This window comes from Mirounga leonina, unplaced genomic scaffold, assembly GCF_011800145.1.
Source record: "Mirounga leonina isolate KUSES-001 unplaced genomic scaffold, KU_Mleo_1.0 Mir_201, whole genome shotgun sequence".
Classification (NCBI taxonomy): Eukaryota; Metazoa; Chordata; class Mammalia; order Carnivora; family Phocidae; genus Mirounga; species Mirounga leonina.
The window spans coordinates 27,966,715-28,108,833 of record NW_023270504.1 but is presented as its reverse complement, the minus strand read 5'-3'; the positions used below and the strand labels follow the sequence as shown (position 1 = coordinate 28,108,833).

Here is a 142,119-nt window from a genome sequence, read left to right as displayed (position 1 = left end):
CACGATCTTTCCTGATATCTGTACGTGTAATTATAGAGTGTTATTTGCTGAACTTGAGCTGTAGACGATTATTAAAAGGGCGTCCATTTGTGATTGCATGAGAGACACCACTCATGGACATGTTTCCGCTGTGTGACTTCTCTTCACCGCTCAGGGGTTGGGGGGGGTGTCTCTCCTCAAACAGGAGGTCCCCACCCCCTTGCCCATTCTCTAGGGTGAGTTATAGTCTCATTTGAGCTCTTTGCCGGAAAGATGTGATAGGCATTCAAGGGCTCCTTGTCCGGTTTCCCTGCATTTTCGAAGGAGTTTGAATAATAGCACAGTACCTTGTACGATATTTATATTCCAAGGAACACAAAGTGCTCGGCAGGCATAATCCTATTCATCCTCTCTGTGTCCCCAAGTGCTGGGGAACTGCTTTCTCTCCCCGAGTCCTTTAGCCGAGCATCGTCCCCAAAAGGCCAGGTGGCCTGCCGGAGCTGCACAGCATGTGGCTGTCCCCGAGGCCACTGTCCTGAGATCCGGGAGGCTGGTGGTTCTGCCTTCTCCGAGAGCCCAGGTGGCCGCCTGCGTCACTGTGATCCTTGGAGGCTGGTTTCCTAAGCCCATCCCTGCCTCCCATGGCAGCCGTGGCTTCACGCGTTCCTCCACGCTTTGTTGCTGTCAGAAGTGCCTTTCTCCCCAGATGCACAAAATAAAACAAATGCAGGAAGGAAAAAATATGCTGGTGATCGGAAAATCCTTTCTCCAGACTCCTTTGACAGGCTCTTCTGAGTCCTCGGCACCTTCCCTCCCAATTTACAGCGACCTTGGGAGTGAAGGCTGTGCCTCCGACTGTGTCCCCACATGGGTCTGCCCCAGGCCCAGGGGCTCAGGCAGTTGTGGCCTTGGGGGTGCAGGCAAGGAGAGCTACACGTACGACCCCCACCCTAGCAGAGACAGCACTCCTTCCTAACATTGGCACCCTGCCTGAGTATGTTACTGGGTGTGGGTGGCCTCAGGCTCCAAGCTATTCCCCTTGAGTATTGACAAGTTCTGGAGTTCGGGGAAAAGACATGTCCAAGGGTCATCGCCCCCCCTTCCCCACTGTCCCCGCAAAGGGCAGTGTGCCAACAGGGAACAGAGCCTCTAGAAGGGGCCAGGGCAGAGGACCGTCAGCTTCCCTCTTGGGAGGTCCTTCCCATGCCTGCCCCGTCCCTTCAGCATTTTAGCCTACTTCCTCTCATGTGTCCCCAAAGAGGGACATGAAGCAGCTGTGTGCTCTCCTGGGCGTCCTCTGTCCACGTCCCTGAGAAGAATCTCGCAGTCAGGGCCTCCAGCCTCCCGCTGCCCAGAGGGAGTGGGATGGCAGGGGTCAGTTTGGGAAGCGCTGGGCTAGTAAGTGCTCCTGTGTGTCCCTTCTCCCCAGCACCCACCTCTGCATGCTTGGCCGGCCCAGGAAGGACCATGATGGTGGTGAGAATCGATGTTTATGGACTGGTGAATGATCACTCCTGCTTTACAAGTCTGGCAGGAGCTTTGTGTCATCCAATGCTCTTTGGCGTCCTGGCCACACATCATTCTATGGTCCTTCTGGGGGCTGTTCCTCAGGCTTCCTTCCGGCAGCCTCTGGCCCACTTCAGGCCCCCCTAGGCGGTTCTGGGCTTGTCTCTACCTCCTTTTTCACTTCTCCTCCCCAACGACCCCGTGCTCAGCTTGAGAAGTAGGAAGATGCTGGCACCTGAGGAAGTTGATCTGGGACCTGTGGTCTGATTGGAGGCTTCCAGATGGCTCAGGGGCTGGGGTGCAGGTGGAGGTGGCGCACGTGATCCACGGTGTTCTGCAGGCCTTTCTCCCAGTTGGAGGAGTAGTTGCAGAAGACCAGAGTGTAAAGGGGCTGCATTAGGGTAGCGCAGCATGGACACCCCTTACTCTCCAGGCATCAGACGTATCAGGGACTAGGCCCTCTCTCGGCACCCCTGCCCTGGCCTTTGAAGCCCAGAGACAGACCCAGACTCTCCCTGCCCCCGGGGTGGGTCAGCCTGGAGTCCTGTAGATGCCTTGGTTTGAGTGAGCCCCTGGGCAGGGCAGATGCCCTCCATGCTGAGGCCAGGAAGCCCAAACAGATGGGCAGTGCTCAGCAAAGCCGGCCTCCTCCCGTCCTGGGGTCAGAGAACACCAAGCCCTTTGTGCAGCCAGCTGGGGGCCAGGGCTGCTGGTGCCTGGACCTTTATTCCCAGCCAAGACTGTCAACAGGGGCTGTCCTCAAAGTCTCAAATGGGATTTCCCTCGTCACAGACTCTTTGAATGTCGCGTACTTCTTAGAATTTGAGGGTACACGAGGTATTGTGACAGGACCCACTCTCAATGGACAGGGGGTTCTGGTGTGTTGGAGAGGGGGTTACTGTGGTCTCCGTGTCTCTGCAAAGCTCGCTGGAGAGAAGTGGACTCTTGAAACATAATTTAAGAGCTCTGTGAACCTCCAAGTCTTGCAGCAACCAGACACAGCATCCCTGAAGTTTAGCCATGTTTAAATGCTCTCTCCTAGAACCATCTGAGAAAATAACCTCATTCTGCAATAATCAAAATGTAACTGGGTTTTAGATATGCAAATGCTTTATGTAATGTTTATTTGGAGGAAAATTCAGCTCAGAAATATGGGTGTGATCTCCCTGTCACCTATGTAAGCTGGTGATATGGGGCTGCGAGGTGAAGTTGTAAAGAAATTGGAGGCTTTGAGAGAAAGTGTGGGGTCAAAAAAAGAATGACTGAGGAGTCATGCTGTTTCACTTTAAATTATGCACAAGCTCAGTTCGAGCCAAAACCATGGGGGGCTGCCCGCCAAGCCAGGAGGTCTGCGGCTGGATTACTAGAAGTATAGAGCTCAGAGTATAGGAGGTGAGAGGGTTATCTTTGTACTCTGCGCTGTCCCCTCCATTGCTGGAATCTAAGTGCGAGTGTGGGACAGGGATGAGACAAAGGTGTAAAAGCTGTGGAATAGACCAGAAGAAAACTTGGGAAAGCATGGTAGATACAGACCTGCATATATTTAAAAGCCTGCCACACTTGTGTTTGGTGGGCTGCTCGGGCAAAACTGGGATATGTGTGTCAGCCACAGGGAAGTGCATTCTTGAGTTACTAAGAAAGAATTCTTGATGAGCCCGAATTGTGCAAAGGTGGGATGGTGGGTATGGACGGATGCTGAGTGCTGGGACCCTGGGTGCGCAAGTGGGGACTGGTCTGCCTGGGGCCAGGGACAGCCTCACAAGGAGACTTCTCACCCAGTGACCACCTCCCCTCTGTGCTCTGATCTTCCTGCCTGCAGGGTGACTTCGGCAAAGACATTGTCTGGCTCCCTCACCACCCCCCCCTTATGGCTGTGACACTGAATGAGCTGCAGGGTCCCTTGGAAGCAAGGGGTGTCTGCAATACAAAATAGCCGACCCACTGCTGGTGCTGATGTATTGTCCCTTTTCCCTGGGATGAAGTTCTTGGCAGGCTGGCTTCTCCCAGGGCCAGACTGGACCATTACTAGCTGCATGTCGGGCTGTGAAATTAAAGTCGTTTTGGTTTTCTTTTTTATTCTCCACATCCACTAATTTATTAAATGCCATTAAATGCTGCACTTGGCCGTGGCTCATAGAGAGCACTGGGGAGTGCTGAGACTTAGTGTTTGAAAAGCTCCTGCAAAGCAGAGGGGGTGAGGCTGGTGGGGTGCAGGGGCCGAGTTGGGGGGCTCTGCAGAGACACATGAGGCCACAGGGATGAAAACAGCCTGAGGGCTCTGAGGGGAAGTGGGGCAGATGAGCAGGCAACTTACACAGGCAAACGAGGGGCTAAGGGGGGTGATTTGGGAGTAACTTGGGGCTCTTGCGGGTACTAGGAGTAGGGATGAGGGGGGTAATGGGGTTTTTTTTATTCAGGTGGGTTTGTGTGTCTGGGTCTGGTCCTGTTCCCAGGCTGTGGCCTGCTCAGGCCCTCCCACCCCTTTCTACCCATCCGTCCATCCATCTGTCCATGGAGCAAATGTTGATGTAGTAGCCCAGGCGTGTTCTGGGTCCTCCCATGGAAAAGGAATGGATGAGCGTGAACCTGGCCCCGGAAGCTGGTGTTTTAGTGGGGGTGGGTGACAAGTCTACACAGAAGGCTTGGCAGGTCCCTCATGTGCTGCCCGGGGCTCAGCCCAGGCACAGGAGGTGGCATTCCTCAGGGAATGCCACCCCTGTATGGGGGACAGACTATTGGCAGCCGTGAGGGGATGCAGGGAGTGGCCGTCCGCTGCACTAAGTCAGGGGTAGAAGCTCAGAAGGGAGTTTGGTTTGAAGGGGAAATTATGGGACTCACCCCCAGAGAAATGGGATGCCCCCGTGAAAAATACATAAGGACATAAGACAGAAACATATATTAAAACTACAAATCAATAGGATTCAAACTAAAGAGGAGGAAAAATGCCATGGAGGATATTTGGCTAATTACATAAATGAGGTGAGCCTGGGGTGCTTGATCACTCTGTGGCCACAGCCTGGCTAGGCCTCAGTTTGCCTGGTGTGCCTCTGGTGGATGGGCCCAACCGTGATGAGGAAGGTCCTGGGATGGCCCTTGGCAAGGGCCTGAATCTTCTCTTCCCTGCAGTCAGCTAAGGGCCTGCACAGGAGAGCCCTGTAGGAGGGACACCCAAAGCCATTGCCAGGGATGAGGTACTGTTCTAGGCTTTGGGGATTTAGCAATGAACTAAATAGACCCAAATAGACTCCCTGCCCTCATGGAGATCAAGGCCTCGGGCAAATGCAAGGGTAGGAATTTGTTTTCTCACATTTGGATGTGGATTTACATGGGGCGTGGAATTGAAAACACTTAGAGATGTCCTCAGTTGGGGCAGCGGTAGGGAGCAGGAAAGCTCGGTAGTCAGGACAGTTGCTGGGCCTCGCCGGCTGGAGAGGTGCTAACCAGGCCTGGACTGCACCATGTTGGCTGGTGACCTCGGGTCAGTCGGTGCTAACCTTGGCCAGATCCTGGTTCCCTGAGTCACCCTGCCTCACCCCAGAGTCTCTTCCTGCCTTGGGTTTGACTGTGGCTCGGTCCTCTCAGCTGAGACAGCCCTCTGGTTTTGGAAGGAAATTTTCCCAAAGGCCACCAGCTAAGTTCTCTGGCACTGAGCTCTGGCTGTCCCACCGCAGCCTTGTCTCCTTCCTGTGTGGGGCACGTTCCGCAGGGGGCTGCTCTCCTTCCCCTGTTCCTGCCGCACCCTCCCCAGCCCTGTGCTCTGGTTTCAGAGGTCTGCTTCCTGTCTGCTTGCCCTCCTGCCCAGCTAACCTGTTCTGCCGTCAGCTCCTCCCTCCTGCCCGGTGCCATGCACCAGACAACGGCCTCTTCCCTGCTCCTGCCCCGGTTCTCACCAGCTCCCCAGATGGATGGAGTCTTTTAGCTCTTCACTCCTCTTATGGTTTATTGTCCCTCTCAGAACCGGGATGCTGCTCCAGCCCTGGAGGGAACACACCAGGTTCTTTCTGTGATGGCTGTCTTCTTGAGGCGATAGCCAGAGGGTGGATGCCTGGCATGGGGATGGGGCTAGGGCAGGGTTTCTTGACTTCTCTCCAAATTTGGGGCTGCGTAGTTCTTTGTGGTGAGGGATTGTCCTGTGCATTGTAGGTTGTTTGGCAGTAACCCTGGCCTCTACTCACTCAGATGTCAGTAGGAGCTCCCTACTCCAAGTTGTGAGAAGCAAAAATGTCCCCAGACGTTGCCAGATGTCCCCAGAGGAGCAAAATCGCTCTGGGCTGAGAACCACCGGGCAGGGATGTGACAGCACCGTGTCTCAGGCTTGGCTAAGCCCGTGCTGGCAGGGACTTGAGAAATTCTCTAGCCCAAAGCCTACATTTAAAAGAAATTGGGCGTCAGAGAGCTAACGAATTGTAAGGTCTCACAGGGGAGCAGCATGATGAAAGCAGTGTTTTGGAAAAAGGATTCAGGCAGCTCTGTGCAGGCTGGGCTGAGAAACAGGCCAGAGGCAGGAAAGAGAGCGTGGTTGGGACCTGGGCGTGAGGCAGGGGCCAAGAGCACCTTCCACCTGTCGGCCCAGGCTCAGTATGCACTTAATGGTCTCCTAGAGGGAGGGTATGGGAGAGGCCTCGCACCCAAGGCCAGGAATCCAGGTGTGGGCCCAGCCTGGCAGTGGGACGGCTGCCTGTCTCCTCTTGCTGTCCTTATCTGTGAACTTAGGGCCTGATTGTTTAGGTTTTCTTCCTGCCTAGAGGCTCTGCTCGTGGGTCTGAGAGGGGAGCAGGGGCTTCATCTCAGTAGGAGAGCCCAGACGGTATGGAAGAGTGGCAGTGGGGTGTGCAGGAGGCCCCCCCCGAGTTGCACTGCAGGGGCGACATTCACTCAGCAGACATCGTGTGTGACACCCCCTACACCCCAGGACTTAAGTACAGGCAGTGTGTGGGGACTGCCCTAGCTGTAGGCAGCGGGTCTCACCTGGGATCTAGCCCGGGATGTGGTGGGAGCTCAGACAGGGAGTGAGAGGGTGCAGGAATCGGGCCAGAGCGACAAGCCCTTCTCCTGGAAGGAGGCTCCTGGGCAGGGCTTTGGGAAGCCTGCAGACCAAGTCAAAGAATGTGGAGCGTGAAGTCAGAGAACCATTTTAAGAGAGATGACCAGGTCCTGGGAGTTTCTGAGCTGTTGAGGTTTTCCCGTATAGAGGCTCTTGGACTTTATGGCAGTTCTCCCTGGGAGGGAGATGGAGAACGGAGGTACAGAAGGGCCCCTGCTGGACCCACTCCCTGTGGGAACTGGTTTCCGGGGAAAGGTGTGCTGTGAGAATTTTCCCAGGCCCAGGGAGGGTCCTGGGGGCCCCAGGGTCCCCACCGCAGGGTGGTAGGGGCATCCTGCCGCTCTGGGGGTCCCAAAGCCAGGTGTCTTTATCAGGCTTCTCTATCTGCAAGGAGTGACCTGGCAGCCTTGGGGTTTCCTCTCAATCATTGCAGGCTCTGGCTTTTAGGGCCATAAATCTTCAGCATGAAGATCATGAATTTCCGTGGTATGATTAATGAAAGAAAAATTGAGACGGCAGTATAGAAACTGACCAGATTGAAAAAACTCAGTATGAGAAGTTGGATGGAAGTTTCGGAACTTCTGACCCGGCCTGGAGCGCCACCTAGTGGTTACGGGGGTGGTGGCACCCATTCCCCCTGCAAAGCTCGGTGGATGCCCACTGATTGGGTGGATGCTCTCGGCCAAGTGTGCCCATACCTTGGGAGCCTTGACGTAGTTCCACTGGGACTGCTCCCAGGTACGGGGGGCACAGGACCACTCCACGGCGTGGGCAACCCAGGAAGCGGCTCCACTTATTCCCACTCCTCCCCAGCTGCTTGAACAATCTCTGCTTTAGTAATGCATGGGAATACGCCCACTTCTTTTGTCATGCACAGCCTGGATCACCTTTCTGGTTCCTCATCTATGAAAATCTCCTCGTCTTTTAAAGCCCAGCAAGTCCTGTCAAGCCTGCCTTACAAATAGACCTCGTTGTTCTGCTGCTCACCGGTCCTCCAGAGCTGCCTGGTGAAGGTCACCACCAGCTCGGGCCTGATCCCTGCTGTGGCCTCCCAGTTGCTCTGCCGGCTTTCCCCATTGCCCTCTGGGGGCCGTCTCTGAACATCAGCCAGAGTGATCTATTGGAAACATACATCATGTCACTCTCCAGCCCTAGGGGCTTCCCAGCACGCTAAGAACACCCCCACCTTGTCTTTACTGATGCCTGCAAGATCTTGTCCCATCTGTCTCCTGCCACCCCACCTCCTGGTCCCCTACCACGTGTCACCTCCTTCACTCTGTTGCAGCACACGGGCAGCTTGCTTGTCCCGGGGTTGGCCAGCCTCTTTCCCACCTCAGGGCTTTTGCACATGCTGTTACCTCTATCTAGAACATTCTTCCACCACTTCCCCTCTTCATTTGGGTCCTTACTTAAATGCCACCTTTCTTAGAGGCCTTCTGTGACTACCCTGTGCCCCGATACTTTCTAACTCCTTGCCGTCCTTATTTTTCTTCATGGCACATGCCATCACCTGAAATTGTGCTACTTGTTTGCTTATGGAACATTATGTCCCCTATAAGAATAGCCTGTTCATGGAGGGAGGGGTGGTTTGCCTGTGCTGCTCACCTCCTCCGCGCCCCCCCAGCACTCAGAACAGGCCCTGGCACTTACTAAATGGGGGGCTCACTTTGGGTGTGTGGACTGAATGAGGGAAGAAAATGCCACCTCCTCGGGCAGCCTCTCCCCCTGACCTTCCCTGCACGCACGTGAGAACTGCTCTCTGCCTACTCGTGGGCCGCCTTGTCTTCGCTGGTCCTTCGGGGTCTCCTCTCTGGAGCTAGAGCAGCTCGAGAGCAGGGGTGTGCTCGATACCTGGGGTCACAGCACAGTTCCTGGCACCTAGGAGCTGCTCAGTCAATGCCTTTCCGAGACCAGCACCTGGTGCTGGCCACCCACTTCCCATGCTTTCTTCCATTTAAATTCTCCCAGCAATCCAGAAGGCAGGCGATATTATTCTCATTGGGCATACAAGGAGTTTGCAAGGTCACACCACCGGGAAAAGCTGGAACCGGGTGTCAGATCCATGTCTGTGCCCCGCCAAGGCCTTGTGTGTCTGCTTTCGCCCTGCCTGGAATGTTCTTGTCCGCCCCCCTGCCCCAAATCCACCTGTCCTTTGGGCACTGACTGCCTCCTCCAAAGGACATCACAGGCCAGGACAGTGGTTGGCTCCTCGCAACTCCTGTACTATTTATTTGGCACTGGGCGTGGGGTCGATGCTGCTTTTTCATTGCTCCCGTCCAGCCAGAGCGGAGGTCCCAAGAAGGCAGGTCGCTGAAGAGGTTGTGGCTCTTTTGGCCCGGGACACTGCAGGCTGCAGGTACTCAGTAAATATCGGCTGACTGATGGATTGGCCCCGCAGACTCTGCATACAGACTCCGTATACTTCCTCGGAGCTGCTGGAGGGACGGGGTGGGGGGGAGTGTCGACTGTATGGAGCATAAAACAAGGCAGCTGTGCAGACGCGCAGCCAACGAAAGTGGAGCGTCCCCAGGTGAAGCCGGGGGCGCTGCAGCCCCGGGGGCGCCGTGGAGGAGAGTCGGTTTTCGGGCCCGGAGCGCTGGCTGCTGGCTCACATGGACGGGTGGCCAAGGCAGTGATGGATTCGCGAGTTTCCTTCTCCCCCATCTGTGGGAAACTTGTTCTCCGGGCTCCGGAGAGCACGGGCATGTGGGCAGGGCAGCGGGACACAGGCCCCCGAGGGTCTGGCTCTGAGATTCTTCCCAGCCCCCGAGACAAGTCCTTACTCACTTTCGCTGTCCACTGTGCCCTCCTGCCGGACTCCTTCCTGAATGCTGGGGCCTCTCCACTGACAAGGGGAAGAACTGCCACCACCCATGTGGGTCTGGGACCTTCTGTAGCTGTTACAGGGTTCTGCCTGTGTCTTTTAAGATTGGATGCTCAGAGCGACCGTAGGAGGTTTGTGAAGCTAGTATAATGCCATTTGCCAGACGGGGCAACTGAGGCATGGAGAGCCTGAGGGTTTGTCTAGGTCACACAGCCGACATGGTGTGGGCCCATGGCCCTATCTGACCTGTAGCCCCATCCCCCCCTTTCCCAGTCGCAGAGTGGGCGGTAGGGCCATGCAGCCTTCAGGAGCCGTGGAGATGAGCTCAGAAGCAGTGCTGATCTAACGGCTTTCCTTTCTCTCCAGCTCTGTGGCTGTGGGCTGCTTGGAGTGGGCATTTGGCTATCCGTGTCCCAAGGCAACTTTGCCACCTTCTCCCCCAGCTTCCCCTCGCTGTCTGCAGCCAACCTAGTCATCGCCATCGGCACCATTGTCATGGTGACGGGCTTCCTCGGCTGCCTGGGGGCCATCAAGGAAAACAAGTGCCTCCTCCTCAGTGTAAGTTGGACCCCATATCCCCCCAGCCCCCCCGAGCTCTGTTTCCCTGCATTTGGGCCACTGAGACAGGCAAGGCCTGGGACGACCATCAGCCTCCTGGATGCCCAGCCTGAGCCCAGGGAAATTGTTTGTAGAATGTTCTTTGCCTGACCACACCCCTCATCCTCATGATGGGGTATCCCTGCCCTAGTTGTCTCTCCCACTCCTTGATTGGCTGTCTCCTGTATCTCCGTCCCTTACTCTCTGGGGATTCCTCAGAAGTAGCTGGCCTCTCCCTTACCTGGGAAGCCCTGTCTAGGTGCCACTTTTCCCCCGCCCCCCTGCCATCCTTGTGTGCACCCCATTCCTGGCCATGACCACTACCATGTGCCTACATCTAGGCTTTCTCTTTCCAGTTTTTCATCGTCCTGTTGATCATCCTCCTAGCAGAGCTGATCTTGCTTATCCTCTTCTTTGTCTACATGGACAAGGTGAGCCTTATGAGCTGGAGGGGGCATATGGAGTGTCACTGGGGTTGGGGCAGGGCCAGCCTGAGAAGCACTGGCAGGGAGGATCTCTGAAGAGGGCAGGAAGGAGAATGGAAACAGGGGAGCCAGGAGAGGCCGGGATGAAAGGTTTTGGTGGAGGCAGCGTGGGGAAGGTGAGTTTGCGGGGCACGGTGGGGGGCTTATTACCTGTGTAGTCTTGGGAAATAGAATCCTCTAAATCACCCACGGGGGCAATGGACTGCCTCTGGCATTAGTGAGCTCCGCATCACTGGGAGTATTCAAGCATAGTTGTGCTGACCCCTTGGAGGAGGGATTCAGGTGTCTGCGCTCAACCTGACAGGTGAATGAGAACGCCAGGAAGGACCTGAAAGAGGGCCTGCTGCTGTACAACACAGAGAACAACGTGGGGCTGAAGAACGCCTGGAACATCATCCAGGCCGAGGTGAAGGGCTGGTGGGGGGCGGGGGGACTCAGACTCTGCCCAGGGGGCCGGGAGGGCTGCTGGGTGGCACATCATACAGGGGATGCCTCTGGAGAGGGACAGCAGGGGAGTGGAGGCAGGTGAGCAGGATCTGGACACAGGACCGAGCGCCTTAAATGGGTACAGGGAACTAGGAAGGACAGATCATCTTTACTGTAGCAACAGGGTTGCCTCCCTGATCGTGGCTCAGGCAAGGAGGCCCCAGTTCCAAGAGGAAAACAAGTCTGTGCCACCCAGAGGCCCCATGTCAAGCCCTGGGGAGGGGGGCAGCCGGCTTGGGACGGTCCCCAAAGCAGAGTGGGCGGGGTGGTGAGTGAGCAGAGGGCTGAGCGCTCCTGCCTGGGGCCCGGTGCCCAGCTCAGAGAGGCAGGTGGGCGTCACCTTCTCTGCGCTCCGGCCTCCAGGGAGGGGCTGTGGCTCCTCGTCTGGGTCCAGATGAGGCCCAAAGAAGGGGCCAGAAGGAGGCCCTTGTCTCCTTCGCTGACACGCAGGGAGGCAGTTCGTGGGGCCGGGTTGGTCTGGGCGGGGAAGGCCCGGAGGACCGCGGGCTGCGGGTGTCTGACCCTGTGGGCTGGCACCTGCAGATGCGCTGCTGCGGCGTCACCGGCCCCACGGACTGGTACCCGGTGCTGGGGGAGAACACGGTGCCCGACCGCTGCTGTGTGGAGAACTCCCAGGGCTGTGGGCACAACACCACCACCCCTCTGTGGAGAACGGTGAGGCTGGACGCGGCTGCTCCCGGGCCGCCTCCCAGAAGCCTGTGGGGGGGGGACGGTGTGGCACCAGGACACCTGCAGGGGAGGGGCGGTGGGGTGGACCCACGGTTGAATGGGGCTCTGAGGCTGTGCAGTGGGGCCTCGTAGGCCGAACCCTGGGGGCGAGGGGTGGGGGGGGCGGGGACAGGTGGGGAAGTGAGGTGGTGGCTGGGCAGGAGGGGGCGCTCTCCGTCCTGCCACTGCTCTAACCTGGGGTCGCCGCTCCCCAGGGCTGCTACGAGAAGGTGAAGATGTGGTTTGATGACAACAAGCACGTGCTTGGCACCGTGGGGATGTGCATCCTTATCATGCAGGTGAGAGCCTTGCGGCTCCCCGGCTGGAGCTGAGATGCACGCATGCGCACAGACACAGACACACAGACGCACACACACACAGACACACGCACACACAGACACACACACAGATGCACACAGACGCACACAGACACCCCCCCCAGCTGACCCAGGCAGCCCACATGCATTCCCGCTCCGCTCTGCCCCAAGACTTTCTCTTTCAGTGCCTGTCCCAGCCCGGCAGGCACAGTAGGGCCCGGCTTTCCTGGCATTCCCTCCGAGCCTTGGGCCCGGTGCCGGCATTGCACGAGTCCCCGGGTGGGTTTGATGGAGAACACGCCTGCCCGCCTTCCCAGGGACACTTACCTTGGGACTGAGCTGAATGAAAGCTGAGTCCCCGGGTAACACGCCTGTGCACAGGCTCGTGCTCCGCGGGCGGCTGGCCAGCCGCGTCGCCTATGACGTGTATGTGAGCTGCGCAGGCTGCCTAGCTTCTATGCCTTAATTTCCACATCAGTATAATGGGCACGATCCCCATGCCATGTCTTAGCATCAAGTGAGCTCCGGCCGTGTCCAGGGTGTGGAGCAGGACCGGGCGGCTGGGGAGAGCTCCACAAGTGTTAGCATCCTTAGCAAGCGCTCAGTGAGCAGCCGTGCTGTGCAGGCTCTCACCTGGATGCTGGAGAGGGACAAGGAAAGAATCCCTGCCTCCCTTCCTGACCTTTCTGGGGCGAGCACTTCCTGGGCTCTCTCCTTTGTCCACTCATGTATGGCTCCTCCGAGCAGGAGTCTCCAGTGCCTGATTCCCCTCGGAGCCCTCGAACTTGGCTGGCCGGTCCATGACAAGGTGGCTGACATCCTGCATCAAGTGATCTTTCTTGCCCTAACCCCTTGGTCCCACGGGTCTGACCATGTCCGAAGTCTTTGCGAGCTTTCAGGCTCAGCAGACGAGCCCGCTGTCATTTCGGCAGAGCTCTAATGGGAGATGTGCACATGGGGGCCAGACTGCATTCCACGTTGAGGCCTGGACCAGAACCGGCCAGGGTCCCTCCAGTTACGCCCGAACACTGAGCATGAGAGCCGTGCGGGCTGCGCCGTGTCTCCCAGGCCCCTGCTTTACGGTGCGAGCCCACGGCCTGCTCTCTGTGGTGCCCATGGGTCTGCAGGCTGGCTTCCTCCTGCCTCCTGCGTGGCCCGGGGTCAGCACCCCAGTCAGGATTCAGGAGTTGAGGGAACACAGGTGAGCGTGAACGTTGTCCTGGGCACATCAGTGGTGAAGACACACCTGCCGCTGCCAAGACCTCATGTCATGTGCTCCAGGACTGAGCGGGGTGACCCGGCACGGCTTTGGTGTTCTTGCCACCTTCCTGTCCCCCTCCTCAGTTCCTTGGTAGCTACTGCTTAGGACAGGTCCTTTGTGGGTCCGGTCCTCACCTCAGCCCTCGGAAGTCGGCAGATTTCTGAGGCTCCGGGCTGTGTGATATTCCGCACAAACGGCTCTGAGGGGCTGAGCTCCTGGGTGTGTGGCCTCCTGCTGGCCCGTTTCAAGCCCACGAGTGGTTGTCCCCACTCACTCCAGGTGCCACGTGGCAGACCCCAGGCCACCGTCCCAGGCCCTCTTCCCCTTGTCTTTCAGATTCTGGGCATGGCCTTCTCCATGACCCTCTTCCAGCACATCCACCGGACTGGTAAAAAGTACGACGCCTGAGCCGGCTGGCTGAGAGCACCCCGGCCTCCACACGGACACTGTGCCGGGGAAGAAGATTTGAGCTTTGTGTTGCCTGCCCGCGCTCTCCAGACTGCTGACCCCGCACCCACCTCCCCAGCCCGCCAGCCCCCAGCCCACCCCGCCTCAGCCTACTTGGTGGGTGGAGGGCCAGGGAGGAGGAGGTGTGGAGGAGGTGCACACAGACCTTGGGTGCTGGGGGCGCCTGGATTCCTGCATCTGTGTATTTGCCAAAGAAGACAGGGTGGGCCGGGTTCGTGCTCTAGGAGCCCCCCGGCACGGATGCATTTCTGCCCCTGCCCTTCCTTGCCCTGACACTTTGTCCCCACGGGGGTGGGGAGCAGAGTGCCCCCCAGGTGGAGGACTGCCCACTGGAGGCCACTGGCGTCCACGGCCACCCCCGGGGGAGGGCTGGTGGGGGCGGGGGTCTGACCGCCTCTGGGTGAGGCCCCCAGGAGCATCTTGCCCAGGCTTTTTATACCTTACAGTGTAACTTTTTTATTTTATTTTACTCTGATTATGGTTATTCAGGAATATTATCTCTCAGATAAGTTTAGGGTTAGCTTTCTGATTTATAACTTTTTATTGCGTTGATTCCTGTAATGGTTTGATTTTTTTTTTTTTCCTGAGGGTAGGGGACAGGTGGGGAGAGAGGATGTCCGTCAGGTTTCAGTCAGGACAAACCACTGTGCCCAGGCGCACCAGGCCCTGGCTCAGGACGCTCTGAGCAGGAGGGAGAGTGGGCCAGGCAGTGGGGGCTGGGCGTCCATGGCCCTGGGGGGTCTGGAAGAGGCATGGGCGTGGGGGGGGGGGGCCCCCCCTGGCGGGGGGGGGGGGTTGCTGATGCCCGGGGGGGGTTGGGGGGCCCTCGGGGGGGCTGGCGCAGTGCTTCACCAGGAATGTGGCCAGGGCTCTTGTGGGTCCTTATTCTTCACTGATGAGCAGTCTTTCTTGTTTCCCTTCTTCCTCCCTCCTGCCCTCTGCTGGTATGGGAGGCTCCCCCTTCCGCCCCATGCGGGCATTCCGCGACAGGTTCTGCAAACCCCAGTTACTTTCACAGACATTCCTGCTAGAAACTCTCGGACAAATACCTCTCTAGTTCAGATGCTGCTCACTTTCTCACATTGCTTCTGGAAGGGGACGCGGTCCTTATGTTTTGCTGCTCAGACAGTGGCAGAGGGCCCATGACCATCAGGAGGGGAAGGTAGAGCTGGGGCCCACGATCATTCCAGCCACATCCACCCACATTCACTGGGCGGCAGAGTCCCTGCGGGGGCGGGGGGGGAGATGGCCCTGGGGCCCCAGGATCCTCATCCCCTTCCTTGGGGTTCACTGATGGTGGAGTGGTGGCACGAATGTCCTCCATGGCCCCCAGGAGAAGCCCAGAGAGGTCAGACTGGGTCTTGCTATAGTTGCCCGAGGAAGCAGGCAGCCTAAGTCACGGAATAGGAGCTGAACAGGCAGGGTGGGGCGTCTGACTGCAGCAGGGACCCCCATAGGACTTAATGCTGGCCTGATGGAGTGTTTTTGCGGTTTGAAAAAAATAAAGTCAAGAATTCACGCGACTGAGCTCGAAAAGGCTATCCACGAGCCATCTAGGGTTGGTGCCCTTCCCCAGCGGGGCCTCGTGTGGGGCATCTGCCTTTTTCCTGCACCATTTGGCTCGGTCCCTTGATTTCCCACCAAGCCCATGTCTCCTCTCCAACCTCCACTTGGCTGTTCCAAAAGCTGAGACCTGGCCCCCCCAGCCAGCAACGCCTCTACTCGCCTAAGTAAAATACAGTTGGGACCAGAAGTACAGAACTTTTGGTGTGTTCAGGATTCCAGAGTTTGGGGGGTGGGGTGTGGAGAGTAGGGTGGTCTCAGCGAGTCAGGCAGAGTAAAGACCACCCCCCTGAGACAGGCGCAGAGGTGCCCCTGGGGAAGCTGGGGAGGTTGGTCCTTGGGTGGAGGATGTGGCAAGCACACTCGTGAGCCAGACTGCCCTCCCAGGTCTTCTGGCGCTGCTGTGTTCCTGGTTAGGAGCTGCAGCTGCCGCCCCGGGGCCTCCCCGCTGCAGGGCACAGAGCAGACATGTCATCATACCGGGGACAGTCGCCTGGTGGGACTCGATGCATAAGGACCTTATGCTTGGGGGTGGGGGTGGGATGGGGCAGGTTCGTTCATGCCTATCAATGCAATTTCAATTTTTGTTCAAATCCATTGCAAAAGCCTGATAATACCTGGGGGGGATGTGTATAGCCTCCCTGGCAATCTTACATTTCTGGAGCTTCAGGAGTGTCCTCTGGCCCTGGAGCCTCAGCCACAGTCCCCCTCTCCCTGCCAGCACCCTCTCCCCTCACCTGTCCGCCTTGTCCACAGTCCTCCAGACTGACATCCTGCCTCACCCCGTGCTTGGCTGTGTAGGCGTTTGAGGCTCCCCTGGGTGGAAGGCACGAATGGTGGGGGGTGCTCTTCCAAGCCCCTTGCCCTTCCTGCAGGGTGGTACCCACAGCCCATGGAAGGCCACGCCGCATGATGTCTGTGTGGTGGCCCTGTGGCCCCATGTCTTTTCAGTTTCTCCCGACTGTGATCTCACTGGGGCAGGGTTACCTGAACAAACCCTCTCACCTGGGGCTTCCCTGGCCAAAATCTGAGTGAGTTCAGTCAGCTCTGATGCAGGCAGTTTACGGATTCGACTTAGAAGGTTAAGGTTCTGTAGACAGCTTCAAGGGAGTGCCGGCCAGAGACCTGGCCTTTTCCTGCAGCCATCTTGCAGAGGAGGTGGGCGAGCAGGGACTGAGAATTACCCTTGGGGGGGTTGTAGCAGGTGTTGGGGGGCAAGTCTCCACCTCCACGGCCCAGCTGGAGCACTGTCCCCCCTCTTCCCACCAGCATGGGCCTACATCATGGGCTCTCACTCCAGGAAGGTGGCTGACCCCCCCCCAGACCCTCATGCGGATGTTCTGGTTTGACTTGGACCCGGGTGGCCATCCCTCCTTGCTTTGGTGGCCCCAAACAAGTCCAGGTGGCTGGAAATGACTGTCCCCGCCTCTGCAGCCCCCTGCCCACCCACACTGGTGGAGGTGCTAACTAGCAGGGACCTGGTGTAGGACGGGAGCTGGGTGCCGGGTGCCTGGAGCCCCCCCTTTGTCCCGCCGCCCTTCCGCATCCGGCTTCCCGTGGTCCCGGACTCCTATCGCGCTCCTCCGCGCCTCAGCGAGGCAGTGGTCCTGGCAGGTCCTGGCCTCCCTGCGCCTTCTGGGCCCCTGAGGGCCGGAGCCAGGGGCTCATGCCCACACCCCGCCCAGCCCTGGGAGCGCGGGAGCACGGGAGAGCAGGGCCAGCTCGCTTGTTGGGTTCAGATGCACTTTCCTGCTTGCGATGCCGTATCTGTGCACTTCCTTCATCCTGGTCCTGGCTTTCTTGAACACCATGTTTTTAGCATGTTTTTAAATAAAAACTGATAACGTGTCAAAAGCACAAACAGGAGGTCTCTTCGTGGTGTGTTTGTGTTCGCTCAGCCACGGTTGTGCCTTGACTTCTTGCGGTGGTTGGTGTGAGGGACACAGAGACTGATCAGGCACTGGCCCTACCATTCATCCAAGACACCCCACAGCAAGGACGTCCCCCCCGCTTCTCGGGCCCAGGTGCCAGGTCTGCTGGGTGCGGTGGGGCTCAGTCCCCTCTGGGGTGCCTGGATACAGGCCTGGTCGGGGACCAGTCCCAGAGGCCTGATCTCTCTGCAGCAGAGGTTGGCTCCCACCTCGGGGTCTGTCACTGGTCACACGTGGCCAGGCCTGTGGGAAGGCCCGGGAGTGTGTTGGGGGAGGGGCAAGGAGTAGGTTATTCGTGGTTTCCCCTAAGGGTCAGGGGCTGTGGGTTTTAGATATAGTCTCTCCCCAGTCCCCCTGATGTTCCTGGGGTTCGTTTGAGCCTGAGTGTCTTCCAGGGGTTGGGGGGGACTCACAGCATGATTTGGCCCAGGCTGTGCTCTCTCAGGGTGGCTCTGAGACCCTCAAAGAAGTCAGTATGACTTCTGTCATACTGTCATACTGTCAGTATGACAAAGCAAGTCAGTATGACGGGTCAGCGGGGAGCGAGGGGTATCTTCTACCATGCAGACCCACTGATGCCATGGCCTCGCGACTGTAGACGACTCCCAGTGTCCTGGGTGGGTTCTGGTGCGTGGAGTTGCCTTGGCTGGTGCAGTCACGGGGACGAGTCGCAGGTGACAGGAGCCCAGAGGTCATCCTCACCCGGGGCCACGTGTATGTGTGCATTGCTGCACGTGTACCGGGCTGGCGTGGGAGCCAAGAGTGAGTGTGCCGCGTGGGCCCCGTAGCAGGAGGGGGCTTCTCTGGACCCCCCGCCCCGCCCATGTGTGGAGGCTGGTCTCTCTCCCTCCTCCTCAAGGCAGTGGCCAAGTTGGCAGGGAGTTGTCCCGGAGCATCAGGCTTTGGGACCCCGTCCTGCAGCTGCTGTGTCCCAAAGCCTCCAGAGGTATGCTGAGCATTGAGGAGTCTGAGGGGACCCCCTGTCAAAGGTCCAGCTAGAATGGGGTCCCCGAAAACCCTCCTAAGGAGATGCATCGGAAGGGACCTTGTGGCTGTGGAGTCAGGGGTTGGTCATGAACTAGGGGTGGGTGACCCTCCAACATCCTCTGAGGTCTGACCAAGTCATAGGTGTGTGGATGGGAGCCCTTTCCTCTCTGTCCCTTGCTCTGGCTCCTGTCCCCCACGAGTGGATGCTGGCCAGGTTCCCGTGCTGTGTGCTTCTGGGGGACAGAGCGAAGTCCCGGGGCCATGCTCTGTTAGCACTGAGCTCAGGTCAAATGAGCTAAGCCGTGAAAGGCCAGCTGTGCCGGCTGGGCTGGAGAGACGGTGCTCTTACCAGGGCAGAGCGGGGCGTTGTTTATCCCTGGCCATGTCTGATGACTGGGCTAGAGCCTTCTGGGATGGGTGCTGGGCTCTTCAGCCCATGGGAGGGGGTGAGCGAGATGATCCTGGGGGGCCTTCCCCCATTCCGTGTGCTGTGGTGGGAGAGCTGCCTCCCCATCTGCACTCAGCAGAGGGCCTGTGGAAAAGGATGGCTTACGAGCTGCAGCAGAACAGGCTTGGTACCCACGTGAGAGCGCCTTCAAAATGGCCCAGACCAGGGCTTGCAGGGACAAGATGCTTATCCACCCGAAGACGTACTGAATACTTAGGCCAAGCACCTAGGGTACAGTGGTGAAGGACCCAGACCAAACCGTGCGCTTACAGAGCCAGCAACCCGGTGGGGACCACAGAAGAGCAGACAGGGTTGCAGCTCCGTGCTGTGATCATGCTGTTCACGGGGGGGGGGAGAGGCGCTGACCCCAACTTGGGGAGACGATGTCGCAGCTGAGAGCTGAAGACAGCAGTTAACCAGGCAAGGATCGGAAGGTGCGCCCTGCCGATGTCGTTGGAGCGGGTGCACAGGGCAAGTGCGAAGGGGGGTCTGGAGAGAGCGGCAGCCACCAGATCACAAGGCACTAAGCCAGGGGTGAGTTTGAACTGGAAGCCAAGAGCAGAGCCCTCTGACCGAATTCAAGTCCTGTGTGCCTGGCTCAGATCTGCGCTTGGGAAGGATCCCTCTGGTTGCGGCGTGCAAAATGGTAAAATGGAACAGGGTAGATGCAGGGACGTCAGGGAGGGGCTGTGACAGTGACTTAAGTGAGAGATGATAAGGCCCACAGGCAAGTGTCAGTGGGAGGGAGACCAAAGCACCAGACTTGAGAGACCTATAGGAGAATTGAAAGACTTGGCGATTAACTGGGTTTACGGGGGTGGGGGGGCGCCAGGGGAGGGGAGAGCATTCTTGCCATCCATCCAACATGACGTCAGTCGCCCCGGACAGGTAGATGACTAACCGTTGGCACCAAATGGAGGATGAGTGTGTTTTCCGGGCTCATGTGCAGGCAGAGACCAGCGTGGTAGAATTAAATCTCTCTCTCTTTTTTTTTTTTTTTTTAAAGATTTTATTTATTTATTTGAGAGAGAATGAGAGAGAGCACATGAGAGGGGGGAGGGTCAGAGGGAGAAGCAGGCTCCTCGCTGAGCAGGGAGCCCGATGCGGGACTCGATCCCAGGACTCCAGGATCATGACCTGAGCCGAAGGCAGTCGCTTAACCAACTGAGCCACCCTTGTTCCACTGTCATCTGCACGATGAGGGCAATACCTGTTTTCCAGATTTGCTGTGAGGATTAAATAAAACCACGCACGTAAAGACATCCAGCTGGTGCGTGGACCAGGGTAAGTGCTTGGCAAGAGATTGGTCAAATCTGAGTTCTCAGGAGTCCCAGACTAGAGGTGGAACCCCAAGGAAGGGCGTCCCCCTGGCTGAAAGCTGGGGACACAGGAGAGTAATCTGGAAAGGGGAGTCGGTATATGGGGGGTGGTAGTAAGCTGTGGAATGGAGATGTGCAGGCTCAGGGGGGCCTCCGTTTTGCTCTGGAATGGCCCAGGAGCAGCATTCAAGGCTCCACAGAAATAAGAGGGAAGTAAGATTAAATGACCGTCACTTTGGACACAGAAATATTGGCATTGCAATGGTCCCTTCTAACGCATTCAGCGAAGAGGAGGAGGCTTTCGATTGAGCCATCTCGTTTTTGCTGAGTTTAATGACAGCCGTGGAGATGGACGGCCGTGCCTCCTTAAGCTACAGAAAGCAGAGCGCCACGCCACAGGGCCTGCTGCATGTCCTCTCGGTGGCCCCACACACTGCCGGGCAGCGAGAGCCAGCTGGGGCAAACTGTGGGCGCTGTCTGCTTTCCCTGGGTGTCCCGTCACGCAGAGGGGGCGGGGAACCCGTAGAGCAAGGCCACACAGGGGTCTGTGGCCAATTCGGGTGGGTTGAGCCTGTGGCTCAGAGATTTTCCATCTGGTGGCCTATGGAGTCTTCTAAGACGTAGCCTCGGCTAACATGCAGAGCGGGGCTGACCCAACATGCGGACAAGGCGGGCCCCGGTGCTGTCCTTCAGTGGCCTCAGGAAGCCCCTTGCCCTTTGCTTCCCTCCTCGTGCCCCCACTGATGTCCCCACCAATTCCTGGGACCCCAACATATTCCCAGTACATGTCTTTTCTCTGGAAAGGGACTCCAGTTCCTGAAAGGACTCAGCCTTCTTATTTACAGGTTGGCAACTCAGGGAGACACATTTAATTTGACCTCTTCCCCAACTTGGGTGTTCTCTAAACCACCATTAGGGACTCATGAGCGGCTTTCAATGTTTTAGAGGCCCAGCGGAAATTGCTTGTGACCTCGTCACGAGTGCCCAGGCTAGCGGGAACATGACCCTCTTGGCTGCCCTAGTCACGTCCTCAGTGCAGGGACGCTGTTGGCACCTTGTTGATGGCCAGGGCTGGAGGGAAGCTTTCCTCACCACCTTCTTCACCTCTGGCCTGAGCCAAAGGATTGCCCCGGGTCCCTCACAGCACCCCTTCCTTTGTGTTCAGTCCTTGCTCGATTGGGTTTCAGCCCGGGGACAGAAGCAGGAGGAAAAGGCAAGTAGGGGCTTCTCGTGTATTTGTTTTTAAGAAGAAGGTAGTGGAGGGGCCCCTGGGTGACTCAGTCGTTAAGCATCTGCCTTCGGCTCGGGTCATGATCCCACGGTCCTGGGATCGAGCCCCGCATCGGGCTCCCTGCTCGGCGGGAAGCCTGCTTCTCCCTCTCCCACTCCCCCTGCTTGTGTTCCCTCTCTCACTGTGTGTCTCTCTGTCAAATAAATAAATAAAATCTTTAAAAAAGAAGAAGAAGAAGGTAGTGGAATGATCTAGGCTTTTGGACCCTGTGTCTCCCCCACCCCCACTGACAGTCTCTCTATTCTCAGTTGGGGAGAGGGAGTAGGAACCAGGGTCCCAGCTCAAAGCGAGCCCACCTTGTGGCAACATGACAGCCTGGCACTGGGGCTGACATGAGGCATGGCACCTGCTGGGAAGCAGTGGCCACAGACAGGACAGGGCCAGCTGGCGGCCACCGAGGAGGACAGCTTCACAGAGCTTCTCGCTGCTGCCCACCTACCCGAGGCCCCTCTCGGCCACCAGAGCCTTTCTAGACAGCAGTGATGCTCACCTCACCGCGCTCCTGTGTGCAGGAGGCAGGGGCCCAGAGGGATGCTCTTCCCTCCCCGGCACGCTCGTGGGCTTCTGTGCATGTGCACACGCATGCACACTCACAGTGATGCTGGAGGAGACCATGTGTCCGGGTCCAACAACATAGGGACCTCGGGCGGGCCCTGGATGGGGTCCAGTCCCTGTCTAATATGCAAGCCATCAGAGGGAATGAACTTGACCAAGGGGGCCGGGGAGACCCATGAGAGCTGGCCAGGCCTGCAGACTAAATCTGCTTACATGTGAAGTGAGCAGGCCCCTTCCAGCTTCTTCCCAGGTGAGAGGCTCACTTCCCATCTGCTTCCCCAGCCCCCTCACCCCAGTCTCGCCATCTTGGGACCCCCAGAGGCTAGCTTTCCCAGGTACTGTTCAGGCTCGCCCACTCGCCCGCCCCGCCAAGTTTTCTAGGCAGAAGAGTGGAGGAGATCGGATGAATGGTTTGTGTCATGAAAGCATTTACTTCTTGGTGGCTCCACACTGGGCAACCTGATACCTTCCACTCCTCTGAATCATAAGATTGAAGTCTTTTTGCTTTCGGAGGAAAGAGTGTCCCACTCTGCATTTGGGGATGGGGACAAATTAGCTGGTCCAGGTGAAGAAACACTATCACTCTGGAGTGAGATGGGCTGGGGGTCTGGGTAATGGTAGCAGTGTGTGTCTTGGCTTCCGATGCTCAGCTGGGAGCCTGAGGGCCAGCCAGAGGGGGCCCCTCGCCCCTGACCCCTCACCACATGCAGCCTCTGCTGCAGTCAGCACGGGGTGACCTGCAGCAGGACGTGCAAACTGAGCCGTGCGTCGTGGTGAATGGTGCGGGGACGCTGGCTGACCATAGGCAGAGAGCTTTCAGGGGAATGCAGTCCGAGCCCACTTGTCTGAGCCTGGCTCTCGCTTGTAGCCACGTGTAGCCACATGTGTGGGCAAGGCAAGGTCCGTTCAAAGAATACGTGGGAGCAGACCAAAAAAAAAAGGGTAGACAGGACCCCGATCAGTGTGGTCAGTGGGTTTCCTAATAGGACTCCCCCTTCCTCTCCTTCTCCCCATGACTAATGTCAGCTCTAGCACGTACAGTAGGTTGAAAGACATCTGATGAACTGATGGTCTGAGATTTCCCTGCAGAGGAGGAAAAAAGCAACAGAAGGTAGTCCTAGATACAACTCCTTTATTATCATGCCACCCAGCAGGTGAGGCCAGGCTTACACTGAGGCCAACTGAGGAGAGGGGCATGTTCCCAACTACACAGCAACTTCTCTATATGCAGTAGGTAAGGCAACTTCTCAGTTTCTAGAATATTGTGACGACCCATATCCACGGGCCAGCTGGTTCCAGAAGCCCATCTGGCCTAATACTGGGCTGCCTGGAATTGCTAGTGGCACTTGCACGGGGGGTCTTGGGGGCAGAAGCAAGAGAGGAAGGGGGCACGTGGGAGGCTGGGGGATGGAGTACAGGCGGGGCGGGGCCATCGTGCTAAACTAGAAAGTGGGGCGACGAGAATGGAGCTGGACTCTCCCAAGGCACATGGAAGGTGGTCGGAAGCTAATCTGTTCCCTTCCAGGGAGAGGACCCAGGCACCTGGCCTCCCAGCCACGGTCACAGGCCCACGCAGAGGGCAGAGCGGGTGCTGCAAGAAGGCACGGCAGGAGAGGCGCGTCCCTGGCCCGCCCTTGAGCGGTGAACGGGCTGGGCTCCAGCCAGACATCCTCACGGATGCTGAGGGTTGACGCGCATACAAAGGAAGGTGGCCCAGGGTCCTTGGTGGGGTGGTCTGAAGCAGCGGCTCTAAAAGGGTGGGTCCAGGACCAGCAGCATCATCACCTGGGGACTTGTTAGAAATGCAAGTCCTCCACCCCGCCCCTGCAGAGGTGACCATCTGGGGGTGACCCTCCAGGCGACCTGATGCATCGTCAAGTTTGACAACTTCTGGTTCGGCCACATCATAGCATCCTCGCCGATGTGAGCAGTGACACAGAAGATGCGTTTTCTCCTTAGCTAGTCAACCGCCTTCCCCTGCTCCTCCCCTTCTCTCCCCAGGCCCCAACTGGCCAAAAGTGGAGAGTATTTGTAAGGCGGAAAGTGGGGTGGGTGGTAATGAAAGTGTTTCAGTTCATTTCTTCTATCCCCAAACCCTGGGACGGGCCAGAGTGGCCAATTCTAAGACCCTAACTGGCTGCAGGGCACAAGGATCCTGAGGGCACCCCCTCCCAAGTGCGGCGCTGGCCCTTCTGGACCTAAGTGCCTGTGGCCGTGCACGGGCTGAGAGGCCTGATGAGATTCCAGGCAGTCAGCTCTGTGAGACAGAGACCATGCTGTGGCCACACCCCGTCCCCGGAGTCCTGCATCAGCAATACAGGGGAGGGAATGGTAGCTGGAGGTGGTTAACATGCCCCCCCGCCCCGCCACAGGGAGCCTCCTCCCCACCCAGGGTGGCTCTGAGTGCTTGTGACCTGAGACTTTTCCCCCGGGCCCCACATGGGGCAGGGAGAGGGGTTCCCCGTGCCCTCGCCAGCCCTGCATGCCCCCAGATGTGATCACCGCCTGGGCGTGAGATTCCGCACGCTGTGTGCGGGTTCCCATTGCTGAGGTCTGGTCTGCTCTCACTCGGTGTCAGCACTGGCACCCGAGGTGACGGGCTGGCCCCTGCCCTGAGCGGTGGTCCTCAGGGCCCGCGCCTGCAGCCTGAGCCACCGCACTGCCTGGCTGTCAGGGGGAAAGAAGCCAGGCCGCTCTGCTGAGTGCAGATGCGCAGGGCGCGCAGGCGCAGCAGCTGATGGATGGTTCTGGCCGCCCCTGGAAGGGGGGCCAGGCGCTGCTATTGGACAGTGCCCCCCCGAGGGCCACGCTGTTCCTGAACGTCAGCCTGATGGCTTACTGCGCAGATGGGAGAGCCGGAGGACCCTGAGCAGCGGGGGCTCTCAGCTCCCCTTGCTTCCACCCGGCCGGGGTGCAGGACGGCAGCCACGGCCACTGACCGGCCAATCTCTTAACAGCTCTGAGCCTTAATGTCGTCGCCTGTGGAGTGGGACAATAGTACCTTCTTGCAGCGATCGCTATGAGAGAAAGCACTTAGGGGACTAACACATTCTGAGCACACAGTAGGCCCTCAGTAACCACCAGGCCCTGGATGCTCCCCCGGGGCGAGGCCAGAGTGGCCCCTGGAGTTGGGGCAAGGCTGTCGGGAGGGGTAGGGAAAAGAAAGGAGAGGTCACGAACATTTTAAGCAAGTCTCATCCCCTCACCAAAGGCCGGGTTTCATTCCTGCCTCCCCAGGAAAAGGAATGAGTGAAATGAACAAAACGGGTCATCCCGAGTGGGGACAAGCCATCCCTCTCAGGGTGGCTGCCCCAGTGCGCGGGTGGAGGGAAGGGCGAGGATGGGTGACTCAGGCCGTGTGGATTCCAGCAGGTGCTGTGGCCCGACCTCGACAGGATGCTGGCTTCTTTTCTGGGTCCCGGTGTGCTCACACACCTGCTGTGGGCGGCGTGCAACAGTCCTGCGTGCCCTTCTCTCTCCCCGAGGAACACGCAAGCACCACCGCCTCCACGCAGCGCCCTGGGCGCAGATCTGCATCCTCTCAGGCCGGGCGGGCACCTCCTGGGCTCCAGACTCCCGCCCTCTGCGTGTCCCGAGCTGGAGCCCGCTGTATCCTGGGCCTCCGTTCCCTCTAACCCTGCCTCCCCTCCCGGGCTGTGGGCACGAACAAGCAGATCAGCATTGCTTAAAGCTCTGGGCCCTTCTGTCTCTGCAGCTCGGACCATCCATCCTCCAGCGGCCGTCGGGGTGGGACGGTGCCCAGGGTAGAATCACAGCTAATCCCGCCCTCTGCCCGGGTGGCCTAACCCCACGTGGGGGCCGGGGCAAGGGATCCCCGCCTGTTACCATGTCCCACCTCCACAAGCCCCGCTGACCTCAGTCAAGAGTGCGGTGACTCCAACAGGGGGTGGCAGGTACCACAGGACCCAGCCCCTCCCCGGGCATCACCGCCTCCCGCGGGCCCCCCCAAGGAAGAACACGGCTCTCTTTCAGCCCTCCTTTGGTAAGACCCAGCAGTCTTCCGCCTAGCCCTGCAGAGAGCTTGGGGGTCCATCATTTCTCGATTGTCTGCACGAGTCCCAGGAAGTTGGAGGGCACCAAAGATAGTCCCAGTACCGTTTCTTCCGGCCTTGGTGCAGTCCGGGATTGCTGGAAAGCTGGTCTCCCTGTTAATGAGTCTGCATCAGCAACCCCAGGGCCCTGAGGGCAGAGCAGATAAGCCAGCCAGGGTTCTGGTAGCCCCTGGAGGACCCCCCAGGTCGGGGAGGCCACCTGCCCTGGGCAGCTGGTCTTCCCTCTGTGCGTGGGCGTAATCTGTGTTCTGAGGGGGCACAGGGCCTGTCCAGTTGGGGGCTGTTTGGGGGCAGCAGTGACCTGTGTGTGGGAGAGAACACCCTTCACCCAGGACTGACTGCGCTCATCACACTGGGGCCTGGAATGAGCTGGGAGGCAAGGTGTGACCTTTCTTGGCCTTGATTTTAGCAACAAGGGGCCACCCTCTCATGGTGGGGTGTAAGAGGGTCCCCAGCACGGGCAGCACGGGACCTGGAAGGTACGGGAGCCGGGTGCGGGCTTCTCTGGCTCCGGGCTACCCACTTGGAACAGCTACGGGGGGGGGCGGGGTTCCCTGTGGCTGACTTCCAGGTTAACACCTGTTCTTTGGAAAACCGCCAGTGTCTGTACTCTGCATTTTCCAGGGTTTTCTTTCTTTTCCGTTCTCCCTTAGTATTTGAGAAAGTTCTTCTTGAAAAATCCCCTGCCTAATGCAGAGAAGCAAGGGAGAATCAAAGAAAGGGACTGTATTCACTCTGCGAAGCGGAGTGAGGGCTCCTGGAGGCGGCTCGGTGGTGGCCATGTGGTCAGGGGCTGTGGGCCCAGGAAAAACGGGGTTCAGGGCAGAGCACCCCTCTACTCAGAGCTGCACCTTCTCCGTGGTTCCAACTTTCCAGGGTCTGTGATTTGGCCTAATCAGGAAGGGGTTTTCACTCCCACCAACATTAAGAGCTGGAGATCATTTTAAAAACCTGGCATTCCTGAGAATCAGGCCATAGAGAGGAGATCCCTAAGGGGCATATTAACTGTGGACTGGGGCTCAAGGCCATGGTCTCCTGAGGGACCTCTCCCAGGAATGGCTTCTGGGCAGTGCACAGCGTCCTGGGGCAGCATGTGGTGTGGTGGCCACCTTACCTGCCTTGGTTCCCTCCCTGGCAGTGCCACGAGCCCACCATCCCAACCCCAGCTCCGGGGTCCTCACCCCAGACCTCTCCACTGCCGGGCCCTGCGGGAAGGAACCAGGCCATCGGGGCATTCCCTTCCAGGTGAGAAGGTGTGGGGGTGGGCACATCAAAGGACTGGGTCCCAGAAACTGCCCCACCCTAAGTATCTCCCAGTGGGGAGAGAAAAGGACACCAAGCAGAGACAAGAGGAGGGGTGCTCAGCACCAGTGGGGAGCTCACGGGCCCAATGCAAGGAGGAGTCCCAGAGGGGCTGGAGTCTTCAGACCTTCATTTTGGTTTCTGGAGTTGGGAAGGAGCAGAGGGTCTGATTCTCACCCTCCTGCAGTCCACGGGCCCCCCACTGCTGGTGAGGGGTGCTGGTGGGTGGGTCCCCTGCTCGGGGATCCTGGCAGTGAGCACTTGGAAGTGGGGGGAGGGGGCTGAGGGCCCCCGGCCTGGGGGGGAACCACAGGAGTCAGGGTCTCGGGCACTTGGTGGGCCTGAAGGGGCTGGGCACAGAGTAGGGGCAGGTTCTGGGAGTTTCTAGGCAAGCTGGGGCTGACTCTGCAGGCCTGGAAGACGGGATCTGGGCACCTGTCTTCGGAGGGGGACGCAGTTGGCCATTAGTAAAAATGCAGCTGGAGCCTCCGGTGCAAGCAGCAAGTGAGAACCATCCCGCAGATCTGCCAGGCGGAGAGAGCAGAGGGGCGAAGAGGTCAGGAGCCCAGGCAGTTGCTGTCCCGGGAGTGCCCTGGAGCAGGCTGGTCACACTTGGGCGCACATGGGGACCTTGACAAAGGGCAGGTTCCAACTCAGGAGGTCTGGGGTGGGGCCCGAGATGCTGCATGTCTAACAAGCAGTCCACTACGGGTCTGTGGCCCTAGATCTCCAGAGACGGCCCGGTTTAATTAGACGCTGAGGGGTCGTGGTCCCACTCCCTCACTGCTGTCTGAAGCTCTCTCTCTAGGAGAGGTTCTGTGTATTGCTGCTCTGGGACTCCAGAGCAAAAGTAAGGCTCGTAGTTGATTCTCTGGCGGATGCACAGAAGCCGCTGGGGAAACGGAGCTCTCAGAGGCTGTCACCCCGTAAGCCAGCGTGGAGCGTGGCACCAGCCCCAGCCCCAGCCCCAGGAGCCGGCCTGCCAGCCCCTCCGTCACATCCACTAGCTGAACAAGGAGGCGCTACGGCATCCTGCCCACAGCAGGGCAGTCCTGCAAAATCACCAGCCCCCTGTGGCGCCTCACTTTGCTGACCTCTGAAGTGCAGGACAAGAAGCTGGGGCGTGGCACACCCAGGAGGCCCACGAGGGTGATCTTGCTGTGACAGCAAGGCCACTGGGGCCCGACCCCCTGCACACAGGACGGAGGCGCCGCCAGGGCAGCCCCATGACTGTCCCGTGGCGCATGGGCAAAGGTGGATTTCCCCGAAGACGGGGAACAGGGCCCCCATCGTTCCCAAACTTTTCCAAGAGCTGCTGCTGACCGGATCTTGCCAGAGCACAGCTGGGTGCCCCCGGAGCTCAGAGCGGTGGGGGCAGGTCAGGCTGATGGGGACGCCTATGTGCTCGCAGCCGCTCGGTTTCTCTTTGCAAGGCCAGCTTGAGGAGGTGGCGGAGGATGAGCGCTGCTTCCTGCCCCTGCCACCCTGCTCTCCATCCCCCCGTGGGAGGACGGTGGAGCCCCGGGAAGCTTTCAGCTTTCAGACTCGGCACTAAGAGCAGTGCTAGTCCACATCCGGACTCGGCGCCACAAGCTGAAGGCGGCCTGAGGAGTTATCTCGTCTCCCTCTGGCTTTGAGCAGGTGCCATCGTGGCCATTTTGCACCCAGGGGTCGTGCAGCACGCCCCCGTCCCTGTCCTCACCTTGTGGTTTGATGGCTAACCTGCGGGGTTAGCTGGATCTTTCTGGTTCTTGCTGAGGGGGAGGCCACATGGGAAGCCTTGGCCCAGCACAGACTTGTGGCCACATTTACGGAGTATGGTCCAGAATCTCACCAATGCATGTCCACACACACCGCCCCCCGCCCCGACACATGCAGAGGGGCCAAGGATGCACACTCATCAACATACATGTGCACACGCACACAAGCACCCTGAGTCATAGAGAGGAGTACTGGACGCCATCTGATCCCTGAGCGAGCACCAGCATCTCCTCCCAGCCCAGGGTGAGCAGAGAGAACAGGCGATCGATCAGCTGAGCGCAGGAGCAGGAAATGGGGGCGTGGCCCAGCGCGCGAGGGGCAGGGCTGCATGGTGCCCGGCGCCCTCTTCTGCCAGCCTGCCTAGGTACAGCATTTGCCACCGACAGGGCCCTTTGAACAGGGAGGGGGCATGCTTTCAGCTTCTTTTGAGGTTTTTGGGCCAACACCTGATTGTTATTAAGAGCATCAAGGAAGGGCCAGCGAGGTCCCAGGAAGCCAATCCAATATGATCTTTCAGTTTCCCTTTTAATGACCTACAGATCCCAATCGTGGCTGTCCTGTGAATCTTCGGGGCTCTGCAACATGTTTCCATCCTACAGTCTGGAAACATCGGGGTGGGAGTAAGGTAGCTTCTGTGTGGGGCTGTGTGACCTTGGCCACAGTTATAGCCCTCTCTGAGCCTCAAAGCTCCCTGTATCAATAGGAAAACCTCCAGTCTGTTCACTGGTTGATAGCCTTGCCTGGAGAGATTTTTTTTAAAACTAGGATGATAGGACCAACTCATGGTTCCCCTCCTGCACCCTGAGCCTTTGAGAGGCCAGGCAGTGGCTCTCCCAAGCCCTCAGGATAAAGCCCTCCCCCCATAGCAGCCAGCCAAGGCTTTGCAAACCCAATTTCCTCACCCTGTCACTCTTCCCCATCTTGATTCTTCTTGTCAAACTCCTTCAAGGTTTAATTACCTATCACTTCCCCCAGGAAGCCTTCCCTGACGGCCCGACAGATTATGGCCTGCTCTGTGCTCCCCCAAGCCCCAATTCTCACACTTGTCCAGTGCCCCTGACTGCATGCGACAACCATGTTCCATGTGTCTCCTCCCTCGAGGGAAAGCCTGCTGGGAGAAGGGGGGCACACCCTGCCCACTGGTGGCCCCAGCACTGGGCACAGAGCAGCTCTCGTTACGAAGCTGACAGAGGATGCTCTCCCTTCGGCCTCCTCTGCGTGGCCTCTGGGTGGAGGCTTCTCGAGTGCGTGTGAGCAGGGCAGTAGGAAAGGGAGCTGAGCCACTCCATCCTTTCTGGACAGAAGTTTCCCTGCCCGAGTAGGCTAGAAATGAGCTTCCAAAGTTACTTCAGCTTGGAGGGCCTCCAGAGTCCGCCCACAAGAGGGGAAGCTGGAGTTGGGGTCCTAGCTGGCTCTGCCATGGTGGCTCTGTGGCCGCTAGCAGGTGACCACACCGCGGGGCTGGGTGTCTTCAGAGGTATACGAACAGGGTGGGCCCAGTGTTCTCTACCCTGGGTGCACACAGGGATCGCCTGGAGGGCTTGAAAGAGCACCCATGCCCAGGCCTCATCCCAGTCTGGGCCTGATACTGTGCAGTTGGGCCTGACTGTCCTGTGCAGCCAGGGCTGACAGCACTGACCTAGCTAGCTTGGGAGCACCTTCCAGAAGGAAGAGTCTGTGATTTGGAGGTACCTCAAGACCCCAGTTATCCCTTTCGGGTCTGAAAATCCTGAGTAGTGAGTCACACGCCTGAGGCGGACAGAGGGGCCCTGCAGGGTCTTGCTGAAAGGAACAGGTGCATGCCCGGAATGCACAGCGGCAGCGCGGGAGGGACATGCAGCCTACCGTGGGCAGGATGCGCGCTGCAGGGGCGGGGCCAGCCCCCAAGCTCTGCTGCAACCTGCAGCCACACGCAGCTTCGTGCTCCGCGGGCACGGCTGCTAGAAAGTTCCAGTTGTTAAATTCTCCCATCTGTCTCCTCGTAAATTCCGCCTGTGGCTCCTGTCTGTCCTCTGGTCCCTCCCGGGAATGTCTCCTTGCTCCCCCACACGCCTACCTTCGGGTGTTTAAAGGACTGTGATGGTGCCATATTCTCTGTGGCCCCTGACCTCCCTCATCTGACTTCCAGGAGCCCCGTGGCTCCTGTCACTCACGTGGGCCGGTGTTCTCGGCCTGGCTGCACGCGGGGTCCACCAGGGAGCTTTACAGGTATGTTGGCGCCGGGGTGCCAAGCCCCAGACAATGTGATTGGGCGGTGCCTGGCCAGTTCTCAAGCTCGCCCGGTGGCCCCCATGTGCAGCCAAGGTTGAAGCCTGCTGTCGTGGAGGCGCTGTGGAGATCCTGTGTCCCTCCAGCCAGCCACCATGTCTCCTAAGCATAGTAGTGCTTGGTCCACACATACACGGGGCCACAAGTGACATGTGGCCAAACCCCAAACAAATCGGGGTTTGTTAGGCACATTTTCTGTTTGGTGTACCGAGCATTCACAAGACATGCTTTAACATTCTAGAATATTGCAGCACATGAGGTTCACCGAGGCAGGGTCCTTACCAAAAATGATGGAACCTTAGAGCCCCAACTCCTGCTTCAACCCGAGCAGCTCGTCCCCATGTTTAATAGCCCGGCTCCTAGGTGAGATTTCCATGGATTAGAGAAGTCTGCCTCCGCACGGAAGGCTCGAAAATGTCCAACTCCTCCATTTTATAGGAAAGGAACCCGAGGCTCAGAGAGGGAACGTGACTTCCTCAAGGTCACATAAGGAGGGAGGCCCTCTGACTTCATAGCAAGGTCTCCTCTGGTCCTGGGCACCAGGGAAGCAGGACACTGCCTTTTATCTCCTGAGCCTTGGGGGTCTTGGAAAGGCCAGGCTGGGCATGTGTGGGGAAGGTGCCTGGTGCCCACTCCGGTGGACGAGGGCTGGGAGCCTGGGCACAGGCCTGGCCTGAGCCCTTCCTCCCAGCTGGTGGCGGACCCGGACTTGGGCAGCTTAGTTCCAGCATCAGCCAGCAGAGGGAGCTGTGACCGAGGCTTGGCTGCTGCAGGGCCAGCAGGAGCAGGAAGGAGGGGAGAGGCCGGGCAACGGGGTGGGGGGGGTGGGGCCCACAGCGGTGGCCAGGGGAAGCTCCCTCTGAGGGACACCAGCAGCAATTCTGCAGCGAGCTGCGGGCGACAGAGACTTCACGGGGGTGTGCGTGAGGAGGAAATGTCTGGGGCCTGCCGCCGTCCTGCCCGACAACGTGGCCCCCTGGGCAGCATCTACCGCCCTCCTTGCTTCACCTTGACCTCAGGCTTGGGACACTGGCGGACCCACGCCCTACGCTGGGCCTCACTGGCCCTGTCCTCAGCTTCCACAGGCTCCCAAGGCTGGAGAGGTCAGGAAGAAAGGGGTGGAGAGTGTGGCCAATGCTTGCTTAGTGTCCATGCTGAGGTGGCCCCTCATACCTGAAGCAGACAGTAGGTTTCTGGAAACTTCAGTGGATCCAGGAGCTGGAGCCCACAGCAGCAACTGCTCGGCTCAGTACGTGGGGCAGAAGGCCTACGCTAGGGAAGTGCAGAGAGGGGCCGTTGGATGCCCCCCCACACACACACCAGGGGGGCTCCTGGCCTGCCTTCGAACCAGCGGAGGGGGGTGGGGCGCACGCTGCTCTGGCCAGGGAACAACGTTCTGAGAAGGCTTTTTCCAGAGACAACGTGCCCACGTGGAAATGAATCCAATGATGATGGGTGCCATTTATTGAACACCTGCTATCTGCTCAGCAAGGAGCCAAGTGATTTACATATATATTGCTAATCCTCTCACCAAACTAGGGATAATTAACCCCATTTTACAAACAAGGAACTGAGGCCCAGAGACAGCATAACCAGCCCTGGGTTGCCGGGTCCGCCCCTCCAGCGGGTAGAGCCCTGTGGCGAGGCTGCGGCTAGATCCTGCGGGCGCGCAGGCGGATGTGGCCGGGCCGCGGTGATCTGGAAGGAACCCCACTGGGGCAGGTTCTCCACACCAACTGCTGCTACTGCCCCTGCTTTGCTTTCCATGGAACGCTCTGTTGGTGGTGGTGGGGTGGGGAGTTGGGCAAAGCAAAAGACCAAGAGCCAGGAGACCTGGGTGCCAGTTCAGGACGTGACACCCTCGGGAAGTCTTTTCTCTGGGTCTCAACTTTCTGATCTGTAAAATGGGAGAACACGGACACTCGCCTGGCACGGGTCTCGGGTTGCGGCGGGGATCTGAGGACAGAAAGTACCTGAGACCACTCTGAAGTCTACAGATAGCTGGACAACAGCCGCGTGCACTTATGGGGAGGCCTTCACGTGTGCCGGCACCGTGAGTGGGTCACGTTCATCACCTCATTCTTATCTAGACCTTACGTGGCTGGGGACAGGATCCCTGTTTTGTGGATGAAGCAGTGGTGGGGGCAGGAGCAGAGGCAGGGGTGGCCCCAGGGCTTCTGATGGCCCGGCTACTGCTCTCACCCCTCCCCTGGTCAGTGCTTGTGGTCGCAGGAGTGGGAGGGCGGGGCAGCACAGAACTCCCTCTTGCACCGGCTGGGCCCTTGCCCCCTGTGTCTGCCCCACCCCAGGGTGCCCCTCCTGACTCCTCTCTACCGACCCTTGACTGGAGCCACTGTGAGAGCGCCACTGATGTCCTGGGGGACAGCAGGGGGTCAGGTGGAGCACTGAGACGGCAAAAGGCATCGCTCAGAGCAGAGAGCTGGGTGTGCAAGGGGGAGCGCACATCCACGGACACACACATGTGTGCGCACACACACACACAGAGGAATGAGTGCATGTACATGCACACACATATACACACATGCACAAGCACACCTGAACGCATATCCGTGCATACAGCCCCACGTACACCTAGATGCATGCGGACGACCCGTGGCCCCACACATACCCACGTGCACACACAGAGGGTGCATTCACATACCTGAGCCCACACTCACACTCCTCCCAGGTCTCTTACAAGTTCAAGTGGGCCCCCGGGCCCCCAGGCATTTTCCTTCATCTTTTCTGGGGAAGAGAGTGACCACTGATGCACCCTTGGCTGCCGAGGGAAGGTGGGGCGAAGAGGAGGGGAGGAGAGGGCAGGACAGCACACGGGCGCGCAGAGGGTCAGTGATTTGCGATCCCCGCCGATGGGAGAGGGGCTCACAGCTCCTCTACGCAAGCCCCTGTCCTAATCCCGCCCCCTCCGACTCACCTGCAGACAGGCCACCCCGATGCCCACCGCCCCCATGAGCAGCAGGTGGTCAGCCAGGAACTGCTCCAGCTTGGTGATGCAGCCTCCCTGTAAGGTAAGGGCAAGTGCCACAGGATGGCCCGGAAGCAGGCGAGGCTGGGGAGGGAAGGGTGCTGCTGTCCACCCAGCTGAGGGCAGGCCAGAGGCTTAAAGGGCCTGGCCAGCCCTTCGGGTGCCCACAGGCTTCTCGGGTGACCCAGGGGCCTGCCACGATGTCCCAGAATCCCCCAGGGCTCGGTGGAGACCACTGAGGGCATGTTGCCGCATGGCCCGTGCGTAAGTGTGTCCTGCTCCCCCCCACCCCGCCCCTCTGCCTGAGCCCGCCTCTCACGGGGTGGGGGGGGGGCTCCTGGATGGCAGGGAGCTTTGGGCACTCACCTCCACCTTGTAGATGTTGGAGGGGTGGGCCCGTTGGCCACAGCGCGCCACCACCGTCTTGCAGCAGCTGTCGGGCACCCGGCGGCCCTCGGCCTCCCGAGACCGGATGTAGGCGCTGTGCTGCCAGTCAGCGGAGCTGTTACTCCCACAGCACTTGAACTGGAGGGAGAGACAGAGGCTGGGGGCGAAGAGCGCGCGCCGGGCTCCTCCAGCCCCTCCGTGGCCGGGCCGCAGGACTCATTATTCAGATATTGACCCAAGGCCTCTTTGTCCTCCCTGTGAGTTCTCCTGTGCCTGCAGGAGCAAGGAGCTGGTCTCCCTGGGGCTTCTCTCCAGGCAGGTGCAGAAGCTGACTGCAAGACACCTTCTAGCCACCCAAGTCCTGTAAGGAGAGGATGCTGGCTGTCCTGACGGCAGGGAGGGTCTGTGGGAAGATGGGTGGGGAGTAGATGCAGGTGGGTCCCTGAGAGAGTGGGGCTGTGTACCCCTGGGCAGAGCCCAGGGCAGGGCCAAGACCACATGGGGTGGGGGGGGTTCCTGGTCACCCAGGGAGGCAGGACCCCAGGGAGGCAGGGTCCCTGGACCCTCATTCAAACCCTGAAGCCTCAGAGCCCTCAGACCTGCAGGGACGCAGAGAGGGTCCCAGAGCCCCAGTGCGGGCAGGTCAGTGTTGACAAGGGGGCAGTGTGGATGCTGGATAAGACGGGGGGCTTCTGCACCACTCCAGCACAGGAAAGCGCCCCCCGCCCGGGGGTCCGGTGATGCAGACACACAGGACGTTGTTTCTCTCTTGCCCTTCTGAGTGGAGGGAGGGAGACCCCAAGTCCCCACATGAGCCACAGAGCCAGCTGTTTCGAGGCTGTCTCTGGTGTGTGGAGTGCAGGCAGGGCGGGAGTATGCTCAGTACAGTTAACAAGTGTGTGTTAGGCACCTACTATGTGCCGGGACTGAAGTTAGCCCGGGCTCACGCGTGAGTCCCACGGTTCCCAGCTTTCTGAGGCATCTCAGTAGCTTACTAGGAGAGCCACAGGGAGACGTCAGAGCTGAGTAGCTCAGAGGAGGAGAGGCGAGCAGCTCTGCTCATGGGCCAGGAAAGGTCCCACAAGGAAGAGGAGGAGCCCCGAGGAGGCAGGCAGGATGGAACAGCACATGGAGCCGGGAACAGCAGGGTGTGTGCCAGGAGTCACGCGGGATTATCCTTCTGCATGTCCCCTGGACAGGTGACTTAGCCTCTCTGGGTTTCCGTTTTGTCACTTGTCAATGGGGCTAACGGAGTAGCTCCACGCCGGGTTGTGTGAAGACCGTGAGAGATGATTCTGGGAACCCTGGAGAGGAGAGCCCTGCAGGGCTGAGCAGTTAGGAAGAGACACCGTCTACTGCGATGGTCATTTCCTGAATACAGGCATGTGCGTGTCATTGACCTTAGGGGGTGTGGTCCACAGCCCAGATGCTGGCCCTGGCCTGAAGCCCACTGCCTTCTTGGGGCTGTTTCCTCAGGCCTAGCATGCAAGCCTGGGCCCAAGGTCCCTCATGTCCCTCTGGTTCTGACTGTTGCTGGCATGTGTGGGCTGCTGGCCACATGCTCTGGGTCCCCATGGAGACCCTGGGCAGTGGCAGACACTGGCTCCCGGCTGTGCCCTTCCTCATGCCGTTCCCCACTCTCTGACTGCCCCTCCCACCCTCTCTACCGAGGCAAAGCCGGGCCCTCCTTCCTGGTCCCCCCGGATGGCCTCCCCAGCTCTCTTCTCCACTCGGAGGGGCCTCCCAGCCTAGCGCTGCCTGCAGCTGTGTCGGGCTCCAGGACTAAGGCCCCGAGGGCAGGGTTCAGGCTCCGTTCCTCACATGCGAGGTCCCACAAGTGCAGACTGCGCTTTGGACAGGGCTGACCAGCAGGTGTGTGTGCTAAGCGTGTGGGTGTGGGTTGGATGGGTGTGTACCTCTGTGTGCATGGGTGCCCTTAGCCACTAAAGCAGCTCACGAGAGACCCCCCTGGGCAGAGCCTACTGGGAGCTAAGCCAGTCTTGGGGGGATGGGGAAGGTGCCTCCCCCGCGGAACTAAGATGCCCCTAGAGCTCCGAGCCCCGCTAACCTCTGCTCTGCCTCCTTGCCTGGTATTCCTGGCTAAAAAGACCAAGGCCTCAAGCCCTAGATACAGAGCTGTAGATACAGAGATCGCAGGCTAAGAGTGAGGGTGGGGTGGCAGGGAGAAGGCGGACCGGAGCGGGCAGCTGCTTACATCCTGCTGGAGACGGTCCACTGACGTTGTGAGGTCGGAGGCTCCGGGCTGCCTGTAGTTCTCAGCCAGAGTCCGGCTCAGGTGCTGCTTTAGTTCGTCACTGAGCTGGAGAGCGGAGGCGGAAGGTGGCGTCAGCAGAACCGCTCACGCCCATCTTGCTCCCCAGGCCCACTCGGAGCTAACTCTAGAGCATCGTGGATGTTGGACGGTGTAAGGGCAGAGGGGTCTCAGTGTAATGGGAGCATCCGTAGGAGACAGCTCGGGACCCGGTTCACGGAGAGAGGTTGCAAAAGCTGGGGCCCTGACGCAAGGCCAGACAGCTGACGGGCAGAGCTGAGAGGCGGGCTGCGGAGGGGCCGGCTCAAAGCCGGTGGGAGGGCAATGAGGCTGGGCATGGGGGGGGGGGGCGGCTTTTAAATCTTTTTTTCATTTGATGATGAGGTGATACTCAAAATATTTACAATTGTTACCCTGTGGGCAGCCATCGATTGTACGGGTGCTGGCTTAAAATAACCAGTGTGGTCAGCTGTCTCACCCCGGTCATGGTCTTGAACCCCTGATTCCCAGCACCGGGTGGGAGGGCACCTGACTGGCCACTTTGTCCTTGTCTAATGCAGGCAGGAGAGGCCTGGAGCGGTCTTCAGAGTTCGGCAGGCAGCCCTGGCCCCAGCCTTGCTCCTTGGATGCTTGCCAGCTGGCTTCATCCTCTACCTCTGCATCCAAGGGGAGACGGGCCACCCACCTCCCATGGGGCGTCCCCACTCCCTGACTCCCACACTCAACACATCAGCATCCACAGATGGGGCAGAGAATTGCCGGAAGCGGGACAAGAAGGAGGACCTGGATGTGCGAGGATTGTTGGGGACCTGGGAGACAGGACGCCCCTGTGGGTCACTGCCCCAGCTCCCCCATTCCTGTTCACCCCACCACATGCTGTCGCCTCTGCGGGGTGCCGATGGGGAACATAGCAGGAGGACACTTGCACTCACCCTCCGGTAGTACATGTGGGCCAGGACCCCTGCCACCAGCTCAACCAGGAAGATCACCAGCAACAGGCAGAAATACTAGGAGAAAGGAGTCAAGGTGGTCACACGAGGATCAGGCCCACGTAGGCAGATGGTGCTCCAGGACTTCTAGAACAAATGTCTCCCCCAAGCAGTGGGGGAGGTGGGGCGACCTGCCAGGGACCCCATCATCCATGCTGTCTTCCTCCTCTTCCCAGCAGCTCCAGGTAGACTCGCCTTTCCCGGCTGCTGGCACGGAGCTCCCCACTCATGCCTTCACCCACTGGTCTACTGTCAGTGCATTAGTCCATCCACCCACCTCAAAGTTATGGGGGGGGGGACAGGTAAGTAAGTGACTACAATGCTGTGTCACGAATGTCACAACAGGGCAAGGCTTAGAAATGATGGTTGGTCCTAGGTGGGGGAGGGCAGTCAGAGAAGGCTTCCTGGAGGAGGTGACACCCGAGTAGCATCTCTAAGGAGGAGCTTCCAGGTGAAGAAGGCAGGAGGCATGTGCCAGGCAGAGACGAGAGCATGTGCAAAGCCTGGAGTGCACAGAGGGTAGTGGAGGGAGCAGAAGAGGCTGAGAGCATAGGGGTGGCTGGGCAGCCACCAAGGCTCAGGAAATCGCAAAGGCACCCGCCCAGAGAAAGGCATCTGTGTGTCTTCCAGCCCCTCATGGCCCTGCAGTGGGTTCTAACTTCCTGTCGCCACCACTGCCTGGCCTTGTCCAGGCTGCTCTGCACGCTTCCCAGCCTGCGCACTGCTTTCCTGGCTGTGCTCTCAGCTGTGACTCCTCCTGCCCCCGCCAGGCTTCAGAGGCAGGAGGCTTCGGGACGCTGTTCCATCCTGGTGTGTCCTTGCAGGGGCCGACAGGTCAAACATGCGTGTCAGGCCATGTGGCTAGGAGGGGGCGGGGAGGAGGAGAGGAAGCGGGCTCCAGGCAGGGGAGAGGGGACGAGGGAGGGGGAGAGAAGGAGGAGCAGGGGAGCGTTGCTGCCTGAAACGGCCCCCTCTGGGGAAGCCCAGCCACTACCCATGCACAATGGTTGGCGACACCTCCTTCCCCAGGCACCACCCGTCATCCTGGCCATGGTCACTGGGATCCCTGGATTGCAGGGGACGCTTAGCCTCTGACGGAGCCCTGGAACTCCAGGGCTCCTCAAGTAGGGGAAGGGATGCAGGCAGGAGGGGTGAGACTGAGAAGACAGCTTGCAGGGCGGGGGATGTGGGGCCAGGTCAGGGGCGATGCAAGTCCATGGGCCCAGGGGCCTTGCCCGGCTATCTCCCAGAGCCCAGCGCAGACCCTGGCATGGGCAGGACTTAAGAAACACAGAGAGAGGAGAGGATATTCCTTTTCACGAAGAACATTCCATCCAGGGGCAAGGCTTCCTTTCGAGTTATGTCAACTGTGCACCTTGCCCACAGCGATTTTATTGAGCCCACAGTCTCCCAGGCTCAGAACTGCCCACAATCAGGCGTGAGGGAAGCGTTCCAGGCTCTGAACGATGGTGGCAGGCCTGCCCTTATCATCTGTAGGGGCCCTTCTTACCAAGCATGCTGCGAGGTGAAGGGGACTGGCCAGGGCATGCTGGCCCCACACTGGGGGCAGGAGCTCGGCCATCTTCTGATCCGTGGGTGGCCTGGAATTGTTACTGCAGTTTAATTGATATCAGTGGTTCTCAACCTAGCACGATTTTGTACCCAGGGGACATTTGGCATTGTCTGGAGACACTTTTTTATTGTCACACCTGGGGAAGGAGGCCTCCTGGCATCTAGTGGGGAGAGGCCAAGGATGCTCCCGAACATCCCACAGCACACGGGACAGGCCCCGTGGCAAAGAATGATCTGGGCTGCAATGTCATGGGTGCCAAGATTGAGAAACTGATTTACACATTTAACTTCAGATTCTAAGGCTGCTACTGGGACCTGATTTGCATATGTGCCCCTCTGCCCTCCGGGAGACATGAAAAGGAAGATCTGAGGCAGGCTGTCTGGTTCCTGAGAAGCCTGGGACTGAACACAGACAGAAGCACGTGAGAGGCTTACTTTGTGCCTGCCTCGGAGGGGACTATGTAGTAGGAAGTGGCTCTCCCTGACTCTAGGAAGGACCGGGGAAGCCTCCAGGGCTTCGGTTCCCAGGCCCTTGGGCGCCGGGGCTGTCGTGGGCATGCTATTAGCCCAGGTGTCCTGAGATGTCACAGCTGGGTATCCCCTGGCTTCCCCTGTGGGAGCCGGGGAGGGCTGGGCCACCGTGGCTCCAGGAAGCATGAAGACAGTTCGGGAGGTGACAGATCTCAGACACCCTGGGTGTAATTTGGAGAGGTCCCATGTCAATGTAAGTCAGGATTTACTGGGCCCCAGGCTATCCGGCTTTCCCCGGCTAACCAAGCCTGGGCAGGGCCCACCGTTCTCTCGACGGGGCCACCAGAATTCCCGGCCTACGGCAATAACCCAACTCAGGGTGAGCCTGCCACGCTTCTCAAGAGCGGAGGAGCGGGGGCGGTGGAAAGGTATCCCTCCCACCAGAGAGCGAGGGAGGGAGCGGAACCCTTCCTTGGCAGGATCAGTGCCTCACTCCGCAGAGTGGCCCAAAGCGCACACACGGGCTGCTCCGTGACAGCAGGGGCTCCCCACCCGTGAGCACTTCTCACCCTGGGAGATGAGCGTGGCATCACTTGTCGCGTGGCCGGGTGAGCACCGCGTTAGCCTCCCGGGAACCCCGAGACGCGTGCACGGGGAGGCAAAGTAGCTGGTCTCAGGTCACACGGCAAGAGCATGGCTGAGCCCGGAAGCTGAACCCAGAGTCCAGCTGCAGAGCCTGCACGCCAACCCGCTGTGTGTATCGTCCCCACTAAACAGCGATGGGAGGGAGGGGCTCACCGTGAACACCTGGGGTGGATACAGTTAGCTACGTGGCCCAAAGCCCCCAGTGCCACTGGGCAGGCTCCCCTCCGTCCTCAGCAGTGGCTTCTGCCTGCTCGCCCCCCACCCCCCCCCCATGCCTGTGCTGCGATCACGGCCACGGCTCTAAGCTCAGAGCCCAGCGGCCTCCCCGGCTGTGCGGCACTCCCCAGCACTCCCCGTGTGCGTGCACAGTGTCCCGCGTACCAGCGAGGCCGTGGGCCTCAGTGCCGTTCTCTGTGCCAGTGCCTGGGACTCGCTGTCCCGACCGTGTCTGTGTCACACGTCATTGGCCATCAAGTTTCAGCTCAGGCGAGGCCTCCCCAAAGCCCCCCCGTGCCAGAAGTTCCTGACCATGACCTCACTGCGGACATCCTCGTTCTTGAACCTCCCTCGGACTCCTGGGTCTCCCGTGTGTCCTGCTCCCCAGTACTACGGGGCCTTTGATCCTCGTTTGCCCCCTTGCTCTGACCTGTATCTTGTTCCGTCCTCACAGTCCCCGGGGAAACTTGGTGTGAACTGGACCCACCCTGCCCTAACTCCTCCCCGACCTCTAGCCCCACTTCAATTTTTGTGACTGGCTGGCCCCTGCACACAGGGCTGTCCCCCACCCCCCGCCCCCGCCCGTCCTTCCAGAAGCAACCACTGAGGTTTGGTCTGAGAGAAACCAGGAATGACACTTCTAAAGGAAGTTCTTGTAGCCTTGGCCCCAGAGCCCTCCATAAGAACTAGGCCACTCCAAACTCTGCCACAGTGGACCCCAAACATCGAAGGAAACAGTTTGGTAAACACAGAAGGGGACCCAAACATTCATCTTCCCTCTGTACCATCTACCTTTTTTTTTTCCTTTAATTTTTTAATGGTACAGTTTGGACTAGAAGCAGAGTCGGATATTTTCTAAAGCTACAGATCCAAAAGGAACCTAGAACAGCACAGCACTCTCTGAACCAAACCAGTACTTTCTTTAATGAGGAGCTCTGCAGAAGCTGTGTGGAAACATTTCTCATGGTGCCATTCAGGTGATTAATTAGCAATTGCACCTTCAGATGGACTGACGCTGCATCGGGGCAAGCTGGGCCCCAGATACAGTTTCTGGGGCAGACTCACGGGGGCTATGAGCCCAGGCAGCTCGGCCCCAGCTGGCGCCCTCCCTGCAGGAAGTTTTAAGAACTTTATATGGTTGGACTTTTGGAACTCCTCATTGGGCTGACTCTGGAGCGTTCGTCCCCTGCCTCCTCCACTATTCTGCATGACAGTCTCCACTGAAAACTGAGCAGGCGTGGCGTGCAGGCAGGTGGGGGCCCCCGCCCCTTCTCAGAGCAGCGTGGCCAGGGAAGAGGAGCGGAGACTCCAGCTGCTGCCGAGGTTGAGTTGCAGGGAGAAGGGCCCGCCAAAGGCTCCCAGCATGGCTGGGTGAGAGAGGGAGGGCGCCAGTGGCAGGTTGCAGCAGGGTCAGGGAGCTGCAAGCAGCCAAGGCCAAACAGGAAAAGATGGAGCCAGCTGGTGGAGCGGCTAGGACCTCGGGGCACATTATTTTCTGACTGTTAACCACCGGCCGGAGGCAGGCAGGGCTCAGAGGTGCTGCTGCCTGACTGTTCGTGCAGAAAAGAAAGGATGTGGGTTTGAGAGCCTCAAGATGGAGATGTCACTGTTGGGAGGAGGACGGTGACCTCTACCCCTGCGGGCCCTGGCCCAGGGCTCACAGCCCCCGCCACCCAGCCCCTCCACCTGGGGGGCAGGATGAAGCCAGACTCCTCAGGGGTCGCGGCCCAGGGAACTCAGGACAGGCTGCTGCCTGCAGGATTGGGCACGGGGGAAATGGCTGACGGCTGCCTCCGGCTGTCCCCCAGAAGGACCTAGACGTTCCCGTTGGTGTCTTCTCCCAGGCTGTGGGAGAGATGGGGCGCAGCTGGTAGGCACCTGTGCATGCGCCAGGAACAAATGAGATTGTGCATGGGGCCAAAGCAGGACCACGGATGGGCCTGGCGACGGTAATTCTAGGACTGGGTTGGCTACACGGGAAGGCTGAGCAGGAGAAATTTGTACCAAGCCTGGAGGTTAGAAAATTCCTGGGGTTCAGAGAGGTCAGAGGCTCTGACCAGATGGAAACAGCAATTGAAACTACCCAGAGGGTTCTTTGTCTTTGGATACAGGTGTCTCGTGTTCCTCACTAGACTCCAAGCCAAGAACTGGGCTGTAGGCCCATGCGTGTCTTCCCTGCTTATCCTGCCTTGTGCCCAGCAGAGCAGAGAATTCTGGGAATGGGCTAGACCTGCTTGTTGTGGTTGATGGCAGCCCTATCGACGGAACATGGAGAATGAGTTGCAGACACCGTGGCGGGGAGGTGGTGGCAGTTGAGTGGCTTTAAGACCCACCCCGCACGGAAAATTTGCTGCCAACAGGCAGGCAGTGATCACTTCCATCCGCTGCAGCCTGAGAGAGGTGGATCTTGAACCCAGGATGGTGCTGGTCAGAGAAGAGTGATGCCACACAAGGTGCCCTGGCCTAGCGGTCTGGGTCCAGCTTGCCTCTGGGACAAGATGCTGTGTGACGCTGGGTGAATCACTCACCCTCTCTGGGCCTTCTGCATAAAATGTGGGGCTTAGATGGGAAAAACGCCTCAGTGCTGCAGCTTCATCAGTCTGTGCCGTGTGGTGTAGGGGCTTTGCCTCTGTCCTGGCCTCCTGCTTCCCTGCAGGGACAGCTGGAGGGACAACCCCCTCCCCCACAGCTTCTCCCCTCCTTACTCATTGCTTGTCCTCGCTGGTGAGTGGGCCTTCCTCCTTCACCTCGGGGACAGCCTGTCCTCAGGATGCCACATTCTCTGCTCGCCAGCACGCAGTGAGTTTAGTGGGGGCAGTTCTTAGAAAGGCGAGCGAGCCTGTCTTGACCGGAGCTGACGAGCTGCTAAGGCTCTGGCGGCAGCTAGAAAGCCACATACTCCAATCAGCTTCATTAGTAATGAAGGAGATCTTTTGCTGCCATCTCTCTGTCTCCTGGGTCTTATTTTTCAGTAACTGTAAACTCCCCTAAAACCTCCGTGTGATGTGTGGGGAGATGGAGTGGGGCGCTGCATGCCAATACGGAGGCATGGACTTCCCAAAGGCAGTGCCAGGACCTGGCAGGGGAGGAGCACGTCCAGAAGGCTGGGCAGCCGCCACTCCTGTCCCAGACCCAGGGGCGCAGGGAGGCCCGTGGCTCCACGGTGGGAACGAGGTGTGGATCAGAAACCTCGCCTCCGCAATGGGAAGGGGGGGTGCCCTGTGTTCTGCCTCCACCCAGGGCTCTCGGCGGGGCAGGAACCTCTCAGAGTTCGACAGTCTCCACTGCCTCGGCCTCACTAGCCACGGGCCTGGGGCCTCAGGAGGAGGAGAGTGTCCACTCAGGACCAGTTTTCCTTGCTGGGTGTGTGCCTCTGCAATAAGATACACTTTAACACCAGTGGGAGGGAAATGTCACCGGGAAGGTAGAAACACCTGTGTGAACACATGGGCTTCCAAGTAAGTTGTGAAGGGCTATCTGGGGTTCAGATACCCCGCACCCCCAGTCATCAGGGCCAGACTGGGCTTCATTAGGGGAGAGGGACTCTGGCATGTCTCCTTCCTGTCATGGGCTAAACTCGGAATCTGCTAAGGAAAGAAGCAGGAACCGAATGACAGAGAGGGAGTCATCCTGAGCTAAGTAAACTCTTGGATTTGGGATACAAACAGATGATGTTTAGTAGCCACCCCCTACCCTTCTGCGACACACACAGACTCACGTGCACGCACACACGCACGTGCACTCGTGAACACAAAATGTCTCTGAGCCTCCTCGGTCAGCCCTGCTCTGAGCCCCCACTATGGGGTGATCACTGACCTACACACAACTAAGTTGAACTTTCTCCAGCTGGACCAACACATTGTCTTTGGTGCACTAACAAGCTGCTCTCTGCCACACTATCTGCAGCCTGAAGCTTGACCTTCACTTTTGAGCAGATCACGTGACAGGCAGCTGGGTAACTGACCCCCAGTTCTCAAAGGGCTTCGTTTTTCACCTGGAATGCAAAGCATAGGTCCTGACACACACAAGGTGAATGCCCATTCCCTGTGCTGGAAGCATCCAAAGGGGGAGGTGTGCAAAGCTGCCTGGGGCAGCAGAAAAGGCCCTGGACCAAGACTTGGGTGTTGACCAGGCTTTGCCAGTTCCTGGCTAAGGCAAGTCTCTTTCTCTCTTCTGCTCAGGAGGTAAGTGGAGAGTTTGTGTCTAAGCGGCCTGGCAGTCCCTTCTGCACAGCCCCCTAATTAAGTAAGACCATTGAGAAGGAGGCTGATGGGAAAGACTTGCCGAGGTCTTGAGAGGAAGAGGGACCATGTTCCATCAGGCAGCTGTGTGGTTGTCCGGCACGGAACAGGCCTTTCTGGAAGGACCTCAGCAGGTCCCAGCTGGGAGAGGCAGGGCACAGGCTGACTGACTGAATGGGTCTTTCGAGCAGCCCTCTTGCCTCAAGGCAGACTCTTAAGGGTATCTGCATCCTACTTCTCCACGAGGAGCCTTGGCAAGAGTCATCTTGTCCACTTCCCTGCCTCCACTGCACCAAACCATGCAGGGCCAGGAAAGGCTCTCTTGCTCTGATGGAGAGGAGTCGGGGTTCTCAAAAGCCCTGGCTGCAGGATCCATTCTTTTGAAGCATGTGGGCAGCTGACTCAAAGGTCAAAGTGCCACCACCACCCTGTCTGGGTGGTCGATGGACACTGACAAAGTAAGGTGAGGCTGAGAAATGAGCAATGGGGAGATGTGGTCAACTCCCTCCCTCTCCCTGGGCATTGGGAGCCTTCCTCCATGACCAGCTCCCATCAAGGAAGTGGTCCCGTCCAAGCTGTGGGGACCCTGGGAGTAATGGCCCTAAGAATAACTTCATTTATTTAGGTTCCTTCTCAAAGGAGCTTGGTCATGGTGATGGTGATGTAAATGATAATTATAGCCACATTTGATGATCTTTATATAATGTGGTGACTCGTTTCCTCTTTAGAACACTCCCTCATTCTCGTCATACCTTACCCCCAGATAAAGATAGGGATCCCAAGGTGGCCAGAAGTGGCCGAGCGACCTTCCTGAGTCCCAGAGTGAGTTGGGCAAGCTATACTACAAGGTGCTTTTGAACCACAGTCCTTGATTCTAGACCTTCTTGCCCTGGTTAACCAGCTCTTAATATACTTGATGGAAGTGTTGCAATCTGGGGTCTCCTCATTTTCAGAAATTGGTTCTAGCACTTCTTACGCTCTAATCCATCCCCTCAATATAAAAGAGCCCCTGACGAGGACCCAGTTTAGCCTGAACTATCCATTATCATCTTCATTTGGCTTAAGATATAAAAGTTTTCAGAGCCCGTATTCAAAACTCTAAAAATATCCCTTTTGATCAGGGTGGCATCTGTCCTGGTCACCGGCCTTAGGCTTAGATGGCCTGAATTATCTGGCTCCCGCATGCAGCCTTCGCTAAAACAAAAGATCTGGCGTGAATAATTTAAACCCCATTCCCTTTCCCCTCCGCAGATTTCCCATGCCACACCGGGCCACGTTTCAGCGCCAGCAAAGATGTGCTATTCCTGTCCCTGATGAATGCTTCCTTCTTGGGAAAGTGACTTTAGGGGCTGCAGATGTGCTAGGAGGAAGGGCTCGGACCAGGACGGACATCGCGCCATGTGAGCAGGGCCACCCCACCCCATCCCATCCCGGCTCGTTCTTGGGGAACATTGGATGTCCGGCTTGGCCCTCCACCTGATCCAGGCTGGGCGCACATCACTCAGATGCCCAGTCTTTCATCTTTCCCCTTCCTCTTTGGGGACCACTTTGTGCAGAGCCAGACTCACTGCATTCCTCCTTTGGAGTTTCCTTCAGCCTTTAGCTGATGAAAGATTTCAAAGGGAAGTTAGACAAGGAGGGGGAGAAATGAAATGAGAACAGCAAGGAGCCTCCAGGAACCACAGAACGCTTTCAAACCGCCTTCACCACATTGCCTGCCCCCAAACGGGAGCCTGGGTTGAAAATGTCCTACTTGTCTTAGCCACCTTTTTGGTGAAACAGTCAAGTGCTCAATGATTCGGGGGCTGACTGGCCAGGATGTGGGTGACTCAGAACCGCTGCTTCACCTGTGTTCTGTCCTCAGGACGGTTCTGTCTTTGGTTCTTCCAGAGGGTTGGCGAGGAAAAGCGAAGGGAGAAGGTTTCAGGATTCGAGTCTGCTCTTTGCTAGCCTGCTGCCCCCGGACCCCTGGGCCGGCAGCTGTGCCTGGGCACTTTTCCCTGCCCTCGCTTCCAAGCTGGTCATGTGTCTGGTTGGTGTCACACCACAGAGGTGGAGGTGTTGGATAAGTTCTGTTGCGATGGAAGTGAGAGCAGGCCGGGGGGGAGGGGGTAAAGGGGGCTGAGAAGAAGGAGGCTGTCTAGCACCAGCCTTCCCAGCAGCCCCTGTGCCCCCAGCTCTGCCTCAAGGCCCAGGGGGATGAGAAAGCCTCTAGTTTGTTGACCCTCTGAAACTCAGAAGGGCGAGCTGAGAGGTACATGTGCGCCGTCCTGCAGGCAAGCCAGAGGCCCTGGCCTTCCAGAATTCCCTGCATCTTCCCTGCACAGCCCTGGGTACAGAGCTTGGTCCCCCCAGGCAGGCTGTGACTGGATGCTGGGGACATCAGTTTTCTTGATGGCGGGCCTGGAGGGTGGGCAGAACTTGCTTTTGGATGGTAGAGGAAGGGAGTAAAGACGAGGGGGCTGTGATGGGTGAGTCGCAGAGCAGAAGGCTGCCAGTTACTGACCCTTAGGCTTTCCTTCTGATCTTTGAGGCTGCCAAGGGGAGGAGCTCTTATGATTGGACTGGTCTCCAAAGGAGCCGAGAAGGCTGAGCATCCCCCATTAATGCCTAGGTGGCCCACTGTCTTCAGACTGAAATGTCTGGATGGACCCAATGGCCCTCAAGTTCCCTTCTACCCAGGGCATGCTCTGACACACACTGTTATTTCCATACTATAACGAGTGCAAGGAACTTCTAGGGCGCCCACCCCCCGCCCCCCAGTCTCCTGCCCTAGGATTCTGGCTGCGCCCTGCGGGAGCTCCCTCTTATACCCACACAGATCTCTGGGAGCAGCTACTCTGTGCGGACATCCACAGATACGGAGGACGGCGCGCCCCTCTGCCCACATTACTCCCCTTGGCCTCCCGTCCCTCTGCCTCCCATCCTGCCGGGCCTCCCTGGGATGTGTATTCTTGTTGGCAATTCTAACAGACTGGGCTTCACAGTTCAGCTCCGGCACTTACTCGCTCCGCACCTCCTGGGCCAGCTTGCTCATCGGAACGGTGGGGTGAATAATGCCTCCCCGAGGCAGGCTGGCTGGGGGGGTACCAACTCTGGCCCGGGAGGCAGACCCAGCTGCTCACTGCAGTATGGCTTCCGGGAAATGGTTTCACCTCTCTGCGGCCCAGCTTCCTCCCCTAAAATGCATGCCGAGAGAGTAAATACCTCATAGGCCTGGGTGAGGCTGAAACAAGCAAATGCAACAGTGTTTAGAACAGTGCCTGGTGCAGACTTCACAGGGGCTGTGGCTTTGCAGGGCTGCTGTGTTAAGGACAGAGGGAGGTGGCTCTCAGTGCGCAGTGTCCATTCGTGTTATTGCGCCCTGGGTGGAAAGCAGGGGGCTGTTTCCCAGGGCTGTAGGGGACCACTGGTCTTAGGGGCTCCTTTAGAGCCAAGACAGACGACTCTGAGTGAAAAGGAAGGTTCCCAAGTGAGGGCCTCGGCCTTCCTTCCTGGACTGTAGAGGTGAGTCCCGTCTCTTCCACAATAAGATGAGCTTGTGGAAGGAAGGGCTGGTGATCACACGGCTCAGCAGCCTGCCTCCGTGGGCCACAGGGCTCAGCCTGAAGCCTGAGGCCAAGTTGAAGGCCCCATGTCCTAAAGGGTCAGGGCTGAGCAGAGGAAAGGTAGACCCACTGAGAATGTAGGGAAGAGGATCGCTCTGGGCCCAGCAGCACCGGCCCCCGTAAGCCTCAGTCCCCATCAGGGCTGGAGCATCTTGCCCGGCCCATACCACACGCCTAGGGACTCCACTCAGCTGATGCCGCCCACGATCAGGATGTCCAGCAGGCTGGCGAGGGCTCACGCCTGGCCACGTGAGGGGGGCTGGCAGGTGTGCGGCTGGCGAGGGGCCCAGCCGTCCCACTGCCACGTCCCACTGCTCACGTCAAAGCCCGCGCTCTGGTGGCTGGTCCCCTGTGGGACTTTACCCGTCTGGGGTGCCACCATCCATGTGACCTGCGTCTTGGCTCTGGGCTATCCTCAGAGCAGGATGAAAGAGCTTTCCCTAGGCAGGGGAGAGTCATCCTACTGAGCCTGTACACAGCACTTTTATATCCACAGCTAAAACACTAGGTCACCACCGGTGAGAGAGGCTTCAGGGACGGCACCCCCATCGTCTCCCACTTTCTTGGTTGGATGTGCAAAGGCTACAGGGAAGCAGGGCGGGAGAGCACAGCCTTCGAGGTTCCTTCCTGTGACCTGATTCCATTCAGGCTCAACCTGATTTCTCATGGACACTCGGGCTCGTTCTGGCTCAGGCCCTTCCCTGCTAAGTCCACATGTTCTGTAGCCTCCCCTGCTCCCACTGGGCTTGGCCTTTGGGAGGAGATCAAATGCGGGAGGCTCCACCCAGGCACCAGGGAGCCTGCCCTGGCCAACAGTGCAAGGGGGTGGGTCTGGCTTCTGCCCCGGCCAGTCCCGCCCTGGCTTCCTTTCCCGGCACAATTAGCCGGCTCTGGATGGACAGTCTTCCCAGCTTCAAGGAGCCTGTGCTGCCCATAGCATCACCTGTGACATCCTCTTGCCCCGACAACCAAGCCTGTGTCTGATCAAGCTTCTAGATTCAACTATCAGGAGAACATGTTAAACAACGTCACAAGGATATAATCAGAAAATCCATAGGACAGATGACCTGGTCCCTTCAACAAATAAATTGCAAAGAAGGTGAGAGAGAGAGAGAGAGATGGGGGGGAGAGAGAGAGAAAGAGAGAGAGGGGTGGTGCAACTAAGAGCCTGAAAGAGACTCGGGAGACAAATTGCCCACTCTTAATACACAGACCTAATTTAGGTTTCGAGTCAAACAAACTGCAAAAAGAAAAGAGAACAGTTTATGGGTCAATTGGGGAAATTTGAAACTGCCTGGTTATTTCATGATATTAAGGAATGACTGGTAATTTTTTTGATGTGATCATGGTGTTGTCATGTTTTCTAAAGAAGGACCCTTTCGTTCGAGGGAGACACACTGAAATGTTACAGACCACTTGCTGTCTGGGAGCCAAGCGGGGAGAGGGAGTAGGGAGGGGACAAATGAACCAGAAGATGGTAGTTGTTGAGTGTGGGTGATGGGACAGGGTGCTTCATTATCACATTCATTTCTGCATATCTTTGAAAAGCGGTGTGATAAAATCTGGAAGTAGAAGGTGGAGGAGGACGAGGAGGGGAAGGAGGAGGATGAGGAGGGGGAGGAGGGAGGTGGAAAGGTAGGGTAAAGAGGCCACCAAGACTGGCTTAGGTGCTAAGAACCTAGAGACTGTGGCCAACACCAGACCCCAGGGTGACCATCCCTCTCTGGCTTCCCCGAGGCCTCCATTCCAGGGGCCTCCACGGCATGGGGGTGGTTCTCAGTACAGGAGCACGATGTGGGGACGGAATGCGGGCTGGGGGCGCCAGCAGGGCACTCACCGTGGAGAGGCAGCTCCTGTCCTCCCGGATGATGGCGCCGAAGCCCAGGAAGCCCGTCACCATGACAAGGGCCCCTGCAAAGATGAGGATGTAGGCGGATGCGGCGAAGGTGCTGGAGGCCAGGACGCTGAGGTAGCCGCTCTTCTCCACCAGGGTCCAGACGCCCACGGCCATGACGGCGGCCCCGCCCACCTGCAGGAAAGCCCAGGTCAGGGCAGGTGGCCGCCGCAGGTCCACAGCTGCCATCGATAGAGCGCCCACCACGCTCCAGGCGCTTTTTATGCACCATCTCATTCAGTCCTTCAAAGAGCCCGAGGGAATAGTTTGGTCACCCATTCCACAGATGAGGAAATTGAGGCGTGGAGAAGTTAGGAGACTCGTCCACAGTCACACACCTAAGCAAGTGGCAGGAACGGATTTTGAATCTGAGGCTGATTCCCAAGTCCGTACTTCTTACCATATTGTGTCCCCAGGAGATGCAATGCCCTTCCTCCCCCAGTGCTCCTTGGGCTGGCCCACGTTTCCCGGTAGGGCATGTTCATATGCGCCCCATTTCAGCCTTACGTTTGTCCATGTGGGGAGCACGCCAGGGCTTCTCATCTTATCTACAGATGACAAAACTGTGGCCCACAGAGGAAAGGCCAACTGCCCAAGGTCCTGCCTCTGGTCAGGGACCGTTAGGGGTAGTTAGGGGCAGCGGCAGGGTCAGGACTCGAACTCAGAGCCACCCTGCCTCCCTCCACCACTGAACGGACACACGCTGCACAAGCTGGAGTCGGTCTGAGGCAGCAGGAGGACTGGGAGAGATTTCTTCCTTGCTAACGGTCCCATTTTCTTCCAGCCCCGAGAAGGAGGCAGGGACAGGGCACTGCTGACTGGCAGGTCAGGCCGATGGCTCCCTAGGAAGGGTACCTGGGGCACGGAGCTGGGATGCCTCTCTGGCCTGGTTCTTTCTGCACGGAGGCTGAATGACCCTTTCTGTGACTTGTATGCTCAGCAGAAGTGTGTGCGTGCGTGTGTGCGTGTGCGTGTGTGTGTCCTCAAGGTGCCGGATGGGGCAGTATTAGGCTGTCTGCCCAGGGTGTTGGTGGGGGGCAGGACCCCTGGGACCTCTGACCATCTCTGCCTTCTGCTCCTGGGAAGGCAGACTTCTGTGTGGCCTCTAGTCTCCCTGCCTCACTTAAAGGTGGGTTCTCTTCCTCAGATGGGTGGCGAATCTCCCTCAAGTGTATCAAAAGTTCCACAAGCTTCCCTGGCTGGGTCCATGCACACAAGGGGCTCCCGTCCATCCCAGAATGACTCTGCGTAACCCACCCTGACATTTCAGTGTCTGTTCCCGGCACTCACAAGCGTCAGCTGAGTGAGCAGAAGGTGGTTCTGGGCACTTACCGTGCCCGAGGCACCTACATCCTGCAGCCCAGCACTCTCTCTTCTGAGCCTTGCAGTTCTGGGGCGGGGCGGGGTGGGGGGGGGGCACGTAGCTTTGTTTTGCAGATGAAGAAACTGAGGCTTGGAGAGAAGAATGTGCTCAAGGTAACACCATTAGAAAGTTTCAGAATTGAGATTCAAAGCCAGGTTTTCTGTCCTCAGATTCCACAGGTTGGGCTGGGTCCACTGTGCTACTCACTTTGCTTTTGAAATCTGTCTGCTTTCTTCCATGTGCTTTTTATCCTCCTCTGCACCTCCAGCAGGTAGCAGGTAAGAGAAGCAGGTAGAAGGACATCACACAGCTGCGCCTCTCCAAATGGAATGGGAGAGGCTAAGGTGCCGCAGTCCTTCAATTCCATGATGCACATCTCCCCCACCTGCCCTGTCCCCCCACTTGAACATCTCTACAACTGAGATGCATCTTACGATTATACTTGGCTGCACATTTTCTTAGTGGTACAGAAAAGAACGGTGTATCTCACAATTGGTGGTATCTTCAGATTCAGTGAAATCCTGGACTACGATAGGTTTTGAAATTCTCTGTGAGTGTAGGCTCTCTCTGACCCGTACAGCCTCCATGACCAGGGAGGGAGTTCCTGAGTCTGATTTAGGGGAACTGTGTCCAGTGAGGCTTTCCAGCAAAATAGCTTGCATATGTTCTTTCTGTCCCCTGCCCCCAGTGTGACTGAAAGGCTTGGGTAAGGGTCCCAAGTTTTCATAGCTAGCTATGTGACCTAAAGAGAGTCCGTTTCTTCCTATCTCCAGTAAAGGGGTTATCTCAGACTCGTGATGCCCAGCCTAGAACCACCAAGGACTCCTTTGATTACTTTTTCCTGTGGATCTTATATTTTGAAGGCTTTTGCCTACCAAATACAGTGCATTAATTAAGCAATAATTCATTTCTCATTTTTTATTAATCAAAGGCACATGAGAGTGCCAGGAAGAGATTCTGAGCGGCATGAAACAGTCAATGTGACCACTTTGCATTGATCTTTTAATGGGTGTAGCCTCTTTATAGAAATATACACATGATCCATTATCCATTAGGTTTGTCAACCCCATAGGCTGAGAATCAGATTCAGGACCCTCCATCTGGGCATGTGTGGGCTTAACTGGGGACACTTTATCTGTTGGGGGACATGGAACCCACTGAAAATCTGATAGAAAGCTTTGGACACTTTGGCCAGAGAAATGGTAAGCCACGTAAAATAACGTATTCAGGTCTGGGGTCTGAAGTCTAATCTTGTAGCACGTAGTGAGCCCTGGTGTAGACAGGTCTCTAAGGCCTCCTCCACCTTGACACCCAGAGAAGGTGGCATTTCTCAGCCTTGGCTGCAGAGTCTCCTGCAGCCAGGAGACTCCTTTCTTCTGTTCCAAGAAACCTAAGCCACACCCCAGGCCAACTGGAATCTCTGGGAGTGGGATCCAGGCGTGAATATTTTATTAAGTTCCCAGGTGGCTCCTCGGAGAACCGAAGCTTGGGTTCCATATTTAATGGAGGGTCAGAGTGTCCTGCCCCTCTCCCCCAGGAGGTGGTGCTGTGCTGAATCTCACAGAAGAAGCTGCTTCCTGGAAGATTCGGGGGCCTTGCCCTGAGTGTAGCTGCCTGGATAGCTCTTGACACTTGTTCAGAACTTGAACTCCATCATCCTTTTCCCTGTCTGTGCGAGGGTGTTTGCTTTGGGGTTGAAAATGGGGTAATTGAGGAGCAGAGTTTCCAGTCCAAAGGGATGAAAGTCCTATTATGAAAAAAGGGGAAACCCCCCCATGGGGCTCCCAGGGGAAGGAGGGGGGGCTGTAAAAAATGCAGCCCAGGAGAGGAGCAGTATTGCTTCCACTAATGGAGGGCTCCTCTCTTGCCAGTCACAGAAAGGGCTGGAATCTTGCAAAGCAAAGCCGGGAGAGTCCACAAGCCAGCCAGGGCGGCAGCATGGCCCCCAGCCATGAGGGAGGGTCTGGAAGCGATCTGAAGGGACCCACTGCCCTGAGGTCCAGGGAACACATTCATACTCGTTCTGATATCCGTGGGGACACCAACCCTCCCCTAGGGTGTCACATCTGGTGGAGAAGTTACTGTCTGCAGGAGACAGCGAGAGGGATTTGCCATCAGGAACAAGAGGATTTCAAGTCTTCCAGGGCATCTTGGGACTTGGTCAGCTCTTTAGAAAACAATCTTGCGTCTGGACAGGAACAGTAAAAGCTGCTAAATGTTGGAATGGGTCACCAGAGGAGGACTGGGACGTAGAAGTCAGTGGGCCTAGGCTCCAGCCCTGGCTGTGCCCCTGCCTCACCATGTGTCTGGGTACCAGACACTTCACTTGGCTGAGCCTCAGTTTCTTCATCTGTCAAATGGTGCCGCGGGATGAGAATATCTCTGAGGTCTCTTCCACGTGGGTCAAACGTCCCCTTAGTACTGGAGGACAACCTTCTGCCGATACATCTCCAGGAAGATGCTTCTGGATCAGCGGTTCATGGCTTTCACTCCAGCTGTGTGGAGACTGCCCAGATCAGCAGGAAGAGCAGAGGAAGGGGAGCTGCGAGGCGGACTGATGTGGGGCGGAGAGAGATCTGACCCCAGTGAGCTATTTCAACCGCTATTTGCACAGAGTTGATTCAACAGTATTGGGCTCTTTACAGAAACTGTGGAATATTAACTACATTTTTCAAAACTATAGCCTGTAGCCGATTAGCCAGAAAGCCCCGCAGAGGGTGAAGCTGGCCTTCTTGCCAACAAGGACCCAGGAGGTCCAGCAGGGGCATGGCACGTCACCCATGCCTTGTAATTTTAGGAACTTCCAATCTATAGAACCAGAATGTTGCTCATGTCATCACATGAGCAGAAGGAGGATTAGCCTGAGCAGCCCCACATGGCTGCCCTCACAGACATCACGGCAGCACCCTCCCACCCCCCAAAAGCAGGCAGAGAATATAAAAGTAATTGCAGGATTTTCTTTGTCAGGCTACTGAAGGGTTTCTGTGCTGGGATGTGGGGGCAGGACCGGTGGGGGGCGGGGAGCAGGGGCCAGGATGGCGGGGCTCTCAATAAGGAAGGGTCCCCCAGGCCAGAGTCCCCTGCCTCCAGTGGCAGGGAAGCCCATGACATGGGGAGGCAGGAACACATGGGGTGGCCATGTACTTCACTTCTGTGTGTGTTTGCTGGGTGCCTCCTAGCTGCCCAGCTCCACGCTGGACTGGAAAGGTTTTGGAACTGGATGTGTGTTCGCCCATTTAGAGTCACACTGGGAGCTCCTTCTCCCCTGGTCAGTCTCATAAATGGCACCCCCATCCGCCCAGAGCAGAACCCCCAGGGTCACTAGGGACTCCTTACTCTCCTCCCAGGGACAGCAGTGTGCGGGTCCCCAGCCGTTCTCCCCACCCAGCTCCATGCACCCTTCTGGCTTTGGCTCCCTGCCTCCCCACCCCTGCATCATCAGCTTCCTGCCCCTGCATCCAGCCCAAACTTCGGCCTGGCTCCCTCTCCAGCCTGAGCTTGATTAATGACCAACACCCCCCAGGGCCGGCCAGCTTTCCCCCCAGCCCCTCCCCACCATGTCCCTGTGGCCTGGGTACCAGTTCTGACTGAGTTGAATCTTCAAGGCTAGGCTTGTCCTGCTAAAAGCCACTTTCTGCTTCAAGTCATTCTTGTCTTGGCTCTTTGGTTTTAAAGAGTCCTTGGTAAAAGAAATCACAGCACTGCTTTCCCTTTCTCCCCAAAGAAATCTCCTTCTATGACGAGAGCAGAGGTCACGGGATTTGCTGAGGGTTGGAGCTGTTGAATCTGTTCCTCCTTCAAACCCCGCTCGGAACCTGCAGGGAGGCTGCCCCCAGTCTTGCAAATCATCCCGTCCTCCCCACGGCTTCCACGCCTTGTACGGGTGTCCAGAGGGATGCGTGTCACAGCGTATTGTTGTATTCGTCACTTTGCCTGTCTCCCTTTTAGCCTCTAGGTGAGATCTCACTCATTTTAGCGTCCTGAGCAGAGCCCTACACAGCGTAGTGCATGGTAGCTCCCTAGGGAAGGAGGGGGGAGGGAGGAAGGGACAGAGGGAAGACTCAAGTCTGGCCCCTTTTATATTCTGGATGAAGAAGCAAAGGCCCAGAGAGAGGTGACTTTCCAAGGTCCCGTAACCAGCCAGGGGCCAAGTGCGCACTAGAACTCAAGAACCCTATGGGCCAGTTCGGTGCCCGTGTTACCGGCCAGGCTGCTGATCCATACAAATCTCCTCTGCCCATAAAGCAAGCCATCTTGCTCAGGGCTGTCACCACAGGCTTCCTCCTTGACTGGTCTCACCCACGATGGCCCATGCAGACCCAATGTTCATCCTCCCTCCCCCACCAAGTATGAGCCTGTCCCCCAGCAGACCCGGACAGCATTGAGGGGAGGGATGACCTCAGCCCCACGGGGGTCCTGTGACTTCAGCATCTTAAGAAGGGGAGCCGTAGAAGCACCAACCGCGGGACCCATTCTGTCACAGATGACATGTTCTGGGAGGCAGGCGGAGGCCTGTTCGGTGGTATGATGATGTATGTGAAAGTGAAGGGCCTTCTACCCCTGGCAGGAAAGCGAGCAGAGGCTCTTCCTTCCTAGGCTCTCCATGGGAGTCCTAGAGAGACGTCCTGAAGTCACCCCCCCTGCCCCACCGGGGCACGAGTCCTCCACCATCTCTGCCTCCTGTGTTGGCCCATGTCCCCTCTAAGGGATCCGGGGGGGGGTTCCCTGGAGGCCAAGCCCCACTGGTCCCCAAGGAAAATACCAATGTCTCAGACAACACCCCGAGGCAGCACAGAGCTCGCCCCCCCCATTCTCCCATAGCCTGGCATAGCTCCTGGGAGGCAGGGGAAATTTTGATTATTAACACAGCCAAGCAGCTAATTAAAGTAAATAAATTAGGGAACAACATTTGCAGGGATGATGGGAGCTATAAGGAGATGTGCAGGAAATGGGAGGGAAGAAAAGCATTTCCTAGGCACCACGTAGGGAAGCCAGATCATATTTTCTTTTTAGGGCCAGGGAGGAGGCATGAGAGTGTTGACATTTTGGTTCCTGACCCAGAGCTGTATCCAAGGGGCCCTCCCCTGCCCAGTGAGATGGTCCCAATCAATCCTGGGTTAATCGAAATGCAAGGGGGGATGGGGTGGAGTCAGGGATAGGGTAATGGTGAAGGATGGGGGATCAGGTGTGGGTTGAGTGTTGGGGGCCGGGGAACCAGAGGCGGGGGGGAGGCTGGGCACAGGAGATGAGGATCCATTGTGGTGCTTCCTAAGTCTTGCTTAGATTTTTCATATTCAGCATGTCTGAATGCCCACACCATGGAAACATCCTAATTCAGGTTCAACCTTGAACCTTGGGGACATTTTGGATTCCAAGTAAGCATCAGAGCAGCGGGTCTATGGCTGCGATTATCGGTCAGTGGTCTCCACAGATGGGAAGAGCACTGGACATTGGAGTCAGAAAATCCAGAAGTGACAGAGGATTCTGACAAGCATGTGAGCCTCAGTTTCATCTCTACCAAATGGGAATGGAGATATTAAAGAGTGGTTGTAAGAATCAATGCAAAGTGTAAACTGATTCATGACCTTCCAATTGTGCAAGCATGACATGGTTGGTTGGGAGGTGGGGAGACAGGGTTTAAAGTCTGCTCAAGACCGCCAGGCCTGGCGCGTGACCACTAACTTGCACCTGCGTCTTGCCTGCGTTAGGGTGGACGGCAGGGGCCGTTTGCACCATCCGACTGCTCTGGTTTTGAAACTTTGCAATGTAAACCACTAGGGCTGTGCCATAAATTTGGTGGGGTATAACCTGCATCAAAACACAGAACAAAATGCCACAAAGTAGAAGAGAAAATAGACTGCATTGTGCACAGTAAGGGTAAGCTTGGTTTTCTGAACAGTTCTTTCTGTGAGCATTTCTTATGCTTCCATGTATTTCTTACTCGGGTCATGATCCTGAGTCTTTTTTTTTTTTAAAGATTTTATTTATTTATTTGAGACAGAGAGAATGAGAGACAGAGAGCATGAGAGGGGGGAGGGTCAGAGGGAGAAGCAGACTCCCTGCCGAGCAGGGAGCCCGATGCGGGACTCGATCCCAGGACTCCAGGATCATGACCTGAGCCGAAGGCAGTCGCCCAACCAACTGAGCCACCCAGGCGCCCATGATCCTGAGTCTTAAAGCCAGTGCCAAACGTACAGAAAGGTATAACTTAGTCCACTGAAGGAGCTACATACAGGAGCCAAGCACCAAGTGTGTGTCAGAAACTGTGCTATTTTCCCAAATGTTCATCTTTTAATTCTTACAGCCTTTTAAAAAAGATTTATTTATTTGAGAGAGAGAGAGCACATGAGCGAGTGGGGGGAGGGGCAGGGGAAGGTGAGTGTGGAACCTGACATGGGGCTTGATCCCACGACCCCAAGTTCATGACCCGAGCCGGAACCAAGAATCAGACGCTTAACCGACTGAGCCACCCGGCGCCCCTCATTCTTCTAGTTCTGACACGCCCGTGACAGTACCAAAAAAGAGGGATTTGGCTAATGTTTTAGTCTGCTCAGGTTACCGTGATCAAATCCCATAGCTGGGTGGCTTCCACAACAGAAATGTATTTCTATCTCTCCCAGTTCTGGAGGCCGGGAGTCCCACGATAAGGTGCGGACTGATTCAGTGTTGGTGAGGACCCCCGTCCCTGCTTACAGATAGCCACTGCCTCACTGTTTGCTCATATGGCCTTTTCTCTGTGTGTGTTTATACAGAGAGAGCTCTCTTCTCTACTGGTAAGGCCACCAAGCCTACTGGATTAGGAGCCTACCCTTGGGGTTTAGAACTTCAACATATGAATTCTGAGGCGTCACAATTCCGTTCCTAGCAACTCATGTCCCATGGCAAATAAGTAAGGTCTGAATCTGAACCCAAACTTGAGCCTGAGTCTTCCCAGCATACTAATCCACGTATGCCCCGAAGACACTGGGGGAGAGGCCAGGACCCAGAGCTGGTGGCCTCATACGTAGTCTTAGGGGTGAAAGAGACCTGGGCTCCAGCTCTGGGTCTTTGGGCATCTTGCTCCCCCCTCTGCACAGTGGGGCTCTAATAGAGCTGTTCAGGGCTGTGGGGATGCTGGGAAGATGAAACAGAATGATGTAGGTGAAGGCCTTCCACAGAGGAAGCCCGCAACAGGAGGTGCCATGCACCCTAGGGACTCTGTCTGCTGATGCATTCCAAGCACCTAGAACAGTGCTTAATAAACATCAGGGATGGAGTTGTCGGTTGTTATCATTGACCAGAATGCCTGGGTGTCAGCGCTAGCTTTATGACCACTGTAAGACTCTGGGCAAGATTCTGAGTTGGGTGAGCCTGTTCCCTGCCAAAGATAATGGCCAGACAGACTCTCCGGGTTGATCTGAGGATCGCATGAGATAATCCGAGGAAGGTCTTTATCCAGCAGTGGCTCACAAACACTAGGCATCATAACTGCCACGAGGAAGGGTTTCTTCATCCTCGCTGTGCTGGATTTGGACCGAGTTTGGCAAGGTGATGTACAGGGAAGGAACACTGTGTTTTGGGGGAAAGGAAGTATGAGTGTTCAACCCAATCATCCTAGCAAAGGCAGTGTGCCTCTGCTGTCTGGGCTCCCTCTCTGTGTCGGCACAGGGGTGGGGGTGGTAGCCAGGGGCGTTAGTGAGCAGGAGCCTGGAGCTGTCTGAAGACCCTCCCTGATGCTCTGCAGTAGAGTCTAAGAGGAAGGCAGAAGGGCTGCGAGCACTGACCAGTGTAGACACTGGCATTGCTACGTGTCTTGTAAGAGGGGCTCAGGTGGAGGGCTGGCAACTGGACTCTGGGGTGTATGTGGGGAGGACCCTTCTCTTGTGGGAAGGGAACTTCACCGACACGCCCCATTCCTAGGGAATTCTGGTAAGTTCCCAGGGCCTTTGCACTGCAAGATGTATGACGTTGTGCTTTGCTGTGGGAGGAGATGGGCCAGCAGTCTGTCCCCTGTCTACTTCCGAGGAGATCGCAGCGGATCCAGGGGACAATGCCGGGATGCCTCTGGACTGGACACTGAGGCCTGAACCTCCCCAAACGGACCATCTATCATAAGGTGGATGAGGCTTGGCTGAATGGGTCCCTGGGAAGCTGGTCCATGTCCAGCCAGGCCCCCAGGCAGGGGTATTTTTATCCCAAAGCAGGGAGACTATATGGGGGAAGCTCTCCCTCACGGGTAGCTGCTCGGGTAACATGCTCGCTGCCCATCTGCCTGTGCCGCCGCCCCCACGTCCCTCTCCCTACCACTCCTAAAGGAATGCAAACACTGAACAGACAGACTCCCAGTCCGCGCTGGCTGGAAGGGCCTCTGAGGGTGGTCACAGGCAAGGTCAGGGCCCTTCCAAAGATATTCTGGGCCGAGCACCTCACAGCAGCCTTCTGGCCCTGCTAGCTATAGTCCTCTCTCTTCTGCTGCTGCCCAGCACGTGTTGTCTACACTGATGGCCTACTTCCTCGACCCCCACCCCCACTACTCTCCCGAGAGTTCTCTCACTACAACCACCAATAAACCATGTGGTCAAACCTAATGGCCTCTCTCCAGGCCGTAAAATACTTGCTGTATCTTCTCCCTTGAACACCCCCCCCCCCCCCCCCACCAATCTCCAGCTTCTGGGAAACTGTCCCTCCTGGTTTGCCTCCCACCGCCCTGACAGCCCCTCTTCCACCCTTCCTGGGGGACAGCTCCTCTCAGCTTGCCTGGAGCTCTCCTGCTGGGAGCACCGAAAGTCCCACATCTCAGGAGTTCTCTCAGTCAGGGCAAATGGGGGCCACTGTTAAGCCTAGACTCACCCCTGACCCTCAACATCTCATTCTCGCTTCTCTTCTCAGTCTCCATGATGTCCTTGGGGGTCTTCACCTACTTCTGTGGCTGCAGCCACCATCGGGTGGGAATGATCCAGAACCATGAGCCAACTTCCCACAGGGCATCTCTGCTCGGATGTCTCCTGGCAACTCAAACCCACCATGCCTCCATCTGACCTCACCATCTGAGGCCAAACTGCTTGTCCTTCTGGTCTACCGCTGCAGTGAGGGGCTTCACTGTCCACCCAAAGTTACATGTTTTCTTTCCTCTTAACCAGTTTGTGACCTAATTTTACCTCCCAAATCCCTTGACTCTCTCCAAATATTTTGATCCCTGCCGTCACTCCCATGCTGCAGGTCACCACCATCTCCTGTCATGATCAGGGCCTCGTCTAGAGGGAATGTCAACTGGGGTCATCCCTGGATGGTGAATATTATGGGTTGAATTGTGTCCCCAAAAAGGTTTGCTGAAGTCCTAACTCTGGTACCTGTGACGGGACCTTATTTGGAAATAGGATCTTTGTAGATGTAATCAAGTTATAACACCGCACCGGCCCCGGCCCCACGACTTCTGTTTCTCTGCCCTGGGGTCATCAGGATGGGCCCTTATCAGATACAAGTGGGGTCCTTCTAAGGAGAAGACAATGCCATGTAAAGACAGAGACACACAGGAAGAAGAGAACTGGATGGCAGAGGCCGAGATCGGAGTCATGCAGCAGAAGCCCAAGATTGCCAAGAATTGCCGGCCACCACCAGAATTTAGGAAGAGTCAAGGAAAGAGTCTACCCAGAGTCTCAGAGGGAGCAAGGCCTTGATGACACCTTGAGTTTGGACTTCCAGCCTCCAGAGGTATGAGAGGATAAATTTCTGTTGTTTGAAAACCACCCAGTTTATGGGGTGCCTGGGTGGCTCAGTCAGTTAAGTGTCTGCCCTTGGCTCAGGTCATGATCCCAGGGTCCTGAGATTGAGACCCAAGTCAGGCTCCCTGCTCAGCGGTGAGTCTGCTTCTCCCTCTCCCTCTGCCCTGCTCATGCTCTCTGTCTCTCTCTCAAATAAATAAAATGTTTAAAAAACAAAACAAAACAAAACCATCCAGTTTATATACTCTGTTATACAGGCAGCCCTAGGAACCTAATATACCGAAATGTGAGCCATTTTTATTTTCTTATTTATACTTTTCAGTATTTTAGGGATTATCCGTAGTGGAAACACAGATTTTTATGATTGGGGAAAAACACACTTATTCTTAAAAAAAAAAAAAAAAAAATCCTCACTCAACGAGAATCCTAAGCCCTCTATTGGATTATTGGATTTACCTCTGAGAATCAGAACTATCTGCACCCACACAGCTTACTGATCACATCACCGTGACTTTATTAGTCCACTGGCTTCATCAAGCCAGCTTTACTATTCCAGGAAACTCTTGCACAGGAAGATAAAAGTTGCAAATAAAATAAGTTTATGGTTCGTTTCAGGGATTTGCAAAAGACATGTAAACAAACATCAAATGATTCGACTTTTTAACAGATAGCACCAAACGAGTGTCTACTCTCCAAGGCTCTCCCAAACCCTGGCCTTGCCGTGCCCACTAATCCTTAACTCCTGTAACATGGTTCTTCAGGGTCTTAACACATTTCCCCATCTCAAGCAATTTTTTTTTTTAAAGATTTTATTTATTTATTTGACACACAGAAAGTGAGAGAGAAAGACAGAGAGCAAGCACAAGCAGGGGGAATGGCAGGCAGGGGAGAAGCAGGCTCCCTGCTGAGCAAGGAGTCCGATGCGGGACTCGATCCCAGGACTCCGGGATCATGACCTGAGCTGAAGGCAGCCGCTTAACTGACTGAGCCACCCAAGCACCCCCCGATCTCAAGCAATTTATTTAGTCTTAATGAAAGACCCTGAACACGTAGATATAACCTATCTTTGCCTTTGCCTTTCTGAAATGTTTCTAAGACTCTGCCAAGGGAGGGAATTCTTCCCAAGGGAAGCAGGGACCTCAGCTCCACTCTACCAGCAGGCTGATTTGGTGGTATTTGCAAGCCTTCTGCAGCTAACATATCCAAAATGTTGCATTTACTGAATGCCTTCTATGTGCAGAGACTGAGCTAAGCACTTGCCACGTACCCTTTTAGGGCATCTGCTAATTGAACTGTTAAAGAGATAAACTGAGGTATATTAAATGTTTTAAGAGTTTCTTTGAGCAGAAATTGATTCCAATCAGGCAGCATCCAATCTAGCAGATAGAAAGGAGCATCGATGAGTTTGCACCAAAGGAAAGACTTTTACAGCCAGAAGGGAGCAGGACTAAGGACGTTATGCTAGGCAAAAAAGCAGGTTGGTTATTGCAAGGTTACTTTCCTTTAGGGGAAGGCAGGGGTCTAGCAGGTGGATTACCTAACTAGTGCTCATCAGGGGATTCCTGACTGACTGGTTTAAGATGCCATTTCTGGGAGAGCTGTGACTGTAATTAAGTCTCGGTTTGGTGACATGAGACTTAGCATTAAGTGCCTCCATTTGGGGCCTGTTGTCTCATTTTTAACAAATCCCAGGCAGTTAGAAATGATTCCCATTTTGGAGCTGCGGAAAGAGACTCAGCCCTATTAAGCGGCGTGCCCCAGGCGGCACCACCAGTAAACAGCAGAGCCTAGGAAAGCCTCCTCTCCCAGCACCCTTCCGCCGCTGCAGATCTAGGGAGATTGGAATACAAAATACACACATTCCAGTGTCTGGTTATTTTGGGGAACCAGTGGTATTCTGCTCCCGATTACCTCGATAACTGCTTTAAGTGGACAGACTCCACTCTGCCCGAAGACCTCACTGGGCAGGCTTCCTGAGGGGAGTCACTATGGAGGCCACTCCCACCGCACCAGCCCCGGCCCCACGACTTCTGTTTCTCTGCCCTGGGGCCTGGAGAATGTTAACCGTGAAAGGCAGACGGTGGAAAACAGGCAATTATTTCAGGCAGGCACATTTCCCACAAGGCCCTGGTGCAACAAGTTAGCAGGGAAGAAAGAGCCGGACCCTTTGTATAGCTGCGGGAGCACAAAGCTCATTGTTATGTTTCTGAATCCTCTCTTCAGATGCCTTGTGGTCCGGACTCCACGCCAACCTGCAGACCAGATTCTTTTCTTCCCCCTCAGTGGCAAATGTACATATTTGCTTTAGAGTAGGCAGAATTTGCCCATGGGTGGTCTTCGATTTGGAAGAAATCAGCCCGAGTGGTGACTCACAAAGAACAAAGGTGGTTTGACTCACTCCGTGCTGGGCCAGGGGATGTCTGTGCAAGATTCACTTACCCAGAAGAAGAAGTTAAAGACGAAGAGTAAATACTTCAGGTAGACGATCAGCCAGTCGTCCTGCTCAGCCTTGGAATGGGCCATGGTTGCTGGGCCTGCAAAGAAGTAGATACAGGGGGCTGGCAGGGGGCCCCATAGCAAACCACCTCGCCCTTCCCAGAGCCAGAGCTCCTTCCTAGCCTGTTTGGCCAGGTGGGTCTGAGGCTGTGGGTATGTAACCTGGAGCAAAGAGCAGGGAAATGCAAAGGCTATCGGATGCACAACAGAGGTGAACTGCACAGAATTTTCTAGACCCTTTGGATCTCGGTTTTGCCCTTTTGCCATAACTCCAACCTACAAGTCTTCCTACAGTAGGAAGTGTTCTTATTCCCCTCCCCTGTCTCATCAGGGTTGCAGGGCACAAATTTACCTGGCACTCTGCATCATTTGAACGGGACCTCTGTGTGCACAGGTGAGGCATGAGCCCCAAATCAGGTGGTCCACGCTGGAAAGGACGTCAACCTCATCCAGTCCACCCCAATGGTCCCCTGCACCATGACTTTCCAAATGAGGAAGCAAGGCAGCAGGCCCAGGTGTTTGGCAGGAAGAAGTACAAGAGCTCTGGAGTCGGACTCCCTGGGTTCAAACCCAGGTCTGCCACAAGATACGTGAGGCTTTTGGCCAATCATGCAACCTCCCATTTCTCAGTGTCCTCGTCTGTAGCAGAGAGAATAATGAAGCCTACGTCACAGGCTTGTTTGGAAGATTAAATGGGATCATCTACGTGAGGTGCTCAGCAGTAAGCGCTCAGTAGATATTAGCTATTATTAGTAGTGTGTGTGGCAGGGATTAGGACCCAGGCCTCCAGCCCCAGAATTCCTAGTTTTTGCCCTGGAACCATGCTCCCTCTCCTTGTCCTGCTGCCCCCTGCTGGAGTCTCTGGGAACCGTGTGCGACATCAGTGGGCTGAAGCAGGCAGGGGAGGCTCACTGTGCCCGTAGTCCTGTGTGCTTCTTGGTGAGTCTAAACAACAGCCCTTGTACTTTCTGCTTCCCCTGGGCTCCATTTCCCCCAGGCACCCATCCATGGCCTAACACTCACAGAGTAGCTGCTCCTTGAGGTACTCGCTCTCTCGAGGGGACCTCTTACTCTAGAACCACAAGCAATGAGGCACTGGTTTTGCTCACTTCCATTTCTTTCTCCCTCATTGCCCACCTCCGGTTGGGCCCTCCTTGCCACTGCCCCGCTCCTTTTCCTTGGCCGGTGCTGGGCCAAGCCCGGATCATTCCTCCTAAGCCACCATCCTGCCTTTTATTTCAAGCTCCTGGGCTCCTAAGACAGGGAGAGGGAGAGGGAGAGGGAGAGGGAGAGAGAGAGGGAGAGAGAGAGAGAGAGAGAGAGAGAGAGAGAGGAAAAGGTGGCTGTCTTATTTGGGATTTCTATTTGCAGAACTTGAAGAAGGTAATTTAAGAGTTTTAGTCTTCTGGTTAAAAAAGGACAAAACCCATTTTTCTCCAGTTTCATCTGAGACGCAGTGCAGCGGAAAAAAAAATACAGAAGGAGGAAAAAGGAAGCCTACAAAAAAGTGTGAGAAATGGTGACAGATGGGGTCAGCCGGGCAACTGGGATAGGAGCTATTACATGGCCATCCTGCAGGTGCCTGACAAGAGTGTCACCGGGCCACTGCAGGCCATGACTAAATGGATGGTTTGTTTGGGGCCTGGCCTCTCCTGTCTGCATCTCTTCTCCCTTTGCCTCCCCCTCTCCTCCCAACCAGGGCCCACAGAACCACGCTACAGACACTTCTAGTCCTATAAACCAAGGGGTCAGGACCCTCTAAAGGAAAACTATATTTCTAAAAAAGGAGTTGAGGCAGAAGATGGGATTTAACAAAAAGAAACATTTCTATTGGTAAAATTTTCAGCCATTAGTGGTAGAGAAGACAGAACCACAGAATGTCAGGGTCATGGGAAATGTTGGGCTCATTAAGTCAACCTTCTGCAGAGGGAGTGGGGAAATTAACACTCTCTAAAGTGACGTGGCTAATTGGTGGTAGCAGTCCCCCAGTCCCCCCACTGCATCCCCACTACAGGTAGGGCTCTGTGCTGGGGCTGCCAGAGGTCCTGAAGAAGTGTCAGTACCAGCTTGGAGCCAGATGCTTGGATCTGAAAGCTAGTCTTGTCATTTATTGGCTGTGTGACCTTGGCTAAGTTACTTAACCTCTCTGTGCAGCTAACATTTATTGAGCATTTATTATGTGCCAGGCACGGAACTAAGTGCTTTACACGTGTTATCTTATTCCATCTTCCCAACAGCCCTAGGAAGTACAGGTTATTCCCATTTTGAAAGATAAGGAAACTGAGGCTGAGCCAAGTTACATAAACTGTCCAGAGTCACACAGCAAGTAAGCGGCAAAGCCAGGAGAGAATGCGGAGCATCTGACTTGGTCCAAGCTCTTACCCGTTGTGCCCTGCTCTCAGGGGAGGGGATGAGGAAGGGCCACAGATGGCTGGTTTCCTTAATACTTGTTCTCCCCTTCTGCCTAAGGACTAGAATCCCTCAGTGTTAGTGGGTACTAGCCACCTGGAGCAGGTATTTCCCCGCACCCCTTCCTGCTCGGTGCGGCCAGGATTAACTGCTGGCAAACGGCACGTAGGCAGAAGGGGTGTATGCAGCTTCCGGGTGCGCATGTTTCACGTGCCATGAAACTTGCACTGCAGGGTGTGGAACTCTGCGTGTGTTCATTAGGCCCAATTTGTTAGCAGCACTTTTCACATCTGTATCCTCCCTGATTTTGTTTCTGCTTGTTCCACTCTCTGTTCAAAAGGTATATTACAGACTCCCATGTGACTCTGAATTTGTCTCTCCTTCAGTTCTGTTCTTTTTGCTTCACGTATTTTGCAATTGTTTTATAGAGTACATACAGATTTGGGGTCGTGATATCATCCTGGTAGATTGATCCCTCTGTCATCAATAAATGTCATTCTTTATCTCTGATAATCAGAAATATCCTTAGACTGAGGAGGGGGCATGTCTCTCCTCACCCTTTCCTTCTTCCTGTTGCCTGGAAGGCTGATGAAAGGACTGCGGCTCAAGCAGCTACTTTGAGCCATGAGTTGAAAGGGCAGAGTCATCAGTTTAAAAAAGCCTGGGTCTCAGATGGTTTTGGAGTACAATCTTTCTCAGGGAAATCAGCAATCACAAGTTTCCCTTCTTTTCAATGCAAAAAAAAAAAAAAAAAAAAAAAGCTCCTTTACCCTAGGCCTTCTTCTGGCTGATTCCTTAGCCTTCCCATTTGAAAATATCTGCCTGAATCTCCTGTTCCTCCCCTCTCCTGGATCTCTAACTCACCACCATCCTGCACTGATGCCACTCTGCCACAGGTGAATCCTCACTACCTCATGTCACTGGGATCTCTCCCAGCATGTGGCACTGTGGCCCAGCCCCTGCCCCCTGGCTTCTGGGACCCATACTCCCCTGCTCTCCTAGCCTTTCCCTTGCATGTCAATCTCTCACATGGCTGCTTCTTCCACCTCCCTGGGGTGGTTCCCCCGCTGTCTCTTAGTGGTACTCACTGCCTGCCTATATGTGTCTGTCCCCTGCTCAGCATCCCTGCTGCCACTGGTCTGGTTCAGACCTCGTCATCTCTTTCTTGGACTTCAGCACTAACCTCTTAACTGGTCGCTGGGCACCCATCGGCCCCAGCCCATCTGCCCCTGAAAGGGCTCTCTGAAATGCAAGTCTCATTAAGGATGGCCTCACTGAACATCCTCCTGTTGTTGTGCACCAGCTTTGGGACATCAAATGCCACTACCTCTACTGCCTAGTGACCCAGGATAGGCGGACAGGGAGGGTGAAAAAACCAGCCTCCTAGGAGGGTGGGCACTCCTAGCCCACTTGCCAGATGGTTCGGGATGGGACCCCTGGCAGACGGACAGCTGTCCTAATGGACACCCCTCTCCAGGACCTTGCTTTCCTGGGCCTCCCCTGTGGTTAGAGAGTACTACGTGGGGGAGGGGTGGGAGGGGGAGGGGCGGTGGGAGTGAGAAAGGCCACAGTAGCCCCTGGAGAGGAGAAAAGCAAACGCATGCTACTTGACCTGCCAGGAGTGGAGGAACCAGGGCTTCCGAGCCTCCGAGACCACGTTCACTGAGCTCTGAGGAGTGTCTGAGGATTTGCGGGAAACAGACTACCTTCCTAAGTGGGTTTTATTTCTGTCTGGGGGAGTCGGGCTTTCTGAACCCATGGGAGGAAGTGTCCCTAAGGGGCAAGAGGAGACAGTGGGGGCAGGCAGGGCAGAGACACCTCACCCCTGCCCCCACGGAGGAGGTAGTCGGCATTTTGTCATGGGGTCCCAGACTAGCCTGCGTATAAAGGAGAGGGGACCGTGTCTCCTAGAGCCCCGCTTCAGCCAAGCTGATCTCTTCTCTGGCCTCTTACGAGACCTGCTGCCTCTCCCTCCGCGCCGTGGCTCCACTGTGCCTGCATCTGGGGCACCAGCTCCTCGCTGCCTATCCACAGGCTCCAGGCTCAGCGGGGTCCCCCCAGCTCCGAAGATGGCCGTCCCCACCTTCCCTGCCTGACCCCAGGGCCCACTGACAACAGCAACGGGTTTGGGTCCTTTTTGGTGCCTTTTTAATCTCCTAGCAAGCCGACTGGTTCGACTTCGGTGCGTCTGCGGCACCTGCTGCCTGAGCCAGGCTGCTGAGCTGCGCTCAGAGGCAGGACTCCCTGGCTCTGGCCCTTTCTAGCCACTGGCACTCGGGCTCCTGACTGCCCTTCTCTGGGTGTCTGTTTTCCCATCCACGGGGCAGGGCCGTGGTGTTCCTGCACAAGTGTCAGAGTTATCTGCGGTGGCTAATGACCCGGTTTGCCCAGGACTTACCAAGGGATTTTTCAGAATGTTGGACTTTCAGTGCTAAACCCGGGTCACCCCAGGCAAACTGGATGGTGGGTCACCCTACTTCCAGGTGCTGTTGCTACTGCTGGTCCGAGGACCATAACCCTGCACCGTGATTACCCTTCGCATCTGAATAGACAGAACTGAGTGGGTGGGGGTGGAACTCAGGCTGGGTGCGCCCTCTTGCTCCGAATGCACATTTGGGACCCTGTTCCTGCTGAGATGTCAGAGATTTCCCAGACAGCCGGGTAGTGTGGCTTTGGGGTGCCTGTCCCTCCAGACCAAGGCTCCGAGTGCAGAACAAAGTTGGCAGTCAAGGCCAGCCAGTGGCCTGGGGGCTGGACCCATGCCATAGGATGCTCAGAAAAGCAACTGCACATGCCTTGATGACGACGTGATAGATGTGGGGACTTTCATCAGGCCAGATGTGTAGAGTCATGAGCCGTGAGAACTGGGGATTATGATCTCTTCTATTGCCATCCCCCACCTCGCCCCGAGTAAAGAGTCTCAAAATGCAGAAAAGATGGAGGGTCTGTGGAAGGAGCCCAGTGGGCTGGCCAGATGTGTGGGAACTCGTGCTACACAGGGCAAGGCTCAGCCAGCGTGAGCACCGGGGAGCAGAGAGAACCCCCCTGCGGGATGGCTGGGCGTCAGAGCTGAGTCCTCTAACGGTGATGGGGGTGATGGCGGCAGGGGGTGTGGAGTCCTTAGGAGCAGACTGTCGAAATCACAGGTAAGTACTGCGGCACCGTCAGCCCCTGGGCCAGCCCCATCCTCCACTCACTCGGCAAACATGCATGGGGTCCCCGTGATGTGCCAGGAGCGGTCCTCAGAGCCACTGGAGCGAGTCCTGCAGGGCTCACAGCAACGGTGGGTGTGCGGCACAGGCATGCAGATCACCTCTACACCCTGATGGTGGCCCACGGGAAGTGGCAGTAACTCTGCCACACTGGGACGGTGGTGGGGGCGGGGGCGTTGAATCTCGCCCTTGGGGACAGGTAGGGCCACCGCAGGCAGAACAGGACAGGGGACGGTGTGATGTGAGCAAAGGCCTGGAGGTCTGGCTGGGCACTGTGGCCGCAGAAAAGGCTAGCAAATCAGGTTAGGGGCCTGGGGACAATCCTGCTGGCCACTCTTCATTGTGACTTCTCTCCTTTCCCTACACTCTCTACTCCTGGGATCTCGCCAGCCTCGTCTCTGTCTGCTCCCATTCGCAAAAGCTCAGGTTGGGGGTGCCCTGATTCTTCATTTCCTAAGGGGTGAGCACCCCATATCTGAGGTGGGGGAGGGGGCTCCTGGGGAACTGAGTGATTCTAAAATAAACACAAAACCAGTGTGCATTTGCTAGGGGGGAGACCCCTCCCCCACCCCTTCTGCCCGGTAAGCACCAGTTTCCACCTCTGGGTTCCTGGCCAACAAGGGGCCATGCCTGCAGGATGGGCAACAACAGTTGGAAAGGAAAAACACAATCTAAGTGGCTGAATTTATAACTTAATTTAGGTTCCTAATGAAACCGGGTCGCAGTCCTGCGTAACGTGGTTTCTTCCCCACGCAGACAGCTTTGCCCTTTTTTGTCCTTGTCTTTCTCTCATTTAATTTCCACTTGGCAGACCCATTCCCCGGTGGGTGGACGGTCCCTCGGAAGTAGTCAGGAAAGTGGGGTTTTCTCCAACCCTCTGAATGGGTTAGCTAAAAGATGCCCAAGGGGTTACTAGCTTGGCCCGTTTGAGAACCGAGAAAGCCAAGCCTGGCCCGGGACGGGGGGTCCATACTGGGGCCAAAGTCACGCTGGAGAGAGGCAGCAGGGGAGGGACCTGGTCTCCTAGCTCCATGGGCACCAACAAGATTGATTGGCTGATATAATAATAATTAAACCTTTACTAAGTGCTAACCACGTGCTAGGCATTGAGCTACGTGCTCTATGTGCAGTAATTAATTTATTACTTAAAACGATCCCATGATGGTGTCCTACCCCTTTTACCAAAGAGGAAACCAAGGCACAGAACTAGAACGTGGAGAGACATGCACAGCGTGGATGGAGATGTTTTACATTTGTCTGGCAGTTCTAGGTTTGGCTTCTCGTAACTTCTTTCAGCTTGGTGGCCTCTGGTTGAAGCTAAGAATGAGGGAAGCTTCCCCAGGCAGAGACCCCAGGTGGGGGCTGCGGGAGGTGGTGGGGCCAGCATTCCTGGGTCGGGAGTACCATGCTGGCTGTCACCACCAAGATACCAAACTGCTTGGGGGAATCCTCTGGGGGGACTACCTTCTTCTTCCTGGTCCTCCATCTCCTCGACTTCGAGCCTGGGGAGCCAGCAGCTGCTAGGGTTACAGTGGGGCATGGGCTGGCCTGGGGCCTTTGGGCCGCCACCAGCTGTTTCTTTATATCACCATATTTGTTGTGTGCAGGTAAATGAATGTGGACCAAACTTCTGGACCAAACTCTTCTGGACCAAACTTAAGGTTCGATTGCTAACTATAGCGTCATATGGATGGTGCTGTAGGCGGACCCTGAATTAAAATCCTAGCATTAAGAAGTCTTAGTTTTTATGCTCGGAGAGATATATTTTCCTAAGTACACGGGTTATTTTTTTACTTTATTTGCAAGTGCCCACATGCATTATATGGATCCGTCAGGGCTCCACTCATAACCTGAAGCAGGTGGTTTGGTTTTTCCCTTGTTCTCCACACTTACACATAAACTGAGTTTTGGACTCTCTGCCTGGAGATGGGTACCACACTTTGGTATGTTTTTCTGGGTCTTTTTGTAAATTGCAGCCTGACCCATGAAATAAGGACCTCCCTAGTGCTTGTGACAAGAATCAATGAACAAACAAAGATAGTAGTAGTCAGCAGGTTAGAAGACTGGGTGTGAATACCAGCTATCACCTAGAGCAGTGTGACCCTTGGCCTCAGCTTCCTCCTCTGTGAAATGGACCTGATGCTGGTCCAGCTTTGTCTCCCTTGCAGGGTGGTTGTGAGGATCCAGCAGGATGGAGAATTCACAAGAACTATGTGCACTGTCATTGTATAAGCTCAGTGCCACACAAGAACAAAGGAATCAATACAACGAACTCCCTAAGAGCCTCTCTAATGGAGGACAATGTGTGGGTAACCCTACAGAATACATCAGCCTGGGGCCATGTATCTGAGAGCTGGTGATAGAGTCTCACGGCCTCTGCACCTAAGCCCACCCACCTGCTAGTGGACTCTGCCTAGATGACCGTGACAGGAGACCCTGTTTCTGGGTGACATGAAGAATCTACTGCAGAAAGTCAGGACCTTACTTGAACACAGTAGACTGGTTTAGACAGGAAAGTCATTTTAAAAGAAGAAGGATACGGGGCACCTGGGTGGCTCAGCCAGGTCATGGTCCCAGAGTCCTGGGATTGAGCCCCACGCATCGGGCTCCCTGCTCAGCAGGAAGTCTGCTTCTCCCTTTGCCCCTCCTCCTGGATCATGCTCACTCTCTCTCTAATAAATAAAATCTTTAAAAAAATTAAAATAAATAAAAGGGATACAAATATTAATAAGATTTAACTAAGGTTAATATTAAGGTGAGCCTCAAAATCATGAGAACCTACCAAATAACCAGTGGTGGAAGGAGACAGGGTAAGAATTATAGAGAATTATGTTTTCTATAGAAGTATAGGGGAATCAATTATACATTGGAAGGCAACTGATTGTTGTAGGGGGCCTTTTCTAAGGGTGATCCTAGAAGTAGCCCACTGATACCAGGAATGAACTCCCTGGGTTTCTACTTCCTAGGCTTAAATCTCTACTTACGAAAATATATTGGTTCATTTTTCCTAGTCTTCTCTCTCTCTCTCTTTAAATCATTCATCAACATCTTACTTTCTAAGCTCTGTTTTACCCCACGTGACCTTAAAATGCAATTTTCATATAACCTCCTGCTGGATGGGTTGGCCTAAGGTCCATTCAAAAGGTTTCTAAACTCTCCTACACCGACCACTGAAATTTTCCAGTTTGAACGTGTGACAAAAATCACTTTAGTTAGATAAATCTTTCTTAGAATGTAGATATAGTTAAATGTCATTACTCACTTGTATTTTCATGTAAATTTGTTACATCAGATGATTTTCTGTTTTTCTAAACTTTTAAAATTGAAGCTTAACAAACATACAGTAAAGTGCAGAGATCTTAATTGTAGAACTTTTTGATCTTTTTCAGAGTGCACACACACACACACACACACACGCATTGAAGGCTACGTATTTCCCTCTGAGTACTGCTTTGGTTGCTTTCTGTACATGCTGATTTGTGGTATTGTCACTATTCATTTCAAAGTATTTTTCTAATTCCCACTGCAACTCCTTTTTTCTTCCAAGATTATGTGTGTGTCACTTGACTTTAAAACATTTTGGAAATATTTTAGTAGTATTTTTCTTGTGGATTTCTGGCTTGATTCTACTGTGGCTGGAGAAGATGCTCTGTGTGATTTCAGTCTTTTGAAATTTGTTGAGACTTGCTTTATGGCCCAGAAAACCATTTCTTTTAGTGGATGTTCCATGTGCATTGAAAAGAATGTGTATTCTTCAGTTTTGTTAATCATGTTGCTGAAATAATATATCATTTTATGAAATAAATAGAAGTGGGGGGAAGGCAGGGGATACAGGGATCATGAAGCACCTCATTTTGGCTCTCAACATGGCAAGGCACTGCAAAAGTAACACCTTCAGGGGGTGTGAGGAGGCCCTCAAAGGCAGGGCCACAGCCTGGGGTCCTGCAGGTGGGGCTCCATGGGCAGCACTGGCAGGGCTTCTGCCATCAAAGCAGGGCCAATGATGTCATTAATGATGTGCCCCTATCCATTCCCTCTCTTCTCACTGGTGCCCCCATCCCCACTCCTGTGTCTCAAGGAGGACTAGGCTTGCACCTACTAGTCCCACTTCTGTTTCTGGCTTGCTCTATGATCTTGAGCCTCAGTTTCTCTCATCCGCAAAACTGGAAGGACTATCTCGCTCACTCGGTTGGGTAAAGATGCCACTCTACTCCAGGACTTACTACTGGCATGGTAACTTCTAACCACTCCTGTATCACCTAAGGCTCTGTGTATATGATCATGTGCCTAGTAGTAACAATGGCTGATAGTAATTGATATTAATTAATATATTAATATTAATCATGTGCCATGAGTTGGGGATGTTTCTAAGCACTTTGTAAGTAGTACCTCTTTTGCTCCTCACAGACGAGGAAAGGGAGACAGAGGTCAGAGAGCTTGCCCGGGGCCACACTGTTAGTAAACAGGGGGTGGCATTTGGAGTCAGGCAGTCTGACTTCAGGGTGGACTCTTCTCAGAAGGACCATATGCTCCAGTCTGCCCACACAATACCAGTTTCTCCAGTAGGACCTTGGTTTACACCTACTGCCTAGGCATGATTATTGGTAGTGCCCCATTTCATGTAAAAATGTCGCAGTTTAGATGTTCAATCCTGGCTCTTTGCCACTATCTCATAGTGCTTGTCAATGATAGTCAGTATTCCTGAAGTCTCAGAACTTCTCTGCCCCCATCCCCTCCACCTGCTGTAGGTTTCTCCAACCCGCCACACGCTCTTACACACAGGGTCACCAGCCCCCATTCACCGAGCCTAAAGCATTTCCCTTAACTGCATTATTTGCTAAAATCTGAGCTCAGTTCTGTACCCTGAACATCCACCACAGCACCTGACACATGGGTATTCACTAGATGTTGAACGAATGAATGAACAGATGAACATGGGCACTAAGGGGTCACGGGAAAGCTCCCGCACTCTTTAAGCGTCATACAAATATTTCTCACCCAGTTCCCCAGGACACCTAAGTCAAAGATGATGGGAAAGAGAGAAGCACATCTCACTCCCTCCCTTCTGGGTCCTGAACCTGCATGAATGTGAAGGACCCCATGGTCTAGCACAGAGCCTCCTGGGGAGCCTGAAGAAGCCAGCCCAGGGACTTGCTCTGTTTTCTCCCCAGAGCTTTCCATGTCGTCCCCTCTTCCCCTCATCTTTCAGTTCTAGCCTCAGGTAAGAAACGCAGACCTTGGTCCAGGGTATGCCAAAGTAGAAAATCCTTTCGAAAAACACCCAAACAAGGCACAAACAGTGACAGAACGGCCCCTGCTGGTGGGACACCCCTGGCGCGTTGTCAGGCTCATCCTCATGGAATCAGACCTCACAAGAAACCACAGCAGGAGGGGCTCACCTGGAAGGTGAGCGTGCAGGTAACCCCCTTCTCTGAACCGCACACCCTCTTTTCCTTGCCTTCGCTCCAGTCCTTCCAGGTGGCTGTCCAGCAGAGGCTGGGAAAGCCTGGAGTCCCGGAGGCCCACCTCAGTGGGATCTCGGCGCCGACCACGTGTGGCTTCCTCCTTAAAATGCTCAGCAGCAGAGCAGCGGAGCTGTGAGAGGTAAGAGTGTGTGTGCACCCAACCTGAAAGGAGCTCATTAAATAAATGCCCGATCTGAGGGAGGCAAGTCATTATTCTGCCTGTGTTTCAGAAACATAAGATTTCCTAGTCATGGAGACAAGGTGTTTCAGGGCCTTGAGAAGCCACCTCTGGCCCTGGTGCCCCTCTGACTCCCTGGCCAGGAGTCGGAAGCCCCAGCCCCCTGTGGCGGCAGCCAGTGAAGAGGCCAGGTCTCTCATTTAATGGTCTCAGGTTTCGTCACCTCTACTTTATAACCGAGGGGGCTAAGGCTCCTCTAGCAGACCCAGGCACCCACCGCTGGTGTTGGTGTCAAAGTCAAGACCTCTCAGTTCTGGCCTTTCATCAGGAATTTTTTTTTTTAAAGATTTTTTATTTATTCATTTGAGACACAGAGATACAGAGATCGAGAGCGAGAGCATGAGCAGGGAGAGAGGCAGAGGGAGACAGAGAAGCAGGCTCCTCGTCGAGCCAGGAGCCCGATGTGGGGCTCGATCCCAGGACCCTGGGATCATGACCTGAGCCGAAGGCAGACGCTTAACCATCTGAGCCACCCAGGTGCCCCTCATCAGGATTTGAGGAAAGAAAAAAGTCACCTCCAGCCAGAGGTGATTTCTCTGTCCAAGCTTGGTACTTGGAGCATGGAGATACCTCCATGAGAAGCCTCGCACAGCAAGGATGGAGGTTTCAGAGGCGGCCCATTCAAGATCTATATGGTACAGAGCAAGGGCAGGAGGAAGGCCCCAGAGCCCAAGGTGTTGGGGTTCAGCAGAGGGATGGCTCAGAGGAATGCGACAAAGACAGGGCAGCTACACCCCTCAGCTCCAGGAGGCGCTGTACACATCAGGGGCCCGTGAGTGGCTGCCGCTGGAGTCGTGCAGGGCACGGTCTATGCGGGTGCCCACAGCTGCCCTGGCAAGCACCCAGCTGCTCATTTCTGATCTTCCTTCTCTCCTGCGTTCCTTGCCGGGACTGGGTGCCTTCCGTCTGATGGAGCCAGCTGGGTGGACTCTTGACTTTTACTAGAGGTTTGCAAACAGAGCCTGGGCAGCACAAAAATATACTGGGTGGGCAGACCCTGGGGGGCTGGTACCACTGAGAACCTCCCACCCCCCTGTACCTTTTTAAACATATAAACCTCAACTCTGATCTGCAGGTAGCTATCCTCCTCTTTTTTCTAGAGAATGGGAGGTGGATTAAAACTGATTTAAGTCTAATTTCTTTTTTTTTTTTTTTAAAGATTTTATTTATTTATTTGACACAGAGAGACACAGCGAGAGAGGGAACACAAGCAGGCGGAGTGGGAGAGGGAGAAGCAGGCTTCCCGCGGAGCAGGGAGCCCGATGCGGGGCTCGATCCCAGGACCCTGGGATCATGACCCGAGCCGAAGGCAGACGCTTAACCGACTGAGCCACCCAGGCGCCCCTTAAGTCTAATCTCTAAGATAGCCAAGACTGTTAGTGGTCTGTCAAAAGTTGTCCCCCTTCCTTCTATTATAACGGAGTTGCAGGTGGGTACGCGGCCACCTCAGTAGCAACCACATTTCCCAGCTAGACCTGGCCAACTGGCAGTTCTTGACAATGGGATGTGTGTGGAAGGGCCACGTCCAGGCTTGCCGCTGGGAGTAGGAGCAGAGATGTGCCTGAAACTGAGCTTCCACCATGCAAACAAGCACAGCCCTCCAAAGCAATGGTTCTCCAACTTTAGGGCACATTCGAATCCCCTGGAGGGCTTTTATAGCCACAAGGAGCTGGGCCCCAGCCTGAGATTCTGATTCGGTAGGTCTGGGGTGGTGCCTGAGAATTTGCATTTCCAACAAGTTTCCAGGGGTCTACTGATGCTGCTGGTCAGGGGACCATGCCTGGAGACCACATCCTGCCCTTGGGGAGGGCAGAGACAACAGAGGGCAGGAACCTGGATCCCTGTGTGACTGTGGAGCAGGACAGCTGGACTGCCCTGGACTATTAAAAGAGAGAAACTTCTTTTCTCTCAGAGGCCCAGCTTTCTCTCTAACTGAATCCTGTCCGTAGGAGTCAGAGTCTTCGCTGTAGAATGTCCCACTCAAAGAGAAGAAGAAAGAAAGGCCCACTGTAGCTCCCTCTCCAAGAGCAACGCGGTGGTCCCCAAGCAGACTGGCACCCAGAGCCAGGATGCGAGCGATTGCAGGTGGAAGGCTCCCGAGCCTGACCTGGTGGACACGGAGGCTACGTCCCAAGTCCCACGTGGCCCTGCATCCTGTCTCCTTCTCAAATCATTGCCCGACCCTTCTTCTCTTCACCACCAGGGCCTGAAGCTTCACTTCCCTGTCCGGTCGTGGTGCAGCCCACCACAGTCCAGCCACCCCCTCCCCTCCACTCATCCCACAGTCACTTCTGATCGCCAAAGCCAGAGGCAGCTTTTCCCACCTCATCCTGCTTCACCTCTGCTGAATTGGACACTACTGAGCGCACCTTCCTTTTGAAGCTCTCTCTCCGCGGCTGGTGTCACGGCCCCACCCATGCCCAATCCTTCCCGTGTCTCCAATTTGCTCTGATCTGAATGTCATGACGTCATGACGCTGAGTCACTGACTCTGTGCTCTCCTCAGTCTCATTGGCTGGGTCCTCTTCTTGGTGCGCTCCTTTAATTAAAGGCTGGCACTACCTCCGGGGGGCAAGGTGGGGACCATTCTTTGTGCTTTGCCTCCTGTCGATCCTTTTCAACATCACTCACACCCAGCTCTACCTACGTCTCCCAAGCTGACGACTCTCAGAAACCTGCTGGGCACTAGGCTTTCTCATGTGGCTGCCAGCCCAGCTGAAACTAAGTCAGTAGCTCCCCCACCAACCCGGCCATCTGGTATCCCTGACACTCCCATCCAGCCACCCACCCAGGGCGCCAATCTTCAGGATTATGACCCACTCCTCTTTTTCAGTGTCACCACTTCCTGCCCCAACCCTTACCACTGCACCCAGATGTCCCCCATCTGCCCTCCTTCATCAACCCCTAGTCAATCCACTCACTCTGCTCTTCTGCAACCGCCCGCTGTAGGCCTACCCCTCATTTATTGCTGTGGTCGTCTTGTTGGTGCTTCATGTATCTCCTTTCCCTTCTGAGATCAACTAATTAATTAATCTGTTAATTCACTGAGCACTCGAGGCCTGGCTATGTGATGTAATGGGCTGGAGATTAAAGAGAAGAGGATGAATAAAGCAGGCCCTGACCTCAGAGAGCTCCCATCATGGGAGACTGTCATCAGCATCATCCAACCCAGTGCATGAAGTTCAGAGAGAAAAGTGTGTCCAGGAGAGGAACTACTAGTGAGAGTTCAAGCACAAGTAGGAATTTGTCAAAGAAGGTGACAAATTAGCTATATGCCAGGCTCAAGATTCTGGACTTTATTATGAAAGCAATGGGTACTGGTGAACTTTCTGATTCAGGGAGTGATAGAATTAGAGTCACTACTTATGAAGTTAGATTAAATAAACCCAAATGGTTTAGCAGGTTATAAACCAGATCCTGGGGTTTGGGAAGAAGCATCCCTTTAAATGAATTTTTAAAATCCGCCATGGAGTGTGGGCATCTGAAGGGAGAACCAGGCCTGTGTCCGGCTGATTTGCTGTAGCTCTGTAAGAGGCTGTAGTGGACATGTGTTGTCCAGGGCGGTCAAGGGTGGGCCAGCCCAGCCCACTGTCAGTCCAAGCAGCTGGCCCTGGCTGACCACCTGCACTGCTGGACCAGGCTAGGGGAGCAGAGGAGCCGAGAGCGAGAAGCAAAACCCTAAACCCAATGAGGAAAACCACTACCTCTCTGAACAAAGAGCACAGGGTTTTAATTTTGACACATTAGGTTTCAAAGACACCTTTTAAAAAGAAAAACGCATTGCCTAATATACTTACTGCTCCCTCTAAAAACCAGCTTAATTATAGTGAAGAATACAGTCTATAATTTTTCCCACACTCGGAGATGGATCTGTATTATAATTTCCCCGATCTTCGTGAATGAATGGATATAAGAGTTCCACCCAGAAAGAGCTGCTGTTTTCATCACCCATGTGGAGACACGTGCTTGAGCCCCTGTCCGGGTGGGGGGCTGCTGGGTCATCACCCCCGGAGGGAAGGCTGGAGCTTGGCATGAGGGGATTTGTTGGGGACTGTGTGTGTTCCTGTTCCCTCCTGGGGACAGGCACTAAGGGTGGTCCTCCCTTCCCGTGATTCCCAAACAAAGGGGAATTGCCAAAAGGATGCCAGGAACATCTGCTGACACTGAGGGATGATATTTATGGAGGTATTAGCAGATGGAGTTTGGCTGGGGGGCAGGGGTGGGCAAGCAAAGGCCCAGGAGTCAGGGGGTCTAATTCAGGATTTCCCTCACTACTCGTCAGCACTTTGGGCAAATCACTGTCTCTCTCTGTGCCTCATTTTATGAGCAAGTTGGTGTTCTAGCTACATTCTTTCAAAGAAATTTGTATGTAGAACCTAACATATAAAACAGATAATAGCGGGGCACCTGGGTGGCTCAGTCGTTGGGCGTCTGCTTTCAGCTCAGGTCATGATCCCAAGGTCCTGGGTTCGAGGCACACATCGGGCTCCCTGCTCAGCAGGAAGCCTGCTTCTCCCTCTCCCACTCCCCCTGCTTGTGTTCCCTCTCTTGCTGTGTCTCTGTCAAATAAATAAATAGTCTTAAAAAAAAAATAAAACAGATAATAGCTTCTCTGGCTGAAGGGGTGTGCTACTCCCCTGGAATCCCCCCATTCAAGCCCACCTGATCACTGTCTCCCCCTTCCCCACTTACCCGAAAGCTGGAACCGCAAAGAAACCCAGCTTTAGCACTCTATGAGACCAAGATGTGGGCATTAGCTTTTTTATTCTTTAATTGCATATTGTCCCCCATACTTGTCCCCAGTGAAAAGAAGCAGAGGGATAACTGCTGGGGTCTACATCATAGAAATCTACATCCCTTATCACAGACTCATCTGAGATCATGAGAGACCCTTCATTTTATAGATAGTTCCATTTCTGCTGACCCCCACCTGGCCCCAGTTCCACCCACTGTTTTCCTTTTTTTTTTTTTTTACTGAGGGAAAATACACATAAAATTTACCACTGTGACCATTCTAAAGTGTACAATTCAGTGGCCTTAAGGGCATTTACAATGTTGTACAACCATCACTACTATCTAGCTCAGAACTTTTCATCACCCCAAATGGAAACCTTGTAACTACTGAGCACTCACTCCTCACTCCCCTTCCGCCCAGCTCCTAGAGACCTCCACTGAGCTTCTCTATGGATTTGCCTACTCTGAATACTTCCTATCAGTGGAATCATACAATATATGATTTTTTGTGTCTGGCTTCTCTCACTTAGCATAATGTCTTCAAGGTTCATCCATGCTTGAGCATGGATTTGTACTTTATTCTTTGTTACAGCTGAATTATGTATAGACCACCTTTTACTTATCCATGCATCTGTTGATTGACATTTGAGTTGTTTCCACCTTTTGGCTATAGTGAATAGAGCTGCTATGAGCATTCGTGTACACGTTTTTGTTTGGGCACCTGTTTCCAATGCCTCTGGGTAATGCCTAGGAGTGGAATTGTTGGGTCACATGTTTAACTTACTGAGGAATTGCCAAATTGTCTTCCACAGCCCCACCTCATTTTTTTCAATATGGCGTCTGTCCTGGGCAAGTGGGCCCAAGGCCACCGGGGAATGGCAGCAGCCCTGTACGAGGACATGGGGTTTGCTATTTCTGTCCTCTCCAGGCTTTAGCTCACTGGTTGCTTGCACAGAGGATGGGAATAATAATAATTATAATAGTGATGACATAATTATTATAGTACTTCTCACAGTAACTAAGAGGTGGGCACTCTTAGGATCCCCATTTCACAGATGGAGAAACTTATTCAAAAACACACAACCTTGTCTGAAATACAGGTCCACCCTCCCATCCACCTCCTGTGCTGCTCTAGAGGAGCCTTCCTAACCCCCCCTCCCCCCACCTCCAGTCTGGAGATCCTCCTGCCCCAGCTCCTGGTGCTTGCCTCCCAGGAGCATGCCCTCGTCTGGCTCCTGCCAGGCCATTTCATGAGCTGGGCTGCCTTCCAGGATCTGCCACCGCATCAGGCTTCTTTGATTAGTTCCCAGCTCCTAGCTGATGATGAGACCACCTCCACCTAGCAGGCTTCTGTCACAACTGAGCCCTGCTCTCCGCCCTCAGCTAGGGCCTGGGGACACTGGGGCATGACAACTGATAGAGCTCCTTCTCCCTTCTCCACAAAGCAGCTTCCAGCATATGTGGGCTCACGCTGCCCATGTCAACTTTCCAGGCCCTCTACACAGGCAAGGAAACTGGGCCTGGGCTGGTCTTTGGAAGCTGCACCTAAGCCTCCGTATCTGAGGCCACGTGATCATGGTGAGGCAAAAAGGCTGCCAACTGCAGACAGGCCTGGGGCAGGAGGCCAGCCAGCGCTGCCCTCCCTGGTCGGTTCTGCTCTGCCACCTCAGGTGCAGAGCTGGGATGGAAGCAGCAGGTCCTCCCTGTCACCCCACCATCCACCCACAGGTGGTCCAGCCAACAGTCAGCTGTAAGTGCCTGACAGAAATTCGAGAAGGCCGGAGGGCTGGGTGGCCATGACTCTGAGAGCAGAGGGAGAGACTTCCAAACATCCACAGCCCCCAGTGAGCCAGACAGAGTGGGAGATGCTCTGGGCCCCGCGGGGCTCCCAAGCTTGGATTTAGGGCTTAGACGGGAGCTGGAGCCCCACGGGGCATCTGTTCTTAGGGCCCAGGGTATGCTTTCACTGTTGTGTGCATTTGAGGGTGAAGGGGTGTAAGACATGGCTCCCTGAAGCAGTCTAGAGGATGTGGGAGGCGCTCTGGGCCCCCAATCAACACCGACCACCCCCCTCAGACTCAACAAGGACTCCCACCAGGTTTGACGCAGGGGACCAGGTCCTCAGATGTACAGGCCCCCTCTGCTGCCCCCTCCTCCAGGGTGTGATCCCCAGCCGAGTGCAAATTGCCCAGTGCAGCTTCTTCCCCAAGTCCCCAGCTGCAGCCACTATTCACTTGACCTGATGGTTTCTGAGAGCCGGCTGGGAAATGACACTGCTTGAGCCCACAGCGGACACCTGTGAGCTTCAGGGAGGTGGTCCTTGTGTGACAGCTGATGCATGATCCTGAGTGTGGCTGGGAGGGGGGCTTTTCTTCCCTCCACCGTCCCTGGTGCTAGGAGGAGAGAGCTGGGGAGTGAATAGGAATGTGAGCCTGGTTCCCTGATGAACAGTTTGGGCTGTTACATATATGAAGGGAAAATTACTGTCACTCTTACTGGCTATGTGAACTTGGGCAGGTCGGTCCTATGTACGTAAGCCAGTGTCCTCCTCTGTCCTACGGGGATAAGAAGGCCCTTAAGGACCCCAGAAAGAGTGACCTTGAAGGCCAGTCAAGCACTGGTTGACTGTGCCGCCTGCTCCTTCCCGACCCCGCCAGTGGTAGCAGCCTCCATTGGAGGGGGGGGTGGAGAAGAGGGTAGTCAGAAGGCTCTGTGCTCTGGCAGAGATGCTCTGGGGTGGAAGGAGGGGTGCCCGCGAAGAAGCTTTCATTATGCTGCACACTAATTGGTGCTTAAGTACATTCACAACCTGCTCACTGGGAATCAGAAAGGCACAGACAATCCTTTCCAGGCAGCAGGAAATTAAAAAAAAATGCCTCAATGACATAAAAACTTGTCTCCTTTCCCAGAGAGTAGGATTTGTACAATGTCTCCTTTGCTTTCAAAATAATGCCTGTCTTGTCTTTGGAGAAGGACACCATGGCTTAGCAAGTAAACCTAAAAGACCATTCCTTCCAAGGGGTTCTAAGTTGGAGGCCCCTGAAATTATATGAAAAAATGTTACTATTTATGTGCTGGGGTTCCATAGGTGTTAGCAGGTCCCCAAAGAGGTTTATGAATTCCCCCAACCAAAAAGTTAAGATTCCTATTTGGGGTAGCTGTAGACAAGATCGGGATTATCAAATCCCAGGAGAAAGGTCTTATGTTAGGCACAGGATCAGGGCCCCTGTGGACCCCAGGGATGCCAGAGGAGGCAGAGATGGGGCTAGAAGCCGGTATCCCAGGTATCCAGACCCTGGTTCAGCTTGCTTTCTTCCATACCACATGGACCAACAGAACCGTGTGCTTATGTATAGGAGGGTGAGGGAGAGAACATTTACGCATCCAAATTTAAATTCCAATTTTCACTTTGGGACTTGGATGTAAATCTTTTAGGTCTTAAGTCCAGAAAGTGATGTAATTTATTGAAGAGAGTGTGAAAGCTGCTAAGCTCCCTGATAAATAAACCACGTTGCCTCATCTCAGCCCTGTGAAAACATATTTTCTAGGGACATAGAAACCCCCTTGGAAAGTATTAGAATCTTCTCCCTGCAGGAGAGCAAACACACAGATTCTTGTCTTTTTAAAGATATTTGACCTTTCTGGGCAAGGAAATAATGCACTCACATGGCAACTAACCAACAACCCCCACACTGTTACCCTAATTCTTTCCAAAAAAGAAGGAAGAACTTTTAGTTCCATGAGTTACAGAGGCAGGATGTTATAGAAACGGACTTGGTATCTGAACAGTCTAGATATTGCATACATTGACTCTCTAACCACGTACTAATTACTTCATCACCGTCAGCATCTCTACATTGTTCCTGAAGTTTGGAGAGTCGCCTGCATGTCCCAGGACTAGAAGATGGAGAAGGAGCTGGTCTGCTCCCATATGTTGGCCAGAGACACCCAGAAGGTAGATGTCATTTCTGCTTTCTCCCTGAGTAAGTTTGAGAAGAGCTGGCCCTCAAGTGCACATTCTGGTTCGCAGCCCAGTGCTTGGGCTTTGGGAAGACTGCAGCCTCCCAGTGCTGCCAACAGCCATGATCTCTGAGCTCCCACTGCCTCTGGTTGTTACTGAGCCTATTAATTCAAGGACATCAGGAAATAACAAGCCTCCAGTGCTTTGGAAGTGTGAAGAACTCTAAAAGGATGCCTCATTATTATTGATGGTGATGATAATATGTGGTATGTAATATTTATGTGCAACTTTGGCTGCTAATTTCCAAAATGAGGAGGGAAGAATTTAAAGACCCAGCCAGCTCTGTGGGTAGCAACTACATTCTCAACAACTTAAATGCAATCTTTAGCTTCTGGTCCTTGAATTCTTTCTAAGATGGCACGTCAGCAATCCAACCTTTGGATGGTGTGGGCTCACCTCCTGTCAAGGGTGCACGAGACACTGGGCAAGAATAAGGAGAGCAGGGAATAATTGCTTTCTATGTCCACAAGCTCACCCAGTTTAGATTTATTGAAATGCCACATCATGCCTGATCATGGGCAAACTTCCCCACCTCCCCACCCTCCCCAATTTTGAGGCCAGACCTCCCTGGGTTTGAATCTCAGCTCTGCCATGTGTTAGCTGTGGGATCTGGGGAAGGTCTTTAACTTAGGTGTGTCTCAACATTCACGACTGTGAGGTGGGCTTAAACCCCTGAATTTACCAAAAGGGTACCTTCTGTAAATTAAAAGACAAACCTATGCAGTAATGAGAAATAGAGCCCAAGGCTAAAATTATTGTTAAGGATAACTTTCACAAGGGAGGGATTCATTATTGCTGTTGGTGGTATTATTCTTATCCCAAGTTCTGGTTCCTGCAGCTCCCTTCACCTTCTAGGGCCTCAGTTGTAAGTAGAACAGTTCCAGTTATTTCCAGCCTTAGATTGCAAAGCAAGACTTGGAGGCCTTGCTGTGCCCCCTGGCCAGCCTACCCCTGTCCTTCTGCGCTCTCTACCCCATGCATGTGGGACAGGATGTTTGCCTGGCTGGGCAGGTTCAGGTTGATTCTGCCGTACTCCACTTTGAGAACAACTGCCCTCGGGGCAGTGCTTTTCAACCTTAGCTACACCAGAACCACCTGAGGACTTTGTAAAAATCCTGATTCCCAGGCTGCAGCCTGGGGGAATGAAAGTGGGGTCTCAGAGGGTGGCGCCTGAGAGACCGTGGTTCATGGTTTGGAGGCTAGGCCTTCCTCTAGCACAGGCTAGCCCCTGTGCCCACGTTTAGTGCTTTTGGGTCCTTGAGCTGTCTGTAACCACAGGTGGGTGGTCTGGGGCTCTGCAAACTGTTTCTGTTAGAAGACCAGTTAACAAATCTCCCAGGCTCTGCGGGCCCCATGGTCTCTGCCATGTAGTCCTCTTTGTTCTTCTGTTTGTTTCAACCTTTTAAATACATAATCTTAGCTTGCAGGTCATACAAAACAGTTTGCAGACCCCTGGAGAATAGCATGTCATGCAACTGTCAAATTTAATAATGAAAATAGCTATTTACAATTAGCATTACTTAGACAATAAATTAAAACCCAGGTAGAAGGTAGGCCAACTTAAAGGGAGTAAAGGTACAAATGTGGTCTCTCTGCTCTCTCTAACTACTTCTTCTAACAGGTCTTTCTATATTTAAAAAAAAAGAAAGAAAAGAGGTGGAAAGAACTCCTTTTTCAGTTCATGGTACCAGTACTTGCTTCCTAGAACTCGCTGGGAACTTGAGGTTTCCAGCCCACTGAAAAGCCCTCAGCCGGCAGCAAGCTATCAGAAGGTGTTAATTGCTTTCTGAGTATTTCATTCTGGCTCTAGTCCTAACTTCCTGTCTCCCTGCCTCACCTCTCTCCCCACAGAGAGAGGGACTTATTTCTTTTGGAAGGCTTGGCTTCCCTAAGCCTCTCTGTGTGCAAAAAGCACCCCAAAATGTGGAGTCACCTAAAGGGCACCTTCTCCCTTGCTAACTAAGCCACACCCTTCCCCATCCCAAACCATCTGCTTGGTTTCGGTATAAAAATGGTCATGCCTAGAACAAGCTAGCCAATGTCTTTGAACAGACATAAGAACTCCTAGAAGCTTTTTGCTTTCTGGTGCATTCCAACCATCAGACAAAACGGGCCATGCCCCCCTCTACTCCTGTCCTTTGTTCCTTTCTTTTGAGCTTCTTAAACACACTAAAACCTGTGAGTAAATGATCCAAGCTGACTTTTTAAAAATGTAAATGATTGAAAGCAGAAGGATGGAGACCTGGATAAGGAGATGGAAGCCTTTGCTATTTTCCAAAAATCTCAATGACTAACTGGAATCTGAGGGCACCTGAATGGCCCGCGCGTTTAAAGGATGTATTCTATCCCAAGTGGACCAGAACCATCTAAACATGGGACCAAAGCGGAAGGTCAAGGGTTGAAGCCCAGCTGGCTTCCCGAGCAGGCTCTCTGCACAGACTCACACTGCCCCATGCTGAGAAGGGCCTTGCACTTGGTTTAATGTGCTGCTGTTGGCATCTTGGAATTTTTAATAATTTTATCTTTGAGCCTGTGTTTTGTAAGTGAAGCCCCGTGGGACGGTGGGCATGACTGTGAGCAGACAGAAATGCACAGTGTGTGTGTCCACTGTTCCTTGCTGATCTCATTTGATCCTTGATGCCCCATGAGCACAGAATTCCTGGGGGTCCTCCAGGCGTGATGCTCAAGGAGCCTCAAATCGAGTACAAGGTAAGGTGTTCGGTTTCTCATGGAGCAAGGGGGTGCCGATGGCCCAGGGAGGTCAGGCTCTCTGCTGGAACCAGAGCTGGATTCAAGTGCAGAAAGCAAACAATGCATTATAAGAAACACCAGCAACCAAGGACCCCTATGGGTACCCTGTCCTTCCCTATTTGTGGCACTTCCTGCATTAGTCATCTCCTCAAGCTGAAAATGATGAACAGAAGGGAAGTGAAGCCCGTGTCCATGTTGGGCATGGTTGCCTTTCTTTTCAGCCCTTTCTTTCCCTTAGGCTGAAAATGGGGTTTGACAGTGTGTTGACCGAAGGTGCATGCATCAAGAAGGGAAATAAAGGGCGCCTGGGTGGCTCAGTTGGTTAAGCGACTGCCTTCGGCTCAGGTCATGATCCTGGAGTCCCAGGATCGAGTCCCGCATCGGGCTCCCTGCTCGGCAGGGAATCTGCTTCTCCCTCTGACCCTCCCCCCTTTCATGTGCTCTCTCTCTCTCATTCTCTCTGTCTCAAATAAATAAAATATAAATAAAATCTTTAAAAAAAAAAAAAAAGAAGGGAAATAAAAACATCGAGGTCATTTTGTGTATCATTTCCAGTGTTGAGAAGAACAAAACATGAGCTAGGACATATGACTGTGTGATTTGGGTGATTCTACATATGAGTTAAATGCTCATATACTTGCTTTTATTTTATGTTATTTATTTAAGTAATCCCTACGCTTAACGTGGGGCTCAATCCTAGGACCCTGAGATCAAGAATCGCACACTCTTCCAACTGAGCCAGCCAAGGTGCCCCTACTTGCATTTAAAACTGGCATTGCATGGTATCAAGATGAATTAGTAAATTCATGCTAATGATTAAAACTAAATTAAAATTTTAATTTCTCTTAGAATGCCATTGAGGAGCAAATAAAACCCACCGTGACAAGTTAAGAAAGAGACCACGGAAGACAGGAAAAGGCTTTTACATTTTAGTACTTTTAATGACACTTTTTCCTGCCTTTTGAGCCAGGGGTCCACAATTTCATGTTGCACCAGGTCCGACAAATTATGTAGCCAGCCCTCATTGAGGTACTTCTCCCTGAGGCACAATCTCATTGATGGCTGATAAGCTCCCTCCTGAAATATCTATTCTGTGGACACTGACCGAACTCCCACTGTTTGCCCAGCTTGGTGCTAGTTGCCAGGGATAAAAAGTCAATAAACGTAAATTTCTATCCTCACGCAGTGGTGAGGAATATAACCCTGAAGCCATAGTACAGGACATTGTTTTCCAAGGGTCAGAACCGTAGTACTTGTCTGCAGAAGGAGGGTCTGAGAGAGAAATGTCTTTACAACTTTTCACGAGCACTTAGAGAAACGTGGGCCTTTGCCTGTCAAAAAAAGCTTCAGAGGCTAGTTACCATACCTACATGATCAAACAGGATAATGGAAAACTTTTTATAATTTTGCAATCTGTTCCAAACCTCAGACAAACTGGACAACACCAGCCCAATCCTGTTCTTTGTTCTTTTCTCTTCTGAGCCTTTCAACACACTAGAATCTGTTGATTAAATGGTCTAAACTGATCTTTTTTTTAAGATTTTATTTATTGATTTGACAGAGAGAGACATAGCAAGAGAGGGAACACAAGCAGGAGGAGTGGGAGAGGGAGAAGCAGGCTTCCACTGAGCAGGGAGCCTGATGCAGGGCTCAATCCCAGGACCCTGGGATCATGACCTGAGCCAAAGGCAGACACTTAACTGACTGAGCCACCCAGATGTCCCTAAACTGATCTTTTAAAAATGTAAATGATAGAAAGGGGAGAAGTAGACACTGGGTAGTGAAATCACTACCACTTTTATGGTCTTTGATTAATTGTTTCCAATGGAGAAACAAATTTTCATTTACACTGAAGTGTGGCTGACAAAAATCTTTCAAAACACGAGATCCCTGTTCAAATAATAATAAGAAGAAGAATCTGGAAGTCAGGACACAGGTGAGAACCACTGCGGGGTTCTCCCCTGCTGTCTGCCATCAAAGAGGGTCAGGGAACTCTACTTTAGTTCAAAACTTAACTACTTCAAAACGGATCAGGGACCATCAGAGCAATTTCCTTTAACATTTCCTGAACCTCTGTAACAGCCTCAATTCTTGAATTCTTGGCATTTTGCAGTAAAACCCCTTAAGCCTTTAAGAAGGGCTGATGCGTACACAGGGCAGTGAGGTGGGAGGGAGCTGCTTAAGTCCAGCCGCATCCTGCCCCCAGTTGTGTGGGGAGCAGAACGGCCCAGGGGGAAAGACAGCCAGAGGAGAAAAGGGGTGGTTGGCTGGCCCCGGGCGTACCCCCCCAATGACCGGCACGCAAGATCAGGGCTGGGACGCGTGGTGCAGCAGTCACCACCTGGCAGGCCCCACTTGTTACCGCAAACCCTCGTCCAGAGTGCTCACCTTGGTCAGCCCACACCTGGGCGCTCTGTGCCCCTCTCCGGATTTGGGCTCTCTGGATTTAACTCTGCCATCCATTGGTACCCAGGCCAGCCGGGAAGTAGAAGTCCTTTCTTTGGTTGGCAGAAGAGGAACTGAAACTCAGTGAGGTCACGTAACACACGGAGGGCCACCCAGAAGGAAGGGGCAGGGCCCCGATTCCAGGCTGGAGTGCCTGACCTGGAGCTGGGCTCTCTGCCCTTCCCCCACAAGTCCCACCGCACCAGTTTTCCTTTCGTTTCCTGAGCTCCAGCTACGGCTCAGGTGAGCGACACCCCAGCGGCGTACCCTCAGCTGTTTTCTCCTCTCTTCCTGGGAGTGACTTTAATCTCCTCAGAACTAGATGCTTGAGGTCAGGGGCCAGATCTTTAGGTATTCTGAGGCCTGGAGGCTCAGAGGAGGCTCTGGGTGAATATGTGCATATTGATCGGCCCTCCCCTTCAACTCCGCAGTGCATCCCCTTCTAAGCACAAATCTCATGAACCCCGGAGCCCACGGGGGTCAGCCAGGGCAGGGACTGCTACAAGAAGCAAGGTCAATGGTCGGCAGGAATTACCAGGGGTGTCTGTGTTCCCTCTCTCCTTTCCACTTCTTTCCATAGTCTCCCCCCTCAGCCACCCCCCCAAAACAACTCAATGAAACTGAACCTCCTTCTCCATTAAGGGGTGTGCTATTAATATATAATATTACCATTACATGTCATATACTCTTAGTACATACTATATATATATACACACACACACTATTAGATATTATATATTACTATTATGTACTATATAATAATTGTATATAGTAATATAAATAATAATAAATAAAAGTAATATACAGTATATAATAATATATAATACTGTAAATAATATATAATAGTAATAGTATATATAGTATATAATACTAACAGTATATACTATAATATGTAATTATATAATATGTATTTATATATTAATAGCATATAATATTCAGCATGTTGTTATATATTACATACTATATACTATACATTACTGTATCTTACATAATTACATATATAATATTATGTTTTATATAACTATATTAGAGTATACATGTCTTATACTAACTCCTATGGGGTTTAACAAAGGTGGTGGTCAGCATGGATTCTGTGCCAAAAACCTGGGCACACAGTGCTGATATGGGAGCCACAATGCCTCCTGCAAATGGATTTACGGGAAGAGACGACCTCGGGGCTGACAAGGCTGCTGTAAATGCGGGTCAGGGGATGCCATCACGTCGCTGTCTTCTAGGCTCAGGAATGGCTCAGAGAGAGGGCTCCTTCCCACTGCCAACTACTCAAGAATAAAGCATGCTGAGGTGACATCTACTGGGCAGGAGGCACATCTGGACAGTCCGCCTGGAAACATACCCGCGGGAGGATGATGACAGACATGGTCACCCTGAACAGGCAGCTCTCAATCAGAGTGTGGCTTATCCGCTTTGCAGATAGTCAGTGTCCCCTCCTGCTCATCTCACACATAGTTCAGAGTTCCCACGGACCTCTGGTTGCTGGACTGTGTGCAAAATCATCTTCATATTAACCTTGTCCAAAAATTCAGGAAATTAAACCGGTTGCAAAAAAAACAACCCTATGATGACTTCCCTGGCCAAGCAGAAGTGATCTGTAGGATGTGTCTGAATCATTGCCGTTGGTCCTCCTTGAGGGCTGAGCCTGCACTATTTCCAGCTGCAGGACTATTATTTCAACTTGGACTTGAAAAGGCCCCTCGGCATCTTCTGATACAATGGTTTTCCAGTTTTATCTTAGTGGGAGGGCCCTTTCTTCAAAGGAAATCCTAGCTGGATGCCAGCCCATAACTCAGATTAACCCCCAGCTGTTGGAGTGAGGGACCCATGGCCCTGCTTATGGGGCTTGCTCCTCCCTCAAAAGCTCCTAGGAGCACAATTTGAAAAGCATGCCACCATTCCCTGCTTATTAAGTTATTCGCTCGATCACCGACACAACGTTTTCTGAGTACCTACTATGTTCCAGGGGCTGGTGAGCCAGCAGGTAGGAGGACCGGGGGAGGGCCCTGCTTTCCAGAATCTTCCAGTATGGCTGGAGATAGCAGAGCTAAGTTCAGACGATGGTAAGTGCTATGAAAGAATCAGATCAGGGCAATGTGCTTGTGGCCCAGGAGGAAGCTACTTTAGATGGGGGATTGAAGAAAGGCCTCTCTGAGGCAGTAAAACCTGAGCGGAGGGCAGAACAACCGGTTGGACAGATGCCCTGATTTTGACCAGTGAGGAAGCTGACCCAAAGAGGTGAAGTGATGTTCCCCAGGACACACAAGTTGAGAGCCGAGCCAGGACTTGACCCTGGGTTTCCAGGCCCCCTGGCCAGGGCTCTTACCTTTCGCAGTGTTGGCTACACAGCTGCTACACGCAAATAAGGCTCTGTAACGGGGGATATCTAAGTGCCCACAAAACCCCACACCTGCCCTGGCATTCAGGGCCGCCTGTCATGACTCTTAGTGCCCTCTCAGCCCTCCTCAGCCGGTTTGAGTCTGGCTCTGTACCCCAGAAGACAGCACCATGCAGTTGCCATCCCATACCCATGACGTTGCTTGGGAAAACTCCCTCCTCTCTTATGTCCCTGGCTTCAAACTGTGGAAAGGGCTCTTTACTGCTTCTGTTGGTGGCATGAAGATAAAAGCAAGATGGCGGCTCACCCAGAAGAAGGCTCCCTGCAAAGTCAAGCTGCTCTAGGGTTACACAACTTAAAGGCCAGCCAAGCCAGTTTTCCTCCTGGGCTGTAGAAGGCTTTCATACAAAACCTCCAGCACTGCAAGGTCTGTACGGATCAAACACACCAAGAGTCCAAAGCTGGGCTCTAGGCACACGCTCCTGCTGAATATCATGGGAAGCAGTATGCAAATGGCTCCCTTTACTAACCCCAGCCAAATAGCTCCAGGCCCTCAAAGTGTTCCCCAAGCCTCAGACTCCACCCCATGTGCCCAGCATTTGCCCTTCGCCCTCCGAGCCTAAGGCTGTCCCAGCACTTTCCCAGGCATTAGCCAATTTGAGCCTCCAGTACCTCCTGAGGTAGGCAGGACAGCAGTTCTTTTTTTTTTTTTTTTAAGATTTTATTTATTTATTTGACAGAGAGAGACACAGTGAGAGAAGGAACACAAGCAGGGGGAGTGGGAGAGGGAGAAGCAGGCCCTCCGCTGAGCAGGGAGCCCGATGTGGGGCTCGATCCCAGGACCCTGGGATCATGACCTGAGCCGAAGGCAGACGCTTAACGGCTGAGCCACCCAGGCGTCCCAGGACAGCAGTTCTAAATCGCATTTTGCACACAAGCAACTGAGCCACTGAGAGACCTGTGCAGGGAACATCACTAGTAACATAGTAACAACCACTGAATTATGATTCAAACCCAGGGCTCCAGATTCCAAAGGTAGCTATCATCAAGCTGCTCACAGATTAAACACAGAGTATCCACCCTGGTTTAATACCACACTCATTCCCTCTCTCCCTTCCACCTACATCTTATGCCCTGGAGTGTACTAAGGAGGGTTTCCAGAAGCTGCCTCTTCTCTTCTTGCTATCCCTGCCTCATACTGTGTGCCCACATGCTGGAGAGATCTGTAGCAATTTAGACCCAAGGTGAGATGCTCTCCTGTCCAACCTGACTGACCCCTCCTTCCTTTCATATTTTCATATTTTCAGCCAGTTCACGCTTCTCAATACTGAACATACCACTGGGAAAATACACCCTAGAACCATCCACATCTTCCTTCTTCCCATACCAAACCGGCCAACTGCACCTGCAGGACTGGACAGGCAAACACAGGTGACGGGGCCTGCATAGCCATGTCCCCACAAATACACAGATGTGTCCCCATGGGACACAGAAGCCACACCAGCTGCCAGCATTTAGCAAACTCTGCTAACTCTATACAATTCTAGCTAGGATTACTCTGGACCGGTCACCCCGGGCTTATGCCTAAGAGCCAGCTACCAGAATCCAGGTGGACAAAGAAAATGACATTTTGACGAGAAACCGACAGGCACCGAGCACGCTGGGCGGCACAAGACACCCAGAAGCCCAGAGCCCTCTCCCAAGGCTATAAGCGCAGAAAGGCGGACTCGTGACTCAAGAGTATAATTAGGGACACAAAGCTGCGACCCCCGCAGAGCCCTGTGCGCGCCCGCGTCCACCCAGAGGAACCCGAGGCCTCCCGCCCCCACTCCGCATCCAGAGTCCGCTGGCCCCCGACCGCCCAGGCCCGGTCCGGCTCAGCACGGCGGGCCGCGCGGCACGGGGAGGGAGGTGGGGGTGCGACCCGCCCGCCGCCTCCCCCCGCCCCCCCGCCTCCCCCCGCCCCCCCCGCCTCCCCCCGCCTCCCGCCGCCTCCCCCGCCCCGGCCCTCCCGAGCCCCGCGAGCTGCTCCGCCGCCCCCCGCACTTACCCGGCCTCGCGGGCCGCCGAGCTCCGCACGCAGCGACGGGGGCGGGAGCTTCGGGAGGCGCGGCGGCGCTCCGGGCCCTCCCAGCGGGAGAGCGTCAGGGTGCGGGCAGCCAGGCTCCAGCCCAGCACCCCGGGCACTTCCTGCCGGCCCGCCCCGCCCCGCTTCCCGAGCGCCCACCCTCCCGGCTCGCCCCCTCCGAGTCCCAGGCTCCGTTCCTCCCAGCCGGCTGGCCTCGCCCAGAAGTCCAGAGCTGGGCCGCGTCTTTGTTTGGGAGCTGGCCTCTTTTCAATTCGGAGCTCATAGAGCCAATTAAGTCGGAGTTAGGGGCAGCTGTGTGGTTGCCCGGGGATCCCTGCGAGGAGGGGAGGGGAGGCTCACAAACCCGCGGCTCCCCCGCTCCCCCTTTCCCAGACCCGGGGGGGGGGTTCTCTCTCAGGTCTTGCTTTCTTCCCCTGGGTTGGTGCGTGGCTCAGGTCCGGGGAGACATTGGCCTGCGGGGGCTCCCAGGGACTCTAGGGACAAGCCCCTCTGATCCCAAAGAGCCGCTCCTCTCTCTCTGCCTGCCCCCTATATATAAGGAAGCCTCCCATCAGTGCCCTGTCCCAGCGAGAGCCCTCTGGACCATGGGCTTGGCTTTCTGTTTCCTGGGCCCAGGAAGCCTCAAGACCTCCTTCCAGACTGGAGAAAAGAGGAAGAGTAGACACAGCACAGGCCGTGCCCTGGTTGAGAACAGGTGCGAAGCTGCGGAGAACTGGCTCTGTTCTACCTGTGCAGCAAATTATTTCTCAAAGTAACAAAGGCCTGCGCTTATCCACCCACGTTCTTCTGAAACTTGACTGCAGCAAGCAAGGTTACCAATTTACTAGGGCGCTAGGTCAGGGAAGCCCTTGGAAGCAGGGATTGCTGACAGAAGCATAGCACCGAGCAAAAATCAGCAGAGCGGACCAGGTGGAGGTCGCAGGAGGTGATTCCAGTGGTCCCTGTGAGGGGCAGGCCTGAAATGGGGGTGAATGTGGAAGATGCAGCGGACAGGGGGCTCCACAGAGCTTGCCGTGTGTGTCATAGATGGAGGGGTAGCGAGGGGGTCTGAAGAAGGACCATGCCGGTGCTTTGAGTGTGGAAGTCTGGAGGAAGACCTGGAGTGCTGTGAAGCAGAGGGAAGATAAGATGGAGGGAGTCTGGACAATGTAGAGAGGGCTGGGCTGAGGACAGAGCCCAGGTGGAAGCTCGAAAAGGAGCCAGTGAAAGAAATTGACACCATCCAGGAGGGCCAGCACTCATGCAGAATGCTCAGATCCAGGAGAAGCCCGGGCTACAGGGACACCGAAGAGGAGGGCACCCAGGAGGAGGGCACCCAAGAAAACAGGTTAGACTTGGAGCTGAAGAGATCTTTGGGAGACTTTTGAGAGAATCATTTCAGGATAAGGAGTATAAGCCACATTGCCCCCTTCCTTGGGGGCATCAGGTCTGATCAGTTGATGCAGGGATACAAAGGCACATCCTCTTACTTTCAGACAGGAGGACCCTGAAGGACTATTCTAGCTCCAGAGCTTCCCAAGGGATTAGCAGAGGCCTCTGTAGAAACTGCACCTCGGTTCAAGTTCACTCTCTGTCCAGTCCCACTTCCTCACTTTCTTATAGGCGTTGTTCCCAAGGCTATTTCCCGAGACCTCCATCTCCATGCAGAGTCTGTTTCCCAGAAATCTGACCTGAGATGGGGGCGTCAAGAGAGAAGGGGAGCGTGAAGTCGAGGGGGTGAGGACAGAGGGCATGAACAGGGAGCACCAGCGTTGGGTAGGAGAGGCAGAGCAATATGGCAGGAGAGAGGCCTGAGCAAGCCTGTGACGGCCTCTCCCTCTGACCTTCTTGCAAGACCTCTAATGAAGCAGACCTCTTGTTAAGACCTTGACCTCTAATGAAGTAGTTTCAAGAGATGGAGGTTGCCAGAAAAAGTCAGAGAAGGTGGTGTTAAAGGATGAGACAGAAATGGGGAGGGAGAGAAGAACTCTTCACAGTAGAAATGGGTTTTCCCAAAGCCAGGCAGAGGAGAGAAGGGGGAGCAGGCCGGAGGAGAGAGAATGCTGTCGGTGGGTAAGGATGAGGGGAAGTGCGTGTTCACAATGTGAGTAACATTAAACCAGTAATTCAGAAAGAGAGGGTTGGAAAGTGTTCTGGAGGGACCTTGTAGCAATATGAGAGGGCAAGTGATGAATGAGCCCCTGGACCAGGATATCCCCTCTCCAGCATTATCCCCAGGAACATTAAACATCTAGAGCAGAGAACCAATAGAAATACGATATGTAATTTACAGTTTCCTAGTAGCCACATTAAAAAATGTAAAAAGAAGAACCAGGTGAAATTAATTTTAATGATACAATTTTATTGCACACAATATATCTAAAGTATGTATGTTCATTTCAATATGCATCAATATCAAAATTATTAATGAGCTACTGTACGTTTTCTTCCTGCTAAGTCTTCCAACTCTGCTGTGTATTTTATACTCAGAGCACATCTGAGTTTAGACACTACATTTTCATCAGAAATACTTGATCTGTATTTAGATTTCATAATGGTTATGGTTGAAGAAGTAGAGTTACAAACCTCAGTTGCTTCATACATACTTATGCTTCCCAATAACCAAACCAAATGGTCAGTTTTAAAATTGAATTAAAATTAATTGAAATACAAAAAAACGTAGTCTTTCTGTTGCACTTCGCACATCCCAAGTGCTCAATAGCTGCACGTGGCCAGTGGCTGCCACACCAGACTGCACAGGTCTAGCATATGAATTCCTGGACTTGTGGACTTTGTCTTGTTTTGTCCTCACCTTCTGTGAAGGACGGGCCCTGCCCTCACCATGGCTCCACTAACAAGATCCTACTCTGTTGCATTTTATTCCACAGAACTCACTTGAAGATGATGAGGGAGCAGGTGGAGAATCTAAGATCTGTGGGGAGGGAAGGGGGTCTGGCTTGGGCCAGGCGAGGAGTGAAGAGAATGGGACATGAGTCGGAAGTCTTCGGTACAGTTACTCTGTGTTCACACGAAGAATATTGTCATTTTTTTTCCAAGGATTGAACTGAGAATGTAAGAGACAGCTCTTGTTGTCATGGTCTCCCCAGTTAGTGGTTTCCCCTGAGCTCCAAGCACTGGCATAGTCACAAACGCTTGGGTGTGGCTGCTAGGTCTGGACCTCATTTTTCGCATCTGCAAAATGGGAAGAGCAGTCTCTTATTTAGGGAGAAAAAAAAGGGAGGGGTTGTGGAATCCTAAGCATGAAGCTACAGTGAAAGAGGGCTTTTGGTCCCAGATTGGGAGACCTGTGCTCCTCATCCAGGTCTGGCATATCCTCTGCCCCTGCTGGGGGCCAGTGGCTTCTGTTTTCAGTCCGCACTCTGGCACCATTACATCTGGTAGAGTGATCCAACATGGAGAGCTGGAGTAGAGAGGTTGTAGAGACTTTCTGAGAAATGTAAAAATAATAGTAATAACACTTAGGCTCCTTTGCTCTATAACGACCTGTCCCTGTTACTTGGAGTTACAGGGTAGATCTCATGGGATCCCCTCCATGCCGGCACATATCCTTGCTCCCTGCCAACAGTATCTATATCCATTCCCAGAAATCGAATTTCTGTATCTATTCCTAGAAATAGAAAAGAGTCACAGAAAATACCTTTGTGCGTATGGATGATTACACATACACATACACACACACATGCGCACACCGCTCTGCAGAGTGTGATCTGGTGTTGTTGGCATCCTCAGGAGGCATGGTACATTAGCTTAGCTCAACATTCAGGTTGTACCATCGCAGGTCAGGATACATAAAACTTGGATGTCTCCATCCCCTGAGCACAAGCCTGTCTTTCAAAACGGTTTCCAGTCACTCCCTAGGAAGGTTGCAAGGAAATGAAGGAGCCTGTCACGATCTCTCCTCCTGCCCCCCTGACATTCCTGCTGGGTTACACTGCCATGCTGCTGTGGTCCTGATAAGAACTCTTTGTACAGACTCCGAGCCATTCCCAAGAAAAACAGCTCCGTTCTTGGAGGTAGAAAAACTCGGGTAGAAGTCTCGCCTCTCTGCATACACATCAAGCAGTGTGTCTGGCAGCCTGTTTCCCCTTTAAATCCTTAAAATGGGGAAAAACTCTTCCTGAGAGCCTTTCTACCCTCTTAGAGAATGGAAACTGTCCTTGGTTTCATCATCCATGTGAAAAATAGAGCTACATATCATCTGGTCAGTACCTTTCCTCTTGCAGAAGGACTGGCAAATGATCAGATGTTAAATATTGATCAGTTTTGATTAGCTTGAATTCAACCTGCATTTGACTGTGAACGTGATGACTTAGCCTCCTCATTTTTGCAATGATATCTGGTGTTTCATAGGAGGTGGTAAAGAAACGATTGTGGAATCGAACTGTACAATCTCAGGTATAATGCCCATGAGAGATATGTTATACTAGATGTAGGAGATTTTAAACTGTTGTGAGATAGACTTCTAATGACATCAAGAACACTCCTTGCACTAATTAGTGCTTGAAATAATTATTGATCTTTATTAACAATGTCAAGATAATTGCTCAGATGTCCAGTTGCTTGAAATGCTCTCTTGGCATTCTACATGAAGGACTTTACAGACTGGTTCTCTCCCAGGAGAACATTATTTAAGGCAAAACATAGAAAAGCACATCTAGGGTACAGCAAACATAAGTACAGACAGCTGAGCAAATATATAAATAACATGCAAAATGACACTTAAATATTTACAGCTTGAATTTTTTAGTATGTGTAGCACATGCAGCTAGTCCTCTTTCATCTTCCCCAAGTTTTCTAGAGACTGCTTCTATAACTGGGGCAGAGGCTTTTCCAGGCATCCAAGGTCACCTGCTGGGGAGGAAGAGAAGCCTTTGGATAAACATAATGAATATTCCCAGAGCATCTATGTTAAAATTTATTTTTTTGGGGGGGGAATACATTTTCAATATATTTTCAAAAGTGTAACATCTGTATATGCTGATTGTAGAAAAATTTGATCAATATAAAATATTAAAGAAGAAAGTAAAATTATCTGAAATCGTAGCCATCAGAGATAATCACCATGTTATTTTGGTAAATTGTGTCTGTGTGCATGTGTGTGTTTGTAAGCAGATTTATTTCATTTTAGAATATATTTTAGTCATCTTTTTATGTCAGTGGACTTACGAATATAGTACATATTTTTTTTGCTACAATGTATGGATGTACCACAGTCTATTTAACCAATCCTCTCCCCTATTGATGCATATTTAGGATGTTTCCGATAAGTATTTCCAATATGGTTATGCAAACTTTTTTCACATATATCTTTGCCTACCTATTCAACTGTTCCTTCATGATAAATATCAAGAAATAGAATAGCAGAAAATACAATTTTTTTTTGTGGATACACACACACACACATACACATATACAAATATATATGCAAATTTATATAATGAAATGCATAGAAAAAGTTGATAGAATATGTTTCTTTTCTAAAAAAATTTTTTTGGTAGAATATGTTTCAAATGTAATTACAGTCATTACCTTTTGAGAGAGGACTGGGATTGGGAATGTAGTTAAAGAGGAATTTGATCAAACCTATAATGTTAGTTTTTCACAAGGAGAAAATATTTGTGTGACTTAAACTTAGTTAAAATTAAAGATAACAATGACCAAAAAAAAGAACAAGATAAAATCAGTTGACAATCACACATCATTGGAAATAAACTGTCTGCTTTCTTCTGCTGAAAAAAAATGAAAGGTAAATGCTGGAAGAAGAAAAATAGGATATATAAATGCAACACTACTAAAAGAAAAAAAAAAAAAGGAAACAGCACCTAAAATTTTGATTAACCAAACAAAAATAAGGAACGAAAGGAAGAATAGAAACAACAAGAAAGTATAGTAAGTAAAAAGTACAAGTATATGGACAAAATAAATCCAAATATACCAATGCTCGCAATTTCATGTGATTTGGTTGAAGTCTCCATTAAAAGGCAGCAACTCTCACATTGGGTAACAACACAAAATTCAGTTAAATGTTGTTTCAAAGGGACACATAAAAAATATCAGACACAGAAAGCTGCAAAATAAAGGAACGGAAAAGATGCGTTAACCAAGGAAATGCTAACACCAAGAAACAGGTGTGCCCATATTAACATAAATGAAATGGAATTCAAAGTGCAAAGAATTAATGGTCCAAGAAGAGGCTTTTTGTTTTGTTCTTGTCCACTCGTGAATCTTTGTGCAGTTTCAAAACGTATAAACAGAACAATAGTTCAAGTAGACAAAAAATAACCAAGGATTTAGAACTGTACTGTTCAATTCAGCAGTGACTAGCAACATACTATAGCCAGGAGCCACAAGGCTACTGAACACCTTAAATATGGCTAGTTCAAATGGAGATGTGCTATCAGCAGAAAACACATATCAGATTTCAAAGATTTAGTATGAAAAATAATGTTATTTTAAAATATTAAGTGTTGAAAGTATCATATTTTAGATATATTGAGTTTAACAAAATCTATTAAACTTCATCTTAACAGTTTGACTTATTTTGATGTGGCTACCAGAAAATTTAACACACATGGCACACATTGAACGGCAGTGAAGATTTAAATGATACAATGAATAAGTATGGGCCAATAGATATAGAAAGGGAGCATCCTGATTTATCAGAGATTCTACCATCTTTTCAAACATTCATGCAATATTTATACATTGATCAATTATCTAGCCACATGAAGATCTGACAAATGTCTAAAAACTAGCTCTTACACAGGCTGATATCTGACCACAGTGATTTTTCACAACCCCATTGGAAATCCCTGGTGCCTATTCCAAATGCCGTTTTCCTCCCCAGTTACTGTGGGGAGTTGTCTGTGCGGGGTGAGGTCTGTGGGCACAAGCCCCTGAAGGTGGGGATCTCCATCCCTCTGAGAAGCCAGTTACCTGAGGTCCTACTCTGCCTATTGGCCCCAACTCACAAGATTTTTGAGTCAGAGCTCCCCTTTAGAAACCCCGGAGGAAATGCCCAATCTGCAAACTGCTCCCTGTTTATGGATGGCTAGGAGGAACGGCCAGCCTGACCGGCCCCTTGTTCTGAATTACTCAACCAATAACACTGAAGAGGGGCTCAGGCACTCTCCTCCACATGGATTTGATCACTCTGAGCTTGAACAGCTATTCTTACCTTGAGTAGTTTATTCTATTCATGTTTGGCTTGAATATTTTTTTCTTATCATTTCTTCATCAATCCAATTCTATCTTTTTTTTAAAAAAATGGTCTTCAATATTTCCGGTCTGCAGGTAAGCACCCTTCCTTGATTTCCAGCAACATTACAGATCTATTCCTTTTTCAAAACATTATTTCTGTAATGTCATGGGATTGGAGCAGGTGGAGATGTAGAAGCAGGTATCTTGTCTTTCTGATATCTTGATTCCATTGCAGGATGTCAGTTTTTGTGTATTTTTCTTATAACCAGCCACCTTACTAATAGCATCTTTCATATTTAAATAAACATTAAGAAGAATGTGGGATGTGGAGAAAAGGAAACTCTTGTGCACTGTTGGTGGGAATGTAAATTAGTGCAGCCATTATGGAAAATAGTATGGAGGTTTCCCAAAAAATTAAAAAATCAAAAATAAAACTACCAGCAATTTTACCTCTAGGCATTTATCCAAAGAAGATGAAAACACTAACTCAAAAAGATACCTGCACCCCCATGTTCATTGCAGCATTATTTACAATAGTCAATATATGGAAACAACTTGTGCCCATCAATGGATGGATGGATCAAGAAAAAATATATATATATAATGGAATATTATTAGCCATAAAAAGGAATGAAGTTTTGCCATTTGCAACAATATGGATGGACTTTGAGAGCATTATGCTAAGTGGAATAAGTCAGAGAAGATAAATACCACATGATGTCACTTATATGTTGGAATCTAAAAAAACCCAAACAAACCCCAAAAACCAAGCTCATAGATACAGCAAATAGATTGGTGGGTGCCAGAGGTGGGGTTGGGGGGGGTGGGAGAAATGGGCAAAGGGGGTCAAAATGTACAAACTTCTAGTTACAAATAAGTAAGTCATGCGGATGTAATATACAGCATGGCGACTATAATAATACTGTATTGCATATTTGAAAGTTGCTGAGAAAGTAGATCTTAAAAGTTCTCATCATCAGAAAAAAATTTTTTGTAACTAGGTTAGGTGACAGATATTAACTAGACTTATTGTGATAATCATTTAACAATATATACAAAGAACGAATCATTATGTTATATACCTGAAACTAATATAATGTTATAATGTCAATTGTACCTCAATTAAAAAAAAGAATGCACAATATGCATGCATTTTTCAGTGACATGGGAACTCTCAAACAAGTTGTAAAAAGCAGGGTTGCTATACCCCACATTTTTCTTGTTACTAGGGATACTTTGAGGACAAAAATGTTGAAAATTCAGCTAAAAAAATATTTTTGATGCCTTGAATTGGCCTCTCAATCTCTCCCATCATCCATCCTTCTCTCTTACCCAAAGAAATAAATCCAATTCCAATAAAGAGGAAAATGTTCTAATAAGGCCTTCTGGTCTCCCTCAGTCATAGGGCTGGTCACTAGGGCAAACTGCACAAGGCTCCATGCTTCAGTCAGACCAGCACTTCATTTAATGCTCTGCTGTTGCTGTCTTGAAATTCCTAATACTTTTCAAACAGAGGCCCCACATTTTCATGGGTCACACAAACTAGGAAACTGATCCTGAATATAGGCTTCTACTCGGCAGAACCGTGTCCTTGATATTTCTGCCAACTACTTACCTAGTGTTATGTGTTTTCTACCTAAGTTAAAACATTAAGGCTTGTGGCATTTTGTTGACCCCAGAGAAATTTCCATCGTGTGTATCTTCAGAATCATCTTACTTTTTCTGCAGGGGTGGGGCGGGAATTTGAATTTGAAGGAAGAATATCACCAGAGTCACACCCTTAGTATCCTTTTGTGAGCTGGCGTCACCTTCCCCTCTTGACAATTGTATACTCCTTCTGTGCTTTCCAGCCATACCACCATTGTTCTTTCTTCCACACATTTGCCCAAGTGGTTCCCATGACTTGGAAGCCTTTCTTGCCCTGTATACTTGGTGAACTCTTACTCAACCTTCAAAACTTGTTTTAATTATCTACCCCTCTGGGAAGCCCTCCTTGGCCTCTCTAGCTAGAACTAAGTGCCTTGCTCCTATTCATCTCATGTCTCCATTAGGAATTTAAGCGTAGAGCTGGAATTATTTTCTTATACATTTCTTTTCCACTAGATTCTTGGTTTCCAACATTTTTTTTTTTTTTTTGGTTTACTTTACTGATTTTATTGTGTGTGGCACAGTTGAAGGCATTAAAATACTAAAAAACACATTAAACAAGTCAGGAATAATTACAGTGCAATTATTGCTATAGTATAACCAGGTCCTGCAGTGACTTCGAAAGCATCCACTGTTACCACACTATCATTTGCTCTCCCTCTAATATTAGTTTGCTGCTATCAATACCTGCCCTTGTGTATCTCAAGTGTTACATTTTCTTATGTTCTAATAGCCGCCATGTTGGCTAGATTTTTCATCTCTCACCTCTTCTCATAGCCAGCTTACTCCACTCTCCACTATCATGTGACTTTTGGGGGCCGTGTTCCATTTGACAGACACTGCTAACATGCATTTTGCATTAGAGCAAAAGTATATGTTAGACATTAATTGAAAGTTGGCATCTCATTATGACATATACAGATTGTTTACTGTACCAGGGTGCTCAACTGAAAAGGCAAAGGGAGACCAATGGCCAGCTATCATCTGCTCACCAGACTGTGTGCCCATCAGACTTCGCTTGCTCCGTTGGGGTCTTGCAATAGGTACCATTTGGACTAATGGTTCAGGACACCCCACGGTGCTCCAGCAGGTCAGTTGGGAACTGCTGGAAAGCAAGGACTGGATTCTATTCATCTTTACTTCTCCAGCACCTAGCACAGTGATGGACAACAACAGACTGTAGTAAATGTGAAATAAATTATACGACAATCAAGAGACTCTGCCAATAGCATGCAATATGATTTGGGCTTAGTCTAAAACACTGTTAACATAAATTTCCCAAATCTGGTCAGCTGGGGCAGTGGCTCTTAAATGTATTAGATATGCTGGGGTGATGTGGGCTGCCCCGGCCCCAGCCCCCAACTGTCATGAATAGCCCTGGATCCTTCACCTCTGTGCTGAAGTCCACCAAAGTCCTCAGGAATGTGTCAAGCTCTTAGTCATCATTCATTGGGTGTACTGCTCCTGAAAGAGGTGGGCAAAGGCAGCACCAGTGCACACGCTTTTTATCAAACAGGGATACCTGCAGTCCATCTCCTGCCCCATTTCTTCTAGAAACTAGCACTTGCTGAGCATTTTAAAAGTTTAGAGCTGGAAGATGGCTTCAGGGTTGTCCAGTGTGATCTCATTTCCCCTCAGGAGAGGGACGTGATATCACCCAGTCGGTGTTGGTAGAACAGCAACTAGGGCCCAGACTAGGACTACCTCCCTCCTTCGAGGCACATGTATGCCCCCTATCCCTTCCTTTTATTCAGGTCCACAGCAGCTCCCCTCCCCCACCTCTCCTTCCATGACCGGCTCTCCTTGGCTGTTCCCCAATCCGACTCTCAGAGATGGCAGAGCTGAGCCCAGGAGAGGCGGGAATAGGAAATGGCAAAAAAGATTTATCTTCTCCTCTTCTTGCCTAGAGCTAGCCTGGGCCTCTGTCCCCAGAAGTCACGTTGCCACTGTGGGATTTTGTGCTAATGAAGAGTGCTTTGGGCCAGACTCACAGGATGGACGCTGAGTGAGGAGACTAGAAGTGTCATAGCGTGAGCAACTCGTATCTGACTTTATGTCAAGTGATGCATCCAGAAACAAAATCCACACACTTTCTGCAATCACATTATTCCTACCACATTCCTTATCTGGTCTCAAGGGCTTGTTTCTGAAACCTGGAGGGAAGAAATGTCAGGGGCTAGCAAGCAGGTTTTGTAAAGCAGTCTTTTGGGAGCCCTGCATGGGGTCTGGCCCTGCTCCAGGCTCAGTCTATAGGGGATCTGGAAGGATTAGGGCTTTTCCTTCTGCTCTCAGCCTCTCTGCTCTCAGTCTGGCCTGGGGGTCTGCCAGTCTGCTCGGGGACCCTCCAAGGACGTCTGGGAACTCACCTGGGGACTCTAGGGACAGTGTGCTTCCTTCCACTTGACAGATGGGGGACACTGAGACTTCTGGAGAGAGGAAGCAATTCCCAAAGGTCATAAAAGGAGTGAGATCCTGTGTGAGAACCAGACCAAGAAGTTCCATGCTCCTTTCTGTCTGGTACTCTGGCTCCTGACTCCTCCTTGATTCCGCATGATGGCTTTGAGGGTTGTCTGTTTGCACTTGGGGTCACAGGGCTTGGAGGGCATGGGGTTGGGAAGGAAGGATAAGGGGTTAAGGGAGTGAGTCCCTGTGCAAGTATTTGTTTGAAGAGAGGTAAGAGATAAGGATGAGGGGGGTAGCAATGGAAGTGTGTCAACGACCAGGGTGGCCCTTGGCCATCTTAAAGTTTCAACAGAGAGGATTTCTCTGACCCTCACGGTCTAAATGAGAACCTCTCCATGATTCTCTCTGCTCTTTTCTATTACAGACCTTATTACAAATTGTAGCTGCCTATTTCTGCGTGTTTTTCTGGTTTGATGTCTGTCCAGCCATTATACTCTAAGGTCCACAAAGGCAGAGAATATATTGGTTGGTTGTTTTCTCCAGGACCCAGCAGGCCTGGTGAATAGTGGGCATGCAAAATATTTGATGAGAGAATGAATATTTTTTTAAAACATTTATGATTCAATTTGGACATTGAATAGCTCCAACCTGCCTCTCAGTACTCATCATTAAGTGCATTGTTAGCCCAAATATAAATTATAGAACTGATTTTTTGGATCATCCATGATTTCTTTTCTAAGCATTGGGGCCAATAACCAAGGGATTAATATACTTTCCACTGGACATGAGTTAATTAAAGGTACAAGGTTATCTTAGATTTTATTATTCTGCATACTTACTTCACTGCATAATTAAAGATCCAGTCCTTGACGTAGATGATTTGTGGTTTGTCTGTCTTATTTTTGTACAGAAAATAGTCTGAAGGGATTTCTATTTTGCTCCTTTGACACGAGTACATAAGGGTGGTGTCTTTGAGAATCATAAGGTACTAAAAAGCCAGACCCATGATGCACAGCTTCAGAGGATGCTGTTCATATTGGAGTTTTGGTGAAAGGCATGCTCGGCTTTGGGGCAGCCTGCACAGTTGCCTGAGGTAGCAGCCTTGGGAGAACCCCAGCTTTATGGTTCAATGCGCATAGGCCCTGGAGGACTGCTGGCGTCGCTTGACCACTCATCTCCCTCTTCTTATTCTTGCCCTTTTTCTTGTTCTTTCCAGAGCATCCAGAATGAACTATTCAAAGCCTAAGTGAGACCACGGCGCTTGTATATTTAAAACCGTCCAGTGACCTCTTATTGTACTGAGAACAAAAACAAATTCTCTCCCTGGCTGAAGGGGGCCCTACAGGATCCACCCTTGGCCTGCATCTCCTACCTTGACACTTTTCTCTCTCCCTTGCTCCCTGAACTCAGGCCCCAGTGACCTCCTTTCTCTTCCTCACTCAGCCAAGCTCATCCCCCCAGCTCAGTGGCTTTGCACCTGCTGTGTCCTCCATGTGAACAGTTCTCTGCCCCCACCCGCCCCAATCTTCACCTGCTACTTTCTTCCTGTCATTCAGGTCTCAGCTTAGATGTCAGCCCCTGGCGAGCTCGTCCTTGACCCCAGTTCCGAAGCACACTCCGGTCACTCCATATCTTCTCTTTGTGTTGTTTTCTGAGGAACTCATCACTCTCTGATATCTGCTATCTTCCTGTTTCTCTCCATTTATTTACTTCTGCTCTGTCTGCCCCACTAGGATATAAGCTCCATGAGCACTGGGCCATTATCTTTGTTGTTCTTTGCTCTAGTTCTAGTGCTTGGCCTGTGTAAGTGCTCTAGAAATATTCAGTGAATGCCTTAAAGTCTGTAAGTAGGCTCATCGGGGTGACTTCCCAGCCTGGCTTGCTGATTGACTGGGAGAGGCCACCTGAGAGCCTGGAAACCATCAGGAGCCTGCTTTGCTGGAGAAAGCAAATGGCCTACAAGTTTAGAGGCCTGAGTTCTCTTCTCTCTTCTTACTGTTGCCTTTCGCCCATCTCTCAGAGTCTCAGCTTCCTCATCTGTCCCATGAGGGCTTTGGACTGGGTGACCTCTGAGGTCACATTCTAGTAGTCTCTGCCACTCCAGCCCACCTCCTTGCAAACACACAGTCAGAGGCCGGCCTCCCTGAGGAGCAGAGGTCTTGGGGGTAGCCGCAGCCCCAACACCCTCACTTTCCACTGTAACTATGACAACCTTTCCACCCGCTCCTGATGTTGGAGGAAATGCCTGACTGTTTGGGGGCCTCAAACGGAGAATAAAAGAGAAAGCAATACTTCTGGAGGCAACGGGTTGCGTTGGGAAGGGTAGAGGCCCCAGACAGAGCTGGGTTTGTGTCTCTGCTCCTTGCCTACCAGCTGGATGACCCTGAACATTTGCCCTGAGCCGTAGTTTTGGCAAAGAGAAATGCTTATGCCCTGCTTGCAGATGTGCAGTGAGGATTACACGAGTTAACAGATGTGAAACCGAAGAGAGGTCAGCTCCCTTCCCATTATCTTCGAGGGCCTGAGCATGTCCACAAGAATGGCCTAGTGGCTAGGCTACAGATGCCAGCCGGAAGCTTGTTCTCACAGAGGCCAGTAGGGGCTGTAGGTGAAAGTGCGAGATGGCTTAGCTCCGTAAAAGGGAAACCAAAAACAAACAAAAAAACAAAAAAATCCCAAAAGACAAAAAACAAAACCACCCTCATTTTTAAAAAATTTTTTTATTGTTATGTTAATCACCATACATTACATCATTAGTTTTAGATGTAGTGTTCCATGATTCATTGTGCATAACACCCAGTGCTCTGTGCAGAACGTGCCCTCTTTAATACCCATCACCAGGCTAACCCATCCTCCCACCCCCCTCCTCTCTAGAACCCTCAGTTTGTTTTTCAGAGTCCATCATCTCTCATGGTTCGTCTCCCCCTCCGATTTCCCCCCCTTCATTCTTCCCCTCCTGCTATCTTCTTCTTTTTTTCTTAACATATATTGCATTATTTGTTTCAGAGGTACAGATCTGAGATTCAACAGTCTCACACAATTCACAGCACTTACCAGAGCACATGCCCTCCCCAGTGTCTATCACCCAGTCACCCCATCCCTCCCACCCCACCCCCCACTCCAGCAACCCTCAGTTTGTTTCCTGAGATTAAGAATTCCTCATATCAGTTGAGGTCATATGATACATGTCTTTCTCTTTTTGACTTATTTCGCTCAGCATAATACCCTCCAGTTCCATCCACATCGTTGCAAATGGCAAGATCTCATTCCTTTTGATGGCTGCATAATATTCCATTGTATATATATACCACATCTTCTTTATCCATTCATCTGTCGATGGACATCTTGGCTCTTTCCACAGTTTGGCTATTGTGGACATTGCTGCTATAAACATCAGGGTGCATGTACCCCTTCGGATCCCTACATTTGTATCTTTGGGGTAAATACCCAGTAGTGCAATTGCTGGATCATGTGGTAGCTCTATTTTCAACTTTTTGAGGAACCTCCATACTGTTTTCCAGAGTGGCTGCACCAGCTTGCATTCCCACCAACAGTGTAGGAGGGTTCCCCTTTCTCCGCATCCCCACCAACATCTGTCGTTTCCTGACTTGTTAATTTTAGCCATTCTGACTGGTGTGAGGTGGTATCTCATTGAGGTTTTGATTTGGATTTCCCTGATGCCGAGCGATGTTGAGCACTTTTTCGTGTGTCTGTTGGCCATTTGGATGTCTTCTTTGGAAAAATGTCTGTTCATGTCTTCCGCCCATTTCTTGATTGGATTCTTTGTTCTTTGGGTGTTGAGTTTGATAAGTTCTTTATAGGTTTTGGATACTAGCCCTTTATCTGATATGTCATTTGCAAATATCTTCACCCATTCTGTCGGTTGTCTTTTGAAAACCACCCTCATTTTTGAGAAAAGCAAAACAGCCTGTTTATTTATTTTGCCCTAGAAACTTCTGGTGCATAAGCCCACAGAGATGGCTCTGCAGAGCTGGAAAGGAGAGAAGTGTTTATTTATCACCCTTTCCTGGGCAAACCACATTTGCATTCCTAGAGAGTGTTGATTACAGTGCTCCAAGAAATGCAGTTGCTTGGTGGGCTGGCTTACCTCAGCCCAGACACAAACCACTTGCAGTTTTGTTTGCGTGGGGAGGTAAAGAGCTGCTGTTTGGAGAGCTTCTGTACCTGCCAGAGACTGGGCTCCTTACTCTGCGTACCGAGCAGACACGGTAGGTTGGCTCACTCAGGACGTATCTTTCTCCCTCCTTTCCTCTTTTATAGAGGCTGGAAACCTAGAACTCGACCTCCCAACACCCCATAGCAGGCCACGTGACATAGTGCTGGCCAATAATACATAAGTGCAAATTTGCTGGCGAGGACATCTCTTCCTGACTTAAAAAGACGAAGTTTCATGAAGAGAAAACTGGTCATCTTCTCACCTCTCTTTTCCTCTTGCTTGTACTGTGGATGTGATGCTCAAAGGTGCAGCAGCTGTCTTGCAACCATGAGGCCAAGTGTGACTATGAAAGCCACTGGGCTGAGTCTAGCCCTTTGTAATAAAGTATCGTCTCTCATTGGAGACACTATCAATATTGGAGGACGCACCCTTATTTAAGCCCCATTAGGAAAGATAAAATGCTGTTAATTAAACTGCAACTTGTTTGTAAAGCACATCCAGATTCCCAAGATATTACCATGTGAAAGGAAATAAAAAGCAGGTCTTAAAATTGATGAGATTTGAACACTGCCTGAGCCCTAGCATGTCTGCCTGTGGACTGACATGAGAACAACGTTTTTTTTGTTTTTTTTTTTTTTAAGATTTTATTTATTTATTTGAGAGAGAGAGTGAGCAAGAGAGCACAAGCAGGGGGAGCAGCAGAGGGAGAGGGAGAAGCAGGCTTTCCACTGAGCAGGAAGCTTGACACCGGGCTCCATCCAGGACCCTGAGATCATGATCTGAGCCGAAGGCAGACTCTTAACCGAATGAGCCTCCCAGGCTCATTCTTTTAGGCATGGCTGTCAGGCTTTCTGTTCCTTCTGGTGAAACATATTCCTGTTGACTCCTGACAATCACCTCCTGAGATGGGTATTAATGCCCCTATTTTACTAACAAGGAACCTGACACATAGAAGGACACGGATTGTAGATCCTATAATTGCATATATTATAAGTGAGAGCTGAGCCCACTCAGGGGTCTCCGAGTGTACTGAACTTGGCCCTGTACCTGACCTGCTCGGTTGCTCTGTGGCCTTCATGGTGTAGCTAGAGGGATGATGGTCAGCTCTGCAGTCACACCCTTCCCCCATTCCCACACTCTGGAGGCCACTGCCCTGTCATCTGAAATTCGTCCCTGTGAGCTCGGAGCTCAGCAGCCTTTTGCCACAGGTTTCTCAGTCCCTGGGGCAGTTCGTTTTTGATGTGGGAAACAAAGGCAGAAGAAAAATTATTAAATTTCCTTACTACCTACAGCCCACTGACAAGTCCTTGAAACAGGCAGAGTGACATTCCTGTAGGGACTCAACTGCCTCGATGTTGACACTTTGCTAAGGGCAAAAGACCCCCCTGCCCCGCCCCCCGCCTCCCCGAACCTGTAAGTCTACCTTAACATATAAAAATTCCTTTAGGAACTTCTTTTATCTCTACCCCCCCCCGAGATATGTGTTGGCAATCATCCCCCAAGAATATGGCCCACCGATATCCATCTGAAGGGTCTCATGACTAAGGTGTTATTACACGGTAATAAATGGCCTTTTCCCAACAATAGCCAGCCCCCTCAAGGTCCTGGAAACCTTGCTTCCAAAATTCCTTAGAGACTTACACTATCCCTAGCCCCCTCCCAACTTGAAAGTCTATAATGGGCCACTCCTCATGACCCCGGTGCAGCTCTTCTTGCCTATGGGTCCCGTCCCCGGGCTTTAATAAAACCACCTTTTTGCACCAAAGACGTCTCAAGAATTCTTTCTTGGCCATGGGCTTCGAACCCTAACGTTCTTTCCTACAGCAGTTTTCTCTTCCAGTTTCTCATTTGTCTTCTCTCTGTGCCCTTCCATCCCCTCTGCAACAAGAGCACAGGACCGGAGAAAGCATGATGTCTCTGTGGGAGAACTGCATATTCCCGCTCTCCTGGGCTCGCTGCCAATTTCCTGTTTGCCCACAGGCTTCTGTGATGTGGGGCCCACAGTGCTGCAGGTGGTGGAGCAAGACGTTTGCAGAAGCAGACTCTCAGGTCAAGAGCCTCTTGCAAATTAGCCAGTCAGCTTTCCTTTGCCTTGGAAGCTGGCCTTGGAGGACATTCTCCTGGAGACGAAGGGATGGGGGAGTGGGGAGGGCTTAGGGCTCTGGTCCAGACACACAGAGGCAGTGTTTGTGCCTTTAGCTTAAGGAAGCACTCCCTCCTCACTCTGATTTTTCCTTCTCGAAGCAGAAAGGACGAGAAGCAATAGTTGAAAGGGTGTTAGTGTTAAGTAAGATAGACCTGGCTTCTCCAGATCGCTGTTCCCTGCTGGGGTTGTGTGTGGGGGGAGCAGTGGAAAACAGTAGGGGCAGATGAAACGGGTTATGGGTCAAACGAATATATTAGAACATTAATTTTTAGTGTGTGGTTTAAGGAATCACTTGAAATGCCTAAGAAGCACGGTAGGAATCAAATTGCTCCTTGGAGAGTCACTCACGCACTAGCATGCAGAAGTTAGGGCCAGCGGGCGCAGCCAGCGGCTGGGCGCGGGGAGGACCCTGGGCCCTTCCTACTAGCCTTTCTCTGCTTTCTGGCCGAGCTGGAGAATGGGGAGCGGAGCGTGGGGTGGGGCCTTGTGCCATCTCCTCTGGCTCCCAGCAGAAGCAGAAGTGGAAAACTCCTAGGGGGCTTTTCTTCTCTCACATGAGGGAGACACAAGCAAAAGATCTTTTCCCTGAGAAAACCCATTGAGAACAGCGCCCCCCCCAACCCCAAAAGCCTAGGGGCTGGAGAACTGACCTTGAAAACCCTGGTTTCTACACAACCCAACTTCAGTCCAACCCCGCCCTGGCCTGGCACCCCAAACCCCTAAGTTCCCATAAGAACTATGATTAAGGGCCTGTGTACCTCACAGGAAGTCTTAGATTGCAAACATCTGTCCAAACTGCTGACTTGGTGTAAATGGATTGAATGGCTAAGTCTGTGTTGGGAGGGGAGGATTTTGCATCGCAGAGCACTGAGGACTTGCCATTTGAACGTGTGCCAGGCTGCAGGGAGCTTCTGGCTTCAGATGGATTCCTGCTGCAAGAGGTTCCTTTTGTAAATCAGCCTTAGGACAATTCTTTGCCTTCTTTCTGCAAGTCAAATACCAGGGCCCATTCTTCTGGACCCCATGGGGAGTTAGTGGCTTTTTTCCTCTTACTCATCTGCAGGGTCTGTTCTTGCTGTTTCCAATATCCACCACACTGCTCTGGGCTTCCCGGCACACCGGATTTATCAAGGGCAAGCTGGCGCAATTTTTTAAAATTAAACTTTTTATTTTGAGTGCACTGGAGCTGCACCCACATTTGTAAGAATTCATACACAAGAGATTCCATACAATAGTGCAACCAGAATGTTGACATTGACACATGAAGATGTAGAACATTTCATCACAAGAAATCTCGGATGTTACTATTTTATAGCCACACCCACATCCCTCCCTCCTGTCACCCCCCCCCTTTATCCTTGGCAACTGCTAACCTGTTCTTCATCTCTCTAATTCTGTCATTTCAAGAAAGCTATATAAATGGAATCACACAGTATGTAACCTTTTGGGGTTGGATTTTTTTTTTTTTTTTTTTTTTTGTCTCACTCAGCTTAATTCTGTGGAGTTATGTTGTTGTGTGTATCCAAGTTGTTGTACGTATCAAGAGTTTGGTCTTACGGCTGAGCAGTATACTATGGCGTGGATGTGCCACAGTTTAACTATCACTCTCTGGATGACACCTGGGTCGCTTCCAGGTTTTGGCTATTGTCAGTAAAGCTGCTATGAACAGTTGTGCACAGGTTTTTGTGTGAACATAAATTTTCATTTCTCTGGGATAAATGCCCAGGAGTGCAAATGCTGGGTCATATGGTAGTTGCATGTTTAGTGTTTTTAAAAAAACCTGCCAAACTGTTTTCCAGAGTGGTTGTACCATTTCACATGGGCACCGACAATGTGTTAGTGGTCATTTTGAATGCTCACATGCACCAGATGTGGCGATGACTTTTTATCATAGTTGTTCTGATAAGTGGGTATGATATCTGAATGGGATTTCAATGTACACTTCCCTCAGGGCTAGTGACATTGCATGCTTTTTCATGTGCTTATTTGTCATCCGTATATCCTCTTCGCTGAAATGTTTGTTTGCATCTTTTGCCTATTTTCTAAGAGGGCTGTTTGTTTTTTACTCTTGAGTTTTGAGAGTTCTTATATATTCTAGATGCTAGCTCTTTTTCAGATATGCAGTTTGCAAATATTTTCTCCATTTTGTGCATTGTTTTTTCATCCTCTTAACAGGGTCTTTTGCAGAACAAAAGTTTAAATCTTGATGGAGTCCAACTGATCAGTTTTCCTTTTATGGATCATGTTTTTGGTGTCAAGTCTAAGCACTCTTTCCCTAACTTTGGATCCCAAAGATTTTCTCTTGTGCTTTTTTTTCTAAAAGGTTTATAGTTTTACATTTAAGTCTGTAATACATTTTGAGTTAATTTTTGTATGCTGTGGGAGGAGCAAGATGGCGGAGGAGTAGGAGACCTAAATTTCATCTGGTCCCAGGAATTCAGCTAGATAGGGATCAAACCATTCTGAACACCTACGAACTCAACAGGAGATCGAAGAAAAGAATAGCAGCAACTCTCTGAACAGAAAAGCGACCACTTTCTGGAAGGTAGGACGTGCGGAGAAGTGAATCCGAGGTGATATTTGGGAAGATAGATGGTGGGGGAGGGGGCCTCCGTTTGCCACTTCTGGCAAGTGATAGAGCCGCGGAGCACAAAATTGGAACTTTAGAAGTCAGCTCTGCTGAGGGACGTCGCTCCAGTGGCTAAGTGGGGGGTGGAACCCTCATGGGACAGTGTGGTCTCAGAACCCTCGAGACCACAGAAAGGCCGGGGGTACCTGAGTGCAGCAGAGCTCCCAGGTATTGGAGTGGGGAAGCTGGCTGCAGAGATGGAGCGGAGGCGCAGGCTCTCAGCTCGGGGTTGCCATAAACCGTGATCTGCGGCAGTCGGGCCACTGCTCTTCCAGCAGGGACCCAACAAGCGGCAGATCTGGGGAGACTCCCCTTCCTCCCCCAGGAGGAGCGGTGCGGGAGCGCACCTCAGGGACCTGCTGGGTTTGAAGACTCCACATGGGGTCACATGCCAGAGACAGAAATGCTTGATCACAGGCCAGGTGAGCATGGAGTGTGGCCGGAGACCAGGGAGATGGGAGTGACTGACTGCTTTTCTCTGGGGGCGCACTGAGGACCAGGGCCCCGAGTTCTCGGCTCCTCTGGGGTGGAGATTAGGAGGCCGCCATTTTCACTCTCGTCCTCCAAAGCTGTACGGAAAGCTCGCAGGGAACAAAGCTCCCGAGAGCAAACCCGAGCAGATTACTTAGCCCGACCAGCAAGGGTGGGGCAATTCCGCCTCTGGCAAAGATATTTGAGAACCACAGCAACAGGCCCCTCCCCCAGAAGATCAGCAAGAACAGCCAGCCAAGACCAAGTTTACCGATCAATGAGAACGGCAGAACTCCAGCGCTAGAGGAATACTGCACATAGAATTCATGGGTTTTCCCCATGATTCTTTAGTCTTTCAAAGTTAATTTTTTAAATTTTCTTTTTCTATTTTTTTGAATTTTTCTTTTTCCCTTTTTCAACCAACATCTTATCAATCCCTTTTTTAAGTCTTTTTTATCTCTCATTTTTAGAGTCATATTCTATCCCTTCATAGTAGTTAACCTTATTTTTGGTATATATGTATAAGTTGTTCTCTCTTTAAAATTTTGGGATACAGTTTCTTCTAACAGACCAAAATATACCCTAAATCTCTAGTGTATGGCTTTGTTCTAGTCTCCTGCCTGATCACATTCTCTCCCCCCACTTTTTTTTAATTTTTCTTCTTTCTTTTTTCAACCAGCTTCTTATCTTATCAATTCCTTTCATAAAATCTTTTATAATTCTCATCTTTACAGTCATATTCCATCCCTTCATCGTATTTACCCTTATTTTAGCACATATGTAAGTTTTTCTTTCTTTAAAATTTTGGGAAGCAGTTTCTTCTAACAGACCAAAATACGCCCAAAATCTAGCATGTGGCACTGATCTATTCAGCAGACTGATCATATTTGATCACATTCTTTTTTTTCCTTTTTTCTTTTTTCTTTCTTTCCTTTTCTTTTCCCCCAGTTTCAGGTCTCTTCTGATTTGTTTAGTGTTTATTTTTCTGGGGTCATTGTTACCCTGTTAGCATTTTGTTCTCTCATTCGTCTATTCTCCTCTGGACAAAATGACAAGATGGAAGAACTCACCTCAGAAAAAAGAATAAGAAGCAGTACCGACTGCCAGGGACCTAATCAATACGGACATCAGTAAGATGTCGGAACTAGAGTTCAGAATGACGATTTTAAAGATACTAGCTGGGCTTGACAAAAGCATGGAAGATACTGGAAAAACCCTTTCTGGAGAAATAAAAGAACTAAAATCTAACCAAGTCCAAATCAAAAAGGCTGTTAATGAGGTGCAATAAAAAATGGAGGCTCTAACTGCTAGGATAGATGAGGCAGAAGAGAGAATCAGTGATATAGAAGACCAAATGATGGAGAATAAAGATGCTGAGAAAAAGAGAGATAACAACTACTGGATCATGAGAGCAGAATTCGAGAGATAAGTGATACCATAAGACGAAACAACATTAGAATAATTGGGATCCCAGAAGAAGAAGAAAGAGAGAGAGGAGCAGAAGGTATAATGGAGCAAATTATAGCAGAGAACTTCCCTAATTTGGGGAAGGAAACAGGCATCAAAATCCAGGAGGCACAGAGAACCCCCCCCCAAATCAATAAAAATAGGTCAACACCCCGACATCTAATAGTAAAACTTACGAGTCTCAGAGACAAAGAGAAAATCCTGAAAGCAGCTCAGGAGAAGAGATCTGTAACCTACAATGGTAGAAACATTAGATTGGCAACAGACCTATCCACAGAGACCTGGCAGGTCCGAAAGGACTGGCATGATATATCCAGAGCACTAAATGAGAAAAATATGCAGCCAAGAATACTATATCCAGCTAAGCTGTCATTGAAAATAGAAGGAGAGATAAAAAACTTCCAGGACAAACAAAAACTAAAAGAATTTGCAAACACGAAACCAGCCCTACAAGAAATATTGAAAGGGGTCCTCTAAGCAAAGAGAGAACCTAAAAGTAATATAGACCAGAAAGGAACACAGACAATATACAGTAACAGTCACCTTACAGGCAATACAATGGCACTAAATTCCTATCTTTCAATAGTTACCCTGAATGTAAATGGGCTATATGCCCCAATCAAAAGACACAGGCTATCAGATTGGATTAAAAAACAAGACCCATTGATATGCTGTCTGCAAGAGACTCATGTTAGACCCAAAGACACCCCCAGATTGAAAGTGAGGGGGTGGAAAACCATTTACCATGCTAATGGACACCAAAAGAAAGCTGGGGTGGCAATCCTTATATCAGACAAATTAGATTTTAAACCAAAGACTATAGTAAGAGATGAGGAAGGACACTATATCCTACTTAAAGGGTCTATCCAACAAGAAGATCTAACAATTATAAATATCTATGCCCCTAACATGGGAGCAGCCAATTATATAAGCCAATTAATAACAAAATCAAAGAAACTTGTCGACAACAATACAATAATAGTAGGGGACTTTAACACCCCCTTCACTGAAATGGATAGATTATCTAAGCAAAAGATCAACAAGGAAATAAAGACTTTAAATGACACACTGGACCAAATGGACTTCACAGATATATTCAGAACATTCCATCCCAAAGCAACAGAATACACATTCTTCTCTAGTGCCCATGGAACATTCTCCAGAATAGATCATATCCTAGGTCACAAATCAGGTATCAACTGGTGCCAAAAGATTGGGATCATTCCCTGCATATTTTCAGACCACAATGCTTTGAAACTAGAACTCAAACACAAGAGGAAAGTTGAAAGAACTAAAATACATGGAGGCTAAAGAGCATCCTACTAAAGAATGAATGGGTCAACCAGGAAATTAAAGAAGAATTAAAAAAATACATGGAAACCAATGAAAATGAAAACACAACTATTCAAAATCTTTGGGATGCAGCAAAGGCGGTCCTAAGAGGAAAGTATATAGAAATACAAGCCTTTCTCAAGAAACAAGAAAGGCCTCAAATACATAACCTAACTCTACACCTAAAGGAGCTGGAGAAAGAAAAGCAAAGCCTAAACCCAGCAGGAGAAGAGAAATAGTAAAGATCAGAGCAGAAATCAATGAAATAGAAACCAAAAGAACAGTAGAACAGATCAACAAAACTAGGAGCTTGTTCTTTGGAAGAATTAATAAGATTGATAAACCCCTGGCCAGACTTATCAAAAAGAAAAGAGAAAGGACCCAAATAAATAAAATCATGAATGAAAGAGGAGAGATCACAACCAACAGCAAAGAAATACAAACAATTATAAGAACATATTATGAGCAACTATATGCCAGCAAATCTGAAAGAAATGGATGCATTCCTAGAGATGTATAAATTACCAAAACTGAACCTGGAAGAATTAGAAAACAGAACAGACCCATAACCACTAAGGAAATTGAAGCAATAATCAAAAACCTCCCAAAAAACAAGAGCCCAGGGCCAGATGGCTTCCCAGGGGAATTCTACCAAACATTTCAAGAAGAATTAATACCTATTCTTCTAAAACTGTTCTAAAAAATAGAAATGGAAGGAAAACTTCCAAACTCATTTTATGAGGCCACCATTACCTTGATCCCAAAATCAGACAAAGGCCCCATCAAAAAGGAGAATTACAGATCAATATCTCTGATGAACATGGATGCAAAAATTCTCACCAATATACTAGCCAATAGGATCCAACAGTACATTAAAAGGATTATTCACCATGACCAAGTGGGATTTATTCCTGGCCTGCAAGGGTGGTTCAACATCTGCAAATCAATCAGTGTGATACAATACATTAATAAAAGAAAGAACAAGAACCATATGATCCTCTCAATAGATGCAGAGAAAGCATTTGACAAAGTACAGCATCCTTTCTTGATTAAAACTCTTCAGAGTGTAGGGATAGAGGGTACATACCTCAATATCATGAAAGCCATCTATGAAAAACCCACAGCAAATATCATTCTCAATGGGGAAAAACTGAAAGCTTTCCCCCTAAGGTCAGGAACATGGCAGGGATGTCCACTATCACCACTGCTATTCAACATAGTATTAGAAGTCCTAGCCACAGCAACCAGACAACAAAAAGAAATCAAAGGCATCTGAATCAGCAAAGAAGAAGTCAAACTCTCACTCTTTGCAGATGATATGATAGTTTATGTGGAAAACCCAAAAGACTCCACCCCAAAACTGCTAGAACTCATACAGGAATTCAGTAAAGTGGCAGGATATAAAATCAATGCACAGAAATCAGTTGCATTCTATACACCAAGAACAAGACAGAAGAAAGAGAAATCAAGGAGTCAATCCCATTTACAATTGCACCCAAAATCATAAGATACCTAGGAATAAATCTAACCAAAGAGGCAAAGAATCTGTAGTCCGAAAACTATAAAATACTCATGAAAGAAATTGAGGAAGACACAAAGAAATGGAAAAACATTCCATGCTCATGGATTAGAAGAACAAATATTGTGGAGATGTCAATGCTACCTAGAGCAATCTACACATTTAATGCAATCCCTATCAAAATACCATCCACTTTTTTCAAAGAAATGGACAAATAATCCTAAAATTTGTATGGAACCAGAAAAGACCTGAATAGCCAGAGGAATGTTAAAAAAGAAAAGCAAAGCTGGTGGCATCACAATTCCGGACTTCAAGCTCTATTACAAAGCTGTAATCATCAAGACAGTATGGTACTGGCACAAAAACAGACACATAGATCAATGGAACAGAATAGAGAGGCCAGAAATGGACCCTCAACTCTATGGTCAACTAATCTTCAACAAAGCAGGAAGGAATGTCCCATGGAAAAAAGACAGTCTCTTCAAAAAACGGTATTGGGAAAATTGGACAGCCACATGCAGAAGAATGAAACTGGACCATTTCCTTACACCACACACAAATAGACTCAAAATGGATGGAAGACCTAAATGTGATACAGGAATCCATCAAAATCCTAGAGGAGAACACAGGCAGCAACCTCTTCGACCTCAGCTGCAACAATTTCTTCCTAGAAACATCACCAAAGGCAAGGGAAGCAAGGGCAAAAATGAACTATTGGGACTTCATCAAGATAAAGAGTTTTTGCACAGCAAAGGAAACAGTCAACAAAACCAAAAGACAACCGACAGAATGGGAGAAGATATTTGCAAATGACATATCAGATAAAGGGCTAGTATCTAAAATCTATAAAGAACTTATCAAATTCAACACCCAAAGAACAACTAATCCAATCAAGAAATGGGCAGAAGACATGAACAGACATTTTTCCAAAGAAGACATCCAAATGGCCAACAGACACATGAAAAAGTGCTCAAAATCCCTCGGCATCAGGGAAATCCAAATCAAAACCTCAATGAGATACCACCTCACACCAGTCAGAATGGCTAAAATTAACAAGTCAGGAAACGACAGATGTTGGTGGGGATGCGGAGAAAGGGGAACCCTCCTACACTGTTGGTGGGAATGCAAGCTGGTGCAGCCACTCTGGAAAACAGTATGGAGGTTCCTCAAAAAGTTGAAAATAGAGCTACCACACGATTCAGCAATTGCACTACTGGGTATTTACCCCAAAGATACAAATGTAGTGATCTGAAGGGGTATGTGCACCTCAATGTTTATAGCAGCAATGTCCACAATAGCCAAACTATGGAAAGAACCAAGATGTCCATCAACAGATGAAGTGGATAAAGAAGATGTGGGATATATATAATGGAATATTATGCAGCCATCAAAAAACCCAAAATCTTGCCATTTGCAATGACGTGGATGGAACTAGAGGGTATTATGCTAAGTGAAATAAGTCAATCAGAGAAAGACATGTATCATATGATCTCACTGATATGAGGAATTCTTAATCGCAGGAAACAAACTGAGGATTGCTGGAGTGGTGGGGGGTGGGAGGGATGGGGTGGCTGGGTGATAGACATTGGGGAGGGTATGTGCTATGGTGAGTGCTGTGAATTGTGTAAGACTGTTGAATCACAGACCTGTACCTCTGAAACAAATAATACATTATATGTTAAAAAAAAAAAAGAGGATAGTAGGAAGGGAAAAATGAAGGGGGGGAAATCGGAGGGGGAGACAAACCATGAGAGACTACGGACTCTGAGAAACAAACTGAGGGTTCTAGAGGGGAAGGGGGTGGGGGGTGTGTAGCCTGGTGATGGGTATTAAAGAGGGCACGTATTGAATGGAGCACTGGGTGTTATACGCAAACAATGAATCATGGAACACTTCATCTAAAACTAATGTTGTAATGTATGGGGATTAACATAAGAATAAAAAAAATAAAAGAAAAAAAACCAAAAAACAAAAAACTAATGATGCAATGTATGTTGATTAACATAACATAATAAAATTAAAAAAAATTTTTTTTTTTGTATGCTGTGTAGGGCTTAGGGCAAAGTACTTTTTTTCCCCCGTGAATGTCCAATTTCTCCAGGACCATTTGAAGAAGGCTGTCTTTCCTCCATTGAACTGTTTTTGTGCATTTGTCAAAAATCACTGGGGCATATTTGTGCAGGTCTGTTTCTGTGTACTTTTCTGTTCCAGTGATATATGTGTCTATCCCTCCACCAAAACCATACAGTCTTGATTACTCTGGCTATATATTATGATATAATGTCTTGAAACTAAGTGCACTGATTCCTCCTACTTTATTCTTCCATTTCAAACATTGTTTTAGCTATTCTAGATTATTCCCCCTTCCGTATACATTTTAAAACACTCTTGTCTACATCTATAAAAATCTTGCTGGAATTTTGATTGTAACTGTTTTAAACCTGTATATAAATTTGAGGGATAATTAACATCTTTACTACGTTGAGATTTCCAAACCATGCAAGCACTAAGTCTCTTCATTTATTTAGATCTTTGATTTATTTCAGCAATGTTTTGTAGCTTTCAGCATGCAAGTCCTCTACATGTTTTGTTATATTTAAACCCAATATTTACCATTTTTTTGAGTGATTGTAGATGGTAATGTATTTTTAATTTTGGCGTCTATATGTTCATTGTTAGTCTATAGAAATATAATAGACTTTTGTGTGTTCACTCTGTGTCCTCCAACATTGCCCAACACACATACTGATTCTAGTGGTTCTTTGTAGATTTTTCGGAATTATCTACATGGAAAATCACATAGTGTACAATAGGAAGGTTTCATTTTTTCCTTTCAAGTCTGTATGCCTTTTCCCTCCTTTTAAAAAATTGTGTTAAAATACACAAAATACAGTTTACCATCTTACCCATTTTTAAGTGTACAGTTCCATGGTGTTAAATATATTCATACTGTTGTGTAGCCATTAACCACTGTCCGTCTGCACAACTTTCCTTTTGTAAAACTGAAACCCTATGCCTATTAAACACGAACTTCCTTCTCCCCTCCTCCAGCCCATGGCAGCCACCATCCTATTGTCTGTCCTTATGATTTTGTTTACTCTAAGTACGTTACTTAAGTGGAATCATGCAGTATTTGTTTTTCTGTAATTGGCTTATTCCACTTAGTTTAATATCCCCAAGTTTCACCCATGTTGTAGTATTCTTTTTTTTTTTTTTTTTTAAGATTATATTTATTTATTTGAGAGCGAGAGATAGCAAGAGATAGAGCATGAGCAGGGTAGAGAGGGAGTAGGGGAGAGAGGGAGAAGCAGGCTCCCTGTTGAACAGGAAGCCCAATGCTGGGCTTGATCCCAGGATCCTGGGATCATGACCTGAGCCAAAGGCAGATGCTTAACCGACTGAACCACCCAGGTGCCCCCATGTTGTAGTATTCGGCAGATTTTCCTTCCTTTTTAATGCTGATATATTTGAATGCTAATAATATTCCATTGTATGTTTATACCACATTTTGCTAAGCTATTCATCTCTTGATGGGCACTTGGGCTGCTTCTACATTTTAGCTATTGTGAATGATTGGTGTACAAATACCTCTTTGAGACCCTGCTTTTCATTCTTTTGGATTATACCCAGAAGTTAAATTGCTGTGTCATGCAGTAATTCTATTTTTAATTTTTTGAGGACTCCCATCCTGTTTTCCACAGTGGCTGCACCATTTGACATTTCCACCAACAGTGCGTCAGGGTTCCAATTTGTCCACATGCTGACCAACACGTGTTGTTCTGTTTTCTTGACAGCAGCTACCCTGGTGGGTGTGAGGTGATATCTTCCTATGGTTTTGATTTGTATTTCCCTAATGATGAGTGATGTTGAGCATCTTGTCACATGCTTATTGGCCATTTGTGTCTTTGGAGAAACGCCTAGTCAAGTCTTTGGCCCATTTTTGCCTTGAGCTTCTCTTTGTTGTTAAGTTGTAGGAGTTCTGTATGTATTCTGGATAATCATCCCTTATCAGATGTATGACTAATAAATATTTCCTCCCATGCTGTGGCTGCATTTTTACTGTGTGGATAGTATCTTCCAATGTACACATTTTAAGAATTTTCATGAGGTCCATTTTGTCTATTTTTGTTGTTGTTGTTGTTACCTGTGCATTTGGTGTCAAATCCAAGAAATCAGTGCCAAGTCCATTGTTGTGAAGTGTTTGTCTTACGTTTTCTTCTAAGAGTTTTATTGTTTTAGATTTTACATTTAGGTCCCTGATCTGTTTTGAGTTATTTTTGTGTGTGTGGGTGCATGTGTGTGTGCGTGGTGTGAGGTAAGGGTCCAACTTCATCCTTTTATTTCCTGTTCTTGTCTTATCATACTGAAGAAAACTTCCAGTATGATGGTGAATAGGAGGGGGGAGAGAGGGCATCCTTACTTGTTTCTGATTTCAGGGAGAAGCATGTGGTCTTTCATCACTAAGTATATTGTTAGCTGTAGATATTTTTGTAGATGATTTTCTCAGATTTATGAAGTTTCCCCCTCAATTACTAAGTGCCATTGGAGCCCTCCAAGCACTGTGATAGCTTCTTTCAAACCTCTCTCTGGGGTGGGGGAGGGCATCGGGGGCATACCACCTTCCATTGGGAAACATCAGTTTCGATCAATCATGATTCACTCTCAGCGGCTTGGTCCCTTCTTACCTTGTCTTATCTCCAGGAGGAGTATAGATAACCAAAGCCAACAGTGTCAGCCATTGGAGGAGAAGGAGCATCTTCAAGTGGAACCAGAAACATTATAATTGGATCCAGAGGGGCCCCAACATCTCTCCCAGGGCCTCCAAGTCTAGCGGGACTTAGTTTTTCTGCCATCAGATGCCTCCAAGGTAGCAACATGGGCCAAGACTTACTACCAACTCTGGCCATGTGGTGAGAACCTGCAATGGGAGAGAGCACTTGTTCTTAACCATGTTGACTTCTTTTTCTCTCTGCGCTCTTGTTCTAACAGTAAAACATCTTAGACTGGAAGGGACTTTGGAGACCATGAAAATTATTTTACCGATGAAGACACTGAAGCCCAGAATGGGGAAGTAATTTGTTCAAGGTGAAGAAGTAAATGACCAAGCCAGGACTGGGTCAGCTGAGCACTGCAAATGGAGTTCCCAGTTATAAGCTTTTCTTTCATTTCTCATCTCTCAGTGACTTCTAATAGTTATTGGGGGCTTGCTATGAGACACAGAGTGCTAATTGACTTGAATCATTTAAAAAAATTTTTAATTGCTATAACAACCTTATGAAGTAGATAGTTTTATTGCCCCCATTTTATAGATCAGGAAATTGAGGCTTAGAAAGATTAAGGAAGGTGCCAGGGCCTGATTCTAAAATCAGCAGGATTAGCTACTGCACCATACCACTTCCCCAGTAAGATAAGCCTTTGTTTTCTTTTGCTGTCATCTATTCTGGATAGATTAGGGAGACATCGTCCAAAGGCCAGGCAATTTCTCTTAGGTGTGCCCACAATGTTTGTGTCTCCCTACCAGTTGGAGGAAATGTGGAGGGAAGATGAATCCATTCATTTTGGTTTTCTGTGACTGAGAAGGGGTAAGAGATGAAGAGCATGATTCAGCCATATTATTTTGCCTTTTCTAAAAAGAAAACTCCTTATTAAAACAACAGTGTAATATTAGGCTATGTCTTAATTATAACCTAGGGTTTATAGTTCTTACAGAAAGATATGATTAGGACAAAATTAAAATATGGCAGTGAGTATAAGTTGTCCCACTCAAGTACTGTTTTTAGTTACTCCTTATTTAAAAGTTGGCTTTCTTTACTCTTTTATATTTTCTCAATGATTCCAGGATTTCCACTGTAAAGCAATTTTGCCTGTACAAGGCTTCCAGGAACCCAAACCAGCCACTGGCAGCTTTGGTGTAGATACATCCTGAAGGAGGCAATTCCCTGGGCACTTCTACTCTTACTGTGTTGAGAGTTATTCATGACTAACCTCTCTATTCTCTTGTCTGCTTGTTCTTCCATGCATCCATGCATGCATGCATGCATGCATCCATCCATCCTCCCATTCACTCATCCATCCATCCATCCACTCTCCCATTCCCTCATCCAACTATCCATCCATACATCCATGCAACTACTCTTTCATTCAACAGTTATTTATTAAATGCCTTCTTAAAATGACCCTACTATGTTTTATGTGCCACACAGTGTTCAACAAAGAGTTCATGTGGCTTGTCTGGTTTCTTGAGTATGTGTTTTTTCCTCTGATAGGCTATGAGCCCTTCAAACAGGGACAAGAAAGGGTCTTATTGCTTTCTGTACCAAGTGCCTGACACGGAGAAGGTATTCAATCAATGTTTGTAGAATTGTATTATCCATCCAATGGTGCCTGCCTTCTCGTCAAGTCTTCTTAAACAGGCCTTTCTTTTCCCCTTTCACGTTTCATAGGACATTTAGAAAGCACAGAAAGACAATTTTATCAGAGATCAGAGTCTGAAAATGAATGCAAAGAGAGAAAAATAAGCCAGGAACGGGTTCAGGAATAATCAAGAATAATCAGAATAATCAGAGAATGTCTCCATCATGACTGTGGTAATGTAGATGGTTTTATCCCAGCCCTGAGCAGAGTTTGATTGCTTCATTCTATGTATAATCTTTATGATTCTTTGGGTGCCCCTTTTCTCTCCTGTATTCCACATTTGGATCTGATGTCCCTCCTGCCTTCAAGATGCGGAAACTGAATCCCAGAATGGCCTACAGACTTGAACCATCTCACATGGCACATCAGGAACTGAGATATGGGGAGAAAATAGTAATTTTTAGATTTTAATAGTCAAATCCTGATATCATCACCATCATACCATATTTACTATTTATGAGCTCTTATTAAGTGCCAAGAACTTTGTATGCATTATCCTTTCCCCTAAATCTTTCTTCTGATAACATTTCAAACCCATAAGAAGTAGTAAGAATGTACAATGAAACATCAAGTTTCACTAATTACTTTAATTCTTACACCTACTTTCTTACACCTAGTTTCACATTTTTGCTTTATCTCTCTCCCTCCTTCTCTCTCCCTCCCTCTCTCTCTATTTTTGAATCATTTCAGTTACTTGCAGACATTGTGACACTTCACTACTAAATATTCCAGCATATATCTCCTCAGAACAAGAGCCTCCTTCTACATTACTAAAATAAAATTATCGCACTGAGGAAATTTAACATTAAAACAATTCCATTATCTATTATATAGTCATTATTCAAATTTTTCTGATTTTCCTAATAGTAATCCTCCCTCTCTCTCCCTTCCCTTCCCTCCCTCCCTCCCTCCTTCCTTCCTTCCTTCCTCCAGGATCTAAATAAGGATCACACATTTCATACATACATTTCATACTTCTTTAGTCTCCTTTAATCTAGAACCCTTTCTCAGCCTTTTTTTCCTTTCATGCCATTGACAGTTTTGAAGAATCCAAGCTAGTTATTTTGCAAAATGTCCCTCAATTTTGGATTTGTTTGATGTTTCCTCATGGAAAGATTTGGGGTAAATATTGTTGGCAAAAATAATTACATAAGGGGCGCCTGGGTGGCTCAGTTGGTTAAGCAACTGCCTTCGGCTCAGGTCATGATCCTGGGGTCCCTGGATCGGGTCCCGCATAGGGCTCCCTGCTTGGCGGTGAGCCTGCTTCTCCCTCTGACCCTCCCCCCTCTCATGTACTCTTTCTCTCTTTCATTCTCGCTCTCTCAAATAAATAAATAAATCTTAAAAAAAAATTACATAAGCGATGCCGTGTGTTCTCAGTGTGTCACATCAGGGGGCATAAAATGTCACTTTGTCTCATCATTGGTGATGTTATGATCACTTGGTTAAGGTAGTGTTTGCATGATTTCCGCACTGTGGAGATATCATTTTCCTTTGTAATTCATAAGTAATCTGTAGGGTAATACTTTGAGGTTGTGTAAATATCCCCCAACACTCTTTCATCCAGTGGTTTTAGTATTTGTTGATGATAAATATACATTATCTTTTCAAACTCATATAATAACCCTGTGAGGTATACTATCACCCACATTTTTACAATGAGGAAACTGAGTCTCAGAGAGATAAAGAAACTTGCTCAAGTCCCCACAGTTAGTTAGGGACAGAGCTGGATTTTCTTTTAACTTTTATTTATTTATTTTGAGAGAGAGTGAGGGAGCACGAATGGGGTGGGGGAACAGCAGGCAGAGGGAGAAGCAGACTCCCTGCTGAGCAGGGAGCCCAATGTGGGGCTCAGTTCCAGGATCCTGGGATCATGACCTGAGCCAAAGGTAGATGCTTAACTGACTGAGCCACCCAGACGCCCACAGAGCTGGGTTTTTCAACTTGGGTCTGTCTTGGCCTCTACCCTTACTGCTGACTACACTATACAATCTGGAGGTAGAGATCTCATCTCTTTTGCTCCAGGCAAGATAAGAAAAAGTGATATTTAAGATCATATAAGACACAATTTATTTCAACTTATTCCCTAAGCAGTTTTTTTTCTTGCTGAAGCCTGATGCCTCTCAATTCACCTTTTCCTGACTATTACCTGAAACATAGTAAATGAGTTATGTTTTTGTCCAATGGTCCCTAGACTATGGGATTCTGCTTTGGCTGATCCCAGGGTGTCCAGGACCCTGATGGCTGCCAGTACCTCATTGTATGGATGCAATTACATATGGCAGTGGTCCATTCAGGTGTGAGAAAGACCCCTGCAGAAATCCATAGAGATGATTACAGTGAACTTCTCTCTGGGGTCTTTCATAAAGGGGGTTTGGGGGCCCTGGCGATAGAAGTGGGGAATATATTTTTCTGTTAGTGCTAAATTTGCCAGTCAAGAATTGGACTAAAAAATTGTAACATATTAAAGCTAGAAGAGATCACCTAGCCCAGCTCCCTTTTTCCTTCCTTTGTAGTTGGAGAAACTGAGCCCTGGAATGGCAAGTAGACTGCCAAAGGTCATAGCTGGCAACCCACAGATCTGGGGCTGGAACGAGGGATTCCATGCATAGTAAGCTATAAAATGGCCAAGGTTATGCTCATGCCTCACCCTTGACCCAATGGCCAACAAGCTTGCCCAGCCCTTGGTCTTTCTGTGGCCCTTTCCCATCTATTCCCTTCTTGGACTTGTCCTTTGGAAGGCATTTGCTCATTCTTTCCTTCCTTCCTTACCAAGATTTATTATCCTCCTCCTGTGTGCCAGATCCCTGGGCACAGGAGTACAAAGCAAAAAGAAACAATGTCAGCTTTGAAGGAGGTCACAGTTTAGGTATGGGGGAAATACAATCCAACAACCATGCTATTATGTGTCAAGAAGTAGAGCAACACTGCTCATCTGCTGCTCTGGGGACATAGAAAAGGGAAGGATGCCTTGAATTTGTGTGGGCATGGGGGAGTTTGCTGGGAAGATAGGACCTCCGAGGGCAAGGGAAGAAAGTGTGGGAAGGAAAGGAAGGGCAGGGCAGAGCTTGGTAGATGTGTGAAGAGAGGATTCTGGAAGGCACCCAGAAACACACCCTATCACAGACTCAGCAGTACTTGGATGGTTGGGGATGGCTGCAACTGCCACCAGCCATCTGAAGCCTGTTGCTGGTTATTGGCTTGGCTCAGTTCGAGGCTTTAGGCAGGAGCTCCAGCATCCTCCATAGCTGCCCGGTGTCCACGGCCATTTGTGTTGTAGGCATGGGGGAGGGAGCCAGGGGAGGAAGTGGTGAGGAAGCTGAGGAGTGGGGACACAAGGGCCCTGAGGGCACTAATTGATGTTCCAGCTGCGCAAGGGCCCCGTGATCTTTGTGCTTGCTGCTCAGTACACCGCATAATGGACACTTAGTTATGGAATCTAAACTAAGCCCAAGTCTCATTCTGCACAAGGGAATAATCACATCACAAGCTGGAAGGAAGGTGTTGGCTGTGCTGATTAGACCAAGGCATACACAGGCAAGAACAAGGGCTGGCCACTGTTTTTCTGCTCCAGCTGCTGACCAACTGCATAATTTGGGCCAATTAGGAAACAGCTGCATACCTATCAGTGAGTTGATGTAATGACTTCATACAGCATGGCCTTGGGCTGTGCTGGATGTCTCGGTGCCCTTCTTCCCTTAATGGTAGTCAGCAAAAACAGTGACAATGAAGTGACATTTTACTTCGCCAGGATGCTTTAACTTATTTACACAGATTACCTATTGGATCCTCACAGTAACCCAAACAATCAGTGACAGGAAGAAACCAAAGCTCAGAGAGGGTAGGTAACTTGCCCAAGGTCACACAGCTAAGAAATTGTGCAACTAGGACTGAATCAGGCAGTGTGATTCCTGAGCCCACGCACATGCCCACTCAGCCCCATGGCTTAGTCCCTGGATGATGTCACTTGGGCAGGAGTTCTAGTGCTTGTCACACTGTGTGATTATGTTGTTCTTTCACTTTGTTGTTTGTTAGCCAATAAACTCTATGAAGGCAGGGGATGGCCATTTTGTTCACCATTGGGCCCCCGGAACCTAGTATTGTCCTTGACACATTGTAGATGTTTAATACATATTTTGGGCTGACTGACTAGCTATGGATCTAGCCACAAAGCCTATTTCATATTTTGCCTATTATACTAGTAGGGGAAGCCAATGAAATCAGGCTTTCTTGGATCTCTATTTCTTAGTGTGTGAGCTCTCTGGGCTCTGGGTGGGCGGCAGGCTGTGGGGAGATTTACCAGAGCTGTTCCCTCCTTTGCCCTTGCACTCATCTTCTGTAGCACCCGATCATGCTTTGATTGATTTATTCAGCAGATATTTAATGAAGACCTATGACATGCCAGGTACTGTTTCAGGCAGAGTGATAAATAAGACTAATAAACTCCTCTCCACATGGAGCTTGCAATCCAATGGAGTAGACAAACAATAAACAATAAGTAAGTCAAATAATACTGTATGTACAATGAAATAGATGCTTAGGAAGGGGAGTATGATGGGTCAGGAAGAGAGTGAAAATTTTAGGTAGGTGGCCAGTAAAGACATCAGTGAGAAAGTGATATTTGACAACATACTGGAAGGAAGTACGGAATAAGCCCTACAAATACTGAAGGAAGGAGCTTTCCAGGCAGCAAGTGCAAATGTCCTGGGGCAAAATCATGCTGGATGTTAGAGGAACAATGGGGAGGTCAGAGGTTAGAGGAAGAGTGAGTGAGAGGCAAGTGATGGAAGACAGTTCAAGAAACAACCATGGTTAGGCTGTTTTTTATCTAAGGTCCTCTAGAGCTAAGTAATGACCCTGGGCTTTACTCTGAGTGAGGTGGGAAACCACAGGAGGAGTTTAACAAAAGACATAATCTGACTTTCCCTGTTATTCCATAATGTTCCTTATATGCATATCTATGTCCCCCTCCACATCCCAAAGTTGGGATCATGTATATATTCCCAATGCTGAGCACAGCACCTGGTGTAGAGCAGATGTTTCAATACATTGCTCTCAAATGAATAAACACACAAAGAATACAAAACAGAATGAAACAACCTAAATCAGGGTGCAAACAGAGGCCCAGGGGAAGGACCAATACATTCTGACTTGAGGAGAGAAGGATGTTTTCTGGGGCAGGTACCTTTCTCTTCTAGGCCCGGAAGAATGAGAGGCTTTCCCTAGGTTAAGAGAAAAGAAAAAGTATGCTGAGCAAGGGACAGGAGCAAAGGTTTGGAGGCATGAGGATGCAGGGCAAATTGAGAAAACACCAAATAGATGGATGTTTCTGGAGCGCAGGGGTAGAGGAGGCTCACAGAGGGATGGGAGGCCAGAAAAACAGACTCGGGCCAGATCGCCATAATGACTTGCGTGTTCAGCTAACAAGCTTGGATTTTGGACTGCAGGTGATGGGGAGCCATTGCAGAATTTTACAGGTATGTGAGTCCATTTTGGAGGGTGGGAGTCAGCCCGTTAGGTTTTGGCTCTTGACTCGATCATGGCTTGTAGCCAAAGCAGGCAGCCAGCCATGCCAAGAATGATGTCTGGGCAGGCAGAGCCATGGTGCAGCTCTGTAGCTTGTGCAGCCTCCACGTGCAGAGGGAGGAGGCCATCTGGGGGACCCTCTGACATTGCACAATGGAAAATGGAGCAGGGACTCAGGTGTGTTCCATAGGTGCCTGTGTCCAACTCGGGACCAGCTACGATGTCATTATGCTGCTCATCCTACCCACCTGTCCTTATGTCAAATCCATCAGCTGTGAGGCTCCTGGGATTCTTCAGTTTCTTCTGTGCTGGGGGAGGCTGTTGGAGTCGGCATGACCTGCCCTGCCCTGCATGGTGTGTTGCTCCACTCCAATCTAGTCCTGAAGCAAGGGGTTAGTGGTAATGATTGAGGTGTTCCTTCTAAAAGGAGGAGCTGAAGCTTCTCCTTCTCAGCCAGGAGGGGGGATGCAAAGGCACTATCTGATAGGTCAGGCCTTGAACTATTCCGGCCTCTAACTGTTGAGGCAGAGGTGCTGCTGGTGGTGGGGAAATGGCCTTCAAGAAAGCCCATTTAAAATGGAGATGGAAGTCCAGCCGAGTTGAGAGTTGTCAGCCATTCCTTTGAGGGAATGAGCTTGTTCCCAGGCTGAGGGCCCAAGCTCCCATCTTCCTGTCCTGACTCTGCATTATCAGGCTGTCCCATCCTGTCACCTTTTTGCTCCAACTCAGTCTCTCCAGGTTAGTGGCAAGGGCTCGTTGCTCCCACCCCCACAGCTACTGCTGATTCCTTACCAAGCCGGCCTGAGCACAGCTCCCCAGTGTGTTTGCAATGCAGGCTCCCCACCTGGAATTGTCCCTGGACAGCATACTTCAGGATCTTGAACACACAAAACACAGGAGCAGATGAGCATGTAGCTTTTGAGGTCGGGAGTGGGGGAGCTGGGGCAGGGGCAGGAATGGTGTGGCTCAGAGAAACCCAGGATCGTGCTTTCAGGGAATTTGGGGGAGTGGAGGGAGAAACTTCTACCAGTATTTCCCAGTTCCCTTTCCACTGCATTCAGTGAAGGGAAACCAGTTATCCTCTGCTGAGGACCAGCTGGTTTGCCAAGGTGGAAAGGAGCTGGGCCCCAGGGACTTGAGGGACGTCATGAACCTGTCATGTACGGAAAACCACAGGAGGAGCAGAACTCTATGAGGAATGATGCACTTGCATCAGTCTAATCAGAGTCAAGGTCGTCAACTGTGGCCTCCCTCAGTGCAGTGAGGGGTAACCACTCTCTCACTATCTCGAGGTCCTCTGGTGGTCCAGGTTCATTATGTACATGCAGTGTGGATACTGGGGGATTAGCTGAGCTGGCCCTTCCTTATTAGCTCCTTCCAGGCAAACAATAGAACTCTCATCATGGAGTTAGATTATGGCCATTAGCTAAAAGTGTTTGGGGATGGGCACAGCCGAGGGTGGACACATGAGTCGGATTGAGAATGGGTCTCCTCCGACTATACTCCAGCCCCGAATAGAAAGGATTTTTTTGGTTTCCATCCTTCCGTAAGGGTTAATAGATGACTGTCATTATCTGTTAAAGGCTTTAAAAATGCTTGTAACTTTTGACTTAAGAATTTGACATCTAGGAATGTCTCCAAAGAAATTAGAGGTACCACAAATATTTAAAATAAGAGTATTTATTATCACAGTACTATTTATAGTAGTAAAAAACTGCAGCCATTAAAAATTGCTATTTCAGAATATTTGCTGACATAAGAACACATTTACATTTTTTAAAACTTTCAGAAATTATGAAATATTTTATATAAAAAATTATAGCAAATATAACAAATACCTATATCCACTCCAGCCATGTTTAACAAAGTTGATGTTTTGCCATATTTATTTAAGAACTTTTTAAGAGGGGCAGCTGGGTGGCTCAGCTGGTTAAGCATCTGCCTTCGGCTCAGGTCATGATCCCAGCTTGCATTGGGCTCCCTGCTCAGTGGGGAGTCTGCTTCTCCCTCTGCTCCTCCCCATGCTCATGCTCTCTCCCCCGCCCTTCTCAAATAAATAAAATCTTTTTTTTTTAAAAAAGAGTACATTAAAAAAACTTTTTAAGAAATAAAAGGTTATAGCTACAGTTGAAGCCTCTTATTTATATTCCTTCTTCCCCAGAGGTGACTCTTTCCTGAAATTGGTACATACTTTCTCATCCAGAAATTCTGCTTTTATTGTATATCTCTCCATAAAAATATAAAGCATATTTTTATGATTTATAAAAATTGCAATATCCTGTAATGTGCTATTTTCATTCACCATAATTTTTAAGATTTACTCATTTTGATGATAGCAATGAGATGGTTTTTTATTGTTCTAGGTAGTGTTCCAACTACAAATATATTTAATAAACTCTTTTCACTGAGTTACACCTGCTCCATGAGTCATCTCTAAGCAAACATACCCATCTAACTACCACCCAGGTCAAGAAATAGCATTGCCTGTACCCCAGAAACTCTCTGTCATGCTCACTTCCAATGTGCTTTTTTCCTCTCCAAAAGTAGCCACCGTCATATTTCTAATAACATCATCTGGCCTGTTTTTGAGCATTATATAAAAGGAAACATGGAGTTCTACATTCGCCAGTTAGCTCATTTGTTAATTATGTTGTTCAAATCTTCCCTTTCCTTACTGATTTTTTTGGGTCTGTTATTAGCTATAGAGAGGGATGTATCAACTTCACTGTGAGTGTGGATTTGTTGTTTCTCCTTTTAATTCTGTCATTTTTTTGCCTTAAATATTTTAAAGTTATGTTATTGCATGCATATGAATTTAGGATTGTGGTAGCTTCCTGGTGAATTGACTCCTTTAATATTAAATAAATCTTCACCAGGTAATGTTTTTGCTGAAAAGTCTACTCTCTATACTATTAGAAAAGCTACGCTAGCTTTTATCTGGCTAGTGCTTTCGTATCTTTTCCACTCTTTTCTTTACTTCCTTTCTGTGTACTCATATATAAAGAGTGCTTCTTGTAAGCAGCATATAACTGGATGTTAAAAATCAATTTTTACAACTTTAGTGCATTTGTATTTGCAATTAACCTATTAGTATTTAGTATTCTGCCCATTTACATGTAATGCAATTACTGAGATTCTTGCGTTCTTATCTACCATTTACTATAGTTGCTTTCTGTTTGACCTACCTGTGTTAATATTCCCTTTTCTTTCCTTATATGCCATCTTTTTGAGTAAGTAAATAGTTGAGTATTTCATTTCCCCCCCTGTATTAACTTGGTGGTTATACATTCTTTCACTGTTCTTTTGGTGGTCAGGCTAGAAAACGTATACCCTTGACTTATAGTCTAACAGAAACTATTATTTTCACCACATCCCTAATAATGCTAGACCTTAGAATATTTTGTTTCCATTCACTTTTCTACCTTTTACATTGTCTTCATGCATTTCAATTCTACAGATATGTTAAACCCCATGATATGTTCACATTATTTTATTTTGTAAAGTCAATTTTCATTTGTCTTCCCACATTTTTACCTCTTCTGTTATTCTTCTGTCCTCCATACATTTCTGTATTTTCATCCAGGATCATCCTTCTTTTGCTTAAATGAACTCCTTTTAGATATCTTTTAAGGCAGGCCTGATGGTTTTTATTTGTCTTTATGTTGCCTTCATTTTTGAGGACTAGTTTTGGTTTGTGTAGATTTCTGGGTTAGCAGGTAACTTCACTTTAGCATTTTCAGGCTTGTGTTCCATTGTCTTGTGGCTTCCATCATCTCTGTGGGAAGTCAGATTGAAGTCTTATTTTTGCTCCATTGAAGATAATGTGTCTAATGCTTTTACGATTTTTTTCCTCTTTTGTTTTCAATAGTTTTCCTGCAGTGCCCTAGGGATGATTTTATTTATAGGATTCAAATATGTTCTTGAATCTGTGAGTTGACACTCTTTATCAGTTCTTGGCCATTATCTTTTCAAAAATTATTTCTTCTTTTTCTTCTTGGGACTACATTTTCATGTATGTCAACTCTTTTGACCATAGCTCCCAGTGTTTTATCCTTTTTTGCATATTTTCCATTTTAAAAATTATCTTTGTTGGGGATGCCTGTGTGGCTCAGTCAGTTGAACATCCAACTCTTGATCTCAGTTCAGGTCTTGATCATCAGGGTCATGGGTTCGAGCTCCACATTGGGCTCCATGCTGGGCCCAATAATAAATATATTAAAAGACATAAAAGATAATAAAAATTATCTTGTTTGGATATTTTCTCTTGATGTGCCTTTACATTCATAACCTCAATTTTCTCCAAATTGCTTGTCCAAATTGCTCTTAAAATGTTTGTTGAGTTCCTCATGTCAGAGATTAAGTTCATAATTTTAGAGGTTTTATTTTTTTGTTCCAGAATTTCTATTTGTTTCTATTAAAAATAGTTTCTAGTTCTCAGGTGAAATTCTTTATCCTTTCATTTATTTTCATCATCTTCCCTTCTGTTTCCTTAAAGGCTTGAATCATATTTGTTTTGTGGTCTAGGTTGGTTAACTACAGTATCTGGGTAACTGTTGGTCTGTTTCACTCATTTGTTTTTATTCATGGTTTTTGGTGCTGTGGTCCTACTTCTTGGCATGCCTTATAATTTTTGACTGAATTCTGGACTGTTATGTATAACACTTTTTAGAGATTTCAGAAGTTGTTATCAACATTAGGAAGGGTTTGCCTTTCCTTTCTTAGGCGGGCAGCGTGGAAGCTGATTGCCTGGCTTTACCCAGGGATTAGGCTAAGTCTACAGTCAAGGCTGTTGCTATGGTTTGGTGAGACTCTGTCTACCCCTGCTTTGCTCCTGGCCCTCAAGCTTAGACCGCCAAAGTTTCCAACTGAGTCTCTGGAATGTTCACTGGGGCCCTTTTCCCAAACTCTAATCTTTGTCTCCTCAGCACCGTGAAACTGCCAGAAATCCTCTGCTGGGAATTTTAGACTCCTGCCCTCTGCAGTTCTAGAATTTGGCAAATGTATTGTGGTAAAAATCAGACATATTTGAGGGTCCTCAGATCTCCAATTTTTGTCACTTAGACTCCGTGAGACTTCTAGAGCACTGATGGTTTCTTGGTCTCCTGGCAGTGACCACCACCTGGGAAAAATATTCTCTGCTATTTCCTGTCCACAGAATTGACAAAGGCCCCCTGAGAAGCAGCAGCTGCAGGTCAGCAGCTTCCTCTTGGTAGCTCTCCCCTCCCTGGAATCATATCCTGTGACGTCTTCATTGGCCCACAGTCTCTATGATGCCTTTAAACAAGATGTTTGCATTTTATCTGCTTTTCTAATTGCACTCCAAGGGGCACTGGTCTGCCACAGCTTTCCATCCTACCGGTAGTGGAAGTCCTCCAGGCCTCATTACCAAATACGTGTTTCTGAATGCCACACATTTTGTTTTGAAAAATTAGAGAGGTAAATTGAGGTTTTGGGTGTTGTTATCTTCCTCCAGAGGGGATATAGGCTTGTTGCTGGCTGTTAGCTCATCTGGGGGTAGGTCACTTTGACTCCGTCAGGAATTTATGTGATTCAGAGCTGGGATTCTGTCTTTGTCATCAGAGCGGAGCCCTGTGGGGTCTCCTCTGAATTCCTGGGGTGTTTACTAGGCCCCCTCCTTCCTAGTGGACCCTGGGCTGCATTCTGGTTGTACTGACCCCACAAGACTGCTGAAAGCTCATTGATTTCTCAACCTCTCCATCCCTGTTTTTGTTTAAAGACTCTAGCTGTTGCTTTGAGGGGGTAAAGAGGCCCCACATTCTGAGTTCCTTTCTCTTGATTTCCTTCCTCTTTCAGATGATAGCAACACAAAATTTCACTGCCTTGATCATCTTTCACATGCCTTCAGATTTTGTTTTATGCTCTCCAGCTTTTCTAATTCCTAGTGGGAGAGTTGGTTCAAGCCCAACCCAATCAATCAATAATAGAAATGGAACTCTCAAACACACACACACATATGTGTGTGTGTGTGTGTGTGTGTGTGTGTGTGAAAAAGAAAAGCAGTTTTCAAAACAGTATGTGCTGTGTTTCTAACTTGGTTAAAAATATAAGTATGTGAATAGGGATATAGGTCAAGTTGTGAACGGTGGTTCTCTCTGGATGACTGGTTTATAGATGACTTCGTATTGTCTCATTTTCCAAATTTCCCATGATAAATGAGTTTTTTCATATTTTAAAAAATGTTATTTCGGAGAAAGACAATGGCCAGAAAACAGTGGGTAGAGGAAGGAAGAACACCAGAGGGAAAAATGAAACCCCAGAATCGCAGAGGAAGGAAGTCGGGGCTCCAAAGAGATTGCAAGATAGTGCTTTCAAGCTGGGAGGGACTTAGCTCATCTTATTTAAACCCCTCATGGGGCGCCTGGGTGGCTCAGTTGGTTAAGCGACTGCCTTCGGCTCAGGTCATGATCCTGGAGTCCCTGGATCGAGTCCCGCATCAGGCTCCCTGCTCGGCAGGGAGCCTGCTTCTCCCTCTGACCCTCCCCCGTCTCATGTGCTCGCTCTCTCTCATTCTCTCTGTCTCAAATAAATAAATAAAAAAAAAATCTTAAACCCCTTATGGTTCAGATGAGGAAATCGAAGCCCATATGGCAGCACGGCCTGTCATCTAGTTGAGACAGCACTGGTCAGGAGCTGGGTCTGCTGGAGACCCACGAGCTCTTTCCAGAAGACTTTGTCGAGTAAATGTGGGCTGCCAGAGTCACACAGGTGGCTCTCCCTGCGGGCCTGGACCTCAGCCTGGGGCCAGGGCTGAAAGTCACTAAGTCAGCTTGGCTTAGCTGGAATCGCTGTCGATTCTCAGGCAGAGGGCCGTGGCTGTCCGTGGGAGGCCCTGTCACCGAAAGGCTTTGATTTTTTTGGTGAGCAGTTAGCTTCAGCAGGGCTTGGCCCTGTCTGCAAAACACACTTCTAAGCTTCACATTCGAAAGCCTCCTCGGTCTGCCCAGGTCTCCTTACCCCCATATACTTCTTCGGCCTTTTGTACAACTGCTCTAAACTCCCACCACCCTATTTTCGCCATTCCATGCTGAGTAGTGGACTAACTGTCCTCCAGCATGTTTGTGCCTTTGCTCACATGGTCCCCTATGGAGAGCCTCTTTCCCATTCCCCTTCTCCTACCCTAATCCTACCTGCCCTTCCAGGTTTAACTCCACTTGTCAACTTCTTCGGTGGGTAGAGCCCGTGCCTCTCATTTGGAAAGGGTTCTCTAGGCTTTGCGTTTCCTTTTGCTATTGGTCAGGCCTCCTTATTGAGACTGTAAATTCTGGAAGGCAGGGATCACTTTTCCATACCCTGGCATCCTCCCTGGCACAAAAGACAGTGTCTTGCATGAGGTGGGCATTCAGTAAATACTCGTGGAACAAGTGGCGAGAGGTTTGAAAGAAATGTGTTTGTGAGAGGCTGGGGCCGATCTAGAAGGAACTGACAAAGAATTTCGGTGAGCAGCCGGGAGAGGGGCAGGCAGCACAGAGCTCATTATCGGAGGCTGGCAAAGGCTTTCTGCTGGCTTGCTTTCTTCCCTTGATTCTGGCATCACATTCAGAAAGACATGAAAGGACCCCAAGTTGGGAGGAGACAGATATTGGAAGGAGAAAAACGAATTGTACTGTTTGAGGTAAAGAGGATTTGAAGAGGAAGCAAGGTAATGGGAATCCAGGTCTGGAGAGGTGGGGGTACCGCCTGGAAAGGGATAGGCCTCTGCAGCTGGGACACGTTTTCTCAGGTATGGGGTGGGCTGGCCTCCTGAACAAAGAACTGGAATCTGAGTTTGGGCAGAGAACAAACAGTATGTGGGTTTTGGTGTCAAATGATAATGATCAGCCAGTTCTTTTGCAAAGGGAACCTTACCAAGGGAACTATTATATTGATGTGGAGCCAGAGTTTCTCAGGTTTTCGATGGCTTCCATTAGGAACCTGAGCAGAGGCGTGTAATTGAATGGGGAGTCTAGAGATGTTTATAAGCCAAGGACATCTGAATGAGAGATTCAAAGTTCATAAATTTTGGGGTCTCTTCTTTGGAGCACTGAGGTTTATTGGGGGAAGGGACTTGTGGTTTATGATATGTGAAGTAGCTGATGTTACAGTCAAATGTCAGCCAGTAGCATAGGAATGGAGTGAGAGAGGGAATCTTGTCTTTGCCTTGCCTGGGGGATTTGGACAGATGCTCAGAGGCTAGGCTCAAAGGAATTCCCTTTCAGAAGACTAGTCACGCAACAGAAACTAATTCAAGGAACTGTTGGGGATGCAGAAGAGCATCCAGTTCTCACATTATTTACAAACAAATAAGGTCCCTGTGGGTTTTGGGAGCTTGTTTGGGGGTCCTAGCAGGGGAGCGCAGCTACTCGTATACCCTTGACCGAAGAACGGTCCTCCTCTATCAGAGAAGGTCGTCCTCTTCGACCGAGCGCACAGCTTCGGGAGGGACGCACATGGAGCGGTGAGGGAGGAAGGGGACACCCGCCTAGCCAGCCAGATCAGCCGAATCAACCCTGGCGTTCAATGGGGTGACAGATGTCATAGCCAGATTGCCCTCACATCCCCCTGTGGGTTTTGGAAGTAGCTTTTGAAGGGTACCCAAAGTGTTCCATTTGGGGGATATGTCTAGGGAGGCTGAGGAAGAGGCTCTAGGGCAGGATGAGCTTTGCTTACCAGAGAAGTAGCATAACATAATTTAAAAGGGGCTGATGATTTTATCCCAGCTCAAATTATCTCAGGCACAGTGCTTGAGTTTCATCCAAAGGTGTTCACTCCACTCCGTTGCCCCCACTTTACTTGAGTGAGGTTTGCAGAATCCCCTCTCCCATCACTAAAGGGACTCCAAATAGCACCTGGAAAGAGGAGAGGTGGGGACAGAAGATAGAAATTCGACCCACTTGACTTCTTTTGCCTCAAGAGCAACCTTGGGCATGGTTTGTCTGTAAAGAGGCCCTATTTGTAGCTGCGTGCCTGCTTTCAAATCCCAGTTCTGCTGCTTACTAGCTGGGGGACTTGGGGCCAGTTACTTGACCTCTCTGTGCTTCGATTTCCCCATCTGTAAAATGAAAATAAGAGTAGTATCTACTTCCCAGGGTAGTTGTAAGGATTAGATGAACTAATGCATGTGAGACACTTACAACAGCTCCTGGGGCCAAGTGAGTGCTCGGTAAACGTTTCTATCATTATTCTTACCAGCTCTCAGCATGGTGGCACCTGCTGTTCTAAGGGACTTGTTCACCTAGTTCCCAGCCAGGTGTGAAGGAGCCCACGGCTGAGCGAGAGGAAGCCAATGGTTCTGAGTTCTCCATTTCTCAACTGCAAATTCTTTGAAAGCCCCTCGGCCCTTATAATGGAAGAACCACTATGGGGACATGGGTAAGTAGGCAGGGAAGGAAGATCAAACAAACCAATAGGTTACAGGATGAGGGAAACTAGACTAAGTAGTTTTAAAAGAAGTCTAGTTGGAACAAAAACTTGCACATCAAATTTGGTCATCAGTGAATGAGGGGTTGTTGAACTTCTACCTCTCTTCCTGGCTCATTCTATAACCCTGTGTTTAAGATCTCGGCAGTGCTGGACATTCTAGAGGCAATGTTGCTTTAAGAAGGTAGCGTGAACTGAGTGTGGTTAAGGCAAACGCTTCTGACAGTGCTAACCTTGGTTCCTTGATGAGCTGCTGGTCCAAGTGAGCGATAGGATGAGCCAGAACTCCAGGCCATTGCTGGTGATGCCAGTGCTCTAGCCAAAGACCAGAGAGGTTTGGAACGTCTGCTGAAATTGGCATCCTGTGGAGACCTTCCCCAGATCCTGCCACTTCAAGCTCACAGTGTGTGTGTACGTGTGCAGCAGATGTGGGGGGAAAGTACTCTAATTGTCAACTTTGAATCTAACTTCCTGGGGCACCTGGGTGGGTCAGTCGGTTAAGCATCAGACTCTTGATCTCAGCTCAGGTCTTGATCGTGGGTTCAAGCCCCATGTTGGGCTCCACGCTGGGCATGAAGCCTACTAAAAAAAAAAAAAACTAACTCCCTCACCCCTCCCTTCACTGGGTCCTAACTTCCCCTTTCGTCCCCTGCCCATGCTCCCTTTTGTTCAGATGCCCTGCTGGTTTCTCTTTCTGGAGGTGGCTGGCGCAGACCCAATGAAGCCGTGTCCCTGGTGGCTTTTGTCTTCTCTGGAGGAAGGGTGGGTAGGGCTGGGTTCCTTGTGTGAAGAGGAAAAGGATGAGGGTGTGCTGGGGAAACAGGTGATGCAGAGATGGTAAAGTGGCATGGAAGATGGAGGAGTTAAATGTTAAGGGGTGGGTAGAAAATGTACCAAGATATTTTGAGGGCTAAATTTGTTCTGGAAGTTAAATGCATAGAATGCGATGAATCAGAACAAGAGCCACTTAAGACTTTTAAAGCCGTTGTGTTGCCCAGGCGATACACAGATGTTCTGTGGATGATTTGTTATTAGCAGTAAACATTTACATAGCACTTCACCTCCTCAAATATTCAGCCATAAACCCTGGAATGTTAGTGATGGTCAGGAAACCAAGACCCATGGAATACAAGTGATTTGCTCAAGGTCATTAAACTAGTTCACTGCAGAGCTGACAGGAGATCCCAGGTCTCTGAGCATATAGCGTTGCTACCTGCAAGGGATTTTCACTTTGCTTGGTTTACTTGCCTTTCAGTGTTCGCTGAGGGGTGCCGAAGCGGATTGGTCGCAGCCTTCAGATACAGGACCAGGGAGGCGGGAGGGGGCGTGATCCACACTGACCAACCAAGAGGCTGTATTTGAGCTTTTTGCTTCAAAACCTCCTGCTTGGGTCCTTAGCCCCTGGAGCCTCATGTCTTACTTTTGCCTGCTCATCCACCAGTGTTCTCTCTCTTGGAGAATGGCCCCACCAACCACCCGGTTGCCTGAGCAATTTGACTTTTCCCTTTTGCTCTCTCCCTACCCACGCTATATTTACTCAAACACCAAGACCTTTGGATTCCGTCTGTTTAATATTTCGTGAATCCCCCCTGCCACTTCTCTCCATCCCCATTCTGGCCACCTATCTACCATATCAGCCTACTAATTGTCTCTCCATACCCACTCTTTATTTTTTCCTACCCACTCCCCTATACCTAAAACGTTTTCAGATCTCTCTCTTGCTGAAAACCCTGCCAAGGCTCCCAACAGCCTCAGGATAAAGCCCAGACATCTTATCACAAGATTCCTGCTATCTCTCCAGACCCTCCACTGCTCTGCCTCACATTCTACTCCAAGTTCCAGAATGAACTTGTGTTCCCTGGGCTTGTCCTGCTATGGGTATTTTGCCAGTTGGGCCAGAAGGAGCAGAGAAAGATCAAAGAAATGGGTAGGGGGAGAGAGAGGAAGGCTTAGAACCTGGGTCCGGGCTGTACCGAGCTATTTGCCCTCATCGAAGTACTGCCTTTGTATGGGATTTTCTCAA

General features: G+C 51.0%; 2 protein-coding genes across 11 annotated transcripts in view; one reads left to right on the top strand and one right to left on the bottom strand.

Annotated features, from left to right (window-relative positions):
* TSPAN9 (tetraspanin 9) overlaps positions 1-14,406 on the top strand; it is a 191,286-nt gene extending 176,880 nt beyond the window's left edge. For all 6 annotated transcript variants that reach the window (XM_035028458.1, XM_035028456.1, XM_035028455.1 and 3 more), the window contains 6 exons: positions 9,720-9,911; positions 10,307-10,381; positions 10,740-10,841; positions 11,465-11,596; positions 11,866-11,949; positions 13,565-14,406. In XM_035028458.1, coding sequence (XP_034884349.1) covers positions 9,720-9,911; positions 10,307-10,381; positions 10,740-10,841; positions 11,465-11,596; positions 11,866-11,949; positions 13,565-13,636 — 657 coding nt within the window. In that variant the 3' untranslated portion in view covers positions 13,637-14,406. The remainder of the gene's footprint in view (positions 1-9,719; positions 9,912-10,306; positions 10,382-10,739; positions 10,842-11,464; positions 11,597-11,865; positions 11,950-13,564) is intronic.
* A 12,872-nt stretch (positions 14,407-27,278) lies between these two features.
* On the bottom strand, positions 27,279-93,838 carry TSPAN11 (tetraspanin 11). Of its 5 annotated transcripts, none has more exons than XM_035028451.1 (8): positions 93,710-93,838; positions 63,979-64,073; positions 50,419-50,610; positions 37,772-37,846; positions 36,783-36,887; positions 34,547-34,705; positions 34,130-34,216; positions 27,279-27,689 (listed from the first exon to the last, which is right to left on the bottom strand). In XM_035028451.1, exons 2-8 carry the CDS (start codon positions 64,060-64,062, stop codon positions 27,630-27,632), a joined length of 762 nt encoding a protein of 253 aa, XP_034884342.1. In that variant the 5' UTR covers positions 64,063-64,073; positions 93,710-93,838; the 3' UTR covers positions 27,279-27,629. The 5 variants fall into 5 exon arrangements, with proteins under 5 accessions (XP_034884342.1, XP_034884343.1, XP_034884339.1 ...); XM_035028452.1 differs by lacking the exon at positions 93,710-93,838 and adding an exon at positions 89,253-89,388; XM_035028448.1 differs by lacking the exon at positions 93,710-93,838 and having other exon boundaries at positions 63,979-64,690.
* Between the last annotated feature and the right edge of the window lie 48,281 nt (positions 93,839-142,119).

Coding starts and splice junctions, on each gene's coding strand:
- TSPAN11 (XM_035028448.1), bottom strand. CDS start 64,302: ATGGCAAAAGGGCAAAACCGAGATCCAAAGGGTCTAGAAAATTCTGTG. Junction 37,847..50,418: donor ACAGGAGCTGCCTCTCCACG/GTGAGTGCCCTG, acceptor CCTTTCTCCTAG/TATTTCTGCCTGTTGCTGGT. Junction 34,706..36,782: donor TGGACCGTCTCCAGCAGGAT/GTAAGCAGCTGC, acceptor CTCTCCCTCCAG/TTCAAGTGCTGTGGGAGTAA.